Consider the following 144,179-nt stretch of genomic DNA (forward strand, 5'->3'; position numbering starts at 1 on the left):
TCAGTGGGGGGAACATGTGTAAGAACAACCACATATGGTGCGCAATCAGGAGGGAGGTTGGCATGGCGGCTTTTCTTTGCATACATAGGAGCTGGCGTTCCCTCTGAGTCTACTGTGGCCTTTTTATTCTGGGTAATTGGAGGGTTAGACTTAAGTGGGGCTGGCTCGATTACAGATAATAGCTGGATGGTTTGCTGTAAGTTCACTCTACCAGCTCCCTGCCCCTCAGCAACTGGTCTCTTGTCCACCGCTATTGATCTTCCTGCAGCGGCTGAGGCCAAGTGTGTTGCCAACAGCCCACCCAGTCTCTCAACTTCTAGGGCCACAGTATCTAATTTGGAAATCAGGGGTTTCATCAGCTCTACAATTTTTTCCTCTATCTTGACTTCCATCGTATGGATTAGAAGGGCAAATTGCTCCGAATTTATGTTTATATTTGTACCATTCACACTTTTTCCTTCCTGCAGATCAATTATATCTGCAGCACTATTTGGGGCTGAGTGGCTTTTTTCTACTCTTCTTTTACTGTTCTTTCCCCCACGTTTAGTTTGTGGCTTTCTGCATGATCTGACTGGCCTAGGGGAGGGTGGTAACTCTTCTACTGTGTCATTAATTAAATCAGGTCGGTCTTCATTTGGTTCAGCATGAACCTGTACTTTGGCCATTGTGATTGTAATACCCCCATTGCCCTGATCCAGATTATCAATCACAGCCAGATCAACCATTGGGAAAGACGACTCTTCATGTACATCATGATGATTCCCTCGTCCCAATGAAGCCCTACGCTCGGTGTTAATTTGGGTCACCTTTTTTACCAGGTAATTATCCATGGTTCCAAGGACAGGTGCAGTTTTGGCCATAGACATAGTCTAAACTTGCCTATATTGCCTATATTCCACAAGGCTATTTCAGGAAGCAAAGATAAATGTTCATAGGCACGTTACACAGATAACAATTAAATGGGACTCACTTAGGTCATAGGTCCTTAAGTTCAGCGCCACGGTCCGTGGCCCAGCCCTGCCTCCTCTGGCCTCTGAGGGCCACAGAGAGCCCGCCCTTTGCCCGGGCTTCGCTCGGCATCCCGCTCGCGTTCCGTGGGGCGGGGCAGAGCGCAGTTTAAAGGCACCTCCTGGCGCTCACGTTGCGTGACAAAGCAGCGCCACCGCTGAGGCAGCCGGATGTTGTGGTCCCGGGTCGATGGCGCAATCCTCAGCAGGTTGTGACTCCTGGCGGTGGCGGCTACACTGGAGGGCTTCCTCGCCTCACCCCTCCGCTCCGGTGAGTGTTACCCCCCAGGCAATCCACTTGCTCTCTTCCACTTTTATATTTTAGTTCCTTCTTCTCCTATTCCCATAAGAACCACAAGAACTCCTCAGACACCTTGAATGATCTGTTGCCACTGAACCAGATACTGTAGGCCTTCTTCTTTATCAGGTACACAGCTAGTGTATGTAATTTGAGTTCAGATTTGTTGTGATTGAATAGAGATGTTTTTTTTGTCTTGTTTATTTCACTTGAGCCTGCTGTAGCTAAGTGAGGGATTATTTAAGGCAGGAACACACCTGGGCTGGGGTCTCCTCAGCTACTGTGCTAAGCCAGCATGCAGCACGTAGTATAGCCCCTGCACTGTAGTGCTGGAGACAAGTTGTGCTTCTGCTGCCCATAATCCCCATCCCTGTGGGTACTGTACCTCTGCACCCCCACCGCCTACTGTGTTGCTTTAGCATTTGCTTTCTGGCTGCGATGATTCACATGCGTTCTTCTGGAATGCTATACAGGGGTTTAGCATGTATGAGCCATCTGACCGTGGAGGGTTGTTGATCTCTGAGGTTGGTTCTATTTACAGTGGCTCTGTAGTGCATCTTCGTCTTGAATGTGAATTCTGACAAACTTGTTTTACATTATGAACTACTTCAGCATTCCTTTTTATCAGCTACAGCATCAATAGTTTGGTGTATGACTTCTTTAAAGTCTGTTGAATCATAGGACTCCTGGCTTCCCATGATCCAGACATTTTCTATTGCCGTCTGGAACTTGTAATTGTGAGTGAGAGGAACCCATGGACTTACAGTCTCTGGAATCACAATGAGTATCAAATAACTTACGAATAAAAGGTAAAGCAATACTTTAAACTAATGAGCAGACATAGGCAAAAGTTTATAGAGCAGCTTTTTTCTTTCAAGCATGATAGCCCATATTTTATGTTTTTTTCTACACTGCATTTAAAGTCCTTTCCAGTGGTGTTGAGTTATTTCCATAGATGCCCGAATTCCTTCTCCTTCAATGGTACTTGATCCGTATGCCAGCAAAAATGTGCATTTGCTCTTGATCATACTTTCTAGGCCCACTCTGGTCTCCAGTCTGCTTTAGGCTTTTAATCTGAGGTTGTAATCACGTTTTAAAAAATAAATATCTTTTCTCTCTCTGTAAACTTTATTCTTTTATTTGTTAGGAAACAGTAGGTCCAGTTTGTTTGTGCCACATGGTCCTATTTGTTTGGGGTCCATGTAACCATCTATGTAGCAAGGTCATCATCCGTTAATACTCTTTTTATCACTGTTACAGGTGAGCTTGCGGAAACTTTTTTAGAGCCTGCAGTGCCAGGTGTACCCATTCCTGTTCATATGGTTTTTAGTCAGTAGTACATATTGGTTTGGCTGTGGAGTTTCTGGATTCAGAATGTTGATAGATCATTCTCCAATGCTTTTAAGGACTAGCTGCAAGTATCACATCTGTTTTAGGTCAAGTCTTGGTATGAGGTTGCTTCTGTATCTGCAGTTTCTGCTTGGGTCTATGATAGTACCCTGAGGGGATGTGCTGTTTGACGCTTTCTCATGGGTTTTTGAACTATTATCAGGCACATCACACTCTGGTTCCTCCTTCATCCTGATTTGGTTGTTGTCAGCTTTAGGGGTGTAGTGAATTTGCTGTTCCTTTTTTCCGGACTTTAAGGGTATGCCACATTGCCTGAATAGTCCGCACTGCCTCTTTTTTGCAGCCCAGGCAATGGTGTTATGCCCTGCGTGATTGGCTGCCTCTTTTTCCATTGGCAGTTTCCTTTTTCACAGTGCTGAGTGGTCTAGGTGCAGAGTTTAGATCTCCGCATGACTGATTTAGCATTAGATGCCCCCTGTTAGTCTGTCTTGAACTGAGAGAGGATGTTGCACCTGTTTTGAGTGAAGTAGACTATCAACTTTGTGGCCTTCTTTGTACTCAAGTGATGGCCTCTGTGTCATGGGACCCATAGAGTGGCTTGTTCGAACTTCTGTCTTGCCAGATTGTTGAAAGGAATGATGCTGTGGATCACTGACATTATATTGTTGCATACAATATTGAACACAAAAATATCGGACATTAAATGTCGCTAATAAAAATAGCGAACCCACAGATATTGAGAACACAAATATCGCTGTTGCAAATATCAATTTCAACCTATATATCGAAAACAGAACTATCAGAAACAAAAATATCTTTACCTAAAAGTAAACATATAATATGTCAAAAATATTGATTTGCACAATATCACCTACAACACATTTTATCACTAAAATAATTAAATAATCATTATTTATAAAACACTACATACAAAAAACAGTTATTGGAAATAAGCCTAAAAAATATTTTATACACATTGTTGATGAAATATAAATAGATTACACATTTGTTATCAAGCACCCTGATAAATTATACACTTAAAATCATACCAATGAAATTCAAAAATAATTACCATTAACTACAAACATGTAAACAATAACCTAAATATTAATAAATACATAAAATACATCTATAATAAACTGCCAAACTATATATCGTACATTAAAAATAAAAATAAAATTTGTTTTTACTACAGAAGAACGAAATTGATAAAAAAAACTTCAAACTACAAAGAAACAAAGCAATAAAATGAAAGTATAAACAACTTTAACCAATAAACTTAGACCAAAAAATCAACAATATAAAAGGCACGTTAATTTGAACAACTAAATGTTTGAAAAACCAGCGATACTTCTCCTGTCCATGGATGATATCAAATGGTAAGTGTAAAGAGGGGTCCCCGCAAGGGAAACGTGTTATAAGCAACACACACTCACAGATTCATATGTGTCAATGAAAACAATGAGGATAAGTATTGTCATTTATTTTACAATACCATTGTATCAATGTATTACCACAATATTTGAAAGCCCCAAAGAGGGGGGGAGGGAACAAGGAGGTGAAAGGAGGGGTGTGCTCCAAAGCGTGTAAAGTCAAAAAAGGATAGACATAGTCACATAAAATGAAGACAATCATGTACAATATTGGCAAGTAACTTAGACCAATTATGACAATAAAGAAGCCAATGCATTCAAAGGTCCTTTGGATTGTTAATACAGAACCCATTCAACGGTCACATAGATATCCATTCGATTACTAGAGGACATGTGCCGGAGGTGTACAAAGAAAAAAGCCGTCGACGTTTCGACCCCTTGGCGTAGGCTAAATTAGGTCCTTTAACGGGGTCTTCTTCAGGACAGGTGCAGGGTGAGGGAGGGGGCAATTATCTGTAAAGTTAAAAGAATTGCGTAAGAACACTATTTATTATTTATTTATATTTATCACTAAATGAACGTGATTTATAATTTTACAAAAATGAACCAAAACTGAGTACCATGGGCTTAGGGCCACCTGGGCCTCCAAGGCGAGGAATTGGCGTGAGACCATGCAGAAAGTCATGGTCCAACACCGTGACATACATTCACGTCTATACAGAGGAAATCTCACATATATTGTCAACTCTTGGGTTGAACTGTGAAGCTTGACCATCAGATTCTTTAAGATGAAAATGGGCAGTAGGGGGATCGTGTCACCTGTAATTAAACAAGTACAGGTATGCAGGCAGTTAGGTCAGCGATTGGTTAGCTGTAACGACCTAGGACCTATCTAGTCATAACTCCCATTTACTTACATAACAGGACATAGACAGACCGTTGCTGCCTAGGATCCAGCCTCTCCTAGTTCTATAGTGAAGGTCGCTGTAAGTAAGAAGGGATACGATCGAATTAACTTGAATTATCCATTCACAGCATCAGTTGCTTGAAGTACAGATATTAAATGGGCAGATACATACCTCCATACCGGAGTTAGTCTGAGTGGTGACCTTCATTGACTGCAGTGTCGGCAGATATCAGTGGCGGCCTGTTTGAAGTAATTAACTATAATCCATAAATGGCCCCTTTGATTTAAACACTTAGCGCACAGCGCTCTTATCACAATGGATTGAATTGCAATACTGTAACTATGATACAAAAACTTCGCGCACTCAGCGCTCTTATCACAATGGATTGAATTACAATACTGTAACTATGATACAAAAACTTCGCGCACTCAGCGCTCTTTTCACAGTGGATTGAATTCCAATCCTGGCCAACTTACTCGTGTAGGGAAATTCGTGGAAGGCAGGTCTGACTAATCGCTTAATAGGGTCCCGGCGGAGGACGTGGCTGATCACCGCGGTGACAGTATGCTGAAAAAATATATAAGACAACCTAGTCACACACCCGTGATACTGATGTTATTATTTACATGTGTAAAGCCCAAAGTGGTACTTACACTTACTCCGGACTTTGCTCAGAAGCTTTGTTTACTTTGGCGGGTTACTAACAAATCGTGCTCGGAGGTCACGGGGAAGGTATGCTAAAAGAATGAGAAGAGTAGGTCATCCACCCGCAATATTAATATTAGAAAGTCAAATGATAGAGCCCAACGCTGTACTCACACTAGCTTCCAACTGCTAACGCATGGCGACTCCGCAACACTGCTACGCGGAGTTTGGGGCGGGGTCAGCCTTAGTTTCCCAAGATGAAAATAGAAGAGTTACTATAGAAACCAGTGTTTGCGAGAGAGGAACAATAAATAATAAGCGTACTGATTTCAAGAATCAGATTGCGGGAGAGTATAATTAAGTGTTTAAATGCGGGAGAGTATTAATATTTAAACCCACACCATACATGGATTAACCCTGGCACATATTACCACTATTACAACCTTGTGCACCTCTCAAACATGAGGGTGTAGACAGGTTCAGTAAGATCACGTTCTTTAAAAACACAAAAGCATATATTGTGTACAAGATGTCATACCCATCGGCATGTACGGATTGTCTCTGGCAATTGTTACACATTTGTGCACCTCTCAAACATGAGGGTGTAAACAAGCACAGTCGGACCACACTATTTAAAAGTCAAAAACATCCATTATGAGAAAAATATTCATTATGAGAAAAATATTAAAATATCAATCAACACATGAATGCGACAACAAATACTCATGCACTTCTCCAGCATGAGAGTGTAAATGAGTGTTAAAGGCACACTGCTTCAGATTGTAATTCCTATGTCTCACATTAGTAGGGAACACATCATGTTATACAGGCTGGTTATTGTAAACCAATATAGTTAGTGCAATTGATGGGTCAACCTAACGCTGCCAACTGTGCTAGGCTGCTGTCTTGTTCGTTTAGCCCGTTTTTAATTGAGTCCAGAAGGGACATCCATTTGGACTCCCGCGTATTAAGGGCTGTTCGTAAATTACCCCCTCTTGTCCCGAGGGAGACTTTTTCGACCACCCACCATTTCAAATCAGTCACCCCATGGCCTGCCTTCTGCCAGTGGTCGACTAGGGGGGCTCCTAATACCTTGCATCGGAGTCTGCTGCAGTGTGAAGAGATACGCGCTTTAATTTTCTGGATGATATCAAGACATACAAATACCTGAACATTTAACAATGACATATAGGGGCCAATTCCGATTCGCGAAGAAACACTCCGAATAGCCGTACGGAGCGTTTTTCCCATTCGAATCGTACCCTGCAACCTCCCCCGTACGATTCGTGTCGGGTACGCACCGTACAACGCTGTTTTTACTGGAGCCCAAAACGTTCGGAGTAGCAGAGTACGCCTCGAAACAGGTACGGAACGCCCCCCCCCCGGTACGGTCCATACACCCCATGTCTGCAGGGGTACGGTTCGTACCCCTGCAATCATGAGGTGTACGCACCGTAGCCCTGCGATCATGGGGTGTACGCACCGTACCCCATGATCGCAGGGTGTACGGTGCGTACACCTTGCGATCATGGGGTACAGTGCATACACCCCATGATCGCAGGGACGAACCGTACCCCTGCGATCATGGGGTGTACGCACTGTATGGTGTGTATGTGATTGTGTGGTTGTCCGTACGTATCGCCCTTACCTGACGTGGACCATACGAATCGCGTCCTCATACCCTGGTCCGGATCGTACTCGTCGGGTCATCCGGCATGTTTACGAATCGTATGGAGAGGGCTCCGAATACGATTCGGATGGACGCTTTTTTTCCCGGATCGGAATCGGCCCCGTAATGAAGAACTTTTCCTCTTACATGACATCCTAAATAATGAGTAACAAAACCTAATATTTCCAGCAGCAAATAACTTACTAAAACTTAGGCAATGTCAATTGTTGATGTTGGTTGGGACCTTCAAACTATGTTCCAAACCATTCACACATATATACTCCATACATGGTGAATATATGCCCTACTACCAAATAAACAAAACAACACTTACTACGACCTCTTAAACTACATTAAATATAAAAAAAATACCTTTAACCCCCTAAAAATAATCATACAATTTGAGCAAGCCATGATTCATATCATTTTTATAAATGTATCCCCACAGAGCCAAACAAGGCAATTACTCTCATTTCAATCAATGCATATGGTGACACCTTCAAAAATATGCACGAGTGTAACGTATTCTACAGACAGCCAATTCACATTTTAAATTATAGCACTTGCCAATGTCCCTGTCGCAGAGGTAGCCGGCCACTATCTACCAAGAAAGTGAAAACAAATGAAGTCCCCAAATGGATTATTTCGAAGACACTTGGTTTGGCAGACTGCATCACTCCGGACAGAGACTCCAGCCCAAATTCCAAATACCATGGTGGAATATCTATGACAGCCCCCTGGCACCAGAAGCCAAAACAAACAATGCAGTTAAAGGATGGCACAATGCCTTCCCATCCCCCCAAGGCAGAATCCAACCTACTCTCTATAAATGTATAGAAGCATTATAAAAAGGGCAAAGTTACAAACAACTACAAATGGAGCAATCTGTTTGCCAAATTGACCCTAAACTTTACAAGCAAACCAAAAATATGTACAAAATGCTACAATGTAAAGTCAAAATCTTCATAAATAAACTAAGAGTAGATGACTTAGAAGTAATAGCCAAAAGCATATTATAAGTTTAAAAGATAACAAATCATTTTTTATGAATAATACATATCATATTTTATTACAGCCATTATAAAATGAAATATAATTGCAAAATTAATGAAGACTGAGATAATAACATTACAAAAATTGTTTAAATAAAAAAGGTAAATGTCACCAATCAAGAAACATAAAACAATCTCGATCCATCAAATAATTAAATTACAACACATTACCCACACAATTCCAAATACCAATTACATAATATATACACAAACAATATAAAATCAAATATAAGGGGGATGGGAGCACACTGCTTCACCTCCCAGCACAGTTCGCCCCTTTGCATCCTGGTAAATGCAGTTCAATTTGAATGCTAACTTGAAATTTTGCAGAGTGTTTCACCAAAGTTGGTGCAGGTTAGTGCTGTTAATCTCTAGACACATGTGTTTCTGGATTATATCCTTCATCAGTAGAGATAAAACGAAATTCTTCTGGGGTTTGCTGAGAAAGCTGCCACAATCATCTCAGGTCTCTGTACCTCCTCCTGGCGCACAGGTGCATCTCCAAGAGCTCGTCAGCCCAGTGGCTCAAGCGAGCCTGGTTAAACAGCAGGGGGATGGGAGCACACTGCTTCACCTCCCAGCACAGTTCGCCCCTTTGCATCCTGGTAAATGCAATTCAATTTGAATGCTAACTTGAAATTTTGCAGAGTGTTTCACCAAAGTTGGTGCAGGTTAGTGCTGTTAATCTCTAGACACATGTGTTTCTGGATTATATCCTTCATCAGTAGAGATAAAACATCCTGGCCAGCACTAATCTGCACCCACCTGGTGAAACACTCGAGAGACTTTGCAAGTATACACACTTGGCGAACTGTAACTACCATGATGCCTAGGGGCGAACCTGCTGGGAGGTGAAGCAGTGTGCTACCACATCAGTTTCCTGTTTAAAGGCTCCCTCGAGCCGCTTTGAGCTGACGATCTCGTGGAGAGGCACCTGCCCACCTGGAGAGGTATTGTGACCCAAGAATACGGCAGCCTGCTCAGCAACCCAAAATAATCTTATGCCTAATCTCTGCTGATAACGGATAATAATCCAGAAACACGTGTCCAGAGATGGCCAGCACTAATCTGCACCCACCTGGTGAAACACTCGAGAGACTTTGCAAGTATACACACTTGGCGAACTGCATCTACCATGATGCCTAGGGGCGAACCTGCTGGGAGGTGAAGCAGTGTGCTCCCACATCAGTTTCCCGTTTAAAGGCTCTCTCTCGAGCCGCTTTGACCTTACGAGCTCGTGGAGAGGCACATGCGTGCCTGGAGAGGTACTGTTACCCAAGAATACGGCAGCCTGCTCAGCCACCCAGATAATATTATGCCTAATCTCTGCTGATGATGGATAATAATCCAGAAACACGTGTCCAGAGATGGCCAGCACTAATCTGCACCCACCTGGTGAAACACTCGAGAGACTCTGCAAGTATACACACTTGGCGAACAGCATCTACCATGATGCCTAGGGGCGAACCTGCTGGGAGGTGAAGCAGTGTGCTCCCACATCAGTTTCCTGTTTAAAGGCTCCCTCGAGCCGCTTTGAGCTGACGAGCTCATGGAGAGGCACCTGCGCGCCTGGAGAGGTATTGTGACCCAAGAATACGGCAGCCTGCTCAGCAACCCCAAATAATCTTATGCCTAATCTCTGATGATGACGGATAATAATCCAGAAACACATGTCCAGAGATGGCCAGCACTAATCTGCACCCACATGGTGAAACACTCGAGAGACTTTTCAAGTATACACACTTGGTGAACTGTAGCTACCATGATGCCTAGGGGCGAACCTGCTGGGAGGTGAAGCAGTGTGCTCCCACATCAGTTTCCTGTTTAAATGCTCCCTCGAGCCGCTTTGAGCTGACGAGCTCGTGTAGAGGCACCTGCCCGCCCGGAGAGGTACTGTGACCCAAGAATACAGCAGCCTGCTCAGCAACCCCAAATAATCTCATGCCTAATCTCTGCTGATGACGGATAATAATCCAGAAACACGTGTCCAGAGATGGCCAGCCCTAATCTGCACCCACCTGGTGAAAAACTCGAGTGACTTTGCAAGTATACACACTTGGCGAACTGCATCTACCATGATGCCTAGGGGCGAACCTGCTGGGAGGGGAAGCAGTGTGCTCCCACATCAGTTTCCTGATAAAATCAAATATGTTGCTGTTCTGTAGCTGCAGATCTTCGTCTGTATCCATGTAGTCAAAAATAGTAATCCACCAAACATTGGAAAAACATTGTCCAAATAGCCCCCGAAAAATGCAAAAATAATACTAATCTAATACAAATCCTTTAGAGCAATCCAAATGATCTAAGAACCATAAGAAAATCTGAAAAAGTGATTAAGAAAAATAAACACTCCAGGAAACCTGGAAAAAAAGGAAATCAAAGTAAAAATATTTGGTTTATTATAAACCAAAATTGATTTCCTTTCAGAACAAAACAGATACTCCCAAAACCCATGGGACGCGTTCATAGAGAGAAACCTGTGAAGTAGAACAACCCAACTGGAAAACAAATTACATTCCCCAAAATACATACATATCAAACTTAATGAACAAAATAGAAATAACATAACACGATTTAGCATAACATAATGATACATTACTAAAAAACAGTGTACGAAAATCCCAAACTACTAATTAGTGAAAAGCATTACTATTAATACATCTAAATATACTACAGATCCACAAACAATACTGTAACTAACATGTAGACCTCCCACTAAATCCCACCCGCCTTCAAAAACCCTAATAAATCCTTAGAAAAGGACATACCTTTTCTAATGAACAGCAGCACCTTACCGTTACCTGGTTCTGGAAAAATAGACTAAAAAGAACACAAATAAATTACAAAATACAAACTAGCGCTAAAGAAAATGCCTGCTAAATGAAACTTAAAACAAAGGCTATCTCCCCATAGAAATGAATGAGAAATAATGTAAAAATGATTTATAAATGTATGAAAAAATGTAAAATAGCCAATTTCAAAAAAAGAAATAGTTAGACACCTAGGGTCTGATTTAGATCTCGACAGACGGGTTACTCTGTCACAATGGTGATGGAGATATCATCCACCAAATATATAATTCCATAGGATATAATGGGATTTATATTTCAGCGGGCGGGAGTAACACATACGCCGAGATCTAAATCAGGTCCTAAAAGGGTGACATTTACTATGCTCACTACAATTTAACCATATTGGGAGAAGGTGTTGGGCACTAAAGGGGTGGCACCTCCCACTCCAGTCTAACCATATTGGGGGAATGTGTTGGATACTAAAGGAGCGACAGTTACTATTTCCACTCTAATCTAACCTTACTGGAGGAAGGTCCTGGGCACAATTTTTGTAAATAGTGTTATTTTTTTTAAGCCTTAAATAATGTACAATTAAAAAATGATTAAAATGTAAAATCATTAATATATATTTCCTTTAATATTAAATTCAAATGTATAACAAATAATAAAATACATTTAAAACAATTGTATTATTAAAAATCTTTTTGCATTTTGAAAAAAAAGAGATATATAAAATGATTTCAAATTTTACAATATTTTTAAATGTATTTGTTTTGTAATTTATTTTAATAATTTTTTTAAAGAAAAATATTTGACACTTATGGGCTAATCACAATGTCGTGCGGAAAGCCTTCTCCCGACAGTTGGAATCTCCCAAACCGCATCGGAGCCCATCTGAAAGACTCAGTCGGTTTACATTCTGACCGCCCAATTACAATGTTCGCAGTCGGAATGTAAACCAAGTAATCACTCCGACTTGGTTCCAAGCGACTCGCAGAGTGTTCGTGTCGGTCGGAAGCGCATCGTACACCCCTATGGACAGCGTTTCTGCCATCAGGATTACGATGTCTATTTCCAACAGCCTTTCCACCTCTGCTTGTCTGACATGGGAATGCTGTCGGAAAGTGTCTTTGGGACCCCTGGCAGGAGCCCTAGCCCGCGCGACCTACAGTTGATGGCTGAGGGGATACCTAACAGACCCCTGTAAAATCCTGCACTGTGTGGCATGCACCATGGGGTGCCTGCGACACGGGTGCAGGGTTTTCCACACACATCCCATTTCCCCTTAGGAACATGTGTTACAGCTGGTTACCAGGTGTAGTACGAGCTCCCATAAGAAACAATGGAAATCTGACGAACAGTGTTGTGATGAAGCTAAAATCAGTCCAATTTACATATATTGTTCTTTTGTAGTTTGTATAAACTACAAAAGAAGAGTTTCTCATTTGATGAATACAACATTAGGTATTGTCGTTGTTAGACCTGGCAATTTTTGGCGTGGTTACCCCTGTCTTTTTGGCCTCTACCTCATGTATTTTTGATGCTTTGCTGGATTTCTTTCTTGCTGGTTTAGATGCTTTGGACACTCTGCCACTGCTGATCAGTGTCAGAGAGTAAGTGCTCCCTGGGTAAATTGATATTGTGATTGGATATACATGATTGGCATATTTGTATCACAATGAAGTCCCTATTAAAGTGCACTGGGTGTGCCAGGGCTGGTGATGACAAATGCTACTAGTGGGCCTGCAGCACTAATTATGCCACCCACATGAGTAGCCAAAAGATGGTGCCTCAGGCCTGCCGCCGCAGTGCCTGTGTGCAGTCTGTGAACTGCCATGTCCTTCTGGTCAGTGTCCCCACTGACCAGGCCTAACCCGTCCCTTTCTGTGCACATTGGTCACCCCTATGGAAGGCCCAAGGTACCCCCTGGGGCAGGGTGCAGTGTATGTGGAAGGTAGAGCATGTACTTGTGCAGGTGACATGCTCTGGTAGTGAATTACAGCCATTTTCGTTTTTCACTGCTGCAAGGCAATCTTGCTCCATAGGCTATCATGGGGGATGCTGCCTATAGTGGCTACCAGCATATCTTCCCATAGGAGCAAGATAGGACATAAAAGTCTGGTATCCCTGAACTCAGAATTTAATAACACATCTTTTAGGAAAGGTGGTTTTTAACCCCTGTGTTTGAACACTTTTAGAAAGTTGCTGTTCTCTTGTCTGACCTTTCTGTGTGCCTTGGCCTGTTTGTATATTGACTGTCTGGTTTGAGAGTGACAGGGGCTGGGGATTCCCCAGGAGGTTGGCTGAGTCAGCCCTAGGCTGAATGATTGCATTTGCAACTTGAGTGGTGGGAGGAGATAGCACCTGGGCCTGAATAGGGCTGTGCCTGCCTTCCACAATGCTGGCTCCACCTCCTGCTGGGCGGCTGACGACCCTGCCCCTCACTCTGAAAGGAAAGGAGAAGCCAGGAAAACAAAGTGCTCAAGGAACACCCAGAACTGGTTCAGACCGGGCTCAGAGCCCTCCTGCACAAAGGGAACAAAGACTTTTAGGAGTATCAGTACAGGACCCCTGACTACAGAAAATTAGATCATCCTGGAATGAAGAAGGAACCTCTGCCAAGGAGAAACCTGAAACTGAAGAAGGACGATTGTCCAGCTGTTGCTCTGCTGGATTGCCCTGCTGTTGCTTTGCTGCCAAGGAGAGGGGAAGGACTTTGCTTTGTGCTGTGTCCCCTTGCTTGAAGGAATCCCCAAGGGCCTGAGAAGAGCTGGCTCCCTGTTTTTGAAGTCCCCGGAACAAAAGGACTTCACCCCCAGCTTCCCCTGAGCTCTACTGAGAGAGTTCTGTCCTTCCTGAAGTGCGTGGTCCATGTGTGGTGCCTCTGGAAGTTGTACCTGTATTGGGTAGCTGGAAATCAAGCTTTAAAGACAAGTTATCGCATCGCTCGCTGCGGAGCGCATCCCCGACAGTGCGAGGAAATTCCCGCCGATACGAAGGCCGAGATCGTCACAGCGCCTGTTGCCGCTGCCAGAGCCGTCACATCGTTCGTTTGCGGGACGCACCAGACCGGTGCGGGAAGACTAACATCACTGCAAGTGTCGTCGCAGAGCCTGTCGCCGCTGGGTGAGATTGCCGCACCGCTTGATTGCGGACCGAATCGCGTTGCTGCGAACATCGTCGCAGAGCCATCGCATCGCGGAGCTGCGGGAGAGAGATCACCGCTGGATCGCTCTTCGTCGCCCCGGAGATCGTCGGAGCGCCTACGAGATCGACGCATCGTGCCTTTGCGAGAACAAACTTCCTACGGAACCTACGCACCGGAATCCATACAAGTGGCCTTCCTCCCCATACAGACCGGGTTCGTCGCAACACACCCGCTGCTGCAGCGGGGTTGTCGCATCGCCTCCCCAAGGTTTCAGGAGCAATGCATCGCTTGTTTTCCACCGCACCAGCTTCTGCTTTTGGAACTTTGTCGCAACTAAAGGTACTGTTGGCTAAACGTGACGCAACTGTGAACTTTTCACGCATCTGTGGATTATTTTATCGCAACCTTAAGAACTCTTTTGAAACCATATTCTTGAACTGTTTATGTTGGATTTTTGTCGTTTTGGTCTTGTGTAGTTTAGATTAAATACCTTTTTTTTCTAAACTGTTGTGGAGTCAGTTTGTGGTGTTTTCACTGTGTTACTGTGAGTGTTGGTACAAACACTTTACACATTGCCTTCTGATTAGCCTTGACTGCTCGTGCCAAGCTACCTAGAGGGTGAGCAAGGGTTATCTCAGAGGGTTTCCTCCTTACCCTTACTAGAAGCAAGGGTCCCTATTTGGACAGTGGTACCTACCTTTGCCAACTAGAGACCCCAGTTCTAACATTGTTGGTCAGCGGTGTGGGTTTGAACTTGTATTTGTTCTAGACCCACAGTGACTGGTGTACATCACTAGTGAGTGCAGACCACTACGCCACCGCATACTACTGTTTTTTGATTTTTGGTTCTATTTTTGAGTAACTCTTCAAAGCATCATGTCTGTGAATGGAAAGGCACCCAGTGAGGAGGCAGAAGTAGAATTGGAGTTTGTCATTGAGGATTTATATTCCTACAAAGCAAAAGATCTTAGGAAATACTGCCAAAAGTTTGGGTGCCCCGCAAAGAGCACCCTCAGGAAGGATGAGTTGCACAGAATCTTGAAGGCCCATTGGGAGTAACAAGAGGGAAATGATGCAAGTACATGGAATGGTTTTCAGATCACAGATCTGCCTGTGAGCAGAATAGGCTCAAGGGCTGGCAGTAACCATTCCAGTAGGGGTATCACCCAGGAAGAGTTAGAAGAGAATCAAAGAGTGAGAGAACATGACTTAGAAGTCCTGAAGTTGAAAATGAAGCAATTGGAAATGGAGAAAGAAAGGGCGGCAGAGGACAATAAAAATGCCCGTGCCCTGGAGGAAAAGAAATTGCTTTTGGCTCATGAGTTGAGCATGAGAGAACTGGATCTTAAAGCCAAGGAGGAGGATGCCAGTTCAAATGGTGGCAGCGCACAGCCAGTGCATGGGGGTAAAGTATATATTACCAAGGACCTGGTACAGAATTACAATAGGAGTGAGGATATTTATGCCTGGGTTACTTCTTATGAGATTGCATTGAGGATGAATGGTGTGCCTGAACAGCATTGGGGGGCGGGCCTGTGGAAACATTTTGAGGCTTCTGGGAGGAGTGCTCTAGAGCCCTTAGAATTAGCAGGTGCCATGACCTACCCCAATATGAAGGAGGCCCTATGTCACAGGTATGGACTTAGTCCAGAGCAGTACAGACTGCAGTTTAGGAACTCTAAGAAGAAAGAATCTGAAACTTGGATGGAGTGTGTGAATTTGTACTTGTGTGCACTGGAAGGTTGGATGAAGGGCAGCAAAGTAACTGATTACAAGGGGTTATTTCATTTAATTAGTTGGGAGCACTTGAGTAGTCTTTGTGTTCCAGAGCTGCGCCAGCATCTTTTAGACTGCAAGCTGACAGGCCCCATTGAGCTTGCTAAAGAGGCGGTCCGCTGACCAGTACCAGGGTCCACAGAGGAATTCTGGGTACCACAGCCTAAGGTGGGCGGGGTCCCCAGCAGAAGAGTGGGGGGGACAAGGGTAACCAAAAGGAGTTCTCGCAAGGGCCCCAAAATAGTACCCAGGAGAAGGAATCCCAACCCCCCAGACCTAGACAGCCATGGCCCCCTAGGGGCTGGAGGGACAACAGAGACCCCAGGGACAACAGAGGTCCCCCTATCTGCTTTCACTGCAATTAGGTGGGACATGTTATCAACCGGTGCCCCAAGAGACCCCCAGCACCCACTAGTGCTCCAGCCCCAGGGTTAGCAAGTGTAGCTTTGGGGGAGGATTTGATTTCTAGTGGGTAGGAGGGGCTAGCAGTTATGTCCCTTGTCTCTTTAGGAGACCAAGAGATGGTCCAGGAAACCTTACTGCCCCTGAACACTAAGAAATATGGGCAGAAGGTGACCGTCAATGGGAGGGAGATAGAGGCTCTGAGAGACACAGGGGACAGCGTGACATCCATGAGGTGTCAGTGGGTGTCTGAAGAGCAGTGTATCCCCAATGTACTCCGCCCCATAGTAGCAGCTGACAGTTCAGTGTGCCTCTGCAAAGTGGCACGTGTTCCCTTTGAGTGGGGGGGAGTCTCTGGTCTTTTGGAATTTGTAGTCAGTGATGCCTTGCCTGTAGACTGTCTACTAGGTAATGACCTGGAGAGTTCTCCATGGAAGGATGTTGAACACCAAACTCATTTGGAGATGTTGGGATTGCCTGCGTGGATCTGTGTGACCACGCGTGCTATGGCAGCCAGAAAGGGTGATTCAGCAGAACTGGAGCCTGAAACAGTGTCCCAGAGACCTGCCAGGAGAGGAAGGGGCAGAGGGCGTGGGAAACCAGCCCCAGCCGTTCCCACAGTCCAGGAGGAAGCAGACCTTGAGGGGGATGCCCTGGAACCTACAGGGTAACAGGTGGCCGAACTGGGCGACCTACCTGAGCTGACCCATTGGCATCTAGAAGGTAGGTCCTCTAGGGAGGAATTCCGCAAGGAGCAGAAAGAGTGCCCTTCTCTCATTGGTATGCGGCAACAGGCTGCAGACCAGGCAGCAGGTGGAGTGGCCAGAGATCACTTCATCTACTGGGAAGATGACTTGTTATATAGCAAGCCTAAGTTTGCTGAGCCCGGTGCAGCCCGTGTGCTGGTGGTACCCGCGTGCTTCAGGAACTTCCTAATGGGTCTGGCTCATGACGTGCCTCTCGCAGGACATCTGGGGCAAGACAAGACCCTAAACCGGCTTGTCACCCACTTCCACTGGCCCCAGATGAGGAAGCACATGGTTCCTTTTGTAGGTCTTGCCAAACATGTCAGGCTAGTGGCAAGACTGGAGTGAAGTGCAAGGCACCCCTCCAACCCTTTCCTGTAGTGAGCACCCCTTTCGAGCGGGTGGGCATCGACATCGTGGGGACCCTGGACCTCAAGACAGCCTTAGGCAACAGGTTCATCCTGGTCTTGGTGGACCATGCCACCCGGTACCCGGAAGCAGTACCTCTCAGGACAATCACAGCACCCGTGGTGGGCCGTGCATTGATGGGGATCTTTTCCCGTGTGGGGTTCCCCAGAGAGGTAGTCTCCGACCGGGGTACCAACTTCATCTCTAGCTACATGAAGTCTCTGTGGTAGGAGTGTGGGGTAACTTATAAGTTCACCACTCCTTACCACCCTCAAGGAAATGGGTTGGTTGAAAGATTCAACCGCACCCTAAAAGGTATGATTATGGGCCTAGCGGAGCCCATGAGACCGAAGTGGGACGTCTTTCTTCCATGCCTGTTGTTTGCCTACAGGGAAGTGCTTTAGAAGTCCTTAGGGTTCAGTCCCTTTGAACTCCTGTGTGGCCAAACTGTTAGAGGACCTCTCACACTGGTAAAGGAGGGGTAGGAGAAATCCCGTGGGAAAACCCCCCAGGATGTGTTCCGCTTTGTGCTGGCCATCCGCAACCAGACTCAACGCTTCTGGAAGCTCGCTCAGGAGAACCTGCAAGCTAGCCAGGAAGAAATGAAAAGATGGTACAACCAGAATACCACTCTGGTCGAATTTCAACCAAGGCAGAAAGTGTGGTTGATGGCGCCAGTGGAGCCTTGTGCGCTCCAAGACAAGTGGACTGGGCCATATGAGGTGGTGGAACGCAAGAGCAAAGTAACCTACCTGGTTAACTTGAAGACTCCCAGGCAGCCCCTGAGAGTCTTGCATGTGAACCGCCTCAAACCACAGTTTGAGAGGTCTGAAGTGACAATGCTAATGGCTACAGATGCTGGAGGGGAAGAGGATAGCGATCCTCTCCCTGACCTCCTGGCAGCTAAGGAGCAGGACGGGTCAGTGGATGGTGTGGTCCTCTCGCCCACCCTGACCCCAGAACAGCAAAGGGACTGTCGCCAGGTGTTGGGTCTGTTTTCCTCCCTGTTCTCCCTGACCCCAGGTGTCACCAATTGGTGCGTCCATGATGTGGACACTGGAGATAGTCTGCCTGTGAAACAGAAATTTTACAGGGTAGCTGACAAGGTCAGGGCCAGCATTAAGGAAGAGGTTTCCAAGATGTTGGCGCTAGGGGTGATTGAGCCCTCCAGCAGGTACCAAAAGCTGCTGCGCCCGGTGCCACTCCAGAACTCAGGTTTTGTGTCGACTACCGTGGGCTCAATGCGGACACGAAGACTGGCGCTTACCCCATCCCCAGAGCTGATGAGCTCATGGATCGGTTGGGAGCTGCCCAGTACCTCAGTATATTTGATTTGACTTCTGGGTACTGGCAGATTGCCTTAACTGATGTGGGCCAAGGAGAGGTATGCATTCTCAATGCCAGGGGGGCACTTCCAGTTGAGAGTCATGCCCTTTGGGTTGAAGAATGCCCCTGCCACCTTCCAGAGACTGGTTAACCAGGTACTGACCGGGCTGGAGGAATTCAGCGCCACATACCTGGATGACATTGCTGTGTTCAGCTCCACGTTGGAGGAACACTTGCAACAACTCTGTGAAGTGTTGAAGGCTCTGCAAAGGGCAGGCCTTACTATCAAGGCCAGCAAGTGCCAGATAGGGCAGGGATCTGTGGTGTATTTGGGACACCAGGTGGGAAGCGGCCAGGTGGTGCCCCTACAGGCAAATATTGATACCATTCTGGCTTGGGGGCCCCCCAAGACCCAGACAGACGTGAGAGCCTTTTTAGGTCTCACCGGGTATTACAGACGGTTTGTCAAGGGATATGGCACCATCGTTGCCCCCTTGACAGAGCTGACTTCCAAGAAGCAGCCCAGAAAAGGAACTGGACCGAAGCCTGCCAGACTGCTTTTGATACCCTGAAGACTGCCATGTGTACAGCACCGGTGCTCAAGGCACCTGATTTCTCCAGTGAGTGCAGACAGACGCTTCAGAGCATGGTGTGGGAGCAGTACTCTCACAGATCACTGAGGAGGGCTGGGACCAGCCTGTGGCTTTCATTAGTAGGAGGCTACTCCCCAGGAAACAGCGGTGGAGTGCAATTGAAAGGGAAGCTTTTGCTGTGGTCTGGGCCCTGAAGAAGCTGAGGCCCTACCTGTTTGGGACTCACTTCCGTGTTCCGACTCACTTCCGTGTTCAGACAGTTCAGATGGTTGAAGCAGATGAGGGGTGAGAACCCAAAACTGTTGAGGTGGTCCATCTCCCTACAGGGAATGGACTTTACGGTGGAACACCGCCCTGGTACAAAACACGCCAACGCTGATGGTCTGTCCAGATTTTTCCGCCTTAGTGAAGAGAACTCCCAAGAGGGTGGGCAGTTCTCCCCACTTTCAGCTGGAGGGGACACGTGTTAGACCTGGCATCTTTTGGCGTGGTTTCCCCTGTCTTTTTGGCCTCTACCTCCTGTATTTTTGATGCTGTGCTGGATTTCGTTTTTGCTGGTTTAGATGCTTAGGACACTCTGCCACTGCTGATCAGTGTCAGAGTGTAAGTGCTCCCTGGGTAAATTGATATTGTGATTGGATATACATGATTGGCATATTTGTATCACCATGAAGTCCCTAGTAAAGTGCACTGGGTGTGCCAGGCTGGTGATGACAAATGCTACTAGCGGGCCTGCAGCACTAATTGTGCCTTCCATATGAGTAGCCCTAAGATGGTGTCTCAGGTCTGCCACCGCAGTGCCTGTGTGCAGTCTGTGAACTGCCATGTCCTTCTGGTCAGTGCCCCCACTGACCAGGCCTAACCCTTCCCTTTCTGTGCACATTGGTCACCCCTATGGAAGGCCCAAGGTACCCCCTTGGGCAGGGTGCAGTGTATGTGAAAGGTAGAGCATGTACTTGTGCAGGTGACATGCACTGGTAGTGAATTACAGCCATTTTCGTTTTTCACTGCTGCAAGGCTATCTTGCTCCATAGGATATCATGGGGGATGCTGGCTACAGTGGCTACCAGCATATCTTCCCATAGGAGCAAGATAGGACAGAAAAGTCTGGTATCCCTGAACTCAGAATTTAATAACACATCTTTTAGGAAAGGTGATTTTTAACTCCTGTGTTTGAGAATAGCACTTTTAGAAAGTTGCTGTTCTCTTGTCTGACCTTTCTGTGTGCCTTTGGCTGTTTGTGTATTGACTGTCTTGTTTGAGAGTGACAGGGGCTGGGGATTCCCCAGGAGGTTGGCTGAGTCAGCCCTAGGCTGAATGACTGCATTTGCAACTTGAGTGGTGGGAGGAGATAGCACCTGGGCCTGAATAGGGCTGTGCCTGCCTTCCACATTGCTGGGTCCACCTCCTGCTGGGCCGCTGACGACCCTGCCGCTCACTCTGAAAGGAAAGGAGAAGCCAGGAAAACAAAGTGCTCAAGGAACACCCAGAACTGGTTCAGACCGGGCTCAGAGCCCTCCTGCACAAAGGGAACAAAGACTTTTAGGGATATAAGTACAGGACCCCTGACTACAAAAAATTAGATCATCCTGGAATCAAGAAGGAACCTCTGCCAAGGAGATAGCTGGAACTGAAGAAGGAAGATTGTCCAGCTGCTGCTCTGCTGGATTGCCCTGCTGTTCCTTTTCTGCCAAGGATAGGGGAAGGACTTTGCTTTGTGCTGTGTTCCCTTGCTTGAAGGAATCTCCAAGGGCCTGAGAAGAGCTGGCTCCCTGTTTTTGAAGTCCCAGGAACAAAAGGACTTCACCCCCAGCTTCCCCTGAGCTCTACTGAGAGAGTTCTGTCCTTCCTGGAGTGCGTGGCCCATGTGTGGTGCCTCTGGAAGTTGTACCTGTGTTGGGAAGCTGGAAATCAAGCTTTAAAGACTTTGCTACAGAAAAGTTATTGCATCGCTCGCTGCGGAGCGCATCCCCGACAGTGCGAGGAAATTCCCGCCGCTACGAAGGCCGAGATCGTCGCAGCGCCTGTTGCCGCTGCCAGAGCCGTCGCATCCTTCGTTTACGAGACGCACCAGACCGGTGCGGGAAGACTAACATCGCTGCGAGTGTCGTCGCAGAGCCTGTCGCCGCTGGGTGAAATAGCCGCAGATGTGGTCTGTTTATTAAAGAATTTTGATTGCACAATGCACTATATAAATTTTATGATGATGTTGAGGCCATTAGTTTTTTTCTTTTTCCAAAATCAAACTCACTCATTTGTTTTTAGTAAAAGAAAACTTTTGAAAGATTGGTATAATTGTATGTCACCAATGATGAATGCACACCAAACTTTCCAATGACTTTGCTTGGACCGACATTGTGGTGGAGTTCATCGGGTGACCAGCGGTGAACTGTAACTTCGGCAGATGGAGTAAAGGCAGAGAGGTGAGCGTAAAGTCCTCAGCCACCTTGACTGCCTATGGTCTGTCACCCAAACTCTAAATTGCACTCTATTCTCTTGCCTCTACACTTTTTCATGAGGCATAAAGCAAGCCATCAACAACACTGTCTACAATGAAAAATGTTCTCTACCTGACCCATGTAAACTATGACGTGCATCACTACTATCAGCTAATAGTGCTATATTGAAATGAATACGTTTCAAAATCAGGTGGAAAGAAAAATTCTTGATAGAAGGTGAAACATATCTGGTCTGTCGAATACCTTCTATTTGTAATTAAGTGATCTTGTAAGGACACTTATTTTTTATTTTTATTTGCCTTTTTTTTTCTTTTGAAGGAATATTTTGAATCCTTGTTTATCAAAGTTTTAAGTATGATGAATGTATTTACTTTGACTTGAGCAAATGTGTACGCAAACACTTTATTAAGCACAGGTGCAGCAGATGCTTCTGTACCACCAGCCTTGCAGTGAATAAATAAATAATGTTCACAAATTTTCAAGATTCACCTATTTCTGTAAATGTCTTTTATTCCTGTGATGTTCAGCGGAAGATGTGCATAATCTCCATTTTGTCTGTACAAATGTAATCTGTTATCCAGTGTGATTAACTGATGTTATGTTATAACAATTTATAGAGCGCACATATACCAAAGGTGTCTTGGCGCTAGCTAGCTTGAGCAAGAAATAGCCTAGACCTATTTAATAAATAGCCTGGTTTTGAGGTCCTTCCTAAAAGAGATTTAAGTAAGCAGGGCTTTTCTGCGGCCGGGCAGACTATTCCAGAGTCTGATAGATCCAGATATGAAGCTTCTGCCACCCCAGTTCACCTTTCAGATTCTGAGTAACAGTATAAGGTTTGCCCCTGCAGAGCAAAGGGGTCTGTTTGGGGTGTACCATTTCAAGGAATGTCTAAGAAACTAAGGGCTGGTATTATGTAAAGCCTTAAAGGTGATAAAAAAGGGTCTTAAATTTGATACGGTTTCTTACCAGAACCCAGTGCAGTTCCTGAATTTCATTAGCAATAGATTGGAATTTGGGAATACCTAGGAGATTCCTGGCTGCTGCGTTCTACACTATCTGAAGCTTATTAAGATGTTTTTCCTGCATATTCAAGTAGAATTCTTTGAAAAAGTCTAGCTTAGATATGACTAAGGTGGTAATTACGGTCTTTTAGGTGCAGGCGGGATTTATTTTATAGATTTGAGTAGATAAACACTATAGAAGGTGATAGCATTGACCTGGTGCCCGAAGTTACATTTTTCATCAATTAACACTCTTACATTTTTAGCCTTGGTCACCGGGATAGGCAGGGGGCTCAGTTAGTTTGGCCACCAAGCTGGAGATCATGTTATGGAGATGTTTCCAAACAGACCTACCTCGGTCTTCCCTGAATTGAGTTTCAGGCACTGCATACCAGTCCAAGAACCAATAGCCAACATGCAGACATGGAATTGAGCAGCAATTTTGGTGCCATTGTTGAAGGCTGACAGAACAGTTTGAGTGTCAGAGTCATTCCAAAAGATCTGATCAAATTGTGTAGAGCTGATGGATGAGCTCTGCGGGATCCAACATGGAATCGTGAAGGGAGAGGATTCATATAGGCCCAAGGCCACTGATTGCTGTATTTCTGAGAGAAAGGACGTGATTAAAGTTAGGGCTTTCTCTTTACTGCACAAGGTACTCAAGCGGTTAATCAGATGATTGTGGCCGAAAGTGTCAAATGCTGCCAACAGAACAAGGAGGATGAGTGATGCAGCTCCATTGCTATTCATAGCCGTCCTAATTTCCTCAGTGGCTTTGATCAAGGCCGTTTTGTTACTGTGCCAAATGCGCTAGCCACAGGAGATATTGTGTTGCCCTTGTTTGCTGACTTTTTTTCTAATTCCCTCATTCTTTCACTTTGTATATATGCACCTCACCACCATTACTGAGCACTGAATGTTACTATACCTCTTGCCACTGCAATTCTATGTATTCGCTTTGACAGCCTTGTGAATAATTGTAAATACTCATGAAAGCTTTAAATTATTTAATACAATACTTTTTGCTAGCATCTACTTGTGAGTGCTGTTTAATTCAATCAAGTGTTCCAACCTTATTGAATTGATTTGCTAATCTTGGTTTGATATAATTGTTAATCATTTGTTTTGTACCAAGCAACCTATATGAATACTGATATTAAGTCATTTCTTGCACTCTCACGGAACCACTGTCGTTTTTTCTGACTTGTAGAAGAGAGCTTATGTTGTTAAGGAAGTTTCCCTTGGGGCCGGAGGGCTGTAAAATAGCATGCCTTTATAATAAAACTATTCATTATTTTCAGGCTGAAAAGAAAAGATTTGCAGTCTTGCAAAAGGATTGTCTCAAAGGGGGCTCTGAAGACATCGCAGTAGATCAGCTCAAGTCCACCGCCTCATTTAAGAGGCAGGCCCGGCTCCAGGAAATTTTATTTGGGTGGGCCAAGGGTGCATTTGGGTGGGCCACTGCGGGCTCGATTTGTCGCACATATGTCTGGGCGGGCCTGCGTCAGGGCCCTCCTTTATCTCTTCTTGGTCTTACAAGGCCCAGTAAAACGCACTCTTTTCCAAGTCTCTTTCTAAATATTACCACTCTTAAAAAGTGATTTTTCCATGTAATGTTTCTTTGATGGGAAGAGGAGGTGGGAGTATCAGGCAAGTGACACTACTCGGACTGCCTCTGTATGAGCCTTCAGGGAGAATCCCTCTTCATTACTGCCTCCACCTGACCTCGGACTCTGCAAGACTTGATTAGCCACTATTCCTCGCCAGTGCACCTTATCTCACAGCTGACCTTGGGCCCCAGCCCCATATCAGGCACCATCAGGCTCCACTTTCATTTTTCCCCTGTAAAAACATTAGTAAAATCACCTTCAAACTTAAAACATTGAATATAGCAGTAAATATAATTAGCACACACTTTTAAAGTATGTTCCACAGTAGCCCTTATGACCCGACTGCTAATTAAATAAACAAAAACAGAAAGGTCATGACAGGGCCTGCTTAGTGCTGATGTGAAAGTCTTTTTTGGCGCCACACCAATAACCTCTCCCTCCGTAAATACCTTTACTACCACCCTCCCCAGTACCCATTATCTCTCCCTAGCTCCCCCCTCCACCTCATGACCTCTTCCTCGGATTCCCTCACTGCCACCCTCCACCAGTGCCCCTCATCTTTACGTAGCCCCTCTCTCATATGCATTTCATTTGTTGTATAGCACTACTCATATCAGTGTAGTGTGTGTCATATACAGAGACAATGAATCATACAAGTATGTAAATCAGTCTACAGGGAATGTCACATAAGCCAATGAGGATTACAAGGTGTATGAATCACATGTCATCCATACTGGTGGGCAATATATTTTAAGAGGGTTAGGTCTGTGGAAACACAACATAGGATTGAAAGAGTATTCCATGGGGGACAGTGTTACTGATAAAAATATATATCTGCCGAAAAATACTTATTTTAGCAACATTAGAATAATAAAAGACAAAGGAAGTTCTAACTATATCACAAAACAAAAAAAGCGAAGTTCTAACTATACCATTCATGTTTGTATACAGCTACTTGGTGACAGTTCATTGGTCACTGTCCTATGTTAGGATTGTAACTTCTGAACTGCAAGTAACACAAGGATCTCTGTGACAAAGGCAGTAACCCACTGAGCTTCCACATAAAATACAGTTCATCTGCATTTAAAAACTACTAACAGACAAATAATTGCTCTCCTGCAGGATCATTAATCACCAGTGTTATCTGGGCATTTTGTATTGTCTTATTGCTGTCCTGCATCAGCCATGATAATGATAAAAAAATGAAGCACACACGAAGTATGTGTCCTGCTGGGCCTGTGCAGATTTAAAAGAGAAAAACAAATATTAACACATCCTCCTACCTACTACTCCATTATTCAAACTTTATGCCATAGCGATGTGATAAGCAGCTGCAGGGGTCAGGAAAGGTGAATAGGAATAAACAAACTTATTTTCTCCTGCACTGCATCAAAAAAGAAATAACCACACAGCAGAACAGGAGGCAAAGCTGACCGTTGTCACACCAGTGGAGATGAAGGGGTGAAATAATAAACAAAGCCTCCTTAACATATGAATGGTCTTTTAAAGACCTGTGAAGTACTTGGGTGCGGCTGCGATAATCTCTAAAACTGTGAGTGTGTGCGCCCAGAAAGCTGTCTCAGCCCGGGCGCACACACGCACACACACAGACACCCTTTGAGGCCAATGCCCTTGCGCGCCTGCCTTCAAGCCCTCACTGCGAGGGCCAAGGCTCCTGTTTGGGTGGGCCAGGCTCATGTTTGGGTGGGCCTGGCCCACCCGGCCCACCCGCTAGAACCGGGCCTGTTAAGAGGTCTGTCCTGTCTGTGTACTGAATAGCCTGAAGGCACTGCTATACACAAATCAGGGCTAGCGGAAGAGTCTGTCCATGATTCTGTGACAAAGAACAGACTGAGTTTCAAGGACTCAATAAAGTCTGCAATTTCAGGTTGGTGTTTAGGGAGAGAGCATGCATTGATAAGTGCACAGCGCATTTGTGGAATTGGTTCTTTTTTTGGCATGACTAATTATTAACATTGGGAATGGAAGGGGAAGGATACAAGCGGGATGCGGTGGCCATTAGGTTAGAGTCGCAGTTGTGGCAGACCATATTACTCTTAGAAGAGTGTGAGGCTCAGTTAAAACAGATACACCTGGGCGATGAGGATGTGGTATTAAGTGCTAAGAGTTCCTTACCATTATAGCTCAGACGATTTTGATGATGGGAGGCAGTTAAGACAGGGATCCTGGTGCTCAGTGTGTTCTGGCAGCAGACGGGCACAGACAGCCTTGCATTTGGTGCTCTATCGGCGCACTCGCTATGCACATCTGCTCAGCGGATGCACTCTCTGCTGAGCTAAGTAGCCCTCCCTTAGAGGAGGCGTGGTCATAGCCATGAGCTTTATGAAAACAAGTGGATAAAAGAAATGGAACTTAAAACCGGGGTCCAGCAACCCATGCAACTTTAACAGGCTCCCCTGTGAAGAGCTGTATCAGTGTAAGTTAAAACAAACAGAAAATAAAAATGAGAAAAATAAAATATAGAGTACAGCACGATCAAAAGATAACGGGTGTTATACCTTTTGACTGAGCCAAGCGCACCAACTTGGCCTCACCCCCGGCCCTACCAGCAGGAGAGCTCAGTAGGGTGCAATGCATCAGTTGGGGCCTTGAGTCTTAGCCATGCTTACCTGCCAGCGTGTGCTGTTACACTCCTTTGGTCAGCTTGAGAGCAGTGAAGTATCTCCTGGCTGTTCTTTTTGCTTGTGGCAAGGAAAGCTTCTGGTCGGTGAGGCTGCAGTGCAGCACGTGTGGTGCGGGTGGCTCCACTGGAGCGTGCTCAGGACAGTCCTGTTTAGAAATCACTAGATAAGCACTGCTAGAGTAACATATGGGGGGGCCACACCAAGTATTCTCATCCTGTTTACCCCATACTCTCCCTCGAGCTACTGGAGAAGCGTAGTCTGGCTCTATCCTTTTATGTTTGGCTAGGCCATATAAATATATATTTTCACCTGGCCTTATGTACTCGTGTGACGCAAATATACTAATGAGATAGGGTGCACCAAGGATATAGAAAATGCACCTATTGTGTGTTTTGACACATATATGTGTGGGCATAATATTTTTGTTTTTCTGAAACATCTGGTTTGCTGATGTTAATCTTCTATAGATTTAGAATGTAAGGTGGTGTGCTAAAATGCATCTAATGCAGTACATTTACCAGGGATTAGTGGGAATTAATGCTTTCTTTATAAATTGTGACCAGTTGTTGTTTCTGCTTAAAAGGACATGTATTAGGTTTTGTGCCACATATAGGAGTACAGAACGATATAGCTTAATTCACAATTAAAGATTTCATTTATTGGATTATATATAGGTTGTAGAACTGCTACGTTTGAAAGAGAAATGTTATGTTTGCGTGATTGTGGGCCTTAAGCTTACAGTCAAGACTGTTAATCCTAAAGTGAAAGTTGTTTTTCTACATGTTTCTCCTCTGCAGGTGCAGACCAAAGGCATTCGTTAGTCAGTGAAAAGCACATTGTATTTCAGAGATAGAGAGATGAGGAAGAGCTACCAAGGCCAAATAATTTTAATGAAGAACAAAGGGAGTGTTACCAGTGGTACTATCAGACAAAGGGAGGAACCAAGGACACTTTGGAAGTGGAGACTGGAATATGGGAGTAGTTTTCAAGGTATCAAGTTCTTTTCTGGGAACTGGGAAATATATTATGATGTGTATGAGGTCACGCTTTCTAGAATATTCTTTGTGCATTTTAATTAGTTTACCCACCTTGGGTTAAGGTAGATTCCCTTTAGACTTAGAGAGGTTAAGACCCCTCATGACATCTCTGATTGTGGCTTCATGCTGTACATGACTCGTTACTTTTAAAACTCCTACAGAGGTTCTGATGCTTACACCTTTCTTGCTACCTGGATTCAATAGGGGTTTCCCTTCTCCTAGTTCAGTGCAGGGTCGGTAGATGTTGCAAATAGTTTCCATTTATTGGGAGATGGATCAAACCATTCATCTAGTTATTAGGTCCTTTTCCTTATTTTCTGTATTGCAGCTACTGAGATCCTTATATGCTCTTTGCTGTTGAGGACGAATATTGTAAGACGCTTTGGTCTTCCTTTAATAACTTTATACTTTAACAGTATTTTCTTGAGATTGATTTATATTATTCTGGCTTTGAGTTTGTAATAAACCTTTTAATATCAAGTCACTGACTCAGGCACTTTTTTTTTTTTATTGAGCAGATTTATAAAGCAATCATATACAAGAGAAGACATTTCATAAACATTAAATATAAATAGCTGTTAATATCGTACTCATTAGATTGCAAGATTAAGATCAAACATTATTGTACGAGTGGCTTAATCATTAAGACAAAAATATATTATATAGAAAAGTAAAGTGCCTTTGTGCCAAATTAGATTTTATACCTCTCTAGTCCCTAACACATCCTTTAATAAAATAAGACTGACATCTTATTATCTCGCTGCAATAGCAGTCACCCAAAGAGATACAGAAGTATTGCACAGTACTCATATTACTACAGAAAGTGAATTCATGCCTACAATATAGAGAAAAGGGAGCAAGGGAGCAACTCGCAAAAGTGCAGAAATTTTGTAAGATACTTGTATAGCAGCATCCGACCCAAAACGTGCAATCATGCCTAAAATACAAATGTAATAGCAGGCATCCGTTAAAGTGCAAAACGGATTTGTGGGGTACCAATATATGAGCAGCCCACACACAAGGTGCGATCATGCCTTCAACATACATAATATAGCTGCCAGCACAATAAGTGAAAATATATAATACAGTACGCCTATAACAATATCTGTCTCTGAATGTGCAATTGTGCCTTTGATAACTACTATACTACTGTTTCTGGGGCCACATTTTTATTACCTATTTCAAAAAAGAAATATCAACAAGAGTAAAATGGACATTTTAATATGGGCTACCATACCTACTAGTGTGACAGGAAGAAGTGTAAACAAATCCTTAACCTTCTTCATCATAACCACATAGTCTAATTGGTAAAACTGGGAACAGCTATTTTTTACATATATCCCTAAATATTTGAACGGGTTCAGAGAGCGAGCCTGCTGCTAAAGAGAAGAAGGGAGTTTACTAGCATAGATGTTAAATAAAAGCAGTTCTGATATATTCTGATTGATTTTATATCCGCCAATCATTTTGAAATGCTCAAACCCCTCAAACAGCTTTTGGATGAACTGCTATTTTCGCTTAAGGTAGAGAATAATACTGCCCATAAATAATTTTCATTTGGACATCCCTATTATAGGAGCCTCAATCCCCTCATTCTTCTGAATCCTCACTGTGAAGTTCTCTATACACAATGTAAATATAACTGGGGACAAAGGGCACCCCTGGTGCATTCCCCTGTTTATATCTACAACCCCTGCTAGATTAGAATAAACAAACAACTTCACTTGAAACCCTTGGTATAGAATCCGAAGCATTTCAATAAATTGAGAAGAAACACCAAACCTTGTTAGACCATAGAAGACAGCATCCCAATTTACCAGGTCAAATGTTTTCTCTGCATTGGCCATTATTATGACTGCATGGATTTGGTTTACTGCAAAATAATCTAGTGCGTACACTAAGAAGTCTGTATTGACTGATATCACCCTACCAGCCACAAACCCTGTCTAATCATAATTTTGTATTGGCGCCTGGACTGCCACAGAATTGTGATTTGCCCATATTTTCATTAAAAGCATGTAATCTGTATTGCATGACATGTATACTTCTAAAATCCAATACAAAGGTTTTGCAAAAAAAAAGCATGTAATCTGTATTCAACAAGTTAATTGGTTGACATCTCTTGGATTTTAATCCTTGTTTAAAAGGCTGACAATCATTGATTCCTTAAAGGACGATGGGACCTCCCCTTCTTTCCTTGAAGAGCTCCGTCAAGAAGGGTGCAAGCTAACATTGTTAGACAATGGGGAGCACAGGCTACTCCAACACATCAGGAATGGTGTAACGACATGGATGGAGCCATGGTGGAAGAGGAGGCAGTATATACACATAATGGAAGCCCTAAGACGTGGAGGCCGGTTCGGGGAAAATTGAACGATTTTAGAGGGAATATCTGTGATCCACCACCTAACGATTCAGCAACAGACATTAGTGAGTAAAGGAAGCAAAGCAAAGTTATTCACATAACTATATTGTTAATGCAATGATTGTATAACCCTTCGAAAAAGGCTGTTTGTGATGGCAAGCATGTGAGTATATTTAATACTCTGTAACTGAGCTGATGCATGTTAACCCAATATATAATAAAAAGAATTAAATAAAAAACAAGGGTGCAAGCTCGCCGGCAAATGCTTAAAAAAACTCTGTAGGAAGACCATTGTTGCCACAAGCCTTCCCACAAGGCATTGAGGCAAGAGCTTGCTGTATCTCTACCACTGATATACTCACAGCCATTCTCTCAGCCTGGGAATTTGTCAACTGGAGCAGCCTATTGGATTGAAATAATTGAGATATACTATCCTGAAGGACAGAGTTCTTACTTTCATACTGATTTTTATAATGTTGAAAGAATATATTGGATACTTCGACTCTTTCACAAACCGTTTCCCCAGTCCCAGGCTTCTGTAACTCAGTAACTAGTGTCAACCCCCAATGACCAGGCAAGAAATTTACCAATCATCTGGCTCTGATCATATACCCGCTGTAGAAAAGCCCTTGAGCTATTTTTTCATCCAGGATAAAAAAAATCCCTCAAATTGTGTTAAGCTTTATCCAGCAGATTATCTATAAGAGATTGCGAACCCTGGGGCATATTTCTCTTCTGGAGAGCAGCATCCACTCACTGCAGATTGGAGCTCAGCTATTCCCTCTGTACAGTTTTTAGATTGTTGGGCTATATAAGCAATTACCTGCCCCCATATTGTTGCCTTAAAGGCTCCCCAGTGCCTTTATTCTACAGAAAAAAAATTATCAATGTATGTTCTCATAACCTTTAACCACTCTTGATTGGCAAGAAAGTTGTGATCCCTCTGCCACACGGACCGCTCCCTTTTCCTTGCCTTCAACTCCACTCAATGGTAAGCAGGGAATAATCAGAAAATGAGTTTGCCCAAATATCCGAACCCACACATTTAAGGGAATGAGAAATTAGGAAATAATTAATTAGGGAAGCTGTATGACAGCTGTGAGAGAAGTACGTGTATTGTGCGATTCCCAAGTGGTCCCTATGCCACGGGCCGGTCAATTGGTAGTCCTGATTCAATGCATCTGCCAATTTTCTGTTTTCAGCTTTAATTGCTTTTTTGTTTTGTTGGATGTATCCCAGACTAAATCCTGGATAAAATGTAAATCCGCACCTAAAATGATTGGGCCTACTGCTCCCATAGCCTTATTGTTGATCTGGTTCGTTGCATTGGGTCATCAATAATCGGGGCATAATAATTCACCAACTTCAAGGGATTACCATTTACATTAAATTTCAGCCAGATCCATCTGCCTTCAGGGTCCCTGATAACTTAAGAGCCCAGCCACTCCACTCCTTTACCAAGGTACACTTTTATCCCCCCCAACCGCCAACCCAGCTGAAGCAAAATATATCTTTAAATAATGCTTAGGAATACAAAGTTTCAGGAAGTTGCTTTTTAGGTGGGTTTCCTGAAGAAATAGAACTTGTGGTTAAAACGAGGTTAGCCATCTGATAAAGCCCCTGTATTTATTTTCATTAGACATCTCATTGACCATGCTAGAAAGAAATCTAGCTTTAAGACCCATTACCATGATAGCACACTCTTAATTGTGTCCTCCCTATATAGTAAAAAACTAACAATACATAATCTACTATGCTGCTACTCTTCTTTGCTAAACATGCTCCCTACCACCCATGCACCCCTCCATCATCCTGGAACCGCACTGTGACCCCCCACCAAGCCCCCAACGCCTGCGAGAGGGGGATGGCTCACATTACCCCACTCGTTGCAGCAGTCGCCCTCCCTGGGTGCCCTGATGTTGCAGCTCTGTGGACACGCGACCCACCCCCCCACCACCATCTCCACTCCACATTAATATTGTTCATTCCACTGAACCAATTCAACAGTGATCATTTAAAACTTAATTAGAAATATTTTTAATAAACTCCTGAGCCTAACCAAGATTAGTAAACATGTGAAACTGCCCTTTGACCAAGACTCGTAACTTTGATTGTTTCGCAATTGTTGCTTGAGCGTCCTGTGCTTTCAACAAATACAACATTTTTAGAAATTATTTTCGGCAGTGACCTGCCTCAGCTGACATATTTAAAAATACATTACAGTGAGGTATTTTAGAGGTCGAAAACTGTTTCTTCTCAATAGATTTGGCTAGTATACATACTTGAATGCAATCATTGGTGACGTTCAGCAATACTGTTAGTAGAAGCTTGGAATTTGGGAATGGTTGAGGCAGGAACTGATGTGCTTGCCAAATCTCATGAATGTTCTGAAAAAGCTTGCATCTTGATGAAAGCATCTCCCCATTGAAGGACTAGCAGACAGCAGCAGCCCTCTGGAACTCCAATTAGGCATAAATTAGGACAAAGCGAGTGATTTTACAGTTCCTAAATTTTATATTCCAATCAAGACTTACTTCCTTAATTGGCTGACTTGCTTTTGCATTAAGCTGACCTGGTCTTCTATTTGCGAAATTCTAGATTCAGTCTTCCTGCATTCTTTTGGAAAATTTGCCATCGCTTCTTCGATTTTAGATTGCTTGTGGGGCTTTTAGTTCTCTAATTTCATCCAAAATTACTTTAAGCATTTTCTCTATATCCCACAGTGCGGTGACCTTAGCACCTTCCTGTCCATTCTGATGTTGCGTCTCCTGGAGCTGAGATATTACTGAAGCCTGGAGCGGCTCTTGCGAGATCATCTCAGATCTAAAGGCTGGTCTTAATGACTGAGATTGCAACTGAGATTGCTGGGAATCAAAGTCCTGACACTGCGGTGGCCCTGTAGTTGAGTCTGTGAGACTACTAGCAGGCCCACATCAGAGGGTTGAAGTATTCCCAGGTTTACCTACTTTCCCTTTCATAAACAGTGGATTCTCTGTTGTTTTGATTTGATTGGCAGTAGCGGTAGCATCTTTTATGTCAGCCTATAGCATATCATTTCCAGTTTCATTCTCCTTCTCCTTAAAGTTCAATCAATTTGCAGCTCTGGCTAATCTCTTTTTGTATTTCCACCCCTGTCAGGAAGTCCACCCTAGGGACTCTCTCTACTACCCCCATCTGCTGAGGGACACCTACCAGGCAGTAGGGGCACCCCACATGATCTGCTGCTACCACATTCAGCCCCTCCCCTCTCCTACTTCGAGTCACATCTGCTTCCTGAATGTGGAGCGAAGGTAATGCTGTTCGATTGACGCCATGGCAGCAAGGAGCTGCGCATCCATTTTTGGCAACTTGATCTGGCACAGGAGCAGCGGCAGCAAGGAAAAGAGGTCCTCTGCCCAGGGAAGCACAGGGATGGCACAGCCTCAGCAGCTTGAAAAAGAGGGAGAAATAAAGACGACTTCAAGGAGGGCGTTACATGAGGAGAACCACCAGGTTTCACACCACGGGTAAGTGCTTGGCTGCATTTTAGCCATATGCATTTGTACCTGGTTGTGGGTCACTTGGCAGGATTCTGCCCCAACTTTGCAAACAATACTACCCTCAGAGGGTTCATAATTTAGCAAATTAGAGGCTGGCGTCAGGTACTATGGGGAGGACGAAAATAATAACCAAATATGGGGAAACATTTAAAAACTGTCAATTTGATAGGGAACCTGGATGCCACTTCAACATTAGCCCTCAGAGCAAAAAATCTAGCAGTGCAAGTGAAATCAGCATCAGCAAGAGCAGATCACAGCTTCCAGCCTTGCCATGGTTTAGGGCTAGCAAATAAGTCCACTGAGCTCTGAAGACGGGGCTGGTAGTATTTAGACGTTCATTGTGTGGTCCTAATGATCTCACTGTACCTTAAGATTTAAATTGTTGTTAAGCCCTCTTCCGCTCAGCCTAGTAAAAAGGTCTATTGACCAGAACTGAATTGGAAGGACCAGGCCACAGCATTCTCACTACCCGCCCACCTCTGATGGCCACTTTATTCATACTAACTGTATCATCCCAATTAACAGTGTCCAGATTATCCTCCTCCAGAGACAGCCTGCTCCAGTTTGTCTGCGCTTCTCCATTGGATCAACTCTATCTGTATTAATTCCTCTAGGCACATGCACTAGACATATGTTCTCTCACCATCCACCATCCATGAAGCCACTCATTTATGTGCGCATTCATCCATCCTCCAACCACTAATTCTTGCATTTCCCACTCAGCCGTTGGCACAGATAACATACAAACCTACTGATCAATGAAGATCATTTTTCACGTATTCACAAGAGTTATTGATCTTGCAAAGCTTGTTAGGTGTATTATCCAAAATCAACACGTTTCTGCATTTATGCCCCAAGTTGTTGAACTTGTTAGTCACCACAATAATGTATTTTTTTGTACAACATTTGATTGCCACGGTTTTCCACAGAAAAAGCTACCATGGTGCCAAACAAAATAAGAAAGAAACAGCAGGACACAAGTCCTAAAAAAAGAAGTGGGGGGACTAACCTAGTTAATCAGTAAGCAAGTGGCAACACTGCGCGTGACATCACGGCGTGTGACATCACAAGAAGTGGCATCATATGAAGTGACATCACTTACATATTTAGCAGTTGTATCATGAGTACATTGGAGTACGTTTTGAGTATACTTGTAACTCTCCTGAATTAGGCAGAAGATTCACATTTTTGTACACTACACGTAAAACAATGTTACCTTTTGTCAGCGTAAAGCTACCTCTAGCCATAGTGCTTTAAAAGAAAAAATAGCGATATTTAAATTATTACAACGCCTCCTCAGGGGTAGTAAGCACTATAAAAATACTATTTATTTTGTGCAAATACTGGGAATAGGTTGACCAACTGGCATGGGTGTAAATTCAGAACGGCGAGTGTAAAAATTCAGGACAAAGGGTCAAAATTCAGGACAAAAATTCAGTACAAAATGTCAAAATTCAGGACAAAACTTTTTACAGACGCGTCAGAGGAGGTCGCGCAGTAGTATATAAGTAAGTAAATAGACAACCACTTAAGTACAACTCAAAATAAGTTTATATTAGGTTGACAATCGTGCCTTCGCATTTTTTCAGGATGGCCGCTGCTTGCTACCTTAGACGATTCAAAACTGGCATCTCGCTCCAGCGGGTACATTAGTCACCAGACGATGGTGAACCATACCTGAATATAAGTGAGGCCGCTTTTATTGTTGATTGAAAACTACTGGAAATACAAGGAACTTGGCAGTGCCAGCACCAAGTAACAAAACCGTTCACCCCCTTTCCAGGGAAACACCTGATGCCAGGTTGGCCAGTCCGACCTTGCTACCACCCTCCAATGGTGCCCCTCATCTTCACATAGACCGTCTCTCATGTGTATTCAATTTCTTTTATAGTGTTACTCATCCCAAGTATGTAGGACAGGGTGTCAGAGTGAGTCACATCAAACACACATTATGTAGAGACCATGACTCACATAAATGTGAAAGTCAATGTATAGGAAATGTTACTTAAGACAATGGGTGCTACAAGGTGTAATCATTCTTTTATCCATCATTCAGTCCTTCACCATTCATTCTGTCCTTCCATCTATGTGCCCATCTATATCCAAACATATTCAACCATTTGCAAACCTATCCACCATCTATCCTTCCATCCATCATTTCACTCATCCATCCCTCCATCCACCCTTTCACTCACCCATCCATTATTCATCCACCCACCCTTTCACCCTATCCATCTGTACAGTCATTTATCCACTCTTCTACCCATCCATCTATTCACTCATCTATCCAGCCATTCACCCTTTCACCCATCCAGCCATCCTTTCACTTACTCATTCATCCACCCAGTCACTTATTCTTCCACCCATTCACCCTTTGAGTCATTCATCCTCCCTTTCTCTCTCCATCCCCCTTTCACTTATCCATCCATCCAACCTTCCACCCACACACCCATCTACTCATCCATTCATGAATCCATCCATTGACCCTATTACTCATCCATCCGTTCTCTCATCCATCCACCCTTTCACTTCTTCACGCATCTATCTATCCTTTTGTCCATCTACACCCTTTCGCTCACTCATCAATCCTTACATCCATCCTTTAACTGATCCATCCAGCCACACTTTCACTTATCAATCCATCCATCCTTTCACTCATCCATGCACCCATTCACTCGCCCATTATCTACCCTTTCACTCATCCATCCATCTATCCTTTCAGACAAATATCCACCCTTTTACCCATCCATCCACCCTTCCACCCATACGTCCATCTATTTACCTTTTCTCTCATCCATACTTCCACTCACTCACTCATCCATCCATCCATCCTTTTATTATCTATCCATTCACCCTTTCATTCATCCATTCAGTAATTCATCCAGCCATTCACACATTCCTTCACGTATTTACTCATCCACCTTTTCACATGAGCTGAGCCTTTGTCTGCAGAGTTGCAGACAGAAGAGGCCCATCAACAATTTCACCCCTGCTGTAGTTCCTAAAACAAGGGGTGGAGTGGGGTGGGGGAGGGTTCACTATGCCCCTGCACATAGGCAATCTGAAAACTAGAAGTCATGAGTCATGCATAATGCACAGTGCCAGGATGTGAGGTGACTGTAACATGGTGTTGTTTCCAGGGCTTTAAGAGGCGTAAAAAAACTGGGGGGTCTCTTCAAAGGGGGTGTTCAATGTAATTAAGGGTGTGGTTTAAAACACCTAGGCTAAAAATCTGTGTTTAGCATAGTGTTTTGCGTGACTGGTATTATGTTGTTTCTGTCATTGCATCCAGATATATAATACAGCAAGTATCATTACACCAACAACAAGCCAGGACTATTGGCTTTGTCAAAGGTTGTTATTTGCTTAAAATAAAAAAAGCAGTAACCATGGCTTTGTTGAATATAACATTGAAAATACTTCAGCTCTAAAATGATGATAGTGAAAGAACAAAACCTGTTCTTTTTAACTTGTTTCACAGGCTTCTTTATGTAAACAGTTTTCTAACATTGCAGCATATGGGCGTTTTACCTTTTTTCTAACAGAATGCCCTGCTGTACACTGAGGCAGGAGGAGCCCGCCACATGCTTTAACACCCCCAGACTGCCCCATTGTCATTCTGTATGTGGCAATCATCTGTAGACAGAATGACAATGGGCGGGTGGGGCTGCTCTTGTGCTCCATGAGGAGTGTGAGGCGCCCCATCAGGGGGGTGAGGCCTCTCACAGGAGAGCCGTGCTGCTCCCTGTGATGGCCACAATTACGGACAAAAGGCGTCAGTAAAAGCGATCCTCACGGACAAAGGACGTGAGGTCCCAATTATGGACGGTCCGTGAAATTTACGGACGGTTGGTCACCCTAACTGGGAAAGACCAACACATCTGCCATTCTTACAGTGCATGCATATCTCCTAAACAGGGCCTCAAAAGTCTGTCTTAAGTATGTGTGAAGTGCTAACAAGGTGTGTGCCTTTGTTTCTATTCTGCTGCATTTGCTTCAGGGTGTGAGGCTCCTGACTGCTGCCTGCCAGGAGTCTCGAACAAAGGGAGGCCTGATGACCCCTCAGACTCGGCTTTTGTTAAGAGCCAGCAGGAGTTAGAAATAAGAGAGCCCCGTCCCCGCCTGCACGTTGTTGCTGATCAAAGCAGATAACGTTCAGGTGCTGCTGAAAGTCTCCTGGTGTTTGGAAATTACAGCATCTTTATCAGTGGGGCCCAACTAATTGGCAGGGTGGACGGCATCCCCCCTGTGAAATAAGTGGGTGGACGCCGTCCACCGTGTGTGCCCCCGACTCGTGCCCTGAGAAACAGTAAATTACATTGCATATTTAACAGAATTATGTATCAGAAATATCGGAGACCAGTAGCGGCTGGCAGGGAATGAGGGTGGAGGGGCGGAGGCAAGGGTTAGGGTGGGGGTGGGGGTGGCGTGGATAGCGCAGGACAAAATAAAATAGAAAAATAAAACCACCTTACCTCTTTCGCCGTCCGTGTTTTTCCTCTCCTTCTCTGATTGTCCTAGTACCAGGAAGCACCTAGGCTTCCCACAGCGGATCACAACACAGCAATGCAGCATTGTGATTGGCTCCCCTAAGCCAATCATAATGCTTCAATGCAGCGCTGTGATTTGTCCGAGCTCCGTGGATCGGAGCTCCGATGAGGACATGCATGTTCCCCACCAGGCTGTGTAATGCAACCTAGTGGGGAACATACAAAGTGTGCATGACTGTTTGGCCAGGTCAAGACAGCCGGCCAAATAGTCATTCACACTTGGAATGTGCAAACCACTCCACCACCTGTGCCTCAAGCCCCGTCCCGCCCTAACCCAGTCCTGAAGCGGAGAAAAATAAAACGATAATAACTGTGTTTCTCGTTTTATTTTTCCTGCTCAAAGATCAGTGGGGCGACGCTCCCTGTGGAGACAATCACTTCTTATTTAAGTGTGCTCGGTTTTTGTTTTTTTCTCATAATGTTCGTTATGCTGTTTGGTTTAGTGCCATTCCTTTAGGTCTGCCAAGTTTAAAAAGCATCATCAGTGTCTTGGAATAGATGATTGTTGCAACAATGCTTCCAGGAGCCTTCAGGCAAGCAATGCCATCCAGTCACCGTTGGCCCCTCCCACCTTTACAAAGTCTGTTGAGGCAAGGGCCATTTTAAACTATTTTACACGCAAAGCAAAAATGAAATGAGAGGGCCACATGATAAAACAACACAAAGGTGACATGAGCTCACCTTTCATATACTGGAGTGCAGTGACGTAATGCAAGCCCATGCAGCCCCAGTGGAGCAAGGGGGCCCCAACCCTTCATGGCTCACGGCCGATGAGGGGGACCCCATTCAGTACAAGGCCAATGAACAGCAGTGAGATATGAGGGACTCAGGGGCTCCTCTTCACATCCTGCAAAGGGGGTGGGGGGGCATTATTGTGTGCATCGCAGCGCTGGAATTCCAGTTGCACCAGAGACGTGAGCCGCCCTGCTGTCTGGAATTAACACTTGTCTGTTAATTTACATGAAGGAGAAGTGAAGATTATTACTAAACAACATGTCGACGTCACCCTCGTCGTGATAAGTGTTGCCATTTCCTCTGTACATACACTGTAACTCTTAGACACATTAACGGTGCAACACAACACCTCAAGGCTGGCACGTGCACATTCAGGAGTCTGAAGAGAAACCAGGGAAGATCCTTGGCAAATCACCAGGAAATGCGCTAAGAATAGTTTATTGATATACATATTATCAAAATGGATGCAGCCTTCTCAGCGCCGACAAATGACTTGACACAGGTCCCCTCAGAGCATTGGTGAACTTTGGCCCGCTAGAAAATTTATTTTCTTGCAATTGGATTACATGCACAGCGCAAAATATGTAGGCGCAACACTTTATGTAAATCACAAGAGAATAAATGAAACAGAATGCACTTAGAGGACTCCTAACCTTTCCAAGAACCTCAATCCATCATCTTCTGTCACCACATTCTGTTCATTAGACTAAAACACAATTACCTATTGCATTTTCGCCTTCTCGCTGCATAATTTATGCACTCCACTTTTCTGAACTAATAAAAATACAGGTTAGCGCATCGTGCTCTCGTCTGGCGTCTGACATGCTCTCCATCAACTCGTGTTTAGTGGCTTCCTGCAGACGGAATGAACATAAGCAAGCCTGACCGGAACTTGTAAGTGACACTTTATTAGCAAAAGTGTGTGTTTTTTATGTAAAGGGGGTATCATTCATATTGTGTATAATTTCAACTAAATAGGTGGCGTATTGACAGATTAAACATTTCTGGAGGAGAATAATAATAAGCAGGTAATGGATCTAACATCAGCTGGAGTTGATTAGTGATACTTTTTGCTTAACAATAGAACATATACCTTTGAGATGACTGAGATATGGACATGTTCATTTTAGAATCAATAGCGCTCATTTTAGACGTGATAATAGCATTTCTCTTCCACATATTAGACACCGTGTCTGGCAGAAGACAAAAAGATTTGATTGAAAATAGAAGAAAGTTGAAGATATAATCTACCAGTTTTTAGAGTTTCCTCGTGAACAAACAAGAACTGACCGGTAATAATAACTGTAATGGTAGTACACATTATGCTGTTAAATAATAATTAACACCACACTTTTGGCATTTTTATGCACTGTAAATGACAAATGTTACTATTATTCAATGTATTTCCTCTCAATTTATCGACTTCTAAAGGGTTGGTGTGTTAGTTGGCCTCACCGGGACTCAAAGTTGACCAGCAGATCCCAGCAGATCACAGTAGATCACAACAGATGTCGACACTGAATTAGCTGAGTAGAACAGGAATAAATCCTTTCCACAGACGAGGGGCCCAAAAAATGGCATGCCTATTATCATTTCACACAAAGATGTAAGATGTACTTGCTCACCCTGTGCAGGCGCATATCTATGGATCAGAGTCGGTGAATACACTTGATTACATGTCTAATGAAGAGATCCGAAGCCTGACCATGCAGACATTTATTAGAGAAGCACAACACTGTAGACTGAGCTCAGGCTAGAGACAGCAAACAGTAAATAGACTTAAGGAGGACTGATAGAAGGGTTACAATCTTACTACAATTCAATTAAGTCTATTAAAATTTCTCTAATCCACTCGCTCGGCCTTTTAGAAAAGTTGAACCTGGTCTTTGCAAACGCATCTCTTTGGGAACCTATACTAAAGTGTGTAAACTCATGCTGAGGACACGGAAGGCAACGCACACATACATCTATTCTAGGCCTTGTGAATGGTAGAGCTCAGTTTGGACAAAGATTAACCCTTGCTGCCTGTTCACTCAATTCCTATTCTTCACCGCTGTAGATATCTTTGCTCCTTACCTACAAAAAGTTATCTGGTGTAGACCTCAGTGGGATCGTCTCTCTAGAAAACAGTGCAGATCTCATACAAATGATTTTGTAGGGCTAATACAGAAGTCTGGGTGCAGACATTTCTGGAAGTCAAGGTTAGTTTGAACAAGCCACAGCCCTCACCCCCTGTATGTTTCCTTCAGTGGACAACAAGGACAGTTTGCAGGGAAGGTTACCCAAAAGAATTCATGAAAGGCTGTTTAGATGTTGGGAAGAGTGGAAGAAAACTTCAGGTAAGTGAACAGGTACTGTAGCCTACATTCCACTGAACACAGACCTTTGTTGCAAACCCTTTGAATTGTTGGAGCTGATTTAGAAAAAGAACGAAACCTCATTACCTGTTCACACATAGTTTGTAAACGTATCTTAACCTTTCCATCATGCAAAATGCTATTCATAGATTTTAATGGGGGGTTTCCTACCTACAAAACCATCCTCACTATGAAAATGCTTTACATTGAATGGTAGGCCTTATTTTGCACAAACGGACCTGCTCTGACTATCTGTTCATTCAAAGCTAGGGTTTCGGTTGTACATTATATTTTATTTCCAAACATAGAGTTAAATGGAGTCACTGTCCTTGCAAACTGTTCTCAGCCTAAACTAAATGTGTGCACGCCCATTCCTTGCAATGTACTCACTTTTTGTTTGATTCAATCAGACTCAGATAACAACAGGGTATGACAGTGTTTTGTGCACAATGAGATGTGCTAATACAAATATGAAGCACTGCCTTGCTGTTGTTTAAAATTTCATACTGTTTTTTAAAGCTATTTACTTTTTTTTTTTTTTAAGTTTGAAGTTTATTAAGGCATAAAGAGAAAAAGACAGTACATGAAGAAACAATCATAAGTTATAAAAACAAGAAAACTCTCTTACATTACAATGGAATTGTTCAGAGAAAGAGCGTAAAATAGAACAATATGTATTAATAAAATCAGGAATATTGAGGGTGAGGGAAAATCATTAGAGTCATATAACTTAAAGGTGGCAAAAAGAAAACATAGCTTGTACCAACAAACGCATACATATTAGGATAAAACAATCACGGTGGCTTTTGAACTTCGACAGTACGTAATGGAGAAATGGGAGATGGTCTGGAAGTCCTGGATAGGTATTCGGTAAGGGGGATCCATAGAAGGTCACGTTTAATTGCCAGGGAAATAGGGGAAACAAAATTGGTGTCTAGACGATGGTTAAAACACACTGCGTTCCACCATGCAGTGAAGGAAACGTCGTTAGCCTGTTTCCAATGCGATGTAATATGATGAAAGGCTATGGCTATCAGGAGATCGAGTAGTTTGTGTTTATGGTGGGGTCCAGGAAGATCAGGGGAAAGGGAACCTAGAAAAATGGGAAGGATCGAAAAGGGAAGAGTGATGTTGAAAATTCTTTGAATTTGGGACCAAACTAAATGCCAGAACTGGAGAATGGGAGGGCAGTCAAAGAGCATGTGTTTCAAATCAGCTATAGGACAAGAACAGGACCAACATGTGGAAGGGGTGTCCAGGGAGAAAGAAGACAGAATTAAGGGAGTATATAATGTACGATTGTAAATAAAAAATAAAGTTTGGGTGGTATTGGCAGCTCTAGATGTACTGTGAATTTTAGACCAAATTTTATCCCAAAAATTAGGGGGCCAGTCTTGAGACAAGTCTTGTTCCCAAGCCAACTCAACCTTAGATTTAGTGCGTTCAATCGATGAGTGTAGAGCTTTATATAGAAAAGAAGCAGAGGGGGACTGGTCAAGGGCATTAGAGATGGAAAGGTGAGGTATAGGAATAGGGGTGGTAGTAGGAAGGGAGGAGAGATATTGGACAAGGGAGGGGATCAGCGATAAATATTGTTTACGAGAAGAGGAAGGTAATGAAAATTGGTTTTGGAGAAGGTGAAAAGGAAGAGGACAAGTATCAGAAAGAAGTTGAGAAATCCACTTTAAACCGCGAGAGTGCCAAGACTTCCAATAAAGTGAGCGATTTCGAATTTGAAGGGACTTATTATGCCAAATAGGTTGGGTGTGAACAGAAGAAGCAGAAGGGTAGGAGGATATCAAGTAAGGCTGAAGAAGAGAACGTGTGTGAGAAATGATAGGAGATCGGAGAGAGGAGACATTAGAGGAAAAAGAAAGAACTTCGTTAAAGTCGTAGGGATGGAGGAAGGATGATTCTAGAGTTAGCCAGAGCGGAGGATAATACGGAAGGTCTGAAGAAAGCCAACGTAAGGCTTGTTTTAAAGAGAAAGCAGTATGATATGATTTAAAATCGGGAAATTTGACCCCACCCAAAGATTTATCCTTCTTTAAAGTAGAAAGAGCTATTCTAGATTTCTTACCCTTCCATAAAAACTTCAGCAGTAGAGAATCTATTGACTTGAAGAAATGATTAGGGATGTGAATAGGAGTCATAGAAATAGTGTAGAGGACCAAAGGAGCTAGCATCATTTTTATGGAATCTAAGCGTCCCCACCAAGAAAGAAAGAGAGGGTTCCAACGGTTGGTAGAAGTAGTGATTTTAGTGGGAGTAGATTCAAAATTAAATTTGAGAGTGTCAGAGAGACGTGGGGCGAACCATACACCTAAATATTTAATCTTAGAAGGTTGCCAGGAAAAGCCAGAAGTGTCGAATAGATGCTTGAGGCATAACGGATTCAGGGGGAGGATTTCACATTTGTCCGTATTAAGTTTATATCCAGATACATTAGAGAAAGCAGATACTTGATTAAGGAAGGAAGGTAAAGTTGTGTGAGGATCTGAGCAGTAAAATAAAATATCATCAGCGTATACCGATAATTTAACTTGGTTGTGGGGACCATACTGAAAACCAGAAATATTCTCGTCTCGTCTAATTTTGGTTAAGAAGGGTTCTAAGGCCAGAATAAACAGAAGAGGAGATAGAGGACATCCTTGACGGACACCTCTGCGAAGAGGAAAATAATCAGAAGTGATACCGTTAGCAAAAATGGAGGCGTGTGGACTGGAATAAAGTAAGGAAATAAGAGAAATGAATTTGGGTGGAAAACCAAACCAACGAAGAGATTGGAACATAAAATCCCAGCCTATCCTATCGAAGGCCTTTTCAGCATCGAGAGAAATGGCAGCTAATGGAGAAGGAAGAGAGGCAGCTCTACTCAAAATATTAAAGAAAACACGAGAATTATCTGATGACAAGCGACCTTTAACAATTCCGGATTGCTCCGGACCAATAAGTTCTGGTAGTAGAGGATCTAATCTAAGAGCTAAAATTTTGGCGAAAATTTTATAATCAGTGTTTACTAGGGAAATTGGGCGATAGTTTTTACACAACGTATGATCTTTATCTGGTTTGGGTATGAGACAAATTAATGCTTCTTGAAAAGTTCCGTGAGAAGAGCCAGATTGGACAAAGGATTGAAACAATAATAAAAGTTTAGGAAGGAGAAGAGAGGAGAAGTGGTTGTAAAACTCAATAGTAAACCCGTCCGGTCCTGGGGCTTTGCCTCTACGGAGGATTGAAACAGCATGTGAAATTTCAGAGAGGGAAATGTCTAAATCTAATGACTGAAAATCAACATGAGAAGAGTGAGGGGAAGGGATATTCTGGAAATAGGATAGAAGGTCATCAGGATCCGGGCTAGACTCAGGAGTATATAAAGTTTGGTAAAAAGAAACAAATTGAGCTAATATGTCTTTGTCTTTGAACAAAGAAACACCAGCAGAATCTAGTAAGGACTCTATCTTTGTTTTTTCCTTGCGTATTTTAAGGTAATTAGCTAGAAGTTTGCCCATTTTGTTTTGGCCGCCATAATAGCGGGAGTTGCATTTAAGGAGAGAGTTGGAAGCCGCATTAGTAGTAAACCTGTTGAACTCAATTTTGGCAGAAATGAGTGCACGAAGAGTCGATTCAGAGGTAGAGTTATAATATGTATATTCTAGTTTCTTAATTCTATCCAAAAGTTGAGTTGACTTGGCAAGCGACTGTTTTTTCTTATGAGAAACAAAATTGATGATAAAGCCTCTAGCAGCTGCCTTGAAAGAGTCCCAAACTGTGACAAAGGAAGACCCGGGAAGGTGATTTAGTGTAAAAAATTCAGAAGCAAAATCTATAAATTTGGTGGAGAAAATGGGGTCTAGGAGTAAAGAATTATTAAATCTCCAGCGTCCCGAATGAGGGGAGAAGGGAATAAGGTCAATGTCGACGAAAACGGGGGCATGGTCTGAGATTAAAATGGAGCCAATGTCTGAATGGGTGGTTAGTTGTGCTAGGGATTTGCTAAGGAAAAGGTAATCAATACGAGATTGAGAATGGTGGGTGGGGGAGTAAAACGTGTATTCTTTAAGGTCAGGGTTACATAATCGCCATATGTCAACTAGAGCAAAGTTCTGAATTGCAGTAATAAATTGGGAATGCATCTTGGAGGGGACAAACTTAACTTTGGAATTCCTATCAAGAAACGGGTCTAGAACTTGGTTGCAATCACCACCAAAAATAACATATTGTTCATTAAGAGTAACCAACTTGTCAGAAATAGCAGGCCAAAATAACTTATCAACACCTGTAGGAGCATAAACATTAAAGATAACGATAGGTATTTTATCAATGAGGAGATTAGAGATAACCCATCGGCCATCAGCATCATGTTCATGAGTCACAACTGAAACATTTAATTTTTTATGACATAAAATAACTGTACCATTTTTCTTACCTAAAGCAGGAGAGTGAAAAACATGTCCCACCCAGCAACGTTTAAGTTTAGTAGCTTCTGCTTCCGAAAGATGGGATTCTTGTAAAAGAGCTACATCGGCTTGTAGCCGTGCCAAGTGAGTGAGGACACGTTGACGTTTAATGGGGTTATTTAACCCCTTAACATTCCAAGTAACTACTCGGAATTTGTAACTTCAGTGAAATGATATGAGATAAAATATATTAAGAGATGAGCGAAAGAATGAAGAGAATCGTAATAAAAATGCGAAAAACAGTAAATGTAAGAGAAAGATGAGAAAGAGAGTGGAGATGAGATAGTAGAGGAAGAGAAGAGAAAGAGTTGAAAAAGGGAAGAGAAAAAGAGAAACAATAGAAAAAATAGAGCAAAGAGTATAGAGAGAGATAACATCGTAACTAATAGCGAACAAATCAAGAAAACTGAGGGATGACGACGTCAGAAGAGGACGACATCAACAACAGAGACTCACATCGTCGAACACCTGAGGAACCAGCGATGAAACAAAATGAAGGGAAACACGGATACACCGGGATGAAGAGACACGAGGTTAGGATCTGTAAAAAGATAAAAATTATAAGAAACATTAGAGATATAAACGGAGAGTAAGATAAAAAAGAACACAAGAACAATTGCACAACAGAGGTAGGATATATATAGGTAGGGGGTAATCATTCAAATACAGGCATTAGAAACAAGGAACTAGAAACAAGGAACTACAAGAAAAACATAGAGGTATATAAAAGGGAGAACATATGGTAAAACAAAGATGGTTAAACAGATCTTGCAGTGTCCATGTTGACGGTTTCGTGGCGACGAAGGAACTCTTCAAGGACGAGTGGATCTTCGAAAGTAGTTGTTCTTTCCTTGTAGGTCACCTTGAAGAGGCATGGATGTAGCAGTCCATATCGGGCGCCAAGGGCTCTCAAACGTGGTCTCAAATCAAGGAACTGTTTTCGACGATCAGCTGTGACTTTAGCAACGTCTTGAGAAAGGTATAGCCTATGACCTTCCCATATGATTTGTTTTTTAGTCTTGGCTGCTGACAACACTTGAAGAAGATCAGTATACTGGAGGAACAGCATGATGACTCCGCGGGGTCTAGTGGAGACTTTAGGACCAAGTCTGTGCGCACGTTGAATATTAAGAGCGGTGGAAGGAGGAAGACCCAAAATTTGTGGCAAAAATGTTTGGAAGAAAACTGTTGGGTTGGATCCTTCTGTAAGTTCCGGAAGATTATAAAGGCGAAGGTTATTCCTCCGGTTGCGATTTTCCAACTCTTCCGACTGACGCTTCAAGAGAGAGATATCCTTTTCTAAGAGCGTAATTTTTGCGCAGGAAGACTGAAGTGTTTCTGTAGATTGTTCCACCAGTAGAACCCTCGATTCCAAAGTAGACCATTTGTCGTGAAGAAATTGTAAAGTTTTAGTTGTCTCAGCCATGAAGGGTTTGAGTGCACGAAGCTCCTCCAGAATAAGATCCATTGACGCAGAATGCACTGAAGAGTCAGGAGAGGGAGGGTGTGTTTTCAGACGTTTTATTGAAGCAGGTTGTTGAAGCTTGCTGGTTGCATTAGCTTTAGGAATGGTGCCAGGAGCAGCATTTGGTTTGACGGGAACAGAGTCGTCCATAGTGTGTGGCGCAGAGTCAGAGTCTGAGGAGAGTTGTGGTTTGGTCTTTGAAGCTGGAAGCTTGAGGTTACGAAGCTTCCCCATAAAGAACAGGGGAAGGAAGCGCAGTGACACCACAACCAGCAAATGAGTAAAATGTTGTAAAAACGATGCAAGAAATTTTCCTTATGGCGAGAAAAGCACCACGAAGAGTGATGAGATGCAGCAAAATGAGCGTCACTAAAACATATACTGTCTCCTCATAGAAACCATGAATATCGCTGAGAGAGAGTATCACCTCATAACAGGGAGAAAACAAACTGCAGCGCTAATATGACATAGGAAGGTCATCAAGTCTATGCGTAGCAAGGCGACAATTGGTCATGTGAAGAAGGACAGCAAACATGACGAAGTAGCGCTCAGTTAGGCTGAGAGAAAATACAGCATTGTGTCCTGTCAAAGAGGCAATAGATATGCATTACAAGTGAAGCGATAAGGTGTTGGAGAGGAGATTGATATGCCAAGCAGTCGGTGTTTGAGACTTCCGCATTATGCGCGCTGAGGTGAAAAGCGGCGTTTATTGAAAGGTGCGCGGTGAAGATTGGAGAAAATGGCGGCCGCTGAAGAGCGAAGCGCGTCACTGGTGAAAATAACTCACACCGCCGGTGTAGAGGAGAGCAGTTTAGGTCTCCCTGCTCACCTCATGTTCCGACGGCGGAATCTGGCATCAGCGCTGACATTCGGCAGGGAAATGCGGAGAAAATCGCCGGCTCCGGTGAACGGCTGTCGGAGCTCCGAGGTCAAGCCGCCATCTTGTACGGCGTTCAAGCCACGCCCCTCAAAAAGCTATTTACTTTTCATAAACTCACAGTGAAGTGGACTATGCCAAAGCCGATGTGTGTGAAACATCAGAAGTTTACATAAGTTAGAACAATAGAAAAACCTTTAGAAAACATATCAACATCTATAAACTACACACCATCATCTGATGATAAACATGCTAGTGTGGTGGTTATGAGAAAACATTAATTGTAAACAAATGTAAACACAACCTACAAAATTTATTCAAAAGGATTTTAATGTTTTTCACTTTCATGAATTGATGTTTTTTGCTAGTGTTTATTTTTGTTGAGTTTGGGATTATTTCTATGTTTTACAAGAAATATGGACAGTTCTGAACTAAATCACGTAAGAGGTTAAATGGATATTTTATGTCTATGATTTACGAATGTGGTGTTGGGGCGTTTTGGGTTTTAAGGACTAATGTCCAAATGAATTTATACTTTAACCCGAAAAAAAATACTTTATAAAAACAACAGCATAGCGTGAGCATATGAGACATATAAAAGACAAAACATGCCCTGGTTAATGAGATACAAGAAAGATGGAAACAAAAAAGGAAGATGGTTATGGAGCTCCAAAATGAATGTGTAGATGTCAAGTAGCGAAGAATCAACTAAAGGTGTAAATGAACAAAAGTAGTGTATGACCTTATTGACAAAGCAGTATTTAAAAAGCTTGTAGAAGACATTATGGACATTTGGTTTTTTATTTAGTGATTTTTCCATTCTCATCTTAAACAGGATGGAACCATTAAAAAATATGGCCAAAAAGTTAAGTTGGAACAATAACTGAGACAACATTGTGTTCTCTAAGGGGCATATTCACAAGGAGCCATCGCCGAATTAACAGCACTTTATCACAGCCAAAGTCGTGATAAATTTACCCCACCATTTACAAGCAGGTGCTAACAGCCCACAGCACCAGTTTTCCCGCGATAGCAGCCGCGAAAAACATCGCCATAGAGGAACCCCGCAACTATCGTTAATGAGATACAGAGTAGGTGTTCGTGTGCACAAAGCGGTGAGAACACCACACCTCAACATTCACAAGAATCAGATCGGCGATAAGAACACAAAACACACGATATTGCTCGTTAGCAGCACAAAATTCACACCAGCTCTGACCTGGTGTAAAGTCAGATGGCAGCCTGCACCACAAAAGGGAGTCGAACCCAGGGCGTCATCGGATGGGCAACAGATGCCATGGAGCCACTCATCATGCAGCCCGGACACCCAGGAGGGCCAAAACACCCACCCAGGTACCCCCCCCCCCCAGGACCACCAAAGACAGCGGCCCCCCAGGAAAGGCACCTTGCTCACAGGCCCAACATCTGACAATGTCACTGTCCACTACAGGCTGAAAGGGGCAACCATCCTACGCATCCTGGCCATCATCGCCTAACAGGCCAACGGCACCAACACAGCGGACAACCAACATCCCACCCCACACCAAGCTGCTGGATGTGCTACACCTGCTGGCCCCAACAACACCCGCCAGAGTTGGTGGAGTCTCACAGCCAGCCACATCCAAGTCCCCCACACCTGTCTTGGACATCACCATCATCCTGGCACCCCAGGCCCCGTACGGCCAACACAATGTGCAGTAACCGCTGGGGAGCAAGCAAGGACCATACGCCATAGCCGGATGCAGCCACGTGTTGGGTGCAATCCACTGCACATGTCCCACATGTCCCACCTGTGCCCCCTGGTGACACAGCACACCATAAGGGCAACAGAAAGCACACGTCACACATCAATGTGCAGGCAACATCAGAACATCGCGGGACCTACACCAATGTCGCCTCCAAATACATAGCCAGTGTGCATGATCCCTTGACTCTCCGACAGCCCATCAGCAACCAGCCTTTCCCAGGACGGCACCAAGGGAAATGCACAGCCCCTTGGCAAGTTCCCAATTAACACCCCACTCACCTCAACTCCACAACCATGCAATCCACAACTCTGGCAATGCACACATCACAAGTTCCCAACCAACATGCACACCAACATGCCAACCCACCAGACACATTAGACCAACTCACAATGGTAACCTGGGCAAGCCGTGAACATAACCAATCAACGGCATGGCACCTCAGCCACACAATAGACGAATGTGGGGAGAGGAGGCAACCAGGCATGTGTGAAGGATGCAGTAGAACCATGACTTGGGAAAGTAAACAATGCCAAGAGTGTCGGTGAAGTGCTAGACAGACCGCAGTATGCAGAACACACCCATATCCATGGTGACATACACCTATGGTGTATGGAGTGTAGTGGACAGTGTACGCAAACATATCACACTAGCCAGTGGGGGGCCTCGCGGAAATGTTGCCTGTTACGCACCTGTAAGCGTGAGCAGAGTGGGATTGCCCGAGGTACGCCAGGCCAGGGTAGGGGTGTAAATAAAAAGCACGTAGCCTTGGGCGTGTTCCTCTCCCGGAAAACCCAACCTCTCTGCCAGGGCAGCGCCTCCCACCCCACCACGAGGCCGATGCCGTCCTCGTTAGTGGAGTTGCCTGAGATCCTGTGCGCCTGCCATACCCCGTCCCGCTGGACCATGAACCCGTCTGGTCTGACCCTATGCTTCCAGGCCACACTGATCAGCATCCGACAACAGCATGTGCCAAGGAGGGCCCATTACATGCTTGTGGAAGCTCCAAGCCCAAAGCCCTCGACCCAGCCATCCTTTCAGACCACCGCTGCCCCTCCGACGCTGGCCCACATTACTCCTTCCTCGTTGACATATTCTACCGGCGTCCTCTGCGGCCCAGTGGGTCCCATATGTGAAACTGTTTCTTGGCTCTTGAATGGCAGTGACCCCAAATCTGGGCCAGTGGCCACAGCACCAGACCCCCCTTCGATCCGTGAGGTATAGTTCCATATGCGCATCTTGCGACACATGGTGGCACTATCCCTGTCCAACGCCAGCCGGTGACACATGCTGCCACAAACCCTGTCAAAAGCCAGCCGGTGACACGTGCTACCACAAACCCTGTTCAACGCCAACCGGCGACACGTGCTGCCACAAACCCTGGTCAACACCAGCCGGCGACACGTGCTGCCACAAACCCTGGTCAACACCAGCCGGCGACACGTGCTGCCACAAACCCTGTCCAACGCCAGCCGGGAACACGTGCTGCCACAAACCCTGTTCAATGCCAGTCTGTGACACATGCTGCCACAAACCCTGTTCAACGCCAGCCAGAGACACGTGGATGAGGGACCAGGATTAACCTGTGGACCAGTAGGTCTCACATCCCATCCCGCACCTAGTCACAAATCAAGAATAGCAGAGTCAACACCAGTGGTTACACGGAGAGGAGTCAGAGGAAGATGCAGCCCCGGATGAAAGCTGGGTCACAGTCACGGAGGTGACGAACACGTGGTGCCACTGAACCGGAACTATGCAGGCCGGTGGGGCCACCAACCTATGCCGGCGACACTCAGAGAATGGCCATGCTGACCGCTGCCTCCGGCCTACACTGCTCTCGGCCTAGGCTGTGCTCGAGTAGGTCACAGATTTGAAAATGAACATTGAGTATGCAAAGGCACATTACATATCATTAAGCGCAAGGGGAGGCGTAAGAGGTTGACGTCTTGCATCTTGGCGGAGAGAAAAGGATCATCGTTATGGAGGTGTTCGTAGTCTACTGACAACTGCCCTGGTGTCACTTCCGGAGTGCATCATGAGCAGACGACACATGGCTGTGGGCCACTGCTAACCGCTACCTCCAGCCTACACTGCGGTGCAGTAGGTCACGAGTCATGATTCAGCAATGTCGGAATTCATATCAGTGTACCGGCATCATTGCAGACTTCAGCCCCAGTGCCACTAAGTCTGTTCCCAGACATTCATGTACACTCTCTGGCCGAACTGTGATGGCGTCTGAGCCTATGTACTAGGGGGCAGTTTTCATCCTCATGTAGCTGATATGGAATTGGTGGTGGCAACGAGGCTGTCGCATTCCACTCCTCCATTTGATGCTACTGGAAAAAATCAAACCTTTCGGCGCCTTGCCCCGGAGGACACCTTCAATTGTCCACCAAAACACTCCGAAACATACACCTCGCACATTGATGGAGACCCGCTCAGGTCGCATGGCCCATCTGGCGTGGCTTGGTGCCTGTGCCGGCCGCAGTGCATCCAGGGCCACTAACTCTGAGCTGGTCCTGTCCGGAACCCCTTCTCCAGAGACATTGGCTGGCTCCTGAGGCGTAGGCCTTGGGGTCATCAACGCCATTACTCTGTGGCCATGCGCTGTACGAAGCCTCTGGGCCCAAATGCGTCCCACCAGGGCTCACACACCAAAGCAAGTCCAGACCAGCCCGGACGACACATCACTGCAGGAGGCACATGCCACCACCGCAAGGACCACCTTCTAACACCATCTGTCGGAGTTGAAGCAGGGGTTCTGACAGACTTACGGAGTTGCTCAGGCCTGTCTTAGATGACATCATTGGCCTGATACCCTGTTCAGCATTCCAGGTGCTGGTGACTCAGTGCACCACAGGCCATTGTCCGTTGCTGATTGTGTTTTGTGCTGTGGAGCAGTTGTGCAGGTATGTCACCTCAAACAGTGTGGGGGCCCTGAGACGCTGATGGGGAAGATGATGCAGGTCTAACACACCCCACTGCGTCTGCATCAGGAATATATCGAAGAGACACAATCGAAGACTTTTTCTTCACATGAGAGCGCTCATCTCTAGTGTCCAAAGCCCAGTGCACTGCAACTCACGGGCACTTCTGTTTGCATAATGGCTGTCCTCTGGAATTTGTCCGGCTCACTCCATGTTGCTCAGCAGTTGACTCTGTATTGCATGTGTTTTCAGTTTCCGTTGCACTGGTTTCCAATGTTCAAGTGGTTGCCAGCACCAGACATTCCGTGCAAAATGGCTTACACTCACCCCACACACATCCAGCACAGGCATCACTGTACAATAGAGGGGCCAGACGCATGTGCCCGTAGCCAGTTCAACATGATATCTGCATGTGTCCCTGTGGTCTTGTAGTATGCACGTGGGCCCTGGGCCTTACGACATTACATTTTGTTATGTACATCGGATGCAGACATGTCACCGCAGGCAGCGGGTTGGAGCTTGGACATGTAGCTTTGTTGTCACCCACTCAATTCGTAAGGGGAGTGGCCAGGGCCATCGTAGGCTCAGCCAACATGGGTTTGTGACTGCTATTTGAGAGCCCTCAGGTGTGGTTCTGTGATGTGAATGTGCATCTGCATGTGTCTCTATGGCAGTGTGGGTCTCCTTAGTAGGGTGTTAGTGGGCCATGAAGGGTGATAGACCCCTACGTATGTGTCCCGGTTTGCATTACATGGGTTTGGCTCCCACCCACCCCTGTTCTGGTATGCCACCTCCTTTTGGCGTGCTGACACATGGCATTTATTGGGGTGCCATGTGTGGGTGGGTGAAGTGTCGTGAGCCAGCTATGCTTGCGGGTGCTTTCTGCTGTGTGGTCTGTTACAGGGCCGGTGTTCCCCCCTGAGTAGCATGCTAGCCGGGTGCTGGTGGGGGGTTGCATGGGATATCCATGGGCTGTTGTAGGGCGTCGGTTTCGATGGTGTGGTGGACCTTTCCGGCATCACTTATGTGTTCTGTGCTCTGCTGAAGGTGTTGTGTGCCCCTCTGCAATGTGAAGGGGAGGTGTGTGTGGACTTTGTGTTGACATATGTGTTGGCATATTGTGCTGGATTGCATGCAGACTGTATGGCAATGTACATTGTGACTGTTTGGGGGGTGCAGGATTGTTCTGCGGGACAGTGTACATTTGGCCTGCATGACAGATGTGAGGATCATATGTGTACATTTCCATTTCACTGTTTCCGGCACTGTCAGATGTAGTGGGCATGTTTCTGTGCATGTGTGGAGCCAGTTGTGTCCTCTGTTCTGCAATGTTGGCTATGCTCATTGTTCCACGTTGTCCTCAATGTGGGTGTGCTGTTTGTGCTATATGTGTGGGCTTCAGTGTGCCAAGGGGATCTGGGACATGATCCTGGGTGTTTGTGGGTGTGCAGTGTGCTACGCCTCGTTGTACATGTATGCCATTGTGCCCATCTCCCCCTCCCCCTCAGTCCCTGTTCGTTGCACTCCCTGTTGATGTTGTGTCAGGTCCTCTCGAGCTGTGTCCGTACTCCCTACTCCTTGCACCGTCTCCACACTGATGACTGTGGCCTGGGTTTCCTCCAACTCCTCCGGGGATGCTGCCTTCCTGTTGGCAGCGGGTTGGTGCCTGGTTTGGTAGTCACGTCATGCCGGCGCCTATTGGCCTCCTCTGCACTCCGACTGCAATCCAGGTGGTCTGTAGTGGGTCAGTTGCTGGTAATGTTCTGTCACCTCCATGACGCTGGTCTTGTTTTCCTGTAGTCTGCACTCCGTCTTCCTCTCCCTTTTCTCCTTGGCCTTCCCCGACCCGTTGTTCCTTGCTGGTAGTCTGTGGGGGTTGTAGGGTTCGAGTTGGCCTCTGCGCTGGGTCAGGGTGCATCCATGTTGCTATGTGCTTTAGCTTGTTTCTGGTGTATATTTTCTGTGGTTTTTATGGTGCATTGTCCCACCAGACGCGTGGGATTTGCAGGCCTGTGGCTGGTTTTCGCTACTTTTTGTACCCAGGTTGGCCTCGTGTGCTTTTTTGCATTCGCGTATTGCATTTATGCGGTGTGGCGTTGATTTTCACGCGGACATTTGCCGCATTATCTGTTGTCTATCGCATGCTACTGCCACATTGTGAATTCCACGCTGCCAAGGGGTTATTTTCCCGCGATAGGCTGCAATGTTAAAAGCTGTGTTACGCTACTCTTGCGGTAGTTATCGCATGTCCTTGTGACTATACCCCTAAGTTTTGTCACTGTCTTGAGGGAAAGTTGACACTATTAGAAGAATGATACGTTCTATAGAAGGTATCCAGTACACTAGGAAATATTTGTACCTCGGCTGTAGCATTTTTTCTTTTGCTCTTCTTTTAAAAGAAATATATAAAATTCCTTTAACATAATACTAAACTTACAAATAGTGTTACTGATTTTTTGGGGAGTTAAATAAACTTTTTACTTTTCACTATACTTTACCAAACAGAAATTCCACGGAGTATGGATTTGTTACCGTTGACTTACACTTATAAGTTTGGCTCCACACCATTTTTTTGTGGGTAGAGGCATCTAAATCTACACTTTCGAGTAACTTTACACTCTGATTTTGTGAATAACCAAATAATATCAAAGTTACTCAAATCTGTAAGAATAAAGTTACATGGGTAACTAACTTACTCACAAGTGTAACTTACCTTTCTCACTATCCCTGTGAGTAGTTGGATTACAGAACTACGAACCTGATTAGAGTTTGGCAGAAGAAGTAAAGGTAGACAGGATAGAGGAGGATTTATGTCTACCACCCTGCCTTTACTGTGCCTGCCAAACTGAGTATCCTGTCCGGCGGTGAACTGTATGGGTTTGTATGAACCATTTTAATGGAGGTTCATACAAAGCAATTTAAAAGTTTGGTGTGCGTCCAACATTGGTGACAGGCGCTTACGCCAAACTGTTAAAAGATTTTCTTTTCGTAAAATAAACTCCCAAAGTGGGTGTTTGTTTCTGGAAAAGAATACACTAATGACCCCAACACCATGAGAGCTTTCTCCTATAGTGTGGATGTCATTTTTTGATTTTTCCTGTCCCTCTCCTCTAGGATATTCCTGTTGGTGACAAACACTGAGAAAAGCCATTCCACCTCCTACTCTAAATAAGGCAGATGGTCAGACGGCTTACCTCAGAAGTTCCGTACTGTTTTGGGACATTGGAGGAAAGTTTATGCTACATTTTACTCCATTGGCGTAAACCTGGCAGCACACCTGACTCAATATTGGGTGGCTGGAAAGAAAGTTTATTGAACAGGGTTCTCTGCCAACATTGCAACAGACATTTATCTCATAAACTTTAAATTGGGACCTATGAGAAGAAGACTAGCTGGCACAAACAAAAAGAGACAGAAATAAGAGTATAAAATGGAGGAAGTGGGGAGCGACTCAGATCAGAAGCAGGAGATGGTCGTGTAAGATCCATGCTTAATATGAGCTGGTGGTTTCCAGTGCTCGGTACCAGCACTTAACTATCAACACTGGCACTTTTGACAGCTGACACATGGTTGTGCTGTATGTAAAATTTAGAGATGAGCACAACAACAGTTGTTTATTAATTCAATATACAGTAAAACAACTAATACCCGTCACCTACGCCATTTTTATAGTTTTTGGGGTGTCGAACATTATGAATTGTCACACTTGTAGCCATCTGATGGTTAGCAGCTCTGTAAATACTTTCATTGGCAGAACTGGCTGTAGCAATTGGTGGTACAAACTGCGGTGACCTGCTGGCGAGGGCGCTGGCATTTGTCTTTTTTTTTATAAATTAAGCACTGGGTGGATAGAAGTACCTGAATAGGACAGCATGAAATAGGTTTGATTGATCAGGTTGAAAGACATGGATGAGGAGAGAGGGCCATGCTAGGTGAAAAGTGGAAATCAATAGTGTCCAAAAGAGAAGTGGGAAGGACGGAGGGAAGAACACCATTTGTATACCAACCATGGTGTGCACATCAATGGCTTCCCAACCAAAGAAAAATATTGAACTTGCTTGTTGATCTGCCAAATGTCAAAAAAGCTCTTTGGTGCTTCAAATTGCACAATAAGTATAATACAGATGTCAGCAGTGAAGAACAACATAACACTAGGTTCTATTGGTTAAAATAAACTACGCACCAGTAAAGGCATGTAAAACATTACATAGCTCACACATTACATCACATGTTGCTCTGGGCGGCTCTCTCGGTAAGTGCCAAATGCTTTAAACAAAAGGTAATCTATTGAGTGATTGGGGGGACGCTTCGATGCATGTGTTTTTCCTAGTACTATTTCCATCTGGAGAAGGTGCTTGATATCACTATTGGTCTGCTCAAACCAGAGTTGCAGAAGATCATGCTAGGAAGATCAGGCTACGAAATATATTCTGAAAAAGTAATATTCAGACAGAATATTGAGTATATTTTTCTCCTCTATTTGAAAGTTAGCTGCTGCAATGCTACCCTGAAAACAAGTACACCGTTAGTAAACCTGACCACCAGTGAACTGATACAAAGAGGAAAAGTTAAGGGAGGTGCTGCAGTCCAGCATTGACTGTGTTCTGGCCAATATACATGGAAAAAAGAACTGTCACACATGTCATACTGATAGAAGATCATTGCTTCAAAGTTGCAGTATTCTCTCGGTTGTGCAGAGTTCGCCTTGGAAGATATGCAAGAGTTTCTCTTACTGGTCAATGCCAACAATCTTGGAGTTGATTTCAACATCTGCGATGTTCATAAATTACACTATTAACACTTTTTTTAGCCTAGCACTTGCCGAGCCCTGAATTCTGCACAAAGACCCCACTGCTGATGGCCAATGACTTTGCAAAGCTGGTTCTGGTTCCATGAGTACAGGGCATAGGCAGGGGTGTAACAAAGGCCTCTGCAGCCCCCGCGGTGCGAGTTGGCCCACAGGCTTACCCATACTGGAAGGGGGCCCCTCGGCTACTTCTGATGTGAGTGTGAGGGACCCCTTCAGCATATCTTTCAAGGGGGCCCCCTCATGTTTTGTTACGCCACTGGGCATAGGCCAAGGGCTAGCATGGAGCCTAGAACGTGCTGTGTATGGCTGCAGGTGGCTAAAGGATGGGTTGAAGAGGTTCTAGGGCACAGGTTAGGAAGTGGGTGGTAAAATGTGACACTACACCCAAAGCGCTCTAGTAACAGGTGAAGGGGTTTCATGGATCTTGGCCACTGAGTATGACGGGTAGCCACTCCCTACCCCAGGATCCTGATGGCTATGGCAAAGACATCATGGGAGTACATATGCAATAGGGCTTTTGTGCAATATGAAAGCTGCAGAGCTTTTGTGACACTTCTTAAAGTGCTAAAAGACATTTGGTAATTGAATAAAACAATTTTGATAAGTTGATCTCTACATATAACTAGAAAGTAATACTCTCAATGATGCTCATATTATAGGAAAGACATTCTCTGCCAACTAATATCAAAAGTTTGTAATAAAAACGTTATATTTGATTTTACACAGAGTTTATACCTGGCCCCTGAGGTCCATTGCTCACAGATGTTAAGGACTAAACATTGTTTGTATAAATTAAATGCGATCGCTGTTAAAATGCATTAGGGAGAGAAAAGTAAACTTGAAACCTCCAAGACCAGAGACAAGTTAGGAGAGCTGCCGAAATAAGTCCTCTCCACAAAGTCACCTTTGAGGGTGCCTAATATACCCACAATTCACTCGAACTTATGAGAAAACGTGGCAGCTAACGGAATAGATAGACATTTATTTCTTAATATACTGGATACAACACACCTGAAGTGCGTAGTAATGCCCGTAGAGGAGTTAACTTTTTCAGAAAATGATGCGCCAAGACGAATAAAAAAAAATGGAGACATGAGAAATCATTCAAAAGATGGGGTGACATAATCGTAAATTCTTTCTCCCTTGCTCTATAACCTATGCATGAAACCCCTAACAATTCCCATCATATACACACGATGTGCATGAAGGCACACCAGCACACAAGTTAATCACAACTTCACCTCCCTGCATAACCAGCACACACTATCCCTCCCCTAAAAATTACCTGACAGGGATAGAAGGCTAAATGTTAAAAAACTATTTGACTCCCAGCCTCAGGCGCCTTAATCTTTCTAAAGTACCACCATGTGTTTTTGTTCTAGAGGAGTGGACTTTCAAGTACAAACCATGGCTGCACACAGGAGGTGTTCATGATCTCTGGCAGTCTGTGTCTGTGCGAATGGGAGCTCTCTTTAGGTCTTTCTATGTCTGAAAGTTCACGAATTTCACACATAAAACGTTTTAAACCTAGAACTGGCCGAGACCTTTTGATTTTACTAAAATTATATGGTAATATACTAACATATAAAGACTTTCAGTGAGCCCTCTTTGTCCATTGGCCTGTTTTTATGCCATTCACCTTTTAATTCCATCCACTACAGCGCACAGCTTGGGCCAATGGGTGAGCTCACTTCAGCCATTCGCTAATGTCTCTATAAGTGGTGGCATTTTACCTGTTCTCAAGGAGCACATCCACACACAAAGTAGTTCCCTTCAGTGGCGGAAACCACTATAGCAATTTGTTCTTTTTGGGACCAAAAAGTCTTTTTGCTTTTAGCCAACGCTATTTATTTTATATATATATATATTTTTTTTGATTTCAAAAGAATTTATTGGAAGATAGTTATAGGTACGGTACAGACAGATTGCAGGCAATGACCGTTCGGAAGTGCGCCGGTGAGGTTACAATCGGCCACTTTTTGCGAGGTATAGTTTCTCTCTCTGAAATACACGTGCCTTATTTTGACCTGCTGGGTCTGGGTCTTGTTACACATTGCCTCTAAAAGGGGGGTAAAAGAAAAAGAAAGAGAAGGGGAGGGAGGGAGAGATGCTAATGTAGTGGTTCGGCATACTAGCTTGGGAGCCATCCTGACTGACTGTCAGTATAGGTGCGTCTCGGGGGTTGTGATGTCTTTCTTTTGTGCTTTGTCTAGGGTGGTTGTTGTGAGTTGAGGTATTTGTCTGGGGTGTTCCACATTTCTCCTTTCCTGTCAGAGTTTGGTCGCTGTTTTATGGTTATGTTGTGGGCCCCTCTGAGGAAGGTGATCCAATTGAACCAGCTTATGAAGGAGGCCTTCGTAGTGTCCTTCCAGTTGGCTAGGATTGTTTTCACTGCCGCTGTGAGTAGTATGTCTATCAACTCACTGTCTTCTTTGGATTGGGCCTCCTGACTCATACATCCTACCACTATCCCTGCAAAGTCCTTTTGCATATGGAATCCCACTGTTTCTGCCAGAAAGTGATTTATTCTTTCCCAGAATGTCTTCCCTTGGGGGCAGTGGAAGATGAGGTGTGCTAGATCCCCTCTTTCCCTATGACAATTCCAACAGAGGTCATTGTCTAGGATTCCTACTGTAGCCAGTCTGGCGGGGGTCCAGTATCTTTTGCGGAGCAGCCAGTATTTTGTTTGTAATAGGATTGGGGTAACTTTGTTTGTGGTTACAGAGTTCCACGGTCTGGTTCTGTCCTTGTCATTAAAGCGTCTGTTTTGTTGGCTTTCCCAGTACTCTAGTGTCTTGGCAGTTGGTCTTGATGTGGTTGGGCTTAGGAGTTTATACAGGAGCGAGGTTTGGTGGCCTAGTTTGTTTAGGTTTTCTGAGTATTGGAAGATTTAAGGTGTTATTTTGTTTAGTCCTGCTCTGGTGATGGCAGCTCTTATTATTAGAAAGTTGTAGAATTCTATGGTTGGTAGACTATGGAGATGTTTAACGGTGTCAAAGGTGAGATGGTTGTTCAGCTTTTCGATTTGATTAGGGGTGGAGATGCCCCGCGCGTACCAGGCCGGTATGTCTAGTACTCTATCTCTGTATTTTATTTTCGTGTTGAACCATATGGATTCCCATTTTGATCCTTTTATTGAGTTTTCCATTTTTTTGTCTACCCTGAGGAGTGTGTCTCTTGTGTTTTTGAGTATAGGGTTTCTTGCTCCTGGGTGCTTATTGGCCGTAAGTAGGGTCAGGGGGTCTAGGCCATTCAGCACCTCTCTCTCTAGAGTTAGCCACACCGGTGTGTAGTCTTGCTGTTGTGTGAGCCAGTGTATTCCCTGTTTGGCTAGGCAAGCCGTCTGGAATATTTTGAAGTTTGTGAGGTTGAGCCCTCCCAGACTTTTGTGTAGTTGTAGTTTCTGTAGGCTTATTCTTGGCTTTTTGCCTTTCCATAGGAATTTGTTTATCATGGCGTTAAGTTTTTTGTTGAAAACTTCTGTGGTTATTAATGGCAGCATGCTGAGCAGATAGTTTATCAGGGGTGCTATCATCACCCCTACCAGCTTACGTATCTAGGGGACCATGATTCGAGTTTGTCCTTTACTTTGGTTAGGAATGTACTCTCATTGTGGTCCAGAGTTGTCTTAAGATCTCTCTCGAAGTGTAGTCCGAGGTATTTCAAGGCCTTAGTTTGCCATGTCAGCCCAGAGTTACCTAGCACTGCCTTAGGGGTAAATACGTTTAGGGGTTTGCATTCCAATTTGTCTCTATTGAGTTTGTAGCCCGAGGCATGTGCGTATTCCTCAATGGTGGTCATTAGGGCTGCTATTGAGGTGTCTGGGTTTTTCGTGGTAATGAGTATGTCGTCTGCGTATGCGGCCAACTTGATAGTTTTGTCCCTAATTTTAATGCCTTTTATTTCGGGGTTGGATCTGATCATGCATAGCAGTGGTTCGATGGATAGAAGGAAAAGTGCCGGGAGAGTGGACATCCCTGTTTTGTTCCTCTTTCCAGTAGGAGCGGCTCTGAGGTGCATCCATTTACTACTATGCGGGCTATGGGTTCGTAGTATAGTGCCATCACCATTCTTCTGTAATTGGTTCCTAGCCCGAAGGTCTGCATGTACTGGTCTAGGAAAGGCCATGAGACTCTGTCAAATGCCTTTTCTGCGTCCAGCACTATCATCACCGCCTGCTCGTTGTTTCTAGAGGCGTGGTGTATTAGGTGACATACTAGTCTTTAGTTGTCTTGGGATAGCCTATTTTTGAGGTATCCCACCTGCGAGTTATGTATTAGGTTAGGGAGATGCGTGTTTATTCTGGCTGCCAGCACCTTGGCGTAGATTTTACTGTCTATGTTTATTAACGAGATAGGGTGGAAGTTCTGTGGGTATTGAGGGTCTTTTCCCTCTTTGGGTATTACTATTATGTTGACCTCTTTCATCGAGTTGGTCATTTTACCTTCGTGGAAGCAGCGTGTGAACACCTCTTTCATTGTGGGTTTTAGTGTTGCAAGGAATTGTTTGTAGAAAGCCGCGGGGTACCCATCAGGGCCGAGTCCTTGTTGTCTTTGAGACTTGCAACAGCGGTCTCTATTTCTGCCCCCGTGATGTTCTGATCTAGTGCGGTTTTTTGCTCTTCGGTTAGTTGGGGCAGGTTTAGCCTGTCAAGGAGACTGGTGCCATTGTCAGCAGTGAGGTATTGGTCCTCTTTATACAGGTGTTCGTAGAACTCCTTGAAGACTCTGAGGTTCTCTTTGTTGGAAGTTTGAGATTTTTTTATTGTTGTCTGTCATTGCTGCTATGGTGTGCTGTCTTTGTTTTCCTTTTAGGTTGGAGGCTAGTGCTTTACCTGCTCTGTTGGCGCTGCATAGGTTAATCGCCTTGAATCTGTGTTGCCACATGCCTGCCCTTTCGCTCAGTGTTTTATTAAGCTCGTACTTTTTCTTGGATAAGTCTGTTAGAGTGTTTTTGTTATTTAAGTTGGAGCAGTGGCCTATTTCTAGTTCCTTGATCTGGTTTTCCAGTTCCTCTATTCTTTTGTTTCTTTCTCTGTTTATTCGAGCTTTGATGCTTAGCAGTTTCCCTCTGACCGTGGCTTTCAGGGCATCCCATAAGGTGCCTTTGTCTATGTCTGGTGTGTCATTAAAGGTCAGGTACTCTTTTATTGTGGCATCTATTTCTGCTACGTTACTCGGGTTCTCTAGTATATCGCTGTTTAGTCTCCCTCTCCTGCTGATCTGTTCATTATGCCCCCGCTGAGTGTTAGGCTGATGAGTGAGTGATCTGATATCGTTCTGGGGGCTATGTCTGTGTGTTCAATGCGATGGGTGTGTGGAGCGGAGATGAGAATGTAGTCTATGCGGCTATATGCATTGTGTGGGTGAGAGTAGAAAGTATAGTCCCTTTCGTTCGGGTGTTGGAGTCACCATGGGTCTGCTAGGTTAAGCTTTGTGCATAGGTTAGATAGGGTTTTGTTGGCTGGCGTGCAGTGGCTCGTCCTTTTTGGGTGTCTGTCTATCATACTGTCAAGTGTCTGGTTGAGGTCCCCTGCTACTGTAAGGAAATCGTCGAGGGGGAGCTTGCTCTGTCTAGACTCCACATTGTTCCAGAATGTGTTGTCTTCCGCGTTGGGGCCGTATATGTTGGCGATGTGTAATGTGTCCTCACCCCTTTTGAGACTAGTTATTAGAACCCCCCCCTCATCGTCCACGAATGTATCCTGGACGGTGAGTTTGGACCTATTGTTTATAAGTGTGATGACTCCCCGCTTTTTGTGGACTGCAGGCGACCATAGTGTGTGTCCTATCCAGTTGGCTTTCAGACGCTGTGCGTCCTCTTCTGACAGTTTAGTTTCTTGGAGGACACATATGTCAGCCTTACATTTGCTTAGGTATTCTATTGTTTTCCTTCTTTTGACCGGGTGATTAAGACCTTTCACATTGAAGGATACCATTTTGATAACAGTGGACAGTAGGTTAGCTGTGGTAGGCGTCATCACTTTGATCGCGTGTCGCTGTATGATTTGGCTTTTTGGTGCGATCTCAAGCTCTTTGTTACATTTCCCCTGTATGGTATGTTGCGTTTGGTCTGATGGCTACGTGAGCGTTTAACTGCGTCTCTATCTGGTGTAGAGAGGGTAAGAGGAAAGACGAAAGGAGGAAAGAAGAAAAGCATGGAAAAAATCGGTGTACGTACCGGAGGAACCCCCCGTCATCCCCCACCCGCCCCACCACCCCATCTTGCGTTTTGAGCGTGTGACAGCAAAGTTCCTCCCCGTCCTTATCCCCTAAAGCTCTTATTGAGCAAGGTCCGAGGTTTTTTGCGCACTTAAAGGATATGTGAAAGTTCTTGTCCTTCCGGCACACTTGAGGTAGATGGTCACTGCTCCAAGTTCCATTTGTTTCTTTGCGCCAGTGCGCTGATGTGGTCTTTGAGGTCAGTCTTGTATGTGAGGTAGAGTTGTTGCAATAATCCTTATGGTGCTGTTTGGACCCCCCTAGGTCCCTACCGTTTCATTGGTGCTTAGTAAGTTTCTCCTTTTTCCACCTCCTGCGTTTTTGGCCTCCATGTCCTCTGGCGGCGGGCCGTGGAGGTATTTCCTTAGCTCGTTGGGATCTTCGAAGATTTGGGTTTTCATTCTGTCCGTAACTCTGAGTTTGGCTGGACCTGCGAAGCTGAAGGTTACGTTATGTTTCCGCATTTTCTCCCTCAGAGCTAGGAATCTAGGTTTGTCTTCCTCCCCTTCAGGGATCCCTAGTATTCTGATGTTCCCCCTCCTGCTTCGGTCTTCTTGTTCCGCTAGTTGTTTCTGGAGGGCCGTTGAGGTCATTGCGATGGAGTGCAGGGTTCTGTTCGATTTGGCGCATCCATCCTCTATGCTACTTATGCGTTCTTCAGCTCCGTCTATTCTGCAGTTCGCCTTGTGTTGGTCTGCCCTTATTGCTGCTAGGTCTAATTGCATGTTGTCCAATGTTTATTTTGTTGATTTGCCCAGCTCATTGCCTTCATTGATTCGCTTCAAGATCATGTCTAGCGTTATTTCGTTTTTTGGCTGTTGTTTTAGTGGCGAGTCAGGGATGTCTTTCCTGTACTTCTTGTTGTCGCTGGTGGTTTTGCCTTCTTGGCCCGACATTGTTGTAAAGCCTCTCCTCACTTGGTAGCTCACCAGACTCCCGTCTTTTTGTTGCGAGCTGCCTCTGGTTGGTGTGGCTCTGTTTAATGCTTCCAGGCTCGTCAGTCTAAATCTGCTGGGTTCTTTGATTGTCCGTGTTCTGGTCTTCGCTCCTGCCAGGTCTGCTGTGGTTGGCACTTAGGTGTGTGCTGTTGGTTGTTGGTTGCCTCCCCCAATGTTTTTTACTACAATGTGTTCCTTTGGTTCTTTGCGGATCGCTTCGCTTGCCGAGTCGCCCTGGCCGGTTAGGAGCTCGTTTGTTCTCTCTTTCTTGTTCTTACTTGTTCTTGTCTCCAGTATCGCAGTTTGTGCCCTGCATTTCCTAGCTTCTTGCGGGTCTCCACCGGGGTGGGGGCCTCTGAGTTTGTTCCGCGCTTCTCTTCGTCAGCACCGCTCCCCCTCTGTATCTCCTTTGTACCTTCCTCGCCATCTTGTTTCCTTTGCTTACTTTGCTTACCCAAAATGGCGGACTCCAAATATTGGCTGCACTATTGGTTTCGCTGTGGCGTACTGTGTTGTTCTGTGCCTCCCTGTGCTGACCGCTGTTTCGGGGCCCCCCTCATTCCATCAGGCACCTGCCTGACCCTCAGGGTAGGTCGTTCGCCTTTACGGAAGTTGCACTCGCTCTCTCTGAGCTCTTGCTAACTTTCGGCGCGTCTGCCGTAGTTGCGGCTCGTTCAGGGCACCATCTTTCTCCTGCTTTTGAGTGGTGAGATGGCGGCTGCGTTTTAGCCTCGTTAGTTCTGATGGTTCTCCTTTGCTCGCCCTTGCGCCTCCCGATCCTATGTGGCTGTGTGAGTGCGGCACAGTCTACCTCGTTCGCATTAGTGGGCTCTCTTGTGCCCGCACCTGAAGTTAGCACTCTTCTCTGGTGCCTAAGATGGCGGCCTCCTTGCTGTGCACCACAGTAGTTTCAGTTTCCTTTATGTGCAGTGTAGGTGCTTCTACTGCACCCGCCAGTAGGCTTTCTGAATTAAGGGCCTTGACTCGGTGTTGCCTTTGGTCGCGCTGACCGCTGTCTGCTTTCTACGCTGGTCGAGTTGCCTGGGTTTCGCTTAAAGTAGACTCGATCGGCTCCACTGCTTAGATCCCGGGCGCCATCTTTGTCATAGCCCTCCGATCTTCCTTGGCTGACTTGCATCCTGAAATGTCCCCTATGGTAGGCTGCTGGCAGCTTCCTTACGGTGTTTGTTCTTCGCCCCTGATATTCCGATATCCTTTTTTGGTCTTCCCTTTGTGGACCGTGCTCAATTCGCTGAGTTTCTCGTCGTTGTTTCCTTCAGGGTTACGGAGGTAACGGACCTAGGTGCCCGTCCTCATTGCCGTCCAAGCCACGCCCCCCCTATTTATTTTATACTGAGGAGGGCCTACGAGCTTTCCCAGTGATAAACGTATTGCAAAAAACATGACAAAACCAAACACGCATTTACAAAGTTAAAAGGCTGATAGCTAGCACCAGACCTATTGGTTTTCTAAATGCTTGATTACATACGCTCAGGGTATGGTTCATATAGAGACTATCTAATATCTTACACGTCTCTAAATATTATAGAATCAACAGAAGGTATCCGCATTTTAATTGCTCAATAAACGCACTATGTTGCATTATAATTTCTTACAGAGAATCTATTTTAGTCATTATCTAAGACTTCTGCAAACAGCAGAAACGGATAATAATGTTCATAAACGATATTATGCCCAATGAAAGGCATTCTGTTATACTTGATAACAAACAAATCGAGACATTTTTGCAATAGAAGCAAAACACTCACAAAGCCTTGATATTAAATTACCACTTACAATTTGTCCTAGCTGGCAACGTCACAATATTGAAATGGAGCGTGCATTAACGCGCAGGAAGGAGCCAGCCATCCTTCTGTCTTCAAAGCGATGCTTGGACGGAGAGCATTTTGCAATGAGTCAACATCAGCTGTTGGCAGCAATACCCGCACACAATGGTTTCAAGGGCTGTTAGCTGAAACATGTTGGGCCGGATTCTTTTGCCACCCCTGAAAACTCAAACCAAACCTCTCGCAGCTTGAAATCCATCTTGCTTGTGGTAAAAGTCTGGGAAATCAGATTAGACGTCCGTGTCGGGTTAGTAGCCAGTGCGGCTGTCGGAAAACACCGAACAAAAAGACAAGGGCTTCAGCGGTTTACCGCAATTCCATACATCCGGGCTCATTTAGAGCTACTGATTGATGTCCCTCAATAATAATCCGCCTGTTAAAGGCACTGCAAATAAAATGAGTGTCATCAGCGCCTGAATGAAAATATTTAAGAAGTTCCTTGTACACCTCGAAAAGACATTGTAAGGAGTAGTCCATAAAGCATATTTACAGAAGATTAAGCGAATACATTTACAGAAGGAGGCATAATAAGCAAACGCCTTTATTGCACCTAGCTATAAATAGAAGACACAAGAAAAAGACTGTGGAATCATTGATTTTTCCGATTTTCTCGACCATTTGGGCACTTGGAGGCTTAGTTTTCGAGGTAGTCACAAAAGGGTAAATATGTCTGGAAAACACTTTTCGGTACAGATCACCTTCAGCACAGATTAACCTTTTTTCCCATAAAATGCTTGTTTGATATGCTTCCGCCACACTATTAAAGCAGTAAAACTCCTTCAAAACATTAAAAAATAGGAACAGTCATTAACATTAGAAAAAGTCTGATATTGATTTAATGGCCAGAAACGCACTGCCTTTCATAATAACCTGTTTGAGTCAGTAGGTGGACCTCAGTGGAAACGTGGCTTTGGCTTCTGCGTTCAGACCCAACACAAGACAGTGAAAGGAACTAAGTGGAGCATGGCTCGGCCCCAAAGTAATACGGTTCTCTTTTATTGAATACTATGATATTCTTCGTGTTTAGGTCTTGACCGCAGATAGCTTTACACTGTTGTTGTGGAAGACCTATTGTGTGGAATATCAATACTTAAAGTTGACTTTGGGTCAGCCCATTGCTTACCATTTGGTGGTTTTCAGGTCAGCCACATTTCTTTGTTTCCTATTCAACGTCTTGTAGATCTACTACCGTATTTGCCTCTCCCTAGAGCATAACTTCTTTACCATCTTTTTGATCGTGTCACTTTTACCTTTCCCTGATACTCACATCAGAGAACTACTTTTTTCTTTTTATTTGGGCTGTCTGTGGGAGTGCATGTGCCTTCTCTTTCTTTCCACCTTCTCATTCTTTCCACATGTGCTGCTTCCCTCTCGTATCCCCGTCACCCACTAAATCCAATGTTGCTTTTCACTCCTTCAAGCTGATCTGCAAAAGCACAGCAGCAGGTACATTTTTTACCAAGGTTTGACTAAAAAGGAGTTTTTATCTAGTTGATTTTCTTTTATCTCCTGCATTCCACATGTTGAATGAAGACCTGGAGCAAACAATCAGCATCATGGCACTGGGGGAGGGGTGAGCTGCTGCACATCTGAGACAGAAGCTGTAATTAGCGTGACTGGAAGAGAGATGTTGCATTACCAGGAGGAAGTTACATATGCTACTAAGGTTGTTGTACTGCACCAAATGGCTAGAGCATTTGTTCCAGTTCTAGGCCTTGGCAAGTGTGTGAAGAATAATACTTTCTTATTCATGGCCTCACACAGCTGTTATGTTCTTTGAAGTCATATACTCAGAACAAGCCCTTTTGAGGAATACACTTAATGGCCTGATTTAGATATTTGCGGATCAGGTACCACTGTCATTTTTTCAATGATCTTCCCAGCCACCAACTTGGCGGTCTGCCTGCCATATTTAAATGTTGGCTGGTCCATAGATGAAAGACCACCACAGTCCTGCCAACGCCGCCATGAATTCTCAAATGCATAGACGGTGCTATAGGCAGAAGAGGCTATCGGCCAGACTCCAGCCCAAATTACCGCCGTCCCGATTACAATGTGCCTTTCCGCCATGGCACTGTAGCCGGAATCCCTCCTATTACGAGATGGCAGGAACGAAGAAATGAGGTAAAAAGATACATTTTTCCCTGCTTCCCACTTCCGTTTCTCCCTGGTACCCCATCGTACAGTTCCCTCCTTTGTTGCACCGACTTCCCCATGATGCCAAATGACTCCATTATTGCCGATCTATGGTAAGCTACTGTAACATTATCCTTTGTATTGTGCATTGATAATTGCAATAGCCTTGTGTACTCCTGCATTGCTCTTACATCCAACATTCATTTTTCTTAGGTCCAATGCAGTAGTGTTCATTTTTTTAACTCAACATTGTAAAATGAACACACCTTTATTGACACTCAAAAAATATAATGTTGCTGTGCTGCTTGTGGGTGTTGTGCTTGTGGTGCATGTGGGTGTGCGTTCAGTAGTGTGTGTTTGTTGTTTGTATGGCATGTGATGTGTACCAAAAAGGGGCATGACACATTACATACATATACATTTTGACACATTTTGAACGTACATGTGTAGTAAGAAAATGATGGGTAGCACTTAGCTATCTTCACATCACCATGGCCTTACTCTGCCAGGACACCACCAGCACAATGGGAACATCTAAATCTGAGTAAACAATAGAAAGGTCCCAAGTATGCATACAGCACCTAGGTTTGCCTTTTTAAATTCTGTATATACAGTTATTAATACATCACACACTAAGCTTGGGTATCACTAGCAAGGTTCATTCAATTCACTCACTCAGGTATTATCAAAGGTTTCCCAAATGTTAAAGACTTATAGCCAAGTCACCATATATAAGACCGTCACAGAGTTTTGAACGATACAATTTTATTATACAAAGTAATAAATCAACATTTTAAAAATCTCAACAAGAGTGTATAAAAATCAGTATCACAGTACTGTAAATGCATTCCACAAATAAAAATTAAAAAGGAAGAAACAATATGTCGACTCAGCGTTTCAGTTTTTGCAGTTAAAAACACCTTCTTCAGGACAGTTTCTAAATCAATAAAAACACACAATTATTATCAGTTACAAGACAAAGTGACAGTCAGGATGATTTATATGTTATGGTGCTTTACATTTGTCAAAACTCTGCTTTTCGCACTCTCACTTTCCCTATACTTTACCACATTTCTTCATACTACAATAATTAAACACATGAATCCAATAATTGGCTTATGCTCTTTTTGTACATAGTGCGGCGAGGACTCTTCAAACAATTATTTCTTTACATATAGGTCTTATGTTCGCTTTTTAACAAGGGCAATACTTTACTTGTACAAGATAGTACTAGCAGCACATTATTACACCATTTCTATTTCCTAGGTCAAATCAAAGAAATATCTATCACACTGCATACCTTTAGTTTAGCAGCACACTGACGGCATTTCCATTTTCCCACGTATATGTAGTTCAGGAGCTCTATTTATCACCTTTCTCAGTATGGGTATTATTTTAGAGCTGATGCCTAGATGAAATATATCCCAATTACTGTTATCGTCATAAAGGGATTTGTATTGTGCTTAATTATTCGGGGAATCTTAATATCTTAATATATTACCTTGCTTCTCGCAGGCAGTTCCCTTAGCTAACTACAGCGGAGCCACCGTTTTCGGTCGTGACTGCTCTTTCTTGGTGTTTCAGCTCCATAGTGCAGCGGTAATTTTTTGCTTGCTCGCGGTCCTCAACGTCAAGTTGGCAACTGCGAGCAAGCAAAATGACATCCTGGCGAGACTTTTTCCTCGTTCATGATCAGCAACTTCAAGTTGCCGATCGAGAGTGTGGAAAATAAACCTCCCGCCGAGATTCTCAATGCGAGGAGGTTAGGTTTCTCATTGCTAGTGGTTGCGTATGCTCGCGACCGCTCGCGATGAGAAACTACCAGTCCGCGTTGAGAAAGCTGCAGCTCGTGTAAAAATCTAATTGAGTGGCAGTAAAAGACAGCTCGCACTGTGCAAGATGCCATTTTCAATGATTGCACAGTGCGGACAAGCACCCGGCACGGTGCAATCATCGCAAACAGGGTACTACGCAGTTCGCGTAGCGCTACGCGTAGCTCGCGTAGTGCTAACTTCACGTAGCTACGCGTGGGTTACTTAAAACTAGGCACAGGAGGAGGAGTAATAATGTGATTGCTCTAAGAATCCCTTGGTATGCATAATCATATTCCTGCTAGAAATCATTTTGTCTCATACATACTGGTACCTTCAACAGTACATAAAGGAAACACCTCATGGGAGAGTCCTTGGGTGCCACTGACACTTTGTATTCAGTGCCTTGGCTTCTCATCATTGAGATGCTCCTGTGACTGTGTGCAAGATGGGGGATGGACGGAGGTCAGGACTACACCACACTTTTTGTGTGCTCACTATCTGTTTGAACGTTAATATTCTCAGTTTGTTCTTTTCGCTTCTTAGTCAGACTTGTAAAGTATAATGGTCTGATCTGTTCCGTGCACAACCAGCCGCGGCCGGTAGTGGGAGTACCGGCCGGGCGGTGATGTGGGGAGGGGGAGGGGCAGGGTGGGGGGTAGTAATGTATGGATTATGGACTTTAAAAGGTAAGTAAACATAAAAATAAATAAAACGAATTTCGTTGCACACACTGCATCGCATTTGGTGATGCAGTGTGTGCAACGAAATTCGTTTTATTTATTTTTATGTTTACTTACCTTTTAAAGTACGTAATCCATACATTACTACCCCCCCCCCACCTTGCCCCTCCCCTTCCCCACGTCACCGCCCGGCCGGTACTCCCACTACCGGCCGCGGCTGTGCACAACATGTTTTCTCAATAGTACTTTTTCCTAACCATATGATATGTCCCACTTGAGTCTTGGATCCTCAGTGAGTGAGTAAATTCTGCAAATTCACTGATATATTAAAAATGCACAGAGGTGAACTGCCTGTTTGATATCGCAAGCCATCTTGCACATATTTAAAACTAGGATGATGCTTTAAGATATTGATTCATAATGCACTCAACGCAAATATTAAGGATAAACGAAATGGGAAAACAATAAACACTGCAAAATGTATAATCTCTAGAAATATGTCTTTGTTATAACAAAATATACACACCATTTAGCTGTCCTTTCCAAGGAATTTTATGACAAAATGTAAAAGCAAGGAGATCCATGTTTCACCAAGACAAATTAGCGTTAATTTATCTACAATTCACCTCTAGCCACAGAAGTCTGGTTTCAACCTCCGCCACTGATTGCTCCACAAAAGTATGAAATGGGTTACATGTCCTCCATCTGGTTGTGCTATGCCTGTTTGGCCTCTAGCATTACATCATAAAAATTAGATTGGTATATCAAAATGTGATAAGGCTTCAGGAATTAGAGGAGCAACTCTCTCTCTCTCAATCTCTCTTTCTGTCTCTCTCTCTCTCTCTCTCTCTTTCAAGTGAGACACTCCATTTTACAGTCTTCGAAAAAGGTAAGGAAAAAGTGGGTTTTAATTGTCAAAAACACAAGAAAAGCTATAGGTAATGTTACACTTTAAATTCCATCAGGTCACCCAAAGCATATCTCTATCACAGGTGTTCAACTATCACAGATGCCTTTCCACCATTGTCAGGCCCATCTTAGGACATCTTTTAAATCCTCTGAAAACAAATTAAGAAAACTGAAAAAATTAGCATAGAATTTGACCTTACGATGAACACATAATGGGAAAAATCCATCTTATCTAACTTGTGGTGGAAAAGGTGCACATCCATAACAATCAAATCATTGCATGGTTTCCCTGCAGACATTGATTAGGGTATTCACTGCACACAATGCAGAAATACAAGATATGTGTATGCAAATTCTCCAGCATCAAACACTCAGGACACACTGTACGGGAACTCTATGGATAATCATTAACATTTGCATCACATTTCATGCCCTAACTGAAACTCTTTTCTCGCTAGGTTGTTTAAGAAATTTTGTGTTGTAGCTTTAAAAAAAAAAAACAGTATTAAGCTGTTTAAACAGATGCACTTCTATGGTCCCTTTGTGCACTAATACAAACTAAGGGGCTGACAGCAGGTCAGAGGCTTTCCGACCAATAGCCAAGGTTTCAAATCCGACAGCTTTATTACAATGAAGGCTGTCGGATTTGAAACCGGGCAGTCAATCCAACTGGCTTCCAACGTCTCAAAGAGCCAGCCAGCCAGTTGGAGGCCACACATAATCCTCTATGGATGGCATATTTGTCCTGGGGATTATAATGTTGGTCTCCTGCAGGCTTATCCTGTTGGTCTTTCGGACATGAAAAGTCTGTCAGACAGCGACTTTGGGGGCCCCTAGCAGGGTACCTATGCCTCCACAGCTTCCAATTGTGGGTTTGGGGGCACCTTTCGTGCCGCCCTGTAAATCTCAATTCCAAAAGAACAAGGGAACCCTACAGGTAGTCAAGGACCAAGGGTAATCGTTCTATCAAGTAGCAAGGATCCTTGATTAAGCAAAATAAAACCAACAGTAAATGTATTATAGACAAGAATCTGTTCTATAATGAAAAAGGTGTCCAGCCGGACACTAATTTAATTGAATACAAAAGGATAATAGAATTTAGAGACAAACAATTATACAGTAGGATACAATCCTGTATCCAGTACATACCACAGGGGAAGGGGATTAACAGGCAATTACAGATGGAGCTGCTAGTGCAAAATAATACATTAACATAGCTTAACTCATGCAGTAAACACAGTTGTATAACACATTGGAAAGCTAGTGTGTTACTACATAGACAGTCGACGGCGTTTCGATCCTACATATATTAAGGGATCATCATCAGGACTACATATAACATTGCCTTAATTACAAGCCTAGTTAGGCTCAAATAATTCCAACCGACGGAATGGAAAAACGTAGAGTCAACGTGTCCACGGGGCTGTGGATTCTCAGCGATATATTGACAACGTACTTCTTAACCTGGAGGGACCGGTAGTCTTATTCCAGGTTGGGTTAATTGCCGGGTCTTGGTCTGTGGACCCGTATGTGGAGACGGGGCCAGCGCACAATGGGAGATACTTAGGACTCTCCCACTGTTAGGAGTGATCGTGCCCAGCAGAACCGGACGATGTTCGACCTCGAACACTACTGAATTAATATTGACCAAGCACGGGAACTCTAATATATGGATCCTCGACAAGCCAGGATTAACAAACCCTTTTTGGACTTCCATGAACGTTAAGATGGCTCCAGTAACGTGACGATTTGGTTTACTTCAACACCTTCCTCGTCCTAAGTATCTCCCATTGTGCGCTGGCCCCGTCTCCACATACGGGTCCGCAGACCAAGACGCTGCAATTATCCCAACCTGGAATAAGACTACCCGCCCCTCCAGGTTAAGAAGTACGTTGTCAATATATCACTGAGAATCCACAGTCCCGTGGACACGTTGACTCTACGTTTTTCCATTCCGTCGGTTGGAATTATTTGAGTCTAACTAGGCTTGTAATTAAGGCAATGTTATATGTAGTCCTGATGATGATCCCTTAATATATGTAGGATCGAAACGCCGTCGACTGTCTATGTAGTAACACACTAGCTTTCCAATGTGTTATACAACTGTGTTTACTGCATGAGTTAAGCTAGGTTAATGCATTATTTTGCACTAGCAGCTCCATCTGTAATTGCCTGTTAATCCCCTTTCCCTGTTGTATGTACTGGATACAGGATTGTATCCCACTGTATAATTGTTTGTCTCTAAATTCTATTATCCTTTTGTATTCAAATAAATTAGTGTCCGGCTGGACACCTTTTTTATTATAGAACAGATTCTTGTCTATAATTCATTTACTGTTGGTTTTATTTTGCTTAATCAAGGGCCCTGTAAATCTCTGCACCGTTTGGCAGGCACCTTAAGGTGCCTGCAACGCGGTATACAGATTTACACAAACTTCCATTTCTCTGTGGGAGTTTGTGCTGCAGCCGGTTTCCGACTGCAGCACAAGCTCCCATAGAGAAATGGGAGTCAGTCGCATCCAAATAATGAGGCTGGGAACACCGACCAATGACACCTCTTTGTACAGGAAACCAGCGGAACGAAACTCACTATTACAATACTCAAGCCATCATCCCAGAGGATTGAGGGACAATTTGCCATTCGGGCAGTTTTTACGCATCTGGCGTAACTGCTCCCGTAAGGAAGACTATATGAATGGGTCTGAGAACCTAATGGAATGCCTCACTCAGCGTGGCTACCCAAAAAGGCTAGTGAAAAGAGCAAGAGAACGGGCATGGTTCAGCCCACCTGAATCCCTTCTACAACCCAAGGAACGTGTGAACCATGAGGAGCAGCGTTTGATTTGTGTAATCACTTTTTCAACGAAGAGCAATGATATTAAAAAAATCATAAACAAACACTGGAATTTGATTTCTGACGATCTGGGCAGTAACATCCCACCCATGCATTCCTTAAAAAAGGCCAAGAACATCCGTGACCACGTGGTTCGATCATTCTTGGATCCACCAACAGCAACTACAATACTATCGCTTTGGAACCTTTCCTCCTGTCCTCGGCCATCATAAATGTGGCAACTGCAAAGCCTGCAGTAACAGCATCCAAACGAAAGAGTTCCAATTCAGACACCACAAAGTCCCACTCAAATCCCATACAAATCCCATACAAACTGCAACACATCTGATGTCATATACTGCATTATCTGCCCATGTGATTTGATCTATGTTGGTCAAACCCAACAGAAGATAAAAATGAGGATTCTACAGCACTGTAATCACATTAGATGTGAAGTAGCGGATGCACCAATGCTGGAACATTTCATGGAAGTTGGACACCCCCGGAGTTTTCAAATGGATTGTCCTTGAACATGTGTCCCTTGGCCCGAGTGGCGGCAACATTGGGCCATTACTTAGCATTCGAGAACTCAAGTGGATAACGTTTTTTGACTTGGTCCACAGTGGGTTAAATGAGACAGCAGCTACACACAACTTGCAATACTATAATTCCATCTTTTTTCTTACTATGGCAATGTCAGGCACCTACATGTCTATACCTTCATGTTTGAAAGGTACACAAGCCAGAGTTTGGCCTTGTTTCAGCTCTTTTCTTTTGCCTCATTTCCACTCTGAAGCATTACTGGAGCGCTTTTTACCACCCTGTGTGACAGGTAAGCGCGCCCTAACAATGCGGGATTATGTGTATAAACATGTGCATGACCCTTTAGTGCTCTAACCACTCTGTGTGGCAGGTTCGCGTGATATTGAGTCAATTTAGTGAAATTATATGTATATATATTTTTTCTCTCATTTATATAATTTTTTCCTCATGGAATCAATATTTGCTTTTTCTAAGTCTGTAACTTGTAATTTTGAGTAATATCTCTGTGCCTGTACCACCATGCATGGCAGGTCCGCACCTCAAGCAATACCGGACCCCTTTTTTGAGTTCCTTCAGGTTCTTTGACCACCCACATGGGCGTTTCTACTGATCCACCTCTCCTAGTAAGCATGGACTAGCCCCGTTGAATTATTTTTAAGATGCACTCCAACCGCCATTTTTTCCAATATATACTTTTCACTCGGTGGCTGTTAATCCATTTTTGGATAACCAACTTGCACTGCCATTTTTGTGACCCAGATCCTGAGTCTTTCCACTATTTCATTAATGACATCATACGTTCCCTCGCGGCACCTATTTAACTCATTGACAATTTCACTTTTCGGCCGCCACTCATCGACGCGACTTCAGGAGCCATCAGACCGTTTCTCTGATGCAACCAGCAATCTTCCCAGGTAACCTCGCGGCCCCTTACACTGTGACAATCCCCTTTGGCTGTAAGATAGGTTCTTCCTTTGGATGTGACCCCTTGTTTATTTTTCAGCCCCGACAATACTTTACCAACCGGAGGCAACGCCGCAGTGTATCGTCTAGCCCGGCACTCCCGGGAGACATCTGCACTTTCGCCAGGTAACCACGCTACCCGCATTCCCCTGAATTAGCTCATCAGAGTTAGTGGTTTTAACTTACACGGATCACATATTTACATTTCAGCTACCAGCGGCATAACCAGCCCGTGGCCAACTTTGAGGTGTTTTCCGGAGCCTCATTTATTAGAAGGTACACTTACCAAATTTTTAGTTAGTTGTTTATGGAAAGGGTCATGTAGACAATGGATTTTTAATTCTGTTCGCTGTCACCGATAACACAGAGCTTTATAATTACCCGCAGACGACAGCGACCTTCCATGAGCCTACATTATTACCCAAGATCCTGAAATGTTGGTTGTTTGAAGTTCAATTACAAGCAGTGAGTTTTTGTCCTACAAATTTTGCTCTGCTAGGAACACCGTAATTAAATTTGTTTGCAATATGGTTGTGTTATTCCGTGTTTTCAAGTTTAATGACATTATCACTTTTCTTATATCAGTATGTTCCTGCACTTATTCTATGCACCCGTCCATGAGCCTTCATTGTCACCCGTGGTCCTGATTTGTTGGTTGTTTGAATTTCAATTACAAGCAGTTTTTCCTACTAATTTAGCTCTGTCAGGAACGCCGTAACTAAATCTGTTTGCAGTATGGTTATGTTCATTTCGTGGTTTCAAGTTGAACTTGCCGGTCCAATGTCAATTTTGTGATATAAGTATGTTTCTGCACTTATTCTATGCGCGTATCAAACCTTATGTGCAGCTCACTACCACTTTGGCTGTGGTCATGTACAACTTGGTCACCTTTTATGATCCTCTGTGTAATTTATCTCCTGTTCCTCCTGGGATCTTATCCATGTTAATCTCCCGCTTTTTTATGCTACCTCTAGGAACACTGCCAATTCCTCCCTTCCCGTCCTGATGAAGACAGGCCTGTAAGGGATCAACTTACTCTACGCCAATTAGGGTCAAAACGTAGACAACATCCCCCCATACCAGCTTCTACCCCTAGCAAGAATTATACAGCTTACCTTTGAAGCCTGGTTATAACACTATATGACCAGTTGTGGTACTCATGTCTGGCTCCCGTGGGAAGCCATCACATTGTTTTGTTTTGTAAATAATGTACTTTTGACCTGCACCATGCTCCCTATCCTACACCATTTCCTTTCACTTCACTCCTGTCGTATTCCCACCCTCGTCGCCAGTTGTCGTATTCTACTGCATCAGCTCGGTAATGAAACACACAGGAGACCAGGTACCAGTTTGCAGGTCTTTATTATCATGCATGCTCAGGGGCACCTCACGTCTGTCCTCGTCGTTGTCCTGGTCTTCAATGCCCCCTTCCTGTCTGTCCACAAGAAGTCGTGTCCAGTGACCTGGACGCTGCCCTGTGACCCACAGGGTCCTAGTGCCGCGTGTCGGTGGTCAGGTCACCACATCTCCCTTCCACCCAACCCCACCCTTCCTTCTTTTGGGCATAAATTTGTATCAATGAATATTTTACATGTAATGTACACCAAATAGATGGTTGAGTACTCTGTGACTAAACAACATTGTACTCTAGAATGTTCAGATTTCTTTGAATCCTTTAACAATTCCTTTTATCTATTCTCGCGTTCTGGGACCCGTCTTACTAAAAAAAAAGAAATGTGGCTATGTATCAGCGCAAAGCCTGCATCATTATCTCACTACAGCCTGAACATATAATGAACAATGTACAGAGGTTTTGTACGTTTTAAAGAAAATTGCTCAATATTTTGTTACATTTTTCAAATAGATAAAAGAGCCAGAGACAGTTTTTTTCTTACACTAATATAAAACACAAACAGCCTCTGAAAGCAAGCTGGGGGAAAAACATGTATCTCTGTGCACCAGCAAGGAGCAAGATACTGTTTGGATTTTTTTCCTATGGAAAAAAAAAAAACAGCACCTAACTCCAGCTGGGGCACAGACGTATATTCCTGCTCCCCAGTAATGAGCCACACATTGTTTGGCTATTTTGCATAGGATCATTAAAACTTCAGTGTCCAGCTCCTCTCTGGGTCACAGACAAACACATCAGAGTCCCAGCAAAGAGCTGGAGGACGATTTTTTCCTTAGGCTAAGAAAAAATGGGCACAACCTCTATTAAATTTCAGGAGTACAGAAGTATGTGTCTATGCCCCAGCAAGAATCCAGATGCTGTTTTGACCTTTTCCTAGACAAAGAAAAAAACAAATAGGGTCCTGCTCCTGGCTTAGGCACAGATGTCTGTTTCCTCACTGTTTGAATTATTTGGTGTTTGGAAAGAACATTGAATACAAATATCACGTCAAAAGTATCGGGATGTCAAAAATATCACCAACAGGAATATCAACGGTAGAAATACCATTGTATGTGTTGTTTTTAATATCCTTGTTAAAATATAGTTGTATGTAATATAGTTTGTAAGTGTTATTTGTATGTAATTTATAGTCATGTTTTATTTTATATACATGTTTTTTATTTGTGTTCTAGTCAGATAATTTGTTAATTATGAATTTGTTGAAATTTGTGTTTTTAGTTGTATTAATGTGTAAAAATAAGGGTTTCATATTTTTTATCAGCAGAATATTGAGTTTTTAGAGGATAAGGTAAGATAGATTTTTAAAAATCTGATATTTTAAAGTAGATTTATAGCCTGATTTCGATGTCGGGTGGAGAGCCTCCAACAATCTGCACGACATTGAGGGTTTCCCTCCGACGAAGCGGAGCAGTATTGTAATCCCATCAATATCAGCAGAGCCAGCCTCAGCTCCGCCATGGAGATTACAGTGTCGGTTTCTAACACCCTTTACATGTCGGCCTTTCTGACATGGATAGGCTGTTGGAAAGTGACTTTTGGGGCCCCACCCTGGCCCTCTGCTATGGGGCAAAGGTTCCCCCCTAAACATCCCTGCACCATGTGACGGCACTATGATGTGCCTACCACATGGTGCAGAGATGTTCCCAAACATCCATTTTACTTTGGCAGCTTGTGCTGCGGACCTTTTCCGCCTGCTGCACAAGCTGCCGTAGTAAAATGGATGTTTTCGACTGCCCTATGGGTGAGAGCATCATATACTGAGGTTGGAGCCACCGACCTGAGGGTGGGCGGTTCCAGACTGCTACGGTGTCCGCCCGACATCGTAATGAGCCCCATAATGTTAATAATTGTGAGAATATGCAAATTAAAATTGTAAAATGTATAAATGTATTTATTTGCAATACATTTTATAAATGATCATTTATAACTAATTAAAATATATAATTATAATAAAATTAAAAAAGTTAACTATTTAAAATAAACCCTTTAATAACAAAAAAAGAAAATAATATTTAATAAAATTCATTATTTATAATTTTTTTAATAAAAAATAAATTTTTAGTTTTTCAAAAAAATTATAATTTTTTTTATCTGGTGTATTGAAAGTGATGTAATTAAATAATTGGTGGTATATTTTTTTATTTTATGATTGTTCATTTTGGATGATGATTTTATTTTTTAATTTATGGTTCTAAGTTTAGAAATGTAGTAAATCATTTACAAAAATACATTATTTATGAATAGTGTTATTTTTTGTAATCTGGTTAATGTTAAATATAAATATATAGGTTTGTAGTTTTAGTTAGTGTTTTTTGTAAGAAAATGTAAGTTTATTTTATTTATTCTAAACTTGGTGAGAGTAGGTGGTAATGGTTGGGTGTATATAAAAATGTTAGGGCCCATTAGGATGGTGGGCGGATCACCCCTGCCAGGCCGGCTGTAGCCACCGCCGGCCTGGCGGGGGCGATCCACCCGCAAGCCATCCCGGAATGACTTCCCGCCATATTAGTATGGCTGGGGGGTCCGCGGGGGACGGAAAAGGGTTTCTATGGTGGCGGTGTCTGTCTGACACCGCCAGCCATATTAGGATGGTTTTATTTAATGGCTTTGCCTTTTATAATGCATTGCCGCCACGGAAAGGCATGCAGAGGCCCGATGCGGTCCCCCATGGACTCCGGGGGGGCTGGGGGGTGCACATGGGGGGTACCTATGGTACCCCCCAGCAGTACCATGCACAGCATGGCAGGCACCGCGCGGTGCCTGCCATGCTGTGCATGGAAGTGCACTGCATGCCTTCCTGCGATTGTGGCGATGGTGCTGAGTGCACCGACTGCCACAATGGTAGGAATGCTGGATGTGCCCGCCACTGTGGCGGGTGCATCCTAATGCCATGCACGGGACCCCCGCCCTTATGGCAAGCGGTCCCTAGTACCGTGAGGATGGCGGGCGGGCAAAGTCCACCCGCCATCCTAATGGGGGCCTTAGTTTGCAGAATCTTACATAAAATGTTTTAGAATCTAGTGGAAATAGTCCAGAACCTTCCTCAAATTGGCTTTCATTGAAATTGGAATAGTAAATGTCACCCCGTTAGTGTCCAATGTCTTCTCCCATTTGGGTTAGATTGGAGTGGGAATAGTAAATGTCACCCCTTAGTGTCCAACACCTCCCTCCAGTTGGGTTAGATTGGAGTTGGGATAGTAAATGTAACCCCTTTAGTGTACAGCACCTTCTCCAAACTTGTATATATTGGAGTGGAAATAGTACACATCACCCTTTTAGTGTCCAATACCTTCCACAAATTGGTATAAATTTGAGTTGGAATAGTAAAAATCACCCTTTTAACGCACAACACCTCCCCCAAATTGAGATAGATTGGAGTAGGAATAGTAAATGTTACCACTTTAGTGTCCAACACGTTCCTCAAATTGGTATAGATTGGAGTGGTAACAGTGAATATCAACCCTTTAGTGACCAACACTTTCCCCAAATTGTTTGAGTTTCGAATGGGAATAGTAAATGTTAATCCTTTATTGTCCAAAGCCTTCCCCAAATTGGTTTCGATTGGAGTGGGAATATTAAATGTCACCCCGTTCCTGTTAAGTTTGAGAAGGCAATATTTTTTTCAATGATATTTAGTTTCCGATCTTTTTGTGATTCAATATCGTATGCATCAATATTATGTCAGTGATACAGATTATTAAATAAAATAAGAAAAAAAATCAAAATGTAGGGCCTGATTACATCTTTAGCGGTTTTCCTGTAGGTCTGCTGTCACGGCCGTCTCAGGAAGGTGGCCAAGCCAACGGCGTTCCCGCCCACCGGATTAATACCGTAATCCAGGGCTGGCAGTGTGGTGGCGGTGTCACGGCATCCGCAATGTTTGGCTTATAAGAAAGCCTAAACAGCATACTGCCACTGTGACACCGCCTAAGGCACGTCCATGCACAATGTGGCAGGCACCATGTCGTGTATGCCACACAATCCACGCTCATCTGTGCAATTTTGGGGGGCACATCAGTGGGAAAATTTGTCCCGGGGGCCCTGTTGAGAGCCCCTTTCCTTGCCTTCTGCCAAGCCTTTCATGTTGGGGTCCCCGCCATGAAATACTTGCTGGAAAGGCAGGTCGTAATCTGCTTGGCAGTGCCGGCATCAGCACCACCACGATTCTGACCTACTTTCCACACTACTAACACTGGGGGACCCTAAGTCCTGGCGGAGGCGGCTGTCTTGTAGTGGTCTTAACGCCACCGTCATAATCGGGCAGAAGGCCCAACGGGATGGTGGCAGTCTGACTCCTTGTTGGAGCACAGAGAAACATGCTAAAAAAGGAGTCATATGTAGGGGTGGGCGGTAAACTCTGTTCCGCCAGTGGAGTTCATGGAGTTTTCTCATCCATGCTCTGCTTGGAGCTCGGAGTTCAGCAAAATCTCTGCCAACCACTGACAGAGCAGAATTTACTGGCCCACGCCACCCCTAGAGTTGAACAGACTTTCATGTCCATATCATTAAGTGAGCTTTGCTTCATTTGAGCTTATTTTCCAGAAAGGTTGCGCTTGCTTACCAGAGTGCGACTGCCAACGATTGCTGCAACATTCCATTGATTAATTATTGTCTTGATTCATCACACTGCTCACGTTCTGTCATGTGATGCTGTTTTATCCAGGTGGAGAATGGGGAGGAGGCTTCAGAGCGTGGGGAAAGAGAGGCAAGGCTGAGAGATCTAAGTGCAGGACCTGCTAAAAGTACGCCTGCTAGCTGCAGCGCCCGCCACAGACACCTGCTAAGCATTGACTTGTGCACAGATTTGGGCTCAGACACTTTGGGCGCAGAAGAGGCAGGATTACCCCCATCTGTATGCACACACCAAGGCTCATAATTCAAGCACCTGGTTTTGGCAGACTTAGACTGTATTTCTGTTCTGATGTCCCTCTTGGCTTCAGTATTCTGATCCCTGGTCCGCCATCCTTCCTTGTTGGTGTCTCTTTAGGCTGCTGAAATGCTGCATCAGTTCTACAGGTTCCTGGGCCACAATGATGTGTGACGAGAACCCAAACCTGCAGCCCTTTTTGGAGACCCTGGAGGACGGATCGGCCTTGCAGATGGAATTCACGGATGCCTACCATTCTCACCCTGGCTAGGTGTGTGTACATTTTGCTGATATGATCTTATAAATTTTAACTCTGAGAAGACAAAAAACTCAGATGACGCTGCAAGCAGGGAAAAAGACATTTTTTGACACTGGGCGAGGAACAATCATACACATGGGGGTAATGCTGGGAGTGTGTTTAACCTGTCAATCAAGAGTCGGGACATACAAGGGCAGATGTGTGCCATCAAGTTTTGCTTGGTCCTTGAGTGATACCTGTTAAAAGAAAACATGCCTGGCTTCCTCACACTGCCCCTTTGCTGTCACGAGAGGGCAAAGCCTCAGCTTTAAATCCATAGGGGTGGCTCTACTTGCTTAGTACCTCAGAAATGCTTGAGCAAGAGTCTTGTCCTGCAACAGGGCCACTCCCCTCAGGTGGTCACTGAATCCCCAGCGCTGCTGTTTATCTCGGCCCCACACTGCCACCTGGTACACGGTTCCACATTACTGCAAAGATGAGCCAGTGATGTCAAAAGTGCTTGTTACTCTTCTAAGTCTTTTCTTCTGCCTGCAAAGTATCTCAACAGAATAATGTGTGAGCGGCATCCACACCTGCCACACCTGGAGCTAGCGGGCCTGTTGAGAAGGCGTTCTGCCCGAGTGGTAAGTGGCTGGCACCTTGTGTGATCTTGGGTCGAAGCAGGGTCATGCTGACTGCAGTGATCACTAGCTTGCAGTGGTAACATTTGCTGAAGGAGCCTGTGTCAGCTTTATGCATTCAGTCTCCCATTGTCAAGTGAGATGAGCAGTTTGTGAAACCAGAAGGCAGTTTTCTAGTCTTTGCACCATTTTCTGCTTGTTTTTGACTTGTCATATCTGCATACCTAAAAATCCTATTCTTTTCTTTTTAATTCCAGAGTCCATTTAAGGGACGTAAACTGTTTTCCAGACCAGTGGCACCTATCATAAATTTAGTGGATCATCCAGATATTCATACTTTTTGATTTGTCACAACAGAGAGGAGGGTACATAAATATATGGACAAAGATCTACAGTATACTCTGAATGAACAGATTATTATCTTGAGTATCTCTCAAGATGGAGGAATGATGTGGCTGACTGTTTATCAATATTACCTTATGTCAGGAAGGCTGCTGATATGTTTGAGACTGGAGAAGAAGTAGCCATTGTATGTGATGCCCTGGAAGATCTAGATTGTATCAGAGAAAGCTTCAGAAGCTACCAAGAAAGTGCTCCAAAGGTTGGGAAGGTCTTGATAAGATAGAGGCCCAAACAAGAAAATGTTGTGCCATTTTATATTTCAATATCTTAGGTGAGCTAATGATAGTGTGTGTTTGATTATGGGGGCACAGAGATGTATCCCTTCTCGAGCCGTTAGATCCAAACTTACAGCATTGTACCATGTGGGCCATTTACATTAACAGTTCAACACTTGAAGGAGTGGTTTTGGTGGCTGAGATGTTCAATCAATTAAGTGGGTTGTGTACTGTTCATTTTTTAAGGTAGGTGAGACGTGTTTGAAAAGTGGAAGGAATACAGGTACTCTTCTCTACAGAGAAGATCATGGTGCACCATAGAGCAAATTATGTCTTAATTTTATCAGGCCTTTTTGGTTTGATGAACCAGAACAGTTACGATATGCATTTGTAGTGGTTAACACATATTCCAGGTGGACTGAATTTGAGTCTACGAAGTTTGTAGCCATGCAGTCTGCCATCAAGCTCTTGAAGGCGTTTTTTTACAGATGTTTTTCCCGCTGTTGTTGTCACTGACAAAGGTACTCACTTGTCTTTATTAGCTGAAATGATTTTTGGAGGGTTGTGGTATAAAACATTATATTAAGACCACCTTGTTTAATGCTCAGTCCAATGTACTAGTGGAATGAGTTAACAGATTAGTTAAGTGCAGTATAGAGAAGGCAGTAAAGTCAGGGATGGATGTTGTACTTTGGTGAGGGATACTGTGTGGGCACATTGCACTACAGTATGAGAAACTTTTAACAAAAGTCAGTTTGTGTTGATTAGGGTAAGTATTGAGAATTCCAACATAGTTCATTATTGGCTGAATATTTCTTCCCAGAAACTTAGAATAAGTCATGTGAGCAAAGAACACTAGTGGTTAGCGAATGAGTTACGGTTAAACCAGGATGGTCATTTAGTGCTTTCTCCAAGTTTAAAGGTCCCTTCAGGGTAAGAAAACTGTTTGGTGTCTGGTTTGAATTGGAGAATGGTCAGCATTTGAGTCTGAGGCTTGTATCAGAAAGGTGCTTACTGTGAACAAACTGCGGGCAGCAGTGAGGGCTTCAGTCAATTAATGCCCTGAGCGATCAAGAGATGATTTCTAGTGGAGAGGCTAGCACCAGCAGAATAATTTCACATGTAGGTGAAAGTACCCCTAACACCAAGGGGAAGGAGTCGGGTTGTCCAGGTACCATAAATTCCTATTTTCTCTTCAACTAATGGCTGTCATCAGTGATTGAAGGACCAGTCTGTCAACGTTAAAGGGCTGGTAAGTTGAGAATGCTGAACATGAGTAGACATTTGCAGCTAAAAGAAAATGGGGACATAACATAAGCATTAAGTAATTTCAGATCAGGATGTCATTGTTGTAACTTAGACAATGAAAAGGTAGATATTAGCCATTAAGCATTGTCTCCTATTCCTGTATGTCCTTCAGAGTTAGCCAACTATATTGCCCTGTCTAAAAAGGAAAGAAAAATGTCTTGAAGTGCAAAGTTTACTAAAAACATTAATCATGCTATTTTGAAAATACACTGTTTCAATGTTTAGATTTTATTTCCGACATTATTCTGTTATTTAGTAGACAAAATGCAATGCTGCATCCTAGAAGCAAAGAACCATTGCCATGGGGAACATTTTCCTTAAAGTCAAAATCAAAGAAATGGAGCTTGGAGGAAAAAAACAGTTCAATAAAAAAAAACAATGTGAGTGAGTCACTGTGAAATACAGAGGTAGTGATTCTCACCACCAGAATGGCTTGCCACGTGCCAGTTCCGGTTTTAAGTCGGGAGGGACGAACAAGGGGACCCTACTCACTATGGAACCAGGGTGACTGATTGATAACAAGAAAAACGGTTCCTGTGGAATAGTAAATGTCATTGATAATAAAAAGACGCAGAATTGCGATACACTTGAGGGTTAAAATGATATCAGAGAGAAAGGGACCAGCCACATCACTAATTTTGTTAGATAAGTCTGTATTGATTATAAATTATAGAGAAATAATACATCAAAGCATTTGTGCAAGGTTTCCCAAGTGTTATAAAGAACATAACAGTTAAGTGACAAAGTGAAAAAATATATACACAAGGTTTTATGTTTTGTATCAATTGAAAATTACCACAACTGATTTATTCACATAATCTAAAGCAACTATATATAGTGATAAGTGCTTCGTGAATGGTTTGTTTTTATCAATGGTGTCGACGGCGTTTCGACCCTCTCGAGAATGCGGGGTCTCATCAGGACCTATGATATCAGGGACATCTGAGAAGGATAATGAAATGGTGTAAGGCACTGTAGCATGTACTAGCTAGCTTGAAAAGAGCGTAAGGCAAGGACAAGGAATACCTGAGTTGTCAAATGTGCAGCTTTAGTGAAGGGTGCCAACCGAGGGTGAAGTAGGACTCTATTTTGTGATCATGGAAAGAACAGTTTTTTTTATTTTAAAAGCAGAATTGTTTCAGTTTTTTAGAAAAATACTCTTACAACTTTTCTTCAAAGACAGAGAACACATTGCACAAGATTCTGTGACCGGTCTAAGACCCCCCTCGACTTTCTACCCAACAAATGGCATGATGTCACATGAGCTCCTCACATTTGAGAAAATAATTCTCAATGGAATAGATACTCTCAAACAAACTAGGCATTTCATTCCATACAGTATCCCACTACAGGAGCGACTAGCACTCCACACCTTGAAAAATGACCAATCGATAATACTCAAACCTGCTGATAATGGGGGTGGAATTGTCATTCAAGAACGCAAAGACTATGACGCAGAAATCAATAAACAAATAAATGAAGAAAAACACTATAAAAAACTTAACCACAATCTATTATCAGAAATCAGGAGTGATATACTGCACATTACGACAGAAGGTCTTGAAGTAGGCTTTCTAACTAAAAAAAGAATTTGAATTCCTCAATGCAGACTGCCCAAGGACTCCGGTATTATATACCTTGACGAAGGTACACAAAAGCATCACCAGTCCTCCAGATAGACCTATTCTGTCAGGTTGCGGATCCATTTTGGAATCCATTGGCAGATATATTGATTTTTTGATCAAAGAGTTTGTTCCGATTCAAGACAGCTATGTTAGAGACACCATGCATATGAACAACTTGATAGATGGCTCACTTAACAACACTGACTGGCTGGCCACATTAGACATATCATCCCTTTACACCAATATCCCTCAGAACGAAAGTATCTCTGTCATAGAACAAGTACTAGAAACTAGACAGAAACCCTTACATGTACCTACCTCTTTTATAATTTCATTACTTAAGGTTGCCTTACAGACCAACTACTTTGTGTCAGGGGGACAATATTACCAACAGCGCTCTGGGACTAGCATGGGTGCAGTTTTTGCGCCACATCTAGCTAAAATTTACAAGGACCACATGGAACAGACATTTGCCTTGAGTGACATGAATACCCAGCGCGCACACATCTAATGTTGGCATAGATATACAGATGACATTTTTCTCATCTGGTGTGGGACCGAGAGGGGTTTGCACGACTTTGTATTATATCTCAACAACATCCAGAATCACTTGACCTTCACGGCGAATATACAAAAATCAACCATAGCTTTTCTAGACCTCAACATCCAACACGCAGAGGGCAAACTATATACCTCATTACACAGGAAAGCTACTGAAGAAACACCTTGCTGTCATACAAAAGCCACCGCCCCAGGGCACTCAGGGATGGGTTACCGTTTGGACAATTTTTGCGTGTTCGCAGGAACTGCACCCAGAACGAGGATTACATGCGAGAGGCAGAAATTCTGAAAGCCAAATTAGTAGCCAGCGGCTACCTTAACAGAATTGTAAACAAATCACTGAAACAGGCTTGGTATTGTCCCCGAGAGGAACCTTTGACAACCAGAGAAAAGACACCACCGAATAAAATAGTATGTGTCACTACCTATGGGGTACATACAAATTTAGGGGCCGATTATGATTGCGGTTTTTCCGCATCCCCGGGCCGGCGGAAGTGTCCGCCGGCCCGGAGGATGCGGAAAAACAACTGCGGAGCCTTCAAAGACCCCCCGCCAGATTAGGATGGCTGGGGGTTCAGGAAGACCGTCCGCAGCTTTTCCGCTGCGGTCGCCTTCCGACCGCGGCGGAAAAGCTCTAACATGTCTGTCTGTGTCTATCAGTCACCGTCAGGCATATTAGGATATCTGGAGTACTATGCCTTTCCACGGCGGCATTTCCGCCATGGGAAGGCATACAGACTTTTGTTTGGGGGCCCATTGCGGGCCCACAGGGGTGAAGGGGGGGTGGGGGTGCACATGAGGGGTACCTATGGTACCCTCCTGCCTTTGCGTGCACAAAGCGGCAGGCACCGCACGGTGCCTGCAGCTTTGTGCATGCAAATGCACTGCTTACATTTTTAACATTGTGGCGGGTGCTGCTTCAAGCAGCACCCGCCGCAATGTTAAAAATACAGGATGTGACCGCCAGGGTGGCGGTCACATCCTAATTTGCATGGAGGGACCACCGCTGCCCCTGCGGACGGTCCCTCCTACTCTGGGGTGGCGGACGGACGCAGGTCCGTCCGCCATCATAATCGGCCCCAAAGTTCGCAAACTCATCACCAGGAACTGGAACATAATCAAAAGTATTGACCCTGAAATAGAGGTCCCCATGTTTGCCTACAAGCTAGGCAAGAATTTAAAAGACCACCTAGTCAGATCATCCACTGAAACATTTAAAAAGAGAAGTAACACACTCAAGTCCTCATGGGGTCTACCTGATGTCAAAGGCCATCACAAATGTGGCAACTGTGTGGCTTGCCCTTACACTGAAAATACCAACACCTTTAAACATGGCAATTGTACCCAGACCCTTGAATTTTTTTCAAACTGCAATACACGCAACGTAGTTTATTGTATCTGGTGTCCATGTGGATTGCCTTATATTGGACAAACCCAACAACCAGTCAAAGCCCACATTGGGCAGCATCGCAGCCGCATTTGACGATCTGTTGCGAATGCCCCGTTGGTTTCACATTTTAATGAGAAACAACATACGGCAGGCCAAATCAGGTGGCAGGTTATTGACATTGCCAAAGTCCCAGAGAGAGGGGGAGATATCTCACAAATCTTACAAAGACGTGAGTGTCATTGGATAGACAGAACTGACTCTATTAATAAAGGACTTAATTCTGTGGAGGAGTGGCGCGGATTTGTCGCTACACTCAGCCTCTAGGATTCTGTGTCCCTGTCTTACACTAAAGATGTCCGTACCTCATTACATGGATCAGTGGACCCACTAATCCTTTACTAGATCCTTCTAACAGGTTCCTTTGATTGTGGACAAGTCACCTGTTTCAAGGATTGTCATTGATTTGTTTACTGGCTCACAGCATTATATATCATGTTTCAGTACCGTATGTTCCTTGCGTGCATGATGTTGAATTTTGAATCGTATGTTTCTTGCACGCACTATCTTCATTTGTGAATTGTATTTCCTAGCGCTGCATTATGTGATATGATATACTGCCCGTTGTATAAGTGCATTCCACATGACATACAATTTGTACCCTACCGGTATTGTAGATGACGTGGTTGTTTGCGCCTAATATCCACTAATTTTGGAAAATGTATATAGATTGTTAATGCACATATTTATGTTCTTTGTCACTTCCTAGAGCTACATTATGTGACATGACATACTGCCCATTGTGTAAGTGCATTCCACTTGACATACAACATGTACCCAACCTGTATCTAGGTAAGAGACACACGGCCCTGTGAGCTTTCACCTCTCTACTCAGAATACCCATCTCGATTAAGCCCACAATTCCTTTACTTCCAGGAATCGGTTTTCTAAAGCAGTGACACGGTAACACCCCGGCCCGCTTTACGCACCCGCCATTATCGGATGGCCACGCCCGGTAAGCTTCTGGTTGCATCACAATTCTTATCAAACAGTGACCCGGTCAGCCTGGTACTAATTTTTTATGCTCCTCCACCACCAAATCCCACGTCTTCCTGACCTACATCTATCCCACCACGAACGCCAGCTCTCACCCTCAACAGGAGTAAGTGCTCCCCCTGATCACTATACTAATTGTTGCCATTGGAGCCCTTATGGTCCCTAATTTCATTCTGTTTTTTTTTCTTTATCTTGCACTCCATCAGAACCCATCCGGATTCCTTGTGAGTACCCTCTTTTTTTACTTCACCCTCGGTTGGCACCCTTCACTAAAGCTGCACGTTTGACAACTCAGGTATTCCTTGCCTTTGCCTTACGCTCTTTTCAAGCTAGCTAGTACATGGTCCAGTGCCTTACACCATTTTATTATCCTTCTCAGATGTCCCTGATATCATAGGCCCTGATGAGACCCCGTATTCTAGAGAGGGTCGAAAAGCCGTTGACACCATTGATGAAAACGAACCATTCACGAAGCACTTATCACTGTATATAGTTGCTTTAGATTATGTGAATATATCAGTTGTGGTCGTTTTCAATTGATACAAAACATGAAACCTTTTGTATATATTTTTTCACTTTGTCACTTAACTGTTAGGTTCTTTATAACACTTGGGACACCTTGCACAAATGCTTTGATGTATTATTTCTCTATGATTTATGATCAATACAGACTTATCTAACAAAATTAGTGATTTGGCTGGTCCCTCTCGCTTTGATATCACCCTAACCATCAAGTTTATCGTGATTGTGCATCTTTTTATTATCAATGACATTTACCATTCGACAGGAACCGTCTTCCTTGTTATAAATCAGTTCCGGTTTTAAGGCGGTGCTACTGGTTAAGACGCATAGGGTACCAAGTTCAAGGGGCACACTTTCCATGATAGGCTGAACTGAGATAAGAGCAGCCTGCAGAGATCTTGATGTGCACTGCATTTTTCTGGGGTCAGTACAAAATGACATCTCTGATGGTGGTCTCACTTAAGAGAGAGATCTGTGGTTTGTCTAGTCACAGTTTTGTCTCATGATAGAGTAACATAGAGGGAAATTGTTCCTGCTGCAAAGTTCAACGTGTAACATGCAGATTAGCATTTTATGTTGATAGCTCAGCAGGTTACTGGTTTTGTTCCAGAGATGCCTTTGTTTCTTGGAGTTCATAAGTCACAATCCTTCTAATATAGCTAATTGAGCTATGAACCCGCATCAAAGTACTGTATGCAAATTGAAGGGCATAGTTTGATAACCTTATTCATTTTTTCCCCTAAACGTTTCCTATTCTATTAGCACAGTACAGCACACAATCAAATTGGTAAAGTGTTAAACTTATTCAAAGCATTGAATTTTGTGCTGGAACGGTACCCTTTCAGAATAAAACCCAATCTTAACTTCACACAAACATCCTTGCATATGGTGCAAGTATGTGTGCATTAGCGCAAGACAGCCTAAGGTATGCCAGCACTAGCGGAGAGAGCAACAGTACCATATCCTAGTAGGTGTGGTGCTGTTGTGCCCTCTCCTTTTCACACAATGCAGTGCAGCAACTTTGGTTACTGCACATCATCAACACATAGTTAATCTGCCCCCTCATTTCTCTAGACCAAGCACTCTCTTTTTTTTTTATGTATCTTTTTATTTAAAGAAGAAAAACAAGAGGAAATAATACACACATCAGGTGTCGTACAATACGATACATTTCAACGGTGCGCAGGAGGAGAGGCTAATGCGACATAGTCAATACAGTAATTGTGGGGCGTCAACATGAATAGGTATACATAGAACAGAAATCAATATAATTAGCAACCCCGTTGAGCTTGTACTAGCAAGGCCCGTCCACCCACGCATACAGGATAAACAGAACCAGAGTAGACACCCAGACCTGTGAAATATAGATTCAGAATGGTAAAGCAGCCTCTCGTAAAAGGGGAAGGGAAAGAAAAAGGCCATAGAACTAAATAAGGAAAAATAACACCCCCCATTCCCCCCACCCTGCACCCCTGCAATGGCTACGGCCTAACCCCACTAGCAGCGTGCCTGTCGCCCAAGAACTAAACCCTAAAGGAAGGAAAAGAGTGGAGGAGGAGACGTCACACAGCTGCAAATTAACTACGATTCTTCCGTTCAGATCAGTTAGCAGGGGCTATACAACCGTGACTATCTTCACCAATGGCACAGTCCTCATACAAGCCAACAATGATAATCTGGAAGCTTTTGACTCCTTATTTCCCTCTCTCAAGCCAGCCCCTCCTACCCATCTCGCATCAACACCCTCACCATCCTCTCCCTCTACAGTCAGAGATGATCGCGACACGACCCACCCTGATCCACACAAAGCCCGTTGGGCTCCCCCCCCGTCTCATCCCACCCCCCTCGCCCATCCATCCACCACCAACAGGAAACGCAACTCTCACCCCCTTCGCCCCCCCTTACCTCCCCACCCCCCACAGTTAATGCCCACCCCCGAGGACATTCACCCCCCGGTCAACAGGCAGTCCACAGCCAACGAGCCTCCCCTCTAATGTCCCCTCTACTCTCAAACATCCCCCACCCCATCCTCCTCCCGACCCTCTCCCCTTCCCTCCCATGTCCAATCTCCCACCCAGCCCTCTTCCCACACCACCCCCTCCCTCTACCCCGATCCCTACCTCTCAACCCACTCTCCCTAACCACAACACGCCCGGCCCCACTGCAGATGCCCACAACACCCCCATTGATTCCATAACCAGACGGCTCTCAGCCTTGGAAAAACAGGTCGACTCCATCACCCAAGGCCTTATAGAAACACTCCTCAACCTCGGTTTTGCCTGTACTCCCGTCAAACACCCCACCCGAACACCCCTCCTCGCCAACCCCAACATCACCCAGGGTCCCATAGTACCCCTCAGTACTCAATGTAATACCCCCAAACCTTCCAATACCCCGCCCCTAACGCCCCTCCTCGCCAATGCCATCATCACCCAGGGACCCACAGAAGCCCTCAACACTCACCCGATTGATCCCTATCCCAAGGTCCTGGCTTCCAGTCCCAAAAAAACTGAACTCCCCAGAACCTCACGGACCAAGCCTCCGACAACTAACCCATCTCACTCCCTAGCAGGCTCAAAACACCTGACCACCAGACCACTCAGATCAGAAGCCCCCATGTCAGACAGTGAAGCAGCATTACTAGCCACGACCTACGACTCTCCCATCTCAGTCTCACCTAAATCTAAAATCCAAGTAATCACTGGTTTCCGGAAAGATCAACCCACCCTCAAACGACAAAGATTACCAGTCCTCACCGCCATACCCAGAGAAATTAAAGACAAAACCACCAACACTCAGGAGAGAATCACCAACTGCCTCCTAATGAACTGCAGATCGGCCTCATTACATGCAACGGACATAGCTGAAGCCATCCTCACACACGACATAGACGTTACGTTCCTCACTGAGACCTGGCTTAATAAGTCATCTCCCCCCTGCCTAGACATGCTGGTTCCACCGGGATTCTCCCTCATCTCCAAAGACAGGATAGAACAACAAGGAGGTGGAGTTGCTATCATCCACAAGGACAGCTGGAACATCACTGAAATCTCCCCCTTTGAATACAACTCATTTGAATGCCTATCCGCTTCCATCAAAACCAAAGACAATGACTCTCTACTCTGCCATCTTCTTTATCACCCCCCGGGCAGAAACAATGAGTTTGGAGACCAACTATCCAACCTGATCGCGCAAGACGCTCTCGACGATTCCAAAAACATATTTCTTGGTGACCTGAATCTCCGATGGAATGAATCCCATAACCCTCTAATTAGATCACTATCCAACCTCCTCACCAACAACAACCTCACTCAACATTGCACCGAGGAGACACATTACAAAGGAGCCACACTGGACGCCATCATTGCACAAAAGAAGTCAATCACGATCAACCACATACTCCCTGTTGTCTGGTCAGATCACCATATGATCCTATTTCACATTAACCACCCCATCATCCCGCTTAAACCTCCCCAAGACCCACCCAAATGGTCAAGAAACCTCTCCCAAGTCCCCCTAGACATTCTAGAAGGGAAGCTAAGTTCACTTCTTCTTGACAACTCCCCACATCTTTCGACCAACGAACTCATTGACCACTACAACTCTGAGCTAGTCTCCATTCTCGATAATCTAGCTCCTCCAAAGCTCAAAAGAAGCCGTGCCACCCCATCTAGAACATGGTTCAATACGGACCTCAACGCAGAAAGAAGATCATTGAGAGCCAAAGAAAGAAAGTGGAGAAACAACCCAACAACCACCCTTCGCCTACAACTAAAAACAGCCCGCAAGAAGTATAACAACAATATCAAAAGCAAGAAATCCAGCTTCTTCCGAGAGGCTCTAGCCAACTCCAAAAACAGACCTAAGGAGCTCTTCAACATAATCAGACATCAAACATCCAAGCCTCTACCCTCCCCCTTGCAAGCGTCCAAAGAACTTTGCGATAACTTCGCCAGCTTCTTCAACGACAAGGTCCTAAAAATTGAACTATCTCTAGACATCAGTAACGCGGCCATCCCTCAGACCCCTCTCTCTGCCCCCCCCCCGCCCCGTGGCTAAGCTTTCGCCACGTGCAGGAAACTGAGATAATCTCGCTGATCTCGACATCCAAACCATCAGCTCACATCTCAGACCCCATTCCTCCCTCACTAGTCAAAAAAATGAAGCTCACTTTAGCTCCCATCTGGGGCAAAATCATAAACAGCTCCCTACAAAGCGGAGTGGTCCCTGACTGCCTAAAAATGGGTCAAGTCACTCCTTTGCTGAAAAAACCCGGTCTTGACTCTGCAGACTTGAACAATTTCAGACCGATATCTAACCTCCCTCTACTCGCCAAAACATTGGAACGCTGTGTTCTTCTGCAACTGACTCATCATCTGGATAACATCAATCTCCTCGATCCCCTCCAATCTGGCTTCAGACAAGGTCGCAGCACAGAAACCGCGATGCTGAACATCATAGATGACATTCACGGTTCTCTTGACGCTGACAAGTGCTGCCTTCTCATACTCCTTGATCTATCCGCAGCTTTCGACACGGTAGACCATAAGCTCCTCATCAAAACTCTGCAAGTAAGAGCTGGCCTCGGCGAAGTTGTTCTTGATTGGTTTTCTTCCTTTCTCCACAACCGTTCGCAAATAATAAAACTGAAGAACTTCACCTCCGAAACGCAGCAAGTCAACAAGGGTGTCCCCCAAGGCTCAGTACTTTCACCTCAGCTCTTCAACATCTATATGGAACCGCTCGCCAAACTACTCAGGAATGCCAATATCCTCTTCCACCTCTACGCGAATGACACGCAGATCTACCTGGAAACCTCTTCACTTAATGACATCCACAGACTAAATGCTGTCTTAAAAGATGTTCAAGACTGGCTGACAAAAAACCATCTGAAACTCAATCCCGACAAGACCGAAACTCTTCTCATCTCAAACAAAGAAGACAATCCCCAAATCACTGAATGGCTGAAGTCGATCGATGCTCTTAAAGGTTCTCTCACGCCAACTGAGTCCGTCAAATCTCTGGGTTTCACCCTTGACCCCAAATTAACCTTGACAAACCACATTAAGAACTCGGCAAAAAGTGCTTTCTTCAACCTCAGACTGCTGAACAAAATAAAACCTTTTATTCCAAACAAAGACCTTAAACTAGCCACCCAATCTCTAGTTCTATCTAGACTGGACTATGGGAACTCAATCCTTACAGGTATACCCAAATCACACTTGGCTCCATTAAAAACAACACTACATGCGGCAGCAAGAATGATCACAGGATGCAAAAAATTTGACCACATCTCCCCAGCACTCAAAGAACTTGAATGGCTCCTGGTGGAAATGTGTAGCTCCTTCAGAACGGCCTGCCTAACACACAAGGCCCTCCACACCGGTAAACCAGAATACTTGGCTAACAAGCTCACAAAAGCAGGCCAAAGCAGATATTTGAGAAGCTCCAACTCCCTGTTGCTCATCCCACCAAAAACCAGAAAGAAGAAAACTGCGGACTGCTCCTTCACTGGAAATGCCCCCAAAATATGGAACTCTATCCCCCCTCATATCAGAACTCTACCTTCCTATCTGGACTTCAAGATCCAACTCAAATCCTTGTTCCTCACCCGTTCCCTGGGTCCTAGATAACTAGGATCTCCCTCTGAACTATGTGTTATCTCTGTATCCGTCTACCAAAAGGCCTACTGTTACGAACTTCTCCTCCCCCAACATTGTCTTTGAGGACTGCCTTTATTTGTTACATATCTTTTTGCTCACCATGCCTTTCCTTTTACTGTAAAGCGCTCTGCTACCTTTGGGTCTTGTTAGCGCTATAGAAAACTTCTAAATAAATAAATAAATACAGGCTCCCGTTCCCCTTTATTCCCCGCCAGAAGCAGACCCTCCCGGGATATAGTCAGACAAATTGAAGCCGTAATTAAAAACAAACAGGGGGGTTTGAGAGAACCGTCCGACGCCCACATTAGTTTGGCTACAAGTCCCATGTCAAATAAAGCATTTGTTTCAGACCCAGACGATCACACTCAACCCTGGCCACTACGATTTTTCGTGGGAGTTCTCACCGCTCGTGCCGCCATCTCAAAAGGAAATTCAAAGAGTTCAAAAGAGTCAAAGTCAGTGTAGTAGGATCGAGTCCAAAGTAATGATGTTCGAAAACCATGAATCAAACGGAGATGTCCGTCCATAGACAATAAGTCACAACAACATATTCGAGCCAACTGGGAAGAAAAGAGTAAAAAATCACTCCGGAAATTGCTGTGGAGATTATCCTGGAGTGTGAGGTTAGCTGTGTCCCTCTCAGGCGGCATCGGGATAGAGTATGGTGAATGTACGGTGGGTCCGGGCTCGCGGTCTGTTGTTCGCGGGCCATCAAAACACACCAGGTCCGGTTTCCGCTCGGGGCCCTTTGTGTCAGGGATGTCCTGCTTCGCGGTTAAAACAACATGTTTCAAGTCCATCGAGGGATCGGCGTCCGGTCTCAAATACATAGCATCAATTGTTACGACCATTCTATGGATGGCGGCGGTGACCTGCGAGTGAAGCGCCCCAATGGCGGTCAATACGGTCTGCAGCGACGGCGTACCTTTCTCGTGCTCCATCTCCTCCCACAAAGCGAAAAAGCAACTTTTTCCAACCCCAGGGGGTCAACCACTCCAGTGTGAGAGGCACATGCAGGGCCGACGGTAACGGTGGGCACTCGTCAATGTCGCGTTATCAACACCATCGCCTCTTGCAGGGATCCGAGCCCCCCAGCCCCGGGGGCCCCAACAGGGCCACCGCGCCACGGACCCCCGTCCACAGCTATCGGTGTGTCTCGCCGCCGTGTGCGTGCAGTCAACCCGGTCACCGCACGACCATCCAATCCGGTCAGGAAATTCTTCCACTCCGAGCGACCGGACGCCGTCCAGGTCTCGCAGCCGATGTTGTTCAACTCCAACCCGGATGGGCTGGAAAGCGAGGCCCCGGCTTCCACACTGGAGTAGGCCGAGAATAAAAACACGGCATAACTTCGTCAAGCGAGAAGATGCAAATCTCGGGATTGCATCCTTAGTCTCAGCAACCCATCAGCCATACGGGAGTCTGGTTAGAATTCAGGATAGGTATCAGGATTCATGAGCTTCTGGCGGAGGTCGGCGGAGCCGGGAGCTTACGCGGCCATCTTTGTTGCTAGCGTAGCTCCTAGACCAAGCACTCTCAACATGAAATATTTACCACTATGGAAGACCTGTGACTCCTGGACAATATGATCCTAATTGTATTAAGTAGCATTACCTGTACATTGATCTACACTCTTGTATGACTCATTGTCTCTGTAAAATATGTGTGTGATGTAAAGCACTCTGATAGTCTTCATTGGGATGTGGAACCCTTCTCAAATAAATAACTGTGAAAGATGGGCTAAGGAGAGATGAGAGGCACCATTGGAGGGTGGTAGCGAGGGTACCCATGGAAAAGGAGGTCACTGGGAGAGGCAGCAATAAAGACTTTCAAAATGGATGCAACCAACAGTAACCTCGGGTTCTGCCACAGTGTTATTCAATGTTATTCTGCGTTGATACACAAAAAGACACATTGAGTTATTGTATATAATCAAGGTTAAACTATCATGGGAGAGGGGGTGCCAGAGTTGCCTTCTTCCTCAAAACTGATGACTTATTGAAAAAAGGGTAAAATAATGGGTCTGGCCCATTGGGCATCAACATGTAATTTTGAGAAATATTTCACTGGCTAGTTGAAAAGGTAAGTTAAGGAAAGGGTGTCAATTTTTAACATAATTTTGTTAGTACGTCGTGGCAGAATTACTGACTGTTACATGTTCAGTCAAGCACATGGACAGTCTAAATCATTCTCCCAGGTACAAAATCTAGACAAAGGAAAAAGAGAGTGCATCTTTCTTGAATGAAACCGTTATCCCTTTAATTGAAGGCTGCTTTTTCATAGATATCTTTGATCAGTCTATGATGTTATCTTGAGACTCCGGTGCCAAGAGGCCTTTTTGAAAAGAGATATTTGAGCTGTAATTACAATTAGCTTACTCTGATTACTATCAGCTAAATCTTCAGCTTTAAATAATATGCTCCAATTCTTGTCCCCCCCCCCTGGCCATGTATGAGGAGTCCCTGGCACGCATCATGCTCTTCACCTTTCCTCCAAGAGGCACTGTTTGTCACCATACTGAAACTGGACAGGGCCCTCAATACTGTGACTCCTATAGACCACTTTTCATGATTTCCTCCTGCTGTGGCAAAATATTGTACATCCAGATTAATCTGGCTTTGTTTTCAGCCACTCGACAGTGCACAACATATGATCTTTATTTGCACTTACGATCTTCACCCAGTTAGTCCTCATCTAAGCATGGCAGCAGTTTTGCTTGATGCTAATACGGCAAGTAAATGGTGTGATCCTCCCTTAGTGGTATTGCAGGGAACCCGACAGGGTTACCCCCTGTCGCCCATTCTCTTTGCTGTAGCGATGGAGCCCCTGGCCGCTGAGTTGAGGCAATGGGGGCTTGCATTTATCCGTAGGAGAATCCTGGTCCCAATGCATGTAGATGTCACCCTGTATGTCTGTGACCCTAAATCTAATAACGCTTCTATCATTCAGGAAACTATTCATTTTGACGGGCATGCCGGAATCACCATCAACTGGTCCAAGTCCTTCATATGTCCGCTCACCAACGACATGCTACACTTTACATCGGATTACCCCTTGAAGTGGGCAGAGGCACTGGCTCGATACCTGGGGGATCTGGCTCAGTAGGGACTAACTTGAACGTTGAAATGCAAACTATGGTAGCCTGAGGACGTGACTGCAGTCCTGTGAACTGGTGCGGATGAGGCTGCAGTTGTCATTTACTGGGAGGATTGCTATTGCTAAATTGGTGGTAGTCCACAAATGTTTGTACTTATTCATTTAACTTCTACTTCCTCTCATGCTCCACTTCCGTAAAGGCCTCAGGTCCAAAGTACTCACTCTGACATGGGCAGGGAAGCAGCTTCGGGTGTCCTTGGAAGTATTAACTCTCCCCTTCGAGCAGGGTAGACTACTCAACCCGGACATGGACCTCTACGTTTATGGTGCACAAATGCAGTTTGCCCACTACTGGCTACATCCCACTCTGTTTCATGTTTGCATGGCTCCTGGCCATGATCAAATAGCTCCTTGCACCCTGAGAGCTATATCTCCCTATTAAGCATCCTCAAACTGATAGTGATACTGTGGCTTGCACAATATGGGATTTGGACAGAATAGGACAGCGCGCGGGCTAGAACAGTTTGCTCTTGTTGTGCCACATGTGGGACACCCCTTGATTCCCGTCATTGTGAACGCTATGCTTGCAAATGTCTGCAACTTTTACAACTCTTCCTTTGGTGATGTGTACCTGGAAGGGCGCTTTCTATTCCCATAACATATACTCGATGACCCTGCCTCTACACTTCTGAACGTGCTTACTTATCACCAGCTGCGGGCAGCCATGCCAGCTATGGACAGTACTTCCCCTTTAGCTCCTCTGACATTCCTTACTCGGGAAAGGATGCTCACTAAACCATTTCAGTGCAAACTCATACCGTTACTCTATAGCACTTGGTTTTAATGGCATTGAAATTACATTAACGTTGCCTGTGGAATGAAAGGTTGAAAGTACTTCTGCATGCTTTGTTTTGCATAGGTCATAGCCGTTGTGTCTCATTGTGAGCCGGCACCCCCAGAATGAATCATGGCTTGTGAACAGTATGGAGGAAATGTCCCGATCAGTACGCCCTATTCACGATTTGCTTGGACTGTAGACATGAACTCCCCTGTCAGAGAGGAACAGTGGTGTTACTGTTGAAAACAATCCAGAGCCCTCTCCCCAACTATAGACCTCGATTAATTCATTTTAAAAACATACAGTATTCTGTACCCCCATGTAAATGTGTAGGATAGGATTGCCTGACGAATACACCCTACTTGCGGTGCACTGTGTCTACTGCTACTTTTTTGCACCTGGCCTGGAAAGGCCCCACAGTTGCACACTTTTGGTCGGAGTTATTCGATTCCATTGCGCTGATTATGAATAATGCGCCCTAACGGACTCCGCTGGTTGCTTTGCTAGGCTAAGTGAAGGATATCCTCCGAACATATGTAAACTCACCAACATCTTGCTTTTCTTCGCCAGGCGCACAGTTGCTATTTATTGATGGTATGCACTGCAACACTCGATTGAATCCATATTCTGTATGTCTGGCTCCTCGCTTACTGTGTGACCCTGTGATTACCCTGTTGTATTGCAATTTGCGTTATGTTGTGTCCAATCAGTAAACACATTAAAAACATATTTAGTTAATAGGCTGGTTGAGGTACATCTTCACTGATCTGCGTGCATACAAGTTAAGTAATTATCTAAACCCTACCACCTTTACGAAACTGTATTAATTATTGCTTACAGGACATGCTACACAAGTATTAACTAATATTTTGTGTTTGGAAAAGTTATTTTTATTTTGGAACTTATATCTGCAGGGCACTGGAGGGCAACAGATATTCATATACTTTAAGCAAAGTAACAAATAGTGATATGAAGTGGCATTGAATGAATGAGCTGCCATGTACCTGAGCACCCCTGTGCACACAATCAGCCAAGATATTTTGAAAGCGTTGGCTAAGTCCAAATAGTACATTTATGAAATGGCTGGATTTTGAATGGGTTCTGATGTATTATGTCTAGATTTATGGGATTTGTTAATACCATTGGGAATTATATTGTAAAGGTTTACACATTTAAAGTAAAGCAATCCATTGCAAAGGTTGCAATTGTATGTTTTATTCTTCAACAGCTTAGCAGTGTGAGAAATATGGTGATGTGATAACTTCCCAACTTTGTACCTAATAATTCCTCCTTTGCCATGTACTTAATTTGCCGAATGTTCTTTTAAAATTCACTAAATTGTGTTAGTTTGTGGCACATACAACACAATAGGGAAGGTCTAAAAGATGATATTGTTCACTGACAGCCGTGGCCCGTGGAGGGAGTTGCGGTGGGGCAGGGAGGCGGGACGGCGGAGGGCAGGGTGGGGGTGCTAAAAACCGGCATATGGATAATTGGACCTAAGTAAACAATTTAATTAATAAAATGAATTTTGTAGCGGGCGCTGCATCGCATTTTGCATTTTGCAACATTTTGACTGAGAATGTTGGATATTCAGCTCTTGATAGGTTTCAAGAGATTTCTCACTTAAGGAAAGTATTTACTGATCTTCACAATTAATACTCTAAAACACAAATAGTACAAGATCCTGCCTTTCTCCTAATTCCAATACACTGCATCAAGCTCCATCAACCTCCATCTACTCACTCTCTAAACTCAACACTCCGGCATATAGTCCAACGCACCCCCTAGTCCCAATCCTCCATCAAATATCAGTAGCAGATAATGATACCCCTCCAACTAATATCATCAGACCCCATGTGCATCATCTTGACACTTGCTAACTTCAAATATGCCTGCTAAATAAACTAGTAACATATCCTAACCTGTTCTTGAAAACAACATACCGTACTCTATATATCCCCTAAACCTCAACCCCTCTGCACCTTTGAAAAGAACGAGCAGCACATGATCTTTCCTATCCCACATCACTCCATACTCATAACATCACTCTAGCTCCTCCATAACAAAAATTTATGCTTTAAAAAGCCTAGTAAAACATCACCCCTCCCAAACCTCTGGATACCTCACCCTTGATGAAACATCCTCTGCATGACCTCAAAAAAATAAAGCGTAAAAAAGAGGAAAAATACATTTAATTTATATACATTTTCCCTAGTGTAAAACTGAAGCAATGCATCATCAATGCGGCCTTCCAGCCTGCACAGGATTGCTGTGTAGTGCTGCAACTGCTGTCAGAGCAGGTAGAGTTGATCCACAGTTTTGTGCTGCATCATCATTGAGCAGTCAATGGAATGGAACTCTCCTTCTATGTCAACTTCATTGACTATGAGAAGGCATTCCAGAGTGTGGACAGAGCAACCTTTTTGAAACTCCTCTGCCAATACGGTGTGCCAGAAAACCTTGTAAGAATCATCAGGAACACTTTCGAGGGAACGACCCTGCAATATAGTTAGTCCCTGTAGAATAACTCACGGATGCCTTTCAAGTGAGGACTGGAATTCGCCAGGGTTGTTTGCTCTCTCCTTTTCTCCTCCTGCTTGGCATAGACTGGACCATGACCATATCCACAGCAAGGAGAAGAAATGGGATCCAGATACCTTGGACGAAGCTTGACATCCTGGACTTGGCAGATGACCTGGCCCTACTCTCCTACACACATCTGCAGATGCAAGAGAAGATCAACAGTGTAACAGCCACATCAGCAGAACATAATTCACAGGGAAAAAAAGATCCTGAAAGCTAACACAACCAGCACAACTGTAGTCACTCTTGCAAGTGAAGCACAGGAAGAGGTTGAGGCCTACCTGGGCAGTGAGCAGGGCAGACAAGACACTGACATCAAGGCAAGAATCGGCAAAGCAAGGGCTTCCGTAATTCAGCTAAAGAAGATCTAGAGCTCCAATGACCTAACGCTGCAAACCAAGATCAAGCTTTTTAACACCAGCATAAAATCAGTCCTTCTGTATAGAGCAGCAAGTTGGAGGACAACAGTGACTACCGCCAACAAAGTCCACACCTTCATCAACACCTGTCTGAGGAAATTCCTCCAAATCTACAGGCTAAACACCATCATCAACAAGACCTATGGCAGCAGATTTTCCAACTCCCTACTCCCGAAAAAATCATGAACAGACACCAGAGTTGGATAGTTCACACCCTCTGCAAGCCTGTATCAAACACCACCAGGCAAACCCTAACCTGGAACCCTCAGGGGAAAAGGAAAGAGGACGGCCAAGAAAAACCTGGTGCCGAGGCCTCAAGGCTGACTGCAAGGAGATGGGTTACACCTGAAGTCAGATTGAAAGAAAGCCCAGGACAGAGATGGCTGGAGCGTACTAGTTGATTGCTTATACCCCAGGGGGGTACTATTCATAAGTAAGTAGGTAAGTAGTGGTGCTACATCTAAAGGACCCCCCCCCCCCATGTTTATTGCCCTCCTCCAGTGGGAATGGAACTGATCCACTTGGTAGTGGTGATGCTAGACGCTGTAATGGTCTTAAATCAGAGCAAGTTCAACATTCGGGCCAGGAACTCTATGAATTGCTTTAGACTGACTAATAAAAACTGGCAATTACTTTGGTATTAGAAGATTACAAGATTCATGCTTAATTACTCTGATTACTCCGGTGTAATAAAAATGTTGCCCAGGTTTAGTAAGAAGGACTCCAGACCAAGGGACACTCAACAGTAAACAAAATTGCAAGAAAAGTGTACCTTTTGTTATGTTATCTCTGCAGTTGAGGCACATATTATTCTTCATGCATTCCCCCCTCCCACCACTCCACATTGATTCTTCCTGTGCCCTTCTCTCCTTGCACCTAATGGTCCACATTGCCCTCTCACCCATGTCCTGCCTTCAACCCTTCCAGCACACCATGTTGTCTTCTTTTGCATGTACCTTTCTCTCCTGCCTGCCCTTCCTCCGGTCTGTTTCCTCCCTCAACCCACTACCCTGTTTATTTTTTTTTTAAAGCCTATTGGCTCAACAAAAAACAAAAAAAAATATCTTATTTAGCTCTAGTTCGATTTCTCCTTGTGAAATCTATTCTATTAAATATAAATCTTAAAAGGTGCTTACATCCCTTCCTCTCGCTATCTCGCTTTTCATTGGTTCCCACGCTTGCCACTTACTTTTCTTCCATTTCAATTGGCTGTAGCATACAATTTCCTGTTGTTTTCCCTGTGGGCTTCTTTTATAAGTCTCCCTAGGCCCAAGTACTGTTTTTATCTGCATTTGAAGCCTGCACCGCGCTTGCATGCATAGCTGACAGCTCTCAACGAGGATCCCCCCTCTCATACGGAACTGCCTGTGCCTAATCAGTTTCATGTCAGCTCTTCTCTTATTATTATCATTAGTTTGTCTTGCTCACACAACCTGACTTTAAAATGGCTGCCTTTCAGGACATTGCCTTGTTTGTAGTTCTGCCGTTTAATGTGCAGATGTAACCTCCAGGTCTGCGTAGAGCTCACACACCCTGACTTTGATATGGCTACTTCTCAGGACATTGCCTTGTTTGTCTTCTTGCTGCTAGATGTGCGATGTGACCTCCTGGGCTTCGTTGTGCTCATACAGCCTGACTTTAATAAGGCCACCACTCAGGATGTTGCCTTGTTTGTTTGTGTTCCTGCTGCTAGATGTGCAAGATGTGGAGTAGTGTGGCTCACTGGTTAGAGGCGGCAGGCCTGAGAGCAGAAGTCAGCATGGGACCAGGGTTCTATTCCCGACGCGGCAGGGTCGTGGACCTTGGTCAGCGGACTTGATAATTCTCGCTTCAGTGCTTACTCTAATCAGGAGTTCCACTCGGCAACTCTGGGCATTAGCTTGCCTAATCTCCACAACGGCCCCACCAATTCCGGGGATGCCTGGCTCCACCTTGGGGACTCCCAGCAAGGGACCATCCCACAGGGAAAGCCAGGACGGGTTCCCCAGAGTTATACAGCGCCGGGACGCCTCGTTGCTGGGGCAGCTGTGCGCTTTACAAGTATACTACATGTAACCTCCTGGTCTGCTTCCCTGATTCATGCTGCTATGCAAGGGAGAAAGCGCCTTGCCTTACATTCCTGATATTTTCCTCACTGTTAAAAGGGACTGGCTATTATCACTGCATTCTCCAATTCATTATCACCTTACTCTTATCTCTTGCTATGTTCCCTGGGATTCCCAATCTACTCCTACCTCTATCCCTCTAAACTGCGCTGTTTGCGTGTATTGCATGTGTACACCTCGGCTGCGGGGATGAATGTTTGTATATTTTCTTGTGCACAGTTGCTTCCCGGTTATAGTCTCAAAAACATGTGAGCGTCTCTGTTGACAGCCTCCAAGTGCCTGCATTGGGACAGTTTGGAATATAATGTTGTTTTCCCTAATCTGTTGCAACATACGCACACTCTTATTGAGTAAATGACCTTCCTATACTACCTGTTAAAATCATTAAGCAACGAGTGAGACTTTTTTTTTTTAATGCTACTAGTGCAGACTTTTGCGTATAACCTGAAGTGCAACTTTCCGGTGATGTGAAAATGAGTACCACTGTGTATAAATTACTACTTTTAAATATACAAGTTCAGTTTCCATACAGTTCTTAATACTGCGAGTTCTTTTCCATGTCCTCCCACATTTTAGAAGATATGGAACGTAGCAGGTACAAGGACACCTGGTGATTTGCCAAGGATCACACACTGTGAGGATGACTAGAGTAGAACACATCCTCTAGTACCAAAACAGGCATCTTTGCCAATTCACATCAGGTAGAGTTCCGCAAATCTTCCGCCTGAGGCAGCAAGCTCTTTCTAGGAACAAAAAGCACATTTTCAGTATTGAAACAATTGCTTCCTGGGAACACTTTGTGCCGAGAAAATCTGAAAAATTTGCCAGAATATCTAATTTGCAGGAATCATCAGTAGAGCAACAGTCCACGTTTCCTCTGTGTTTTACTTTAGCCTCCCGACTAGTCACAATACCATTATTTCTAAAATATTAATGTTGTGTTCCTAGAAGCAGCATTGTGGAGAAACAGTTTTGTAGCAGCAGGCTACAGTTGGTTAGTGGTCACTGCAAACAGCAAACTGAAACTGCTTTTTTTTAGGTTTTGCCTGCCCATGTTACAGTTACACAAGCTGCGAATGGGCGGGGCGCTGTACAAATGTTGTGTTAGGCACATACAACAAGTAATACTGGCATTCTAAGCTGCTTTTAGGCAATCCCATTTTAATGTTTGAAATGTGTTCACACTTTGGTGCCAGAACAAACAGGTGATTGTTCACATGACTTCCATGGCATGTTAACACATCACCCCCGCCGAGCTTTTAACCTTGCCAAGACCTTCTTGCTTCTTTTTGTTTACCCACCCCCTTTTCTATCACAACCAGTTACTGCACAGTATATTGCCTTTCTCAGTAAACAAGCCATACCACTTTTACAGAGTTTCTCTAACTTATATTGCACAACTGCTCCCAGAACTAAAACTTAGATTTTTTTTTTTTATTATTAATCACATAGGCGAAACCTAATGCTTGTTTTTATTTACCAATCCACCTAAGAAGTGTTTGCCTCATTTTGCAGGCGTGAGGATTCATGTTAGCACACACCACAAAAATGATGCTGTTGCTGAGTCATGTCACTCTTTGAGATTTTTTATTTACCAATCTATCTCTGATCGGTAAAGAAAAAGAAAAAAATCCCCACTACAGTTTATAAACATGCATACACACATTGATGTGCACCTACAAAATGAAGCAGCAGCCACATCATAGTGCTTTTTTAATAATATTTATACATCTATATAATATATATGTGTATATTTATATATATTAGGCAAGCTGCACAACAGCTGCATGGCCACATCACATTGGAAAAGCCAAGTGATCTCATAGGTTAGACCTATGGGCTTTCCCACTGCTGGTTTTCTTTGTTAAGAATAAACGCCTACTGCTAACTCATGCCATGAAATGTTAATTTGTCTCACACATGTCGACAGGGGAGTCTGATGAACATGGCAGCCCACAATGGCAACAATTTCTGGCAGAACAGGGTACTCGTAAAACAATATGTCTTTAGCTCTGATAATACATTTGCGCCTTTGTGTATGATTTCTTCTTCTGGTAAGCAGAGCTGGCTCTTTAAAACGGGATAGCATATGCCTTTTTTTTAATTCAGTTTTGGCCAGAATATTTTGCATTTTCACTTCCCTTCTTGCACACATCAAACTGCATCATCATCATCTCCAATAACTGTTCTCTACCGCGAACCATATATATATATATATATATATATATATGTACACACACACACTCACGCACACATGCTCACGCACGCACGCACCCACTGATCCAAATTGATCCAAATGCAATCTCTTATTCTTTGGGTGTGTACTTTTTCTCATGACACAGCTATCTTACCCCAGGACTTTTTTTGTTATGCAGCCCCAGAAAAAATTACATACACATGCGAACGCTCTGAAAAAAATGCTCTCTTTTCTTTCTATTGCGAGTGCTCCAGCTGTTAAAATGCTGTTTTTGACTGGGAAGCTGAACATCTCTGCACCATGCCTACATGCACTCCCCAGTGACAATCCGGACCTGCATTCACTCGAGGTACTCCCTTCTCTAAAAAACGCACATAAACACGCAGAGAACAAAAACACAGATAAGGTGTTTAAACTACAAAGAAACACGGGTTAAAAATGCCCCAGCTTGTCAGGACAATGAGGGCTGCATATGTGTCTCATTCACACTTGCCAGAGGTGAGAACACTCTAGGGACTTTGTGCAAACAGGCGCTCCTATTGGGTAATATATATTTGTTTACGCCACTTAGGGCGGCAACTCCATTTCGTTCATATTAGATAATACTGTAGTATAACGCCTGTAAAAAATGAGAATAGCGTCATATCTGTCAGCACACGCCTATTTGCATGTATAATTCGAAAACATAGCTTTACCTGTCGCGCAGCTCACCGCAAGGAATGCCGGGAGCAACTGATAGTTCTAAACTCAGCCAGTCGCATCAAGGTCGCTTCTCCTCATCCGTGTCCTGCCCAGTCCTGCTGAATTGGAACCAGGAATGCTTTACCTTGTGTTTCCTCCATGTTGATTTTTCACGCCTAGGCAATGAGCTTTGTTTTTATGTGCCTGTTTTGACAGGCTTCCAAAGTGCTATCTTTGGTTCTATTTTAAGCCCGCAGCTGCACATCAGTGCTTGAAGGAATCAAGTAGGCTGACGTTCCCATAGGAAGAAACCATCGTCACCGTCCCAGTCTCGGCCCTCTCGGCTTTGATGGGTGCCAAGTGTTGGAAGAGCATAACTGAGCTCTCGGTTCACGGGTTCATCCGGGTTTAGAACTAGTGACAGTCCTGTCACCTACAAGGTCCATCTATCATGCACTGGACACAGCTCTGCAGTTGCCTTGACACAATTGCTTAACCATCAAGGGCTGACCTGTCAAACATTACTAATGATTGCTTGTTACCAGTGCTTAATTATTCGAATAATAATAAGCACTAGGGCGAAGAGTTTTGCACAGAAGCCCGCACTATCGAATGTTGGGGTGCCGAATGCCAAACAAGTCAGCTTAGTCTTGAGTCCACCTCATATTTCTTTCATCCGCCACCAGACGCTCTCTGATCCTTTCTTTAGCTCATTCTTCCAAGATCCTTTTTTTCCTCTCTATTTTCTTCATTTCTCATTTATTCCGTTTATTATCTTTCTCTTTCTTTTCTCATTTTCTGGCTCTCTCTTTCTTGTTCTGGGCCACAGTTTGATGAAGAATAAGTGTCGGCCCCAAAAATGAGTGCCAGTAGTCCCCATCTGCAAGCACCGACTCAAATTAAGCACTGTTTGGTCCCTCGTCCCAATTCGCTGGGTAAGTCATTCAACATCCAAAACAGGATTACAACACACTCCACATCTCCTCTCTCACGCCTATTTCACCTGAAACGAAATTGGTGAAAAGTGCATTGGGAAAAGGGCCAAGAGGGAACGAAACGTGTAGAAATCAGCACACAATCCTAATTCCCATGGTTAGCCACAACCCAGAGGCTAAAACTTGGGATGGAGTAGGAATACTTCACCCCAAAATCTCCATACCCCACAGTGCCTGTCCTTTCAGGCACAGTAATTAAGTGTAACCTGTAATGCCGCGTGATTCCATCTGTTACCCACTGCTGCTCTTGGCTCACTTGACGACCCCTGCTTGAAGCCTCTGAGATAGTCCAAACACTTGCCGAGTTAAAATCACTATTCTGCAATTAAAAGAGATGTCCAGGATGCTAGTACCTGTAAGCAGTGGTCGAAGTGGGGAAAAAAGTAGGGGAACTGTGGGCGGAGAATAAGGGGGCGGGAATAACCCGAGGATTGGATCAGTGGGCAGAGTCAGAGGTGTGGCTAGAAATAGCAAAACATACCAATTTTGAGTACGTTGGGTATTTCATTGACCAGTTATAGCTTATAATGTTATTTAATTCAAACAATGGATAAACATGTTGAGGTTTAATATATAAGTTGTTTACATCAAAATATATTTACAATGTGGGACATGTTTCCAATCACAGAATGTCCCAAATACGCTTATAGCGTTAAAAATATATGTTGCAAAAATAAGCTCTGCAATTATGTATGGTTCATACCTATGGGGGTTTTCAGACCTCTCCCAACTGGTCAGAATACAAAATAAAATTTTACGCAATTTGGTCGGCCTCCCACAATCCACTGCTATGATTCCCTTAATGCTTGATATGGGCTGCCGCTCTGTTGTTGATGTAGCGCGGTATAGGATGATAGCATTGTGGCGTAGAATATGGGTAACCCCAGAACTGGCCCTTTTTGCTAATGAAATCTCTGAAGTAAGATCAATCGTCGGATCGGGTAATCTTACATGGTTTAGAGAGGTGAAACTTATGCTTGGAAATATGGGTCTTAGCCTGCTGTGGTCGGACCCTGGAAACAATGCTTTTCCTTCAAAAAAAGAATTCAAAGCACTTTATTGGGCCTCTGTAAGATATCAAACTGTTGCCCAGCTAGAGTCTAATACTTTGACTGGCAGGTTCTTGGTTCATAAACTTGACCCCCTTTTAGAGGAATATTGGGACATTAATACCAAGAGCAATGACAGAAAGCTGTATCACCAGTTTAGAGTCGGGTCGCTACCTGTGAGGTCTTTTACTAACAAATGGCGTGGCCAGTCCTCTGATTATTGCCCTTGGTGCAGAGACCAAATGGAATCAATTGGGCATATTTTCTTTGCTTGCCCCGCCTACCGAGCCCCTCGGAGAAAATGGCTAAAACCAATTTGCTCCAAATTGAGAACGCGGGAGAGTGCGGAGGCATTATGGCTCCTAAGAACTAACACATCAGAAATTGTGGCCATAGCAGTAGCAAAGTTTCTGGGCTGGGTATGGATTATCAGAGCCAGGCACCCTCACGTGAGATGATCAACTGAGAGTTTTGAATTTTAATTTTAATATAATTGTACGCTTGTAACTGTAAATGTAATCACGTTTTATGCTTTATGAGTTTGCACGGCACTGTATCACACCTCGTATAGTGACTATTAGTGCACAGAAAGTATCTTTGGCATACTAGGATGTACCATTCTTGTTTAACGTCTTATCTTGGTATCATGTTTTAACACTGTTGAGAGCAATGTGTTTTTTTTTAAAATTGTTTTTTACATGCTGTCTTTTATGATGAAATATTTCGAATAAAGACGTACGAATACGGCTTATAAGTAGAATCATAAGCCATTTGTCTCTGAGCCATGCAGTTTCTTTCATCAGCACTTCTCCCTTTTTCGAACCATTTCTGAACATAAAATTCAGGTTTCAATTTTATGACTGGAGGCCCTACGATTTTTATGAACATTATAGAAGATATTTCTCCTTGTTATGCCTTCCCTGGGAGGTGCATGATTTTGACGCATTCCTAGGATTACAAGTCCCTGTAAATCTGTGATTGTGTCAAAAAACATGGGAGTTGCGTGGGAGACTTTTATTGTTGTAGGAAAACTACTGGGCTTACAGGGAACTCTGCAGTGATTTATGTGTTTTTAAGAGTGAGTCATTATGCTGCGCAGTTCTGCTGTGTTTTGCTAATGGGGGCCGTTTTTGTTGTATTCTCCAATGCAACACCCACGGCAACACCACCCAGTAAGGCAACGCAGTAGCTCGTGTTGCATTGCTCCATATTTATGAAGCGATTCAAAGACATGCAAAGTGGCTTTACGTGGCTTTTAAAATATTACTTGGAGCTTTGCGTTGTGCATGTACCACGTTGCATGGTGCAATCATGATGCAAGGCCCTTGTAATCATGCCCCTTAGTCTTGTGTGCATGCAAATTCTGCAGTGCAAGTCCCTGTTAAGTTGCATTAGTACTGCTGGAACAAGGCCAATGCAGGAACCAATGAGTAAGGCGGACTGGCCTGAAGGGTCCTGTGACCTCTGTGACAAAGTGACTGCTGCTGTAGGGTGTGCTGCTTCATTGGCCTGCCTGCAAGACTGGAGGTGAACTGCAGTATGGATTGTGGTGGACAGGCCTTCAAGGTTAATTCACACTCGCCACTGGTAAGGTCCACCTGCTGGTGCTAAGAAACCAGAGATTCTATGGTCTAGTAGGGTCTTCTAAGGTCTAGTAGGTCTGTCCAGGGTCTAGTAGGGCCTTCTAGTCTAGTAGGGGAGTGTGCTCCCTCAGGAGAGTGGTCTGATAAACTAGTCACGAAGGCTGGACCAGGTTCCCTAGGTCCAAATTCGGTAGCTCTGGCCATAGTGCCACATCCTATCCCCCCCCCCCAAACACCCTTCTACCCCACTGAGTGAAACTCTCAATGTCTCCAGCTACAACCCAATTCAGCCCCGTTATAAACAACTGGATGTGACTCAATCCAAATTATGCACTGCCTGAAAAAAAATAAAAACATTCTGGAAAAAGCAAACACTCATAGGGCATGCAGGATTATGTAAAGTGTGCGAAATATAAGCAGGAACAACCTGTTACCTTAACTCTTTTACTCTCATGGTTCAGAAATCAATGAGTATTTTTTGTCTCAAACATTGAGGACATGAATACAGGACTCATCCTGTACACAAGTGTTAAACAGGGCTCAGAAGAGAAAGGGACTCTTCAGGACAATCTGATCTGACTCACGGAAACCCACAAGGGCTCCTTCATATTCATGTCTGCAAGCTAGCCGCTCAAACATAGAACAGTACATATGTATTCAAGTGTCCTACAAAGGATACCTTTTGAATTGTACTGCTTGGCCAACTCTTCTACTCACAAAAAACAAGAGCGATCTTGACAGGATCTTGACAGTAAAAGGCACAATTATATTTTCTTTTGGGAAATCACAAAAAGCAGTAACCCACTGAGCTAGGCACATAAAATATTGCTCTTTGATATGCATGCTACAAGATCTTTGCAGCAGGCGTATTAACCCTCCCTGCTACCTTAGATGAGTCAAAACAGCCATTAGACAAAACTCCCCTCCCATCTCTCTCCAGCAGGTACATTGAGCACCAGAGTTCTCTTGGCACTTTTATTGTTGCCCGAAACCTGCTGAATATGCAAAGAGCTTTGCAGTGTTTTAAAACTCCTGCACTGCTACAAAACCGCCCCCCCAAACTAAACCGGCCCCTACCCTTCCAGTCACCCAGGGAAACGCCTGATGCCTGGAACGGCCAGTCCGGCCTGGTTACTGTAAAGCCTTTTTCAATGCAATACTGCAGATATGTATCCTTATTTGATATAAATGTCACAAATCACTGCTAGTGTAAGACACAGATTTTTCCTGAATATCCTTTGAATTGGGTTCCTGCATGAATGATACACATGAGCAGTTTGGTACAAAAAAAGAAGGCCTCTGGGAAGACCTCTGAGGTAAGTACATTAATGTTAACTTAAGGACCCTCACACAGGACCACTTGCCTTTTTGATCTTGCTGTACAGTTCCGGTCTGTGCTTTACTGAGTGTAATCTTTTTGGCAGATGTTTTAAAGTTTGCACCTTTAACATAAACTTTCTAACAAGCAAAACAATAATTTGTTTTAACTTCTAGACAATGTTGTACTTTTTTTAGGGCCATGCCGTACAGAATAGAAGTAAAGGCAGAAAGCATTCATCTGTTCTGTAGTCCTGTGACATTGAGTCACTTTCAAAGCCGGAAAGATGTTGCTCTTTGTAAACTCATTTACTAGTACACAGAAGCCATAATACTATTGCAATTTCTACCAGTCATCTCTCATATGCAAAGGGGCCAATCGGTGACCAACCTAACCTGCAGTTTAGCTATTGATTTCAATTCTGGTTGGCGCTTGACATTTTAGAAGCAAAAATTGAGAAGTAGCGGCAATGGTACATTTCTAAATGTTTTGTGTATTTCACAGAAACAAACAGCAATTTTTTAGAGGTCCCTATAAAATATGGACTTAATCAGCATTAATCAATTACTGACCGCTGCAAACTACAGTTCGAGCTTTACCGTTGCCCATTCTTTAATTGGAACTTTGGAACATTTAATACATTTCTGCCATCTGTATGGTGCACATTCTTTGCAGCAGGCATATTAATCCTGTGCAGCACATTAGATGAGTCAAAACGCAAAATTGCCAACAAACAAAACTCCAATCTCTCTCCAGCAGAAAGATAAACAACCAGAGATATCAATCTTAAGACTTTTATTGCTGTGGAAAAACGACTTGGTTTACAAGGAACTCTGCAGTGATTTGAGTGTTTTTAAAAAGTGAGTCATTAAGCTGCACAGCGCTGCTGGTTTTGTTCCTGGGGGCCGATTTTGCAGCACAAAACCAGCCTCCCACCCCTCCTTCCCATGCCCTGTAGGTCAGTGTGACCTTAGTGCAAGGGCCTATTTTGTTCATAGTCTGACCCTGGATGAGGTCCGAAAGGGGCTCTGGTGCTGGGGGAAGGAGGGTTGTTACAGAACTGGACTTATTGTGCTACTTATGTGCAATATATATATATATTTTTTTAAGTAAACAGTATGTTTTTAAAAGACCACAATCCCTGAACACAGACAATGCAGTAGTGCACATTTAATAAAATAACATGAAAAACAGCTGATAAAACATTCAACGTTTTCTAGTTATTTAAAAAATAATGCACCAGGTATTCTTTAATTTTCGTAACTTGATGTTTATTTAAGAGAGTGCAGTGAGAGGCAGTCCAGGCTCCTCTTGCAGGCCCTAGTGCAGTGAAAAGAGCAGAGCTTTAAAGGAGGGGCTGGGGACCTCGGGCAGGCACGCAGAACAATTTCCAGGAGAGGCTGCTGGGGCTGGGCCAGCTGTGGAGACAACGGAGGGCCTCTTCTTCAGCAGCCGCCCTCCTCCTATTTTCCAGTTCTGGCTGGCTGGAGAGCAGATTTACAGCAAGCCACGAATTCCTCACCTTTCCCCCTTTTTAGGTCTCTGCCTGCGTAGGCTGCTCTTGCGCAGTCTCGCTGGTAAGATTTTATGTTTTCCAGAGTGGGGCTTGAACCCGCCCCTCTTCTCCATTGGTTGGCTTCCTAAACGGAGGCCAGCCATTGGAGAAGAGGGGCGTCTGTCCATTTAAGCCCCGTCTTTTTTGGATTCGGGGGGGTGTTTTTTTAGGTTCTTTTCCTCCTCTTCCCATTGGCTGGAATTTTACATTCCAGCCAATGGGAAGAGGAGAGAAAGAAAAACACGCCCCCCAGTCGGAAAATGCTGGGGCGTTTCTCCGAGCCATTTCTACATGACCTCGGAGAAAGATGTTTGTGTTCATGGCGTCATCCCCGTCCACCATGGCACCCTGTACACTGCACCCTCATACACCCCCTGCTCCTCTACAGCAATTTGTGCCCCTCGCTCCGTCACCCTACCCCCGCGGGGCTGACGGTGTGTGGAGTTATACCCCCCTCACCCCGTCCCTTTCAGTCGCAGTTCGTTTGTTTTTTCCGGCCATGCCGCCCCCCCTATGACCTTTGAAGGGGCGCCTCTCAGAGGCAGTTGGTAGGGGTGGCTCTACGGAGATCAGCTCCTCCGGCCCGAGCCCTTCACAGGAGGAAGTTAGATGCCCCCACACAAGAGCCGCAAACACGAGAGAAGGTAGGAGTCGGGGACACTCCCAGCCCCCGGGACTGCTGACAGCCCCTCGTGGAGGGGAGGACATCCCGCAGAGAGCGCCCCACAGAGCCCCCCCAGCACGCAAATACGCCCCCAGTCTGAAAAGAACGGGTCTTGTTTCCTATCCTACTGCGGTTTTACATTTGATACCAGGTGAGGCAACGCCATAGAAGAAGGACAAAAGGGAAATGTGAAAGCTGAAAGTATCCTTGAAGGCCATGTTGTAACGGCGCCTTTCGCTATTCAAGTAAAAGGCTTTCAAACTAAATTGCGCCGGTGCACACTACAGCCTAAGTAGATTAACAATTTATGTTTAAAAGTGATTCAGGATTTCCATTCACCTACGTCTTTAAAATTGTATTATGTTCAAAATAATGTTCAAAATTATGTCAAAGACAATCGTAAAATAAAACGATCCACCATATTGTTCTCTGCAAAAGACTGTTACATATACCAATGTTCTTTATCAAACGTTCTCGTAGAGGTTAGTGGACATAGAAAGCTATAAGCTTAAGATTTCTTCTTGGTGAACTGACGGTGCACATCCCTATGCCAGTTTCTCTGTCAAGACTGTTGAAGTGCACAAGTTAACCAAGCCTTCCCGGCTTCTGCGTTTACGCCCTTCTCTTGCGTCACTCCCTTCGCGCTCGCCACACGACTGTTCCACCATCCTGTCGGGAGCACGCGCGCAGGGCTGGGGATGGACCTGCGGGTCTGTTACAATAGGAACAAGTCTAAAGAGGAGGTTGGTGAATGTAAACAGTCGGTACTAACAGCCTGAACCCCGTGTCAAGCCTTGGAGCCTTCCCCCACACACAGCACCCCGCTCTCCGGAGCCCGTGCCTCCCGGAGTCCCCCGCCTGCCCCTGGAGTTGCCGAGCCCGTGTTCCAGGGATGGACTAAGCTCTCGGCAGGCAGGCTGCTCAGGCTCTTTCAGCTGGTGTCAACCGCTTGCCATGGGGCTCCGGGGGGGGGGGTTCGCAGGCCCCGCCCATTCGTGGATAATGCGCAAGTGAGCGCCGCAGCTGTTGGTCCCGCTCTGGAGAAGAAAGGCTTCCCTTCTGTCCCCGCGGCGGTGCCGGTCCGGAGCAATCTGTCACCCATGCCTTCAGCTTTGGCCATTTTCACCTGCCGCCCCAACTTGTTTCTTTTCCATTTGGTGTCCCTCAGTCTGCCTGAGCCCGAAGATGAAGGGCAGAGGAGGTCAAAGGCGGGACCACCAAAGCATCCTGATGTGACCATTGAAATGGTCACAGTGGGGGCAGGCAGGCAGTATTCTCACTAAATGAAGTGTGAATCATGGCAGCAGGGCCATCAGAGGTAGCAGTTGTCACGCTAACCTAAGACTGATGGCCCTGTCAGTGTCCCATGAGATCAAGCCGAACATATCTAACTTTCCGCTTTGTCTGATTTACAGCGATATCTCTGCGCTGCCCTTTATGCTGCTGTGCAAATCCCATCTGTGCTTCTTCTTCGCTACCTCACTGCCGTTTGCCGGGATCAGAGAATCGGAGGATGTTAGCCGGCCCCCGATTAGATGCTTGAGGCAGCTTCCCTACACCACAGAATCAGGGATTATTTGGACAACACAACTTCCCACCTAATTATTTCTATCACTAAACGTGCACAGCTGTGATATTTGATACATTTGACTCGCAGTTTAACAATATTGTCAAAATAAATGCTGATGCGATTTAAACAGGCAAATGAGGTTATTTTTTTTATTTTTATTTTTTACATTTGTATGGCGCACAGCTACCCAAGAAGGGTTTCCCGGCGCCGATGATTCTTCTATGAACGGAGGTAACGGTGAAGCATGGGGACTTATTTCTGGAAGAGCCAGGTCTTTATGTTCTTTCTGAAGCTGGCGTAATTTTCTTCCTTTCGGATATTAGGGGGAAGTTTGTTCCACAAGGAAGGCCCTATTACAGAGAAAGATCTACCTCCTATTCTTGCCAGTTTGAATCTCGGGGTCGAAAAGTTTGCTGCGGTAAGAGAACGCAGTTCTCTTCCCGGGGTGTAGGGGGTCGCTAAGGATAGAAGATACTTGGGTGCTGTGCCGGATTTGATCCTAAACATGTAGCTCAGGGCTTTGAACCTGACCCGGTTCTCTACCCTGAGCCAATGTAGGTCCTTCAAATGTTTAGACACGCTAGCTGTTTTAGGAATTCCAGTATAATACGTGGGGGCCTGCAATCTTTATAACAACTGATCTCTAATTTCCTTATTGAAGACTAATAGTGCAATCACCAGTCACAGAGGGGAAGGGGGAGGAGGTCGGGGGCACTGCAGAGGGCTTCCTCGATGTGCACCTCACAGGGTACACACCTGAATGATAAAGTTATAATTTCTAAGTAGGACAATTCCTGCCGTCCCGGGACGCTTTTTCAAAACAAAGAAGATGGGGAACGGACTTTAATAATTTTTAAAAGTAGGGGCATGCCATGCCCTTCCGATCCCACCCACTTCTACCACTGCCTGCAAGGTGTACAGCTCGTGTCTGTACTGTCTTTGCCAAATGCCTTGGTTGGTAAAGATGGTTGGTAAAGAGGACAGCTAAAAGTGGCCAGCTCACCCCAGCACTGGTGGCCAAGGGAGACTTATCATCCAGCACGATTTTGAAGCTCACCTTGTCAACCATGCTGTATTAGATATTTTTACATTTGTCAAGTTTGTTCAGTTTTTCCATGAGAGGGAGAAAGACTGCTGTTTGATGAAGATCTTGTCTATTCCTTGTCTGACCGACTACACCACTCACTGTCCACAAACTACATAACACTGCTTCCCTTTCTTGTGCAGAGTGAAAAATAAACCTATTGTCAATGACTGACTGACTTGCACTGTCCTATGCAGCAAGAACCTGTAGTCCCTTCAAGGATGCACACTGACAGCTGGCTGCATGTACTGTAAGGGTGCAGACACAGGGTGCGGGGCACCCTTAATGCAATGACTTCCTTACTTTTGGATCCAACTCGAAGGTAAGTAGGTCAGATACAATGCTACTTTCAAAACCCTTCAATGCAAGTAATTACAGTCAATGACCATCTTAAGTGCTGGCAAATTACCCCTTACCTTGTATTCCAGTTTGATGAACTCAAAAACTTGTATACATCGCTTATATATATAGCTCATGTTTGTCACAACAATCTGTTACTAGTTATCTGGCAGTGCTGTGGTTACTCGCTGTTGGGATGGGAATGTCCCCTGCATAGCTTTATAGACATGAATCCCTGCTCAGAGTAGACCCATCTGCAGTGCTCACTTGGTATCCTGTCTTTTTGTGGCCAGTGTGTGTGACCATCATCAGTGCTCACTGAGGTGTAGGCTGTCTGACCGGTCTGAGGTCCAGAATGTGGTTCTGTGGCCTGGAGAGGTGCACCAAGCAAGCCCTCCGAAGGCACTGAACTGATGTCCATATGCACGGTGTTCAGCTGCACAGTTGGCGAGAGGTGATAATAGCATATTGTTTTTGTGATCTGTAGTACAGACCTTTCGCCTGTTTCTAAGAGTGAGATGCCTACAGGCTGCACTCAGGCAAATTTCTCCCTCCATGATGTGCCCAGACCCTGGAACGATATGAGACATTCCTGGGAATGCAGGTATGGTTACTGCCCAGTACTTAGAAAAGGTGAGGTAGTGGGTTGTGACAGCCTGGTGCTCGAGCGCGGGGGTACTGATAAAGGCCAGTATAGCAGGCAAGGTGCGTGGAGGGTTGTTATTACTCAGAACTTGAGCATGGAGTTTGTTGTTGTCGATCACTACAGCTGTGGTCTTCACTACTGGCGGTAACTGTGTAGTGCGGCCAGTGCCCAAGTATTATGACATCGTACTTGTCACCGCAGTTCGAGGGCTGTTCCTGGAGCCCCGCATGCCAGCAATGGCACCTTTGTTGGCCACCTCAGCACGACCCAGCTGTGAGCTCTTCCACTGGTGAATGGCCCTATAATCAGCACCCCACAATGAATCCAATACTCCATGCTGCCAGATAGATGCCTCCTCACCCATGAAGCACTCTGCCAACCCCCCAATTATCAGCACCCCACATCTAACTCTTCGCCCATCCTTTCAAGATTAACCAATCACACAAAGAAATTGCTGTTGCCACACAAGCAGTCACGGAGAGCAGTATTTTTGGCACCCCCACATTCAGACCCACCATTCATTGGGCTGAGCGCAACAGCCCACCTATCTGAAAGACATTTACCTAAGGATAGAATAAACCCTCCCATCACCCTCTCCAAAAATGAACATCCCAGAAATCTCTCAGAGGAATCTACAACAAGTTATTGTAATTAGATTTGAGGGTTGTTTTCGTGAAGAAGCCAGCGGAAGAGGCGGGGCTTTGACTGGATGTGAATTCCACAAGTAGGCTGCGATGGATCCTGGCACGAGTCTACCCGTGACCCGTTGAGGGAGTTGCGGTGGGGCAGAGAGGCAGAGCGGGGGAGGGACAGGGTGCGGTGCTAAAAACCAGCATATTGATAAGTAAACAATTTAATTAATAAAACAAATTTTGTAGCGTGTGCTGCATCACATTTTGCCGTGGCCGCACGAGTTCCTTCCAGTCAAGTGATTGTGAATAGAGCAGAGGGTTGTTTAAATGAAGCAGCCAGCGGGAAGAGGCAGAGCTTCTATGAGACGTGAATTACACAAGTAGACTGCGAAGGCCAGACAGGGAGGAATGATCATCGTGCTCTGTGCTCGAAGCTTTTTATACCGGAGTCCTTGCAGTGTCAAAGAGCAGCTGTGGGGCACCATGCTGAACAAATAAAAGGAGTGCGATGGTGAACCATGAAAGTGGGCTCTGTGACAAGATTTACAGAACTATTTTCACTTGTGCTCTAAATGGAAAAGCAGGGGGAGCAGCTGTGCATAAGGAGAGCCTCCCCATGCCTCAGTGAGAAGAAGAAAAAATAGTGCACCAAAACTAAGCCAAATAGACAGGAGGGCAGGAGTACATGTAACAGGGGCAGTAGCTATGGGATGGAACCCAACACCAAAAGGAGGGGCATATACAGTAAGTTCACCAATGAAAAGCCAGATTTTCAAAAGGGCACAGAAAAGAATGAATGAAAAACATTGGGCTTGCTCGAAGCACACAGAGTAGATAACAGCATGTCTCGAAGATGCAGCGCATACGATGCCCAGGCAAGACCTAAAAAAAAGATTGGCTGGCTATTCGAATATGTTATGGTATTGAGAATTTCTAGAGCACACTACTGCGATCACCGAATGAGTCAATTTGCAAGGCAAAGGGTATGTTATCTCCATATAGGACCTTCGCTGTTGCGGATTATAGGCTAGGCAGCACACATGGGATACCTTTTTATGGTCAACTTGTATAAATGCAGATTAGTAGAATATTTGATATTGTTTGTTGAATTTTTCTCCTTTGTTGTATAATAAATGTAAGCCAGTTAGCAGGAAATAATAACTCGTAAAAAGGTTTTGTACATTATGGAAAGGTGCCTGCAGTCCCAAAGCCTGATTCAAAGATTTCTCAGCTTCAAAAGCCTTTGTAAATAACTCTTTGAGGGTCCAAATCTCATACATATTGCCCTATGTTAGATTAATCTCAGTTCAGATTGTGCCTATTGTAATCATTCTGACACTCATATTGGGGTTTGACACTGGACAAGGGTGGTTAAGCAAAGTTTTAAGGGTTGAATATATTTAAGATCTATTCAGGATATATATCTTGAAAGAATACTTCAGCGTAATCTATTTCATTTAATTTGTTTGGCATTTATGTTCTATGAATTGGATTTGTGTTTCTCTCTTTCTAATGTAAACATGATGCATTGTGTGGTGGTGGGAATTACAATCCAACACAAATCACAATTTGCTTTGGATTGTAACCCAAAGAAATGGAAAGCTCTGCAATGCACTGCCTTGCATTACTTTGAATCAAGGGGACATTCCAGGAGTGGTGTGTGGGCATTTCAATGCAAAAACCCATTGGGTTTGAAGCAAATCCCTATCTACAAAGAATTGTAGACAGAGTCTTGAGAAAAGTAAGAAACTGGCACCAAAAGTCTCTACCTCCTAGAGCTAGGAGTAATGAGGAGAATTTTTTTATTTACTCCTTATTTTCCCCCCTTTGGATGTGTGCTGCATTGCATAGCACTTATACAAAGTCAGAAACACTTTAAAGCATAGTTTGTGTACAGGAAGGGACCCCTTCCAGCACAAAACCTATCCTTCCCACAACACAGACACTCTTGTGTAAGCTTGACTGCGTTGGGGCATGGCAACCAAAAGTGTGTCAGCGCAGGGAGAGAGCAGAACAGTGCCACTCCTTTTCATGCAACACATCAACTTTACTTGCTGCACCTCATTGCATGACTTCTATGAAATACGGACCCAAATATCTTTTTCAGATGTTTAGAAAATATATTAGGGTTGTTAGACCTGGCTTTTCCAGCGGGTTTATCCCCAGACGTTTTGCTTTTTGACCTCCTGTTTCGGGCCCTGTTTTTGTTGTTTTTATGACTCTGGGCACTATACCACTGCTGATCGGTGCTAAACTGCATATGCTCTCCCTGTAAATTGTTATGATGGATTGGTGATTCCATGATTGGCATATTTGATTTACTGGTAGGTCCCTAGAACAGTGCACTGTGTGTGCCCAGAGCCTGTAAATCAAATGCTGCTAGCGGGCCTGCATCACTGATTGTACCACCCCCATGAGCAGCCTGTAAATATAACTCAGACCTGCCACTGCAGTGTCTGTGCACAGTTTGGTACTGCCATATAGACTTGGCAGTGCACGCACTTGCCAGGCCCTGACCTTCCCTTTTCTTACATGTAAGACACCCCTAAGGAAGGCCCAAGGTACCTCTGTGGGCAGGGGGCAGTGTACGTGAAAGGTAGGACAAGCCCTGATGTGTGTGGCATGTCCTGATAGTGAAATACTGCCAATTTCGTTTTTCACTAATGAAGGGCTATTTGTCCCATCGGATAGAATGGGGAGTTTACTTATAACATTTTATAAGTATAATTGCCCATAGGAACAATATAGGAAAATAGAGTTTAGTATGCCTGAACTCAGAATATAAAAACTCATCTATTAGTAATGATGATATTTATATTGTATATTGTGTTTGAAAATATTTATATTGTATATTGTGTTTGAAAATACCACTTTTAGAAAGTGGTTATTTTCTTGCTTAGCCATCCTGTATGCCTCTGCTGGTTTGCGTATGGACTGTCTGGCTTTGAAATTGCAGGGGCTGGGGAGGTGCATTCTCTCAGACAACCACAGGGGGGTGGTTATGTGTGTCCTGCCTTTCCTGAATGAGTCAGGGCTGGGCTGAATAGACCTGGGCTGCATTCAGAATAGGGGTAGGAGTTCTCACTAGCATTTGAATAAGCCCGGTCTGCCCTGTCCTGTGTGCTGTTGGGGTTTGTCTGCGGTGTTTGCTTTTGTCTTGGGCAGGGAAAGGACTGGACTGTGCTTTCATCATCCTGCTGTTAGAGTTTTCTCCAAGGGCTTGAAGCAGAGCTTGCCTCCCGTTGGAAATCTCAGGGATAGAAAAGACTTGAAAGACTACTTTGGACTTCAAGAGGAACCTCTGCCAAGGAGAAGAGCTGGAAGAAACTTGTGGAGGAGTACTGCCCCTTTGCTGTCTGCTGTCTGGAGTTGCTCGCACAGCGTCCTGTGGGCATCACATTCTGCACCATCTCGCTTCACCCTGCCTGGACGTCACCGTCACCGACGCTGCCTGCTGGCTGCCCGACCGGTACATCGACCAGCTCCGTTGCCTGCACCGCAACCTGCCAGCACCTCATCGAGCACCGCCTCACCCTGCTCCATCAGCCTTGGGCTCTTGATGCCCTTTGGATGATTGTCATCGAGCTGCTGCCTGCACCGCATCATGAGCGCATTGCACCCCACACTGCTACCATTTGTTTGCAATGCAACAGCGACGGTTGCCCCTGGCCGGCTCGTACCATTGTGTCGGTCGCAATGAGTAAAAGTACTATTTTCAAGTCTGTTTTTGCTTTAGCTGACCATGCACCGACACGGTCAGCTGGAATTGTTAGACTCTGTTGTTTTCAGCGTTGAGGTAACCCTGGACAGAGCAAACGACTCGGAAGAACTGTGTTTTTCAGCTATTTTTGGAATTTAAAGGTTTTTTTGCAAAGTAACTATTTTTACAGTAATATGTGGTGGATCTTTGTCGTATTTGGTCTTGTTTTGGTATAGATAAAGATGACATTTTTCTTAACTGGTATGGTGTCCATTTGTAGTGTTTTCACTGTATTACTGTATGTGTGCACATATGCTTTACTCACTGATCCTGGGATAAGCCTGTCTGCTAATACCAAGCTACCAAGGGGGTGAGCAGGCGTTATTTTAGAAGTGTTTCGCCCTTACCCTGACTAGGAAGAAGGCTCCCTACTTGGTCAAAGGTGCAAACCTTTCCCAACTAGAGACCCCCATGTCTAACAAGTGTAAACGGTGAAATGATCATCTAGGTCCTCTTAATGAGTATGGCAGAACAGAGCATCTACTATTAGTTAGTGGATGTCCCTCACACCATCAACTTGCCACCTCATTTATGTCATAGGAATTACTTGGCTCCTGATTTCAGAACCTAAGATAGCTCTGCTGTTGCACACCCTTCCCTGTTAAACCATCCACCATAAACCCCCTGGCAAAATTGTGCCAGAAAGCCCATTCTAGTTAGGGCAAGCCTTACAAACCTGTTTTCTTCCAAAGCAATCTCTTCGTTTAACCTCTATGGGTTGTACTTTTCATTGTAGATACCTTTGCATTGTTTTAAAGCTTTCGTGATGTTCACAGAGATACATATTTGAGTTAGAGTTGTAATGTCACATATTTCTGGTGGCATCGTTATTCAGAATGGACTACGTTAAAAGGCTCTTGAGCTCCTCCATTTGAAGTCCATTTTTCAAAGTACCTGAAAACTTGATGAATATGGACCACTTTTAATCTGGTTTGCCACTTCCAGGACTGCCTGTTGAAAAACCACAGGGGCCTGTCCTTTCTCTGGAAAGTGTGCCACTTATGGGCCAGTGGGTGGGCACATTTAATGTCATGACTAAATGTATTTCCATTTACAGCCATCATATGATGGCATATAACATTGTTTCTGTTACAATTCGACGTAGACGTGAGAGTAATCCTATTATGCTTTCAATGTATTTAATGACTTATTCGTTGGATTAGAGAAAATAAAGTTGCTAAATTGTGATTGGGGAAGACCCCACCTTCTCCTAAAAGTTTGCTTGGCTTCTGATGTACGGCTCTTATCAAAGAGTGTGTCCCCTTTGTTAACTCAGTAAGTGGTTCTGGCAACTCCAAGTGATGTAGAGTGCTCAAGTCGCTTTTTATCAATTTATTGAGCTTGCTACTTTTGAGGGAAAGGAGATGGCATATAAAAATGGAGGTTCTGTAATCCGGTCAAGAGTATCTCAAGCCTGGCTTAATTGCATGGCAGACGAGCCGATTTGCTTGCTCTCTATTGATTTCAGTCAAAATGATCTGCATTTTCAAATTAATCAGGTATTTTTTTAGCAATTATGTCTAATTCTGGAAAAAAATCCATATAAAAAATTGGCATGTAACCTACGGTGTGGAAGCTTTTACAATGTAATTGAGGCGGACAGCTTGCTTTCCCATCTGACTTGAGCTTTCATGCATATGCTGGAAGAGGATTATATACACGAAGCCTTATTTACAACAAAATGACTCAGTGTGATGCCGGAAACCATCTTGCTGCACCGAACTTCTTCATTTTAAAAACACAGGGATGCATCATATTTACAACAATATGATGCATCCATGTCCTATGCACTATGCTGGCTCACAATTGGCTTCCATGTAGCAACGCATGCACCCTTTCACCATAGTGCAAGGGTGCCTCCTTTGCGGGGATGATTGTTTTTTTGCAGGAAGGGGTACCTTCCTGCACAAAAACAATCACAAGAGGCTTTTTCGTCTTTCTATGCGTGCTGCAGAATGCAGCACACATAGAAAGAGGTGAAAACGAGGAGAAAAAAAAGCTTTTCTCCTCGTTGGACCTCCTAACAGAGGCGTATGATTCTGATGCATTCCTAGGTTTATGAAATGTTGTAAATCTAGGAAGCTGCTGAATCCATGGGTGTTGCATAGGAACACACACAGCAACACCCATGGCACGCCCCTTTCACATTTTTATAAGGCCATGAGAAGCCATGCAGGGTGGCTGTGCATGGCCTTGTAAATATGGGGCAGCACCACTGCGCCTCCGGTTCATCAAATAAATTGATGTACCGGTGGCATGAGGGACTTGTAAATAAGCCCCATTGTTTGCTGGCACGCCTGCGGAGCAGAAGCACCAGTGGGGCACCAAATGCAAGCCTGTCTGTGCCAGCCGTACTCCAGATATTGCCCAGCCCAGAAATGCTGTCTAATCACTATATCTCAGAAAGTTACTTCAGAGCTTTCCTCCTGGGCCTCACCATGCCAGCCACCATTGATCTAGGGAAGAAAGCATGCCTTCTACGCGAATTTGCATAAGGATATTGTCCCTAAATCTGCGACATCAGCACCTGCTGACTCCGATACCTGGTTGCTGCGAGGCTCATATCTGAATGTCTGTGCTTAACCCGTTTACCGCCGCCGTTATTTCGGCACAGTGCGGGCATTCTTAAGAGAGGGCGGGGCCGCGTCGGCCGTTGGACGTTTGCAGCACCAGCCATGTAGTGCTCGCGACGGCCAATGGCCGACGGGAGCACGGCAGGGGTTAAACAAGCACTCAGATTTGATATCTAAGTTTATTGAAGAGTAATATTTAGACATATTCTTTGAAATGGAAGCTTCGATCAAAAATAATTTGGCTCCTGATATTCATTCAGAAAGGCCTCCAATTGTAGGATACGTCACGTTGATTGCGTGCGTCTGAATGACAGGGGATGGCATGTATATATGGGAGCTTCCGGAGGTTAAGTTCTTTTTATTAGGAGGGTCTCTCTTTGTGGAGACATTAGCTTTTTAGTTTTCCTCCTCTGCCTCCTCCATGTTTTGATGAGTACAGGTTTATCGGCCTCCACGCAGTTCAGTCGATTTTAGATTTCATTTTGCTAATTATATTCCACCTCTAGTTCAGAGTGAAGCTACATTTTTTACACCAGCTGATATTTGGATTGATGTGGCTTCCTCAATTGCCTGACATAATCTTTCGACCTCTTGAACCCTGCTTTGCCTATAGAAATTCATCACTGAGCCCACTCACACTGCTGTCATTGTCCACCTTCTGTTAACATCACTTAGCTTTAATATTTTCCCTGAAATACGATGCTGCTCATTACAATTTAGCTGCCCACATAGTCTCCGTTGAGTAAATCCAAATTATCCAAATTGATTGCGCACCATCTATACATTGTCTTAGCAGGATCACCATGTATCTTTCATAACACTGTCCAGTATAGTTGTGATCTTTTTACTTGGTGGGTTTTCTCTGCACTAGACTCTGTTCTTGCTGCACAAGTCATTATTACTCATCGAAAGACCCCGACATCACCTTGGTACTCCTGATCCTTCGCATGCACACTATTAGCAATCTGGTGCCAAGAATAACGAACTGAGGCGAAAAGTAAGTATAAGGAGGAATTTAAACATTACAGACACCAATTTAGGGAAGCCTGTTCAGAGTGCTACAGTATTCGCCGTCTTCCTCGCATCAATTCCTCTCAGAAAACATTTTGGAAGAATTTACTAATCCCCTTTCCTCTGAGCATGAAGCCCCACCATCGCTCAAAATATATGAATCTGCACCAATGTTTTTGAATTAAAAAAAAAATTTACCATTAGTTTCTGTGAATTTAGTTAGAAACCAGTCTTTCCCAGGACTTCAGAATTTTCTCGGACTTTGTCATCCATCAGCCCGGCAACCCTCAACAATTATCGCCCTAGTTTTTTGTTCCTTTTTTGCAGCAAATGGACTGAAAATGTAGGTAGTACCCAGCTCTCGGAGTTTATGAAAGCTAACTCCCTCTCAATCCAGATCAGGCTGTGTTTTTCCTTTATCACGGAACAGAGGTACTTTAAATGGTAGTGCTGAATGAATTATGTATGATTCTGGACCAGGGCTGAGTTCTCCTGCTCTCATCCTCCTTGACCTATCTACAGCCTTTGGCACAGTGAGTCATGCCACACCGTTAGAAAGGCTAGAGGGAGGGTTTGGAGTGGTTTCAGACCTTGTTAGAAGGATGCAGTCTAATGGTCATAATACCTCCTTCCTTTGAAATCTACAGCCAGGTCTATATTTATTTATTTATTTATTTGGTGATATTTTGAAGAATCTCAATAGGGTCTTCTTTTAGTCCCACATTGCTTAACTTATATATGGCTTGTCTGAAGGAATATAGAAGTTCAGCAGTCATGTATATTCTTTGTGAACTACACACGGATAGTCCTAAAACTGGCAAAGGTGATACTGCCATATCAATTTCCTCTCGGGCTTAAGTCCACAGCTGACTCGATGTCCAAACACTGTCTAATGGAAACTGAACTGGTGAGAGCGGGATGTTGTTCCTTCATTTGGTCTCCAGACTGGTGGCCAAACACTATAGGTCAATACCCAACTACAGCATGGTCCATCAAAAACCTAGGGTTTGTGTTTTATGATGCACTTTCATACAACTCCCAGATTGAGATGGGCACTGTTGGAAAATTGCACTCTCTGAAGGGTCACCTCAAACATTTTGCCTTCCTCCTCCTATTTTTCTGACCTTGCTTTTGTTGGCTGTATGACTTTGAGCACTTTACCACTGCTAGCCAGTGGTAAAGTCCTCTAAACATGGTTTCATTGACTTATCCGCAATTGGTATATTTAATTTAGCTGTATGTCCCTAGAAGAGTGCACTACCTGTGCTCAGGGCCTGGAAATTAAATGCTGCTAGTGGGCCTGCAACACAAGTTGTGCCACCCATCCATGTAGCCCTCTAAACATGTCTCAGGCCTGCCACAGCCGAGCCTGTGTGTGCAGTTTACACTGCCATGTTGAGCTGGTATTTAACATCCCTTGCCAAGCCTTAAACTCCCCTTTTATTACATATAAGTCACTCCTAAGGGGGCCTCTAAGTATCCCATAGGGCAGGATGCTGTGTAAGTGAAGGCTAAGACATGTTCTTTTATGTTTTACATGTCCTGGCATTGAAAATCACTTAGATTTGTTTTTCACTACTGTGAGGCATACCCTTCTCATTAGTTAACATTGAGAATTCCTTATTGCACTTAGAAGCTGTAATTCCTGATTGAGAAGGAGTAGCTCTGTCATGTTTAGTATCATTGGAATGGTAATGATAAATCCTCTTTGCTGGCAAAGTTGGATTTATCATTACTATTCTAAAAATGCCACTTTTAGAAAGATGGCATTACTGTGCTCTTAGCTCTACGTGCCTGGAGCCTGTCTCCAATACACGCATGGGGTGGATGACAGTTGGACTTTGTGCATTCCCTCTAGAGAGACAGACAGACACAAAGGAAAGGTAGGTGTGACTGAGTGGCCATTTGAATTCTGATAGGTCATCCTAGGCAGGATGGGAGGAAGAAGCTGACACTTACACCTGAATCGGCAGTGTCCTGTCCCCACACAAAGGGTTACATACCCCCCGGTACTGAGTCTGGAGCCATGGTTTGGAATGGAGGACCTCTGTGCACTTCGAAGAACTTATTTGAAGGCACCTCCACTTCACAGGCACAGCTAGGTAAACGTACTGGGTCTCTGACCACAACAGATCAGACGCTTCGGAACCTGCAAAGAAACTCTGCCAGGAAGAGGGACTGCTGTGCTGCTACAAGGACTGCCACTCTGCTGGACTACTGTTCTGGAAGAACTGCTTTTCTGCTGTGCTGCCCTGCTGCCTGCTACCCCCTGTCCCTACTGAAGAAGAACTGGACTCCTGCTTGAACCCAGAGTGATCTCCAATGTCATGCTGGCTTGCATCCTGTTTTCAGACTCAGGGATGTCAAGGCCTCACCTTCTGCTCTTTGGATCCAGGTGCTTGCTGCAGTGGAACCGATGCATTCTCTGCTGTATGAAGCAGAATCAATGAATCACTGCTGTTGCAGGAACAGACAGGGAACATCACACTCGAAACCAGCACATCGCCTAAAGAACCAAAGTATTGGAACTGCCACATTTCCACCGCTGCAATGTGAGAAGACCGATGCATCCCCTTAACTACATGGTGAAACCCCACTCATCAGCTTCAAAACCAATACATCTCAGCTTCCGCTCTTCGCCTCGGAACCTGTGCATCGTCATCGGTGCGTGAAGAAAATCGATACATCACCTCAACTGCAGGGATCAACACCGATGCATCGCTTGGCTGCGCCCTGCATCTCGCAATTGTGATCAGGACCAAGGTACTTTGTTCAGCGGGCCATGCATGGCTCCTGTATCTGACTCGCGCTTCATTGCGGTCAGCCTGACATCTTGATTTTGCCTCAGTCCAGAGGGCTCAGATAACCCCCGTTGGCGCTTTTGGATTCAAGGCGCTCTTTTTACATTTCATCTTTAAAAATTCATATCTCGACTTTTACTTATTGGAATTATGTCATTTTGGTTTTGTTGTATTGATGAAATCATAATCTATTTTTCTAATTTGATGTGGAGCCTTTTTGTAGTGTTTTCACAGTGTTACTGTTTCAAGTGTTGCACAAATACTTTATACATTGCCTGTAAAGTTAAGACTGACTGCTTTGTGCCAAGCTACCAGAGTGTGAGCACAGTTTAATTTAAGGTGTGTATTTGAGTCACCCTGACTAGGATTGTGGTTCCTGCTTGGACAGGGTGCATACCTCTGCCAACCAAAAACTCAATTTCTAACAGTCACATTCTCTTATTTTCCTTTCTTTCCAAAGATGTTCTACTCTTTCATCATTCAAGTTGCGGAATGTGCACATCTTCTTTACTTAAACACTCTGACTACATCATTCAACAACTAAAGCTGGAAAAATAGTGCTGCACATTTGCTTTCAACTTGCCAAACTACAGATCCATATCTAAACATTTGTAAACCTTAGACCAGCTCCCAATACATACACAAGTTCTTTTTAAAAGCGCTGTCTCTGTTTGAAGGCCTTACATGATCTCGGATCTCTATTTATTCAACATATTATTCAAGGTATTCTCCTTCTAGGACACTGTGGTGTTCCTCAGCCTTTCCTCTACAGATGCCGAAGATAAGAAAATCCCATTAAGTCAGTAGATCATTTGCCTATCAGGTAGCTTAAGCCTGGAATTCGCTACCTATAGAACTGATATGTCACAATAACTTTCTTGAGATTAGCAGGCAAGTCAAGACCTGTTTTTTTATGCTATACGCTGCTGTTTGGTTTAGGTAGGTGGTCTATTTTTTAGTGCTAGGACACCCCCATTAGCAATCAAATGCTCTATAAATGCACCAAATAATTGAAGAAATAAATATTATGGCCTGCTAATTAGCTATAGAGACTGCTGTATATTTTCCATTACTGTATTGGATATTGCAGTCCAAGAAATTATTTTCTATATTTATTGTTCTATTTATCAAGGGAAGAAATTGACTATGGCCGTTTCTTTCATCTGGATGAATAGTCATTTTGAATATAAACATTTATTTTTGGAGAGCCAACCTAGCCAAATCCCCATTGGAGGCAATAGACACCTCTTGTGGTTATGGATGAGTCTCAAAACATTGTGGATTCATCTTGAGGGATATTTATATAAAATTACTTCACATCAAGAGTGACCCGGATCTCATTTGATACAACAAATTAGTTGCCTCCTGCTAGTGATGTTATATACATTGAGTTGCATGTATAAGACAATGTTGAGAATGAACTAAAGTGTTTGTGCTCTTGTTTTTAAACACAATGAAATTGGCTTAAACACAATTTGCACATTTAATTGACTTATAAGTCCCTACTAAAGTGGTACTGTCTGTAGCCAGGGCCTGTAAATTGAATGCTACTAGTGGATCTGCAGCAGTGATGTGCCACCCATTTGCGTAGCCCTTTAAACATGTCTCAAGCCTGCCATTGCAGCCTGTGCATACACCCACAAGACAACCCTCCGCTCTGCTGAGCTCGCCCTGGCCGAAATCCCTCGCATCCAGAGAGCCAGAACGGGAGGCAGTGCCTTCTCCTACATCGTGGCCAAGACTTGGAAGATACTCCTCCTCAGCAGCAGACGAACCCCCACACTGTAAGCATTCAGGAAGAGCATCAAGACCTAACTTTTCAAATGGCTCGGAGCTGCCCAATACCCCCCTCCCCCAGCACCTTGAGACCCTCAAAGGTGAATAGTGCACTTCACAAATTCCTGACTGATTGAGTTTTAAACTGCCATTTCGAATTGGCAAAATAAACCTTTGGCCAGGCACAAACCTTCTTTCGTAATACATTTAAATCATTAGGCCATAACAGCCAAGAGTGCAGGGTGCAGTGTATTTAAAAAGGTGGACATGTAGTTTTAACTGGTAACCGTATTGAAAAGCTTTTAAATATGTGTTTTACTATTGCAAGTCCTGTCTCTCCCATAGGATAAAATTGTGTTACGTTATTACATTTATTAAGTGATAACTGTCAATGGGGAGCAGGTGGAACTGTTAGGTTTGGTTTCTAAAGAATTGTAATTTAAAACCCTTTTAAATGGTAAAGTTTGTTGTTCAGTCACAGTTCTGAAATTATCACTTTTAGAAAGTTGGCATTTTCGTTTCTCAGCCATTTGGTGTCAGCAGCCAGTATCCTGCATTACATAACTAGTTGTAGCTGGCAGTTGGTCTTTGGGCATTACTTCCAGACAGTGAAACAAAGGTGGAATAGATGTTGATTGGATTGGCCATCGCCGACTTGGTATGAAGACGGTGCTGTCGCCTACCACACCTGCACATCACAAAGACTCTGCCTCAGCACACTTACAAAGGGTTTCACACTAGTCTTTTGTGCCGCCAGACAATCTGGGTCCAGGGGAGGGAGGTACTAAATTTCAGACACCTCTGTAGTTGGAGAGCTCCACAAGCTTCTCCCACTTCAAAGTGGGCACCAGGTAAAAATAGTGGACCTTCAGACCCAACTCTTCAGTGCACATCTGGACCTGTGGAAGACTCAGAAGAATGACTGCTACTATGCTGTCCTGCTGTCTGAGTGAGCAGGACTGGATATGCACCTTGACCCCAGGACCACCAGAGTGACTCCAAGGGTTAGTTGTCTGGCTCCCTGATCAGAACCTCAGGTACAGAAAAGGCTCCAACCACCCAGAACCACAAACCTGGACCCTGGTTTTATGAGTCACCCCTCCTCCTCCCCAAGTGATGCCTCCCAAGTCCTGGACCCTTGAAAGCTGTCCTGAAGGTGCTCTGCCAGTCCAGCTGTGGTCCTAGCAGAACTGATGTAGCGCAATGCATCGTCTTGCAGCTCCACATCAGAACTGGCATTGTGCAATACAGGATCTCACAGCTCTTCAGAACCGCTGCTGCATAATGCATTCTCGATACAGGACCTAGCATCGCAGCCCTGCAGCTTCGTAGAACTGTTTCTGTTCAAAGCATCTTCGATGCAGGACCTTGTAGTCCTCCGTGACCAGGATTTAAGGTACTTTGCTCAGTGGGCCTAACTTGGTACCTGTACCTGGCCCGCACTCCATTGCAGTCGGCCTGAACCTGTGATTATGTTCCGGTCCGGCATAACCAAATATCCACAGTTGGCGCTTTGTGCTTTTAAGTACAGTCTCTACTTAAATCTTTAAAATTATGTATCTCTGGTTCTTTTATTTGGATTTTTGGTGTTTTTACTGTCAAATTATTTATTCAATTTTACTCTATTTTTCTAAATTGGTGTGGGATTCTTCTTCTGTTGTGTTTTCACTGTGCTAAGTGCAGCATAAATACTTTCCACATTGCCTCTAAATTAAGCCTGACTGCTTTTGTGCCGACCCACCAGAGGGTTGGGTACAGGTTAATTTGGGGTTTGCTTGTGTTTAGCCCTGACAAGAATTGTGGTTGCTGCTTCAACCCCCTCAACCAGTAACCCAATTTGTTACACTAATCCAATCATTGTCTTTTGCTTTTATCGCCTACAACTTGAATTTGACAGTCAAATCTTTTGGTAAATTACTATTGTATAGGTGGTTCACTCATGATTTCTCTGCCTTGGTTAATGATTAAATTTCAACTCCTTGGTTGACACTTACCCATCACTCTGATTTAATTCTAATTAGAAATGTATGTGCAAAAGTAGCACCTCAAACTGACATGGTATCAAAATATCATAATCTAGATATATTTTACGAAAATACCATTGGTCTGTCAATATTTTTACTACCACAATTCTGACTTACTATCATTGAGCCTCAGTCAGATGGTCTAATCAGTTTGCTGACTTTTTGTCACTAGGCTGTTCATAGTCAGATCCAAGTATTAGGTGAAAGGTACTTCTTCCAACAGATCTGAGAAGAAAATCCCTTAAGGGACATTAAAGGAGGATCTACAGGCCACAGTAATGACACCCAGCTGTTAGCAGATGTAGCTAAGAGCAGAAAACATGTTCCTTCCCTTTGTTAAGACGGCAATCAGTGGACTTGCACCCACTGGTTTTCAGATGAATCTTGCTATACTAAGAAAATAGTGTCTTTCTACTGGGTCAAAATGGCTCACTTATTAGGATTCCACCCACACGATTATGGGAAGGTGGCAGCCACAAACTATAATAAAGCAGTCTCTCAGACCAGCCACGGCCCGTGGAGGGAGTTGCGGTGGGACAGAGAGGCGGGGCAGAGGAGGGGCAGGGTGGGGGGTGCTAAAAACCGGCGAATTTCGTAGCGTGCCCTGCATTGCAAAATGCGATGCAGCACGCGCTACGAAATTCGTTTTATTAATTAAATTGTTTACTTATCTCCAATTATCCATATGCCAGTTTTTAGCACCCCCCACCCTGCCCCTCTCCTGCCCCGCCTCTCTGCCCCACCGCAACTCCCTCCACGGGCCGCGGCTGTCCCAGACTAGGAAATGTCATCTAGGGTGTCATATCTGCTGGCTAGCAATATTCCATGAGAAATATTTCGGATCATCCAGGTGATTCTGGGTCCTAATTCTGTGAGGTCTAATAACTCTTCAAACCAACCCACGCCTCTTTCTTTTTTATTTCTAAGATTGCAGCAGTTTGAGACTTCTTTTCAAACTGCTCTGTTGAAGTCCAGAGCGAGAATGGCGAGGACGTTTTGGGTATTGCAAGGCAGTTTTCTCTCTCTCATTTCTGCCCTCTTCAAGTTGGAAAGCCAAATGTTTGATAATGCTGGGCAATTCACTATTTACTAATATGTTCTGCCTTTGTTGAAGATAGATATCTGCGGTTGCCAGATGTCAAAAAAAATCAGAGAAGTAATAAATTATATTTGTCCTATTACCATTTTTTCCACCCTATATAAGATCTTGAACGTATGTGGTAGAACAGTTATAGAAGTGTGTGGATCATCACGTCTTCTTGTTTTTCACGCACAATATATTATGGTGTGGTTTTAGGGTCGAAATGTCCCGGTGCATAACATGGTGGAGCATGCACCCCTGCCTTGAGTTCCCCTTGTAGGAAGTCTGTAGATTTTTGATGTTTCTCTTCAGCACATACAATAATCATGTATTTGTACTGGGGGCCGCTGCAGAGCAATGCAATGTTCTGCAGTTTTGAAGGGCACTTTTAATGTACACCTTTTTGAAAGTGATTACAGTCATCTCACTGCCAATAGTGGCAACAACCAGTTGTAGTACAATAGGATGTAGTAAGAGAGTTACCTATTGGCTTCTGATTTTTATGTTTATGGTTGCCCCTTTCGAATAGTTCCTTCAGTCCATACTAATAAAAAATGCTCTGACTGACTGACTGCTCTCGATGAGGTCGAAAGAGTGGGTGTGGTGTTGTATGCACATGGTGCTTTACTTTACAAGCAGGAACATATTTTGGGGCTTCTGCATGTGTATGACTGAAAATAAAAACATTGAGAAAGAACCGATAGAGAAGGATGCGAATTGCATCAAACCCAGGGAACATTCCTAGGCCCTTTGAAGTGAGTGGAGGACAGAGGTCAGAAGTCATACAGGTGCAGGGGTAGCCTCTTCCCCTTTCCTGCTTCATATTTTGCCTTGAGTTGGGCTGTTGACAGTTTTATGAGTGGTCAGGCAGGGAAGACCGATCTCCTTTTGAGTTATTATTTTACAACTTCTGACACTGAACATTCATCTCACACGCCATTCTTATCCCAGATCAAAGAAATGAAATTGAGCAGCCTGTTTGACACGCATCATATCCCCTGAAGCAAGGTCGTATCCAAAACACATCTATGTCAGGCAATATTGAATAAGTATGGAGGAGAAATTCCAATTAGTATACCAGGGTGTCTTATTAACAAATGGTAAGGGACCCCACACCAGTGATGTCCAAAAATGACTTGAGCTGCAAGGATTAGAATCTTTACCTGCTAACTCACCAGGATGAAATCCACTAAAAAATCGGCTGGGCTCACACAGCCCCACTTTTTCCAAACCTTCAAAAGACACAAGGGACCCCATCCCCAGGCTGGCTCACTTGCTGTGTCTGTTTAAAAATGGAGCATTCTGATTTGCCCAGGCAGTTTTATTTTATGTGGCTCAATTCACTTCCACTGGGAGTCAGACTCTCACTGGAGTGAGCTCTCTGATTGGCTGCCAGAATAACCGGAAACATGTTGCTTGCATCCATTACAGGATACAGGGACATGGTCCCCTGTCCTTAAGTAGTAAATGAAGAAAACATTTAAGGGAGCAGGGTAGGGATACCCTGCACCTCTAGGCCCCATGATGGGGGGACTCAGAGGGAATCCCTCAGTGCCAAAATCAAAAACAAGTTGGCAATTTATGCCATTATCTCGCGGATAAAAGAAAATGGCACCCAGGGTCGTCCACATTTTTTAATTGAGGGGAGAGGGGCATGCACCCCCCTCCCCAAGCTTTAGTCAGCCTCTGGAAACCCATCCCCTGAGGCCCAATTAATGTGGGGGGTGGCGGCCCACTCCCTGAGCTACATTCGGCCCTGTGGACCCAATGCCTGGGGCCCAAATCCACAAATATGGGCAGGGTGTGTGAGGCACCCCTCAATGAACCATTATAGGTCTGAGGCAGCCCACCCCAGAGGCTGCATTAAATATGGGAAGGGGGCACAAGGACCCCCTTCTTGAGCCACATGGCTCCCCTCCTAGAGCCTTACAGGACGCAAGAGAACCCATTCCCCAGGGCTGGCTCACTGGCTGTGTCCTGGGAGTCCACCTCGGGGCATTACAGTTTCCCTGCCTGCACCAGAATAGGCAGGAAAACCTGTGTTTGCCCTCCCCCCCTGACAGGAGCATTTTTTAATCTCTGGCCACACAGGAGTAAACACAAAGTCTGCTCCCAGCTGGTGGGAGCTTTGAAAATACTCCAGCCAGTTGGGAGCAGACTTTTGTTCTCTTTACCTATCTGCAATGATGTTGTCGGGAAAACAGATCAAGAGATTGCTCCTGCTTGGAAGGAGCAGCAGAAATAGCTGCTCCAAAGTTTATAATAAGGAAGCTATAGTTGGGTGAAAATGTCAGTTAAAACATACCATTTTAAATCAACAAAACCACTGAAATTCACCATCTATAGTTATCTCAAATGACTATAACTCATGCTCTAGGTACCTATATCTCACTCACTCGCCATGCACAGTGTTATCATCAATTATATATTTTCAGATGTTGCAGTCGTGCTATCAATAATGTCATAGATCATATCATGAGCGATGTAATATGTGCGAAAATTTGCAGGACATGGCGAGGGCACATGTTATAGTTACTATACATACTATAATTAAGCCTGGGTGGAATTCGTGGAATTCTGCATAGCGGAACTCCGCGAAGTGCAAAGAAAACTCTGCTGCGCTACGCAGAGCTCTGCAAGCAGCAGAGTGCGTTCGATAAATGCCATTCACTGTGATTTTCAGTGCCAGGTTCTTGTCTGCACTGTGCATTCATTGCAAACATCACCATGCACAGCACAAGCAGGCGCTGCTTCCTTTCTGCCTCTCGAGGAGATTTTTACTCGAGAGGCAGCCTTCTCAACGCGAACAGACGGTTTCTCAATCCAAGCGGTTGTGAGCATAGGTGACCAATCGCAATGAGAAATCTGACCCCCCGCGTTGAGAAATCTTAACGGGAGGTTGATTTTCCATGCTTACACTATCCAACTTGATATTGATGATTGCGAATGAGGAAAAATCTCACCGGAAGGTGGAATTTCCTCGCTTGTGCTCGCCAACTTGAAGTTGATGAACACAAGCGAGGAAAAAACTCCTCTACCGCTTCGTGGAGCAGAGTTTTTTCGAACTCCGCAAGCTCCCGGAGTGTGGAAAACTCTGCAAACTCCGTGAGCGGAGAGGAGTTCAATGCCCAGACTCAACTATAACGTCACTTTAACCTTTGTTTTTTCTGTGAATTTAATTTATATATGGTCCCAGGGTCCATTTCGGGAAGAGAATCCATGTGCCCCCCCTTTAATTTATGTGCGGCCCTCCCCATTTAATTTGTAAAAGAAAGAGTGCTGGTGCCCGAAATTCTGTTCAGAAGGTGGTGGCCAGTGCAATTAAATGTCGGTGTGCTAAATATCAAGGCTACTTGTATTAGATATACCTCATGCTTCTTTAATCCACTACCTCACACACCTTACCCCGTTATCTTACTCTTGATGGTTCCTGCATTATCACTTTGAGAATGTTTTACCATCTTTTTCTTACTCCATCTTTCCGATTTCAGTGTTTTCCCTTCACTTGATCTTGGTAAATACCTGATCCCCCCCAAAAAAGTGCCAGACCCCAAAATAAGTGCAGGTGGCCCCCACCAGCTACCCTTGCTCAAATTAAGCTTTGGCTGCTCAGGGAAAGGGGTCACGAGTTCCCCTCCCACAAATATATCAAATGAACAGCCCTCCCGGCCCTGGCCCACCCTGGTTGAGGGGTTGTCTTTTCAGGCATGGGTACCCATGCTTATTTTAGCACTGTGTAAATTGAGATCAGATCAGACCATTGTATTACAAAATGCGGATAAAAGAGGCAACGTTGTTGTAATGAATAGGTCTGATTATTGTTTTGAGATTAATCGTCAGTTACAAGACAGCTCATGTTATAAGAAGTTGAGCACGAATCCGATTAAGAGAGCTTCTCAACAGATTAATGAGAGGTTATATGTCTGGAAGGAAGAAGGTCTTTTGGACGAGCCAGAATATAGATACTTACTTGTTGAAAATCCTACCTATCCATTTATTTATATTCTGCCAAAAGTTCATAAATCAAGAACTAATCCACCGGGAAGACCTATTGTCTCTGGTATTGGGGGAATGACGGAACACTTATCTGAATTTAGTTTTTAATTTACCGTCCTATATAATGGACACGATGGACGTGCTCAACAAGGTACAAGATGTGGTCTGGGAAGAAGGGCTTATCTTAGTCACCTTAGACGTAGTTGGACTTTATACTTGTATAGAGAATGAGAAAGGGGTACAAGCTTTACATCACTTTCTAGGCAGTCGCAGTGCTAGCCTAAGGGCCCATTCTGACATGTTGTTGGAAATGTGCTTATTGATTTTGACTAATAACTTTTTCTTGTTTGGTGTGGATCGGTACCACCAAATAAGGGGTACGGTGATGGGCTCCAGGTTTGCTCCCTCTTACGCCAACCTTTTTATGGGTTGGTTTGAGAGGGAGCATGCCTGGAGTCGAGGGGCTGGTATATGTTCGGATCACATTTTATTTTGGGTCCGATTCATAGACGATATTTTTATGATTTGGAGAGGGACACAGGAAGAGCTTTCTGAATACTTTAATCACTTGAATAGGAATGAGTTCAATGTGAAATTGACTATGGAACATAGCAGTACTAACATTCATTTTTGGGATGTAGAACTCTTTTTAGAGGGTAATAGGATATTAAGTAAATTGTTCAGGAAGAGTACTGCAACAAACTCTATACTTAGAGCAGACAGTGCTCACCCTAAAGCAGTAACGTGGGGGATCCCGTATGGAGAAATGGTACGAATCAGGAGAAATTGCAGTAAGGACTCAGATTTTAACACAGAACTAGATCTACTACAAAATCGATTGCATCTAAGGGGGTATGATGCGTCCTCTTTACATAAAGCCAGAGGACGCATTATGAATGTGAAGAGAGAATCCACCCTGGTTAAAAAACACAGGACAGTTTCCAAGGATCGATTAGCTTTTGTTACTACATACTGTATACAGAAGGATAACATTTTCAAAGTTTTAAAAAAGAATTGGGACTTGTTAAAAGGGGTACCAGGTCTGACAAACATAATAGGGGATAAACCAGAGATAGTTTATCGAAGAAGGCCCATTATTAAATAAATGATTTCCAAAAATTTTTGGGAACCACTAGTCTCTTTTTTTTTTTAATATCTTTATTTGGCAACCCATAAGGATTATACATACGAGACCGACATATAATACAGATAAAAAGGAAAATTTGTCACATAATTCAGTATAAATCAAGTTCCATTAATACAATCAAGTACATAAAAAAGAAAAAATAGATTTTAAAGCCATAGAAAAAACAGTTTATAATAACAGTTATAAAAAAAACCATTCCTAAACATATCCATTAATTATAAAGATCTGTTAATATTGTTCCAAGTTTCAATAGGCTTCCCGATTTTAGTTCCCTGAGCTCTGGCTTTCCTTCCTTTACATGCAAAAATAGCTTTCTCTTGATTAAAGATGCCTAAGAACCGGGCCAACCAGATTTGGAAGTTAGGGGGATCCACGTCCTTCCAGCGGGCAGTAAGTATGATTCTATATACAGCGGTTCCTAGAAAAAGACATGTTTTCTCTTCATTCGTATGGATAAGCATATTATCATATCCCAGGATATAAAGAGTGGGGGATTCAGCTACAGTATGCCCGAACACTTCTTGCCAAAAACCTGCTAACATTCGTCTAAGAGGTATTAATTTATCACATTCATACAGCATGTGAATCAGATCTGCAGAGCTTGTTCCACATCTTGGACAGTCTGAGTTTGGTCTCCTCCCCCATGAATGTAATTTGGCAGGGGTATAATAGAGATTATATATTGTTTTATACAACTGGGCTTTCAGATTGGAGGAAACAAAAAGCTTAGTTAAAAGGTGTAGGGACATATCAATATCCACATTGGGGTTGTTTAATTTCCTTGCCCAACCCACTTCCGTAGTATTCATATCATCCCCCTGATTTTCAATTAGAATGTCATAGATAGTACCGATCCTGGTTGTAGCCTTTCCCAGACAATCCAATAAGGGGATACTACATAAAGAAATGTCGTAAACTTTCAAATTCAGAATCGTATTAATCTGAATAAACTTGAATGAGTCGGTATTTGGAACCAAAAAATCTCTTGTAGATATTGGAACCGGTTAGTGGAACCTGGCTGAAAAAAGTCCCCTACAGTAAGCACCACCAGACGTTCCCATCTCCTCGAGATGTCATCGTTAGCTTGCTTGGGTAGTACAGAGGAGTGCCATAATGAGGTATACTTGTTAAATTTAGGAACATTAAGGTACTTCCTAGTTTTCCTCCAGAGTGGAACTACTAGTCTCTGAAAGTGGGAACTGGTTTCCACAAACCCCGGCAGGCTTTTATGTTTGTGGGGGTTGCAATATGTGTGAAGTTGGACTAAACAAGACAAAAACTTTCTCATATAATACTCGACAAATGTATACGATCAAAGAATTCATAAATTGTAATAGCATTGGTGTTGTTTATGCCATTATTTGTGATTGCAACTGAGTGTACATTGGAAGTACGAAAAGGGTATTGAAGTTGCGAATTCAAGAACATAGCAGATGCATCAAGAATAAAGATGAGAAATCACCATTGTATAGACACATTAGAGATAATCATGCGATGGAGACTAAAATCAGGTTTCATGGTATCCAAAAAATGATGCCCGACAGACGAGGTGGAGACTGGGAATTGAATATCAGAAAGCAGGAAGCGAGGTGGATCATTAGATGTAGGACGGTTGATGCAGGCTTGAATTTTGATATTGAACTACATCATTTCTATCTTAAATAGATGTGAGTATTAGAAAGTTGGTAAAACCTTTATTTTGCTTTTTTTAGATTGAGCTATAGTGAAGGAGGATATACTACTCAGATTGCTGGATTGATTAATTTTATTTATTTAGTATTGTACTAGGGTGGTCAAGATGTAATAATTGTCTAAATATTTAGCTATACATTTGTCCTCAACATCGATGCACAAGCTGATAGTTTTGTTATCAAAAAATAGTTAACGTTGTGAGGATTATAATTGCTAAAAGGATCGAGCAATACATTGCATCAGGCCTTGACTGAAAGCACACTAAAGAGGAGGTTGCGTGACGAAAAAATACAGTGAGTGATTGGAATTGTTAGGATTATTAGAATAGATACGCGGCACGAATGGTGAATGCATTACTATCTGGTAGGCTAATAATAAACAAACAGTTGATGGGAAAACTTAGTATTTCCGGTTAAACAAGCCAGCCTATCGCATTCACGCTTAGAAATACATTAAGGATGAGATTGACATGCAGATGTCAAGCGGTTTTTACATGGGTAGTAGTGTTCTACGATATGATTGGCTAACGTAACACTTCCGTTATTACGGCTAGAAATTTATACTATTTCCGGTTCCCTACACGAAGAACAACAGAGAGAAGGAGCGGACCTAGGAGGAAACCGCATGTGTTGAATGCAGTGTAGAAGTATTTCCGGTTCCGTTTGGGAACCTAGGAGGACTTACTAGCGGACCGGGTAGAGAACAGTTTGCGTGCATCGCATTGAAAAAGACTATTGGTCAATTTGTACATGTGTGTGTGATTGGCGAATGGAACTAGCTGACCAGAGAGGGAGCTATGTAAGGTAATTCAACAGCTGAAACGAGGCTGTCACTAATTATTGTGAGTATTTATAGCCAGCATTAACTTCACTGCAGTACACGGCCGATGTATCACGATCAGGCGTGTCTCTCTGGAGTGATGACGAAAACAGGCTCTTCGGGATCTTTTGGAAGGTGAGAGTTTGACACTCGAATTGTTGAGAAATACGGGGTGTAAGAGTAGATAGGTCATCGGGCCTTAAGGAGTAGATGTTAAGGTTTTGTTTCCACTTTTCACTTTTTCACAGATTGCGGTTGCGGTCAGGAATGAATATATATAACTGAGAAATTGGAAACAAGACTGTAAAGAAAGAATTGAAGTTAGTATTGAGTTGGATTAAGTTTACATGTATTGAATACTTGTTGCTGTTGGCAATATGGGATAGAGCTGTGTTGGGATAATAGTAGGGAGGCTGAGGACAATGGAACAGAATTTACGTAATAGTATAAATAAATCAAAACACATTAAGTAAGCTGGCAATGAAATCAACAGGATACGACCTCTGTAAATAGAATAGCAGTGACCAGAATGGTATTAATAGTAGGATAGGATTGCAAATAAGGTTAATTCCCATTTTATTTAAATATTTTATTTAGAATGTGGATAAGCTGGGAACGGAACTGTTATCCAGAGGACTAGGAACTGGATACACTTCGCTGAGATTCGAATATAGCCAATTAATGCTGAGCATTGGGATCCATGACAATTGGAATATGATACAATAATTGAGGTTTATGAATCATATAAATAGGGATGTGAAGATACGTAATTATATATTTCCCTTACTTAGGTTAAAGTGATGGAACAATAAACATAATAGAGAAAAGAGAGAACAATACAAGTGATAGAAAATTGATGTGCAGAACTTGGATAACAGGATCTTGATGAAATTGAAGGTATGGGTTGTTTTTTATATAACTGCTTATGAGGGGTACAACTGAGCAGTGGGCTCTAATCAATATTCAATGGTGGATCTGAGACTTATAAATACTGAAGCTTGCACAGAAATGTATAACAAGAAACTTAGAATGGTATATAGGCAGGGACAATCCAGATTTTGAAATTTTAGTGATTTGAAATGTAATGTTTGTAAATTCCATATTATAGGATGTATTTAGAGGACAAATAAGATGTCTATGATTTTAAAAAATATTTCCTTTTATTGTTTTTGCAGCCCTGATGATGTCCGTTTACAATGAAACGCGTAGGCTGTTGTCGTATGTGATTGTCATCTCAAGAATTGGATATTTTGTTCTGTTGATCAAAGAAAAAAACTGAGAAAA

The sequence above is a fragment of the Lissotriton helveticus genome, chromosome 2_1 (genome assembly GCF_964261635.1).
Source record: "Lissotriton helveticus chromosome 2_1, aLisHel1.1, whole genome shotgun sequence".
NCBI lineage: Eukaryota > Metazoa > Chordata > Amphibia > Caudata > Salamandridae > Lissotriton > Lissotriton helveticus.